The 144,179-nt window shown below is 44.8% G+C and overlaps 1 protein-coding gene across 1 annotated transcript; it reads left to right on the forward strand.

Moving 5' to 3' along the window:
- Positions 1–4,730: 4,730 nt before the first annotated feature.
- dyrk2 (dual-specificity tyrosine-(Y)-phosphorylation regulated kinase 2) lies at positions 4,731–118,523 on the forward strand (the record flags this gene model as incomplete). Its single annotated transcript, XM_083655802.1, has 9 exons — positions 4,731–4,770; positions 31,881–31,984; positions 76,786–77,182; positions 85,312–85,475; positions 97,237–97,412; positions 100,893–101,106; positions 105,876–105,966; positions 109,384–109,765; positions 118,247–118,523. 9 exons carry the CDS (start codon positions 4,731–4,733, stop codon positions 118,521–118,523), a joined length of 1,845 nt encoding a protein of 614 aa, XP_083511928.1.
- Between the last annotated feature and the right edge of the window lie 25,656 nt (positions 118,524–144,179).

The following is a 144,179-nucleotide window of genomic DNA, read 5'->3' on the forward strand; positions in this document are numbered from 1 at the left end:
AACAGTCATTAAGCTTGATCTGTGTCTCAAACTATGCTATGTTGGATCCCTGAACTTGAGGGAATTGGCAATTGGGCCAGGAACAGCACCCACTGTGCTGTACAACAAATTGCCTCCTTGGAGGACATTAAAGTTTTCTACTACTACTACTAGGAAAGTCCTTGAATTTGATGTTTCAAGAAGGTGTGGAACTGGGAACCCTGTGTTTGCTAACTGCACAGGTCTTCTCCACAATTGGCTTGGCATAACTTGTTTATGCATAACGCTACAGCTACGTTATGCAGAAGCTATGTAAGCTTATGCAGTAAGATATGTAGCTAGGTAGGCTACACTGATGTGGAGGTAAAACGATATATCCAGTTTCCCTTCGCTGCATTTATCTGCCGGCTGGACTATCAGAATAAGGTTTTACATGCAGGATTTTTTATTTTATTTGTTTTTTAACTTTCAGTAGGCTATTGCAAGCTATGCTTTTATTGGGTTTCCTTTAGTGAAGGCTGTACGTGATTTCAGTGTATTTTCTTGACAGCAATTATTCCATTTTGGGTAACGTTAGCAGCTAGTATTGGGCTAGTGCTACGGTACATTTAATTTCAAATCACATCTCAAAAGGATGTGGAACGTAAATTCAACTCCATTCGTGGAAACCAAATAAATTCCTCGTTTGAAATATTATTAGCCTATTACAGTATAATGAATCTAGAAAGACCCAACTGCTTCGTTGTGTTATGTTAGGGAGTTTAAGCTCTTAACGTTATAATACAACATAGCCTATTAGCGATACACTCTTAACGTTATAATACAACATAGCCTATTTTATGAGCTTATGTCATTAGCCATTTTTTCATGTAAAACCTTATTCTGAAAAGTAACTCCAGTCGGCAGATACATGTAGAGGAGGAAGAAGACACCGGTATCTGTTTACCTGCAGATCCGCTCACCTAAATCGTCAGCCTGGGCAGACTGGCTAATGCTTTCTAACGACCTGATTTTCCAAACTGCGCACGTAAACACCAAACTGCCTTGCTAGCGCAATCTAGTTGTAAATAAGATATCTGCTCAAAAAATATTTTTTTCATTCACAGATTTAGCTACTATCTCTGAATTTCACATGCTAAACTAGCTAGCTTTTAAGCTAGCTCTAAAAACTAGCAAACAGGAAGTGCCCAGGAAACTTGTCTGCAAGAAACGAGAACTCTTCAAGAGGTTCCTCCGAAGAACCCTTTTAATAATGGTTCCTCCAGGAACCCCTTTGAAGTTATTACAGGTTCCTCGAGTAACCTATCCTCTAAATTGAGCTGTTAAGGGTCCTCCAGGAACCCCCCAAGCAAACAAGGATCCTTGAGTATCTCCAAAGTTCCTTGAGGCTCTCCTAATTCTAAGAGTGCAGTCTCCCAGTCACAGCAACCAGTCAGACGACGGCTCCGACATCGAGTCCAAACAAAGACGCTGAGGGGCGGTTCTAGGCCGTTTTTGGGTGGGCTTTAGCCCACCCAAAAATAGTCTCAGCCCACCCAAAAAAATAGAGGCAAAAAAACTTTTTTTTTTTTTTTTTTTTTTTTTTTTTTTTAATCCCTCTCCAAATCCATGGTGGTCATTAGTAGCAGTTTCTGACTACACTCAATGCGCTGTGTGCATGTTTTTCCCCCCCTCTATGTTCTTAGGGTGGGCTGAGACAAAAAGTTAGGGGGGTTCAGCCCACCCGAAAAGTTTCTAGAACCGCGGCTGCGCAGGCGCTCCCTCCTCCATCTATCTGCCTAATCCCACATCACTTCACACAGGTCACACACACAGTACAGCAGCGAAGTGGTCCTCCACAGTCCACACAATCGTTCTCCCCACTCATGATCAATGAAACTGAGGTGAGCATTGAGCAGTCAGAGTCGTTAGTAGTTACTTAATTAGCGCATATTGATATGCAAATTAGCAAATTTAGCCTACTACGTTGTCGTAGGCTAAACAAAAGAACTTGTCGCTGTGCCTGCCAGACAAACAGGTGGACTGGAGGAAGGTAGGGCTTTACACAGCCTGTCTGATGTGATAATGACGATAGCTTAACATGCGTGCATGGCATCACTTATGTCTTGCTGTGATGTTAGTTCAGTATCTCAATAAAAGTTCTTACAGGCTTGTTATTTCCCTCTAAGGCAGGGATGTCAGAGATACGGCCCGCGGGCCGGATCCGGCCCACAGGCAGGTTTCATCCGGCCCGCGAGATGTTTTGGAATATTAAAAAATATATATATATATATTATTATTATTATTAAATTCGCACCCCATTATCATGAACTACGTGTGGCTAATAAGCAAGCTAAGAGTTCATTCATAAGTTAATTAACCTGCACTACAAGGAAGTATGTCAGTACGTCATCAGGTGTAAACAAAGCCGCCATGATGCCACGCTGGAATTGAATCGCGCATTCAGCTACCTACCAAAAAACAAAAGAATCAACAAGATCAGGCGCGGACTGCATAATCGGGCACGTCGGACAAATGCCCGGTGGCCTGGCCTGGCCTGGCCTGGCCTGCAAAAAAAAAAAAAAAAAATTGTGCCCGCAGTCAGGCCACTCACTGAACAGCAGGCCAGGCGCCGCCTACTGGTTTACTAGTGGTTTTATTACTTTATTCAGGATTAAAGTGGGTGCATCTCATTGTAAAATTGGACTTGGCCCAAATTGGGCTTCAAACGGCCCAAATTGGGCTTCAAACGGCCCAAATCTGGCTTTAAACGACCCAAATTGGGCTTCAAACGGCCCACATCTGGCTTCAAACGGCCCAAATTGAGCTTTAAACGGCCCAAATTTTTCTGACGCCGGCACGCGCGTCGGCCCGTATCGGCCTGGCCTGCTTGGTATCTAATGCCCGGCCTGAATTATGATCCCAGTCCACCCCTGAACAAGATGCTGTCGAAAAAGAGAAAGGTTGACACGGAATGCAGGCAGTTTCAAGAGAAATGGAAAGAGCAGTATTTCTTTTGTGAAGTAAATGGGTAAATGAGTCGAATTGATTTTAGTAAAAAAAAAATCCGGCCCCCATGAGGTCTCAGTTGAACAAATCCGGCCCTCTACCTAATATGAGTCTGACACCCCTGCTCTAAGGGAGTGCAAGGCAGATATTTAAACAGCCTTGTTTGTGTACAGTACCAGTGACATGGGAGTAATAAAAAGGGATTAAGGACCAGGACCCCTGGTGGTCAGTAAGATGGGCTGGTTGAGCCAATGTTAAAATGATCTTTATTTATTATTTATTTTTGCTTTAAAACTATTTTTTAATTTTCTGCTTAAAGTTCATGAAAAAAGTGGCATTCTTGTTTTTTCACACAATAATTTCATAATACCATTTGTAATGCCACCGTTGTAGTGCTGTTGTTCAAAATTAAAGTACATTTTCTCAGATTTATTGGTGTCTTTCTAGTCACACAATTTAATAGTCGGTGTTTCCCATACACTGATCTATTTGTGGTGGTACACCCTACATAGATTTTGACCCCCACAAATACTGCCACATATTAATTTCAACTAGTTGACTGCAAACTCCTGCTTTAGTGCTTACAGTATATTATTATCTTGTCGGAATATTATTCCAGCCAATAAGTTAGGAAGTTCCCTTTTGATTTAATTTTACTTTTGTTTTGCCTACAAAGCAAAATGTTACTTTACTTGAAACTCCCTGAAGTGATTTTGGTATTATTTATGCAAGCATAATTCTACCATATAGTAACCTGTATGCAGAATATATATAGTATAGGCTATATAGGGAAACAATTATTTTTTCATTGCTGTAAAACCACAGAACGGTAAAGAAGATATTGATGTGTGTAGTTCTTCATAGATCTAGTCTCTTCATTTTGATCTCAAAGTGCGCCAGTTTGATCCATTTTTACTTGAAACTGTACAAAATTTTCTTCCGGGGGGGCATGCCCCCGGACCCCCCTAGGGGTTCAGTGGTCCATGACCTTTGGGTGGGCTGAGCCCACCCAAAGCTCTGATGCTAAAACCGCCCCTGCGCTCCACTCCGTCTGTCTTCTCTTTCCTCGACCGCTCCTACTGGAAAAGGCAAGCCGCTTGCTCTCAATGAGCAGCTTTGTATTTGGGGACACAAGGGAATCGATTCGATCCGCATTTTAAGCATATAAGAATATAATGAATGAAAAAATGAGCGTCTGCACATAAGAAAAAACACATTTGATTGATATTTTATTTAAAAAAAAATATGAAAAATGAAAAAAAAATATATATATATAATATTTTTTTTATATAAAATCCCCAATCTAATAGAGGAGGACCATCCTCCTATGCCTCACTGGAAAAACCTCCTCTGATTCCCCCCAAACTTTAGCTTGAACATGCAGAGGAGTACTGGTACCACGAAAAGATTTATGGACAGCATAGAGCATGGACTTGTCTGTCTCTCTCCATCCATGCGCTCTGTGTAGAATTAATTATCATTTATGTCCTTCTCACTCCCCGGCGGCGCTGTTGCGAAGAACTAGGATGGCAACTATCTATGCGGTGCGGCGACTATTTGCGAGGCGACTGCTTCTGCTGGCTGGGTTCTCCGGTTCTGCAGCTAGGGGCTACTTGTTTGAGGCAGGTTTGAGGCGTCAACAAGCCGATTGAATTCTGGGATTGGGCTGGCTTCATTGGCGGTTGGGCTGGTTTTGTCGCACAGACCTGGCAACCCTGCTGTGTGTCCAGAGGAGAGGAGAGGAGAGGAGAGGAGCGGCCGCCATGTTAACCAAGAACCCCGGAGCCTCGGTCCTCCAGACGGGTGAGCTGAGCCTCTGATGCCGGGGAGGGTGCTCCTCAGCCCGGTCACACACAGCACCACACACCGCTCACCTCCAGACGGGTGAGCAGAACCTCTGAGGCCGGGGAGGGCGCTCCTAAGCCCCGCCAGACACAGCACCACACACCGCTCCGCCTCCAGACGGGTGAACAGAGCATCTGTGGCCGGGAAGGGAGCTCCTCAGCCCGGCCACACACAGCGCCACACACCGCTCACCCTAAAGGCCTTTATTAGCCTACATGTTATTACTATTATTACTGTAATTTAATAGACTGTGCATGTAACGTCTCTGCCTCTTTACGTCACATTACAGTCTAATAAATGTCTAAACGACAATGAAATGACACATATTGTCACTGAACGTCACAGTAATGACACATTGTATCATCTTGACATGGTGACAATGACACATTGTGTCTGGACCCTTTGCATTTCAGACAGGGATAGAAACAGCAATATAATCAGATAGAAAGTAGGCTAACAACAGATGCCTTTTTCATCTAATTACATTTGATTAGATTTAAACAGAAATGAAAGAGGCTGGTCAGGCGGGCGGGTCTGCCTACACAGAAACAAACGCACCTCTCCGTGTCTCTGTGCGTGTTAATAAATTAGCTGTCGTTTGACATTATAAGTCATATTTCAGTTGGAGACATAAGCAGCCTGCTCTCCCATGGGTTATTTTTACCCCAGCAGATGAGAGGTGAGGGGACAGTGGGCAAAACACTCCACACAGACTGTGCTCTGTTTTTTACATTGACTACAGTATGTTTTCACTCCACTTCTGAGCGTGTTTAGACTGTTGGGAGGCTGTTTGGGTGTGTGTTCTGTGTATCTGAGGCTTTTAGAGGCGTTTTCTGTGCATTGTTGAGTGTTGTTTTTCTGTATTTTCTGTATATTTCTGGGTGTTTTTGGGCTGCTGTTTCCCTTAATGTTAGAGGGCAATTAACTTAATTGATTTATTAACATTATGACATTCAGCAGCACTTAAAATACTCTCTAATCTCCAATCTAATCTGTCTAATCCATAAGAAGCCTGGTGCCTGCATGGAGTGTGTTTGGTGGCTGATGTGAAACTGGAGCTAGCAGAGCTAGCTAGCAAACAGAGAGAAGCTAATGTCACTTTTGAGCTTCATGCTATTATGCTATTATTACATTATAATCCACATAGCATCATATGAATGTCAAGTCAAGTTTATTTGTATAGCACATTTCATACACAAAGGCAATTCAAAGTGCTTCACATAAATGGATGACAGGAAAATAAAAGAATAAAAGAAGAGAATTAAATGGACATTTAAAAGCATCGCAACAAAACTTTAAAAGGGAGTATACAAAGTGCATTAAGCAACAGGCGCAGCAGTTGCAAAAAGAGCTAAAACGTATAGAGGACTCATTGGGTTTGCATAATAGAATAAATCAATTTATCTATATTGAGTCCCCCGACATCATAAACATGACTACACACACTCACTCAGGTCTGGGTACGGTGTCCTCTTTTCCTCTATACTGCATTTTGGACGCCAAGCATACCTGTGATAGTAAATTATAGGCATTTCAGCAATTTACCCCCGCTTGTACCTTGCGTCATCTGTTGCCCGTCGACAAACAGGCCGTTTTTTTTCTCTAAACCTTGCTTAAAACGAGTACGGCTCTAGTAAGCTCCCCTTACGCGTGCGTCCCTCCTGACGCATCACCTCACCCTCTTGTGAGTATATCCGTAATCTTTTCCTCTATACTGCAGTTTGGACGCCAAGCATGCCCCCGCTTATACCTAGCTAGCGTCATCTGTTGCCCGTCGACAAACGGTCCGTTTTTTTTCTCTAAACCTTGCTTAAAACGAGTACGGCTCAAGTAAGCTCCCCTTACGCGTGCATCCCTCCTGTGATGTGATGGCGTCCCTCCTGTGATGTGATGGCAGTCTGTTAGCCTGTCTGTTGGCCTGTGTTTTTAGCTAATATCTAATAGACTTCTGTTATTATAATGGATGATTCTAAAGTATGGATCTTATATCACAGTCATATCTGTTTAATGATCTGCATGTGAGTGCTTCCGGCCCTTATAGTATTGTAGCAGCTATTAAAGAAAGACCATTAAAAACAGCGGTACTGTATTAATACGATTATAACACAGGTTGTTGTGAAGCCTACACAGCATTACTGTGTATTTAACCTGACGGAAAACAGTTATTCCAGACCATAGGGACATATGAAATCCATTTTATTTTTTTCCAAATTCCATTTGATCGTTTTCCAACTTCTGTTTTTTCCATTTTAATTTTAATTTAGGGGTTAGGATCGATATATTCTACGACTTGGCTCTCTCAGACATGTTTCTCAAAGTGAAAACCAAGTTGTGAAGTGACGTAAGGGTCCCACGCAAGACTGATCCCCCTCTCAAAACACCAAAATCGAACACAGAATTATTTCTCTAGGCCTATTTTACAATTATGAAGTAATTTAGGTTACTACAATAATTAGGTCTACTTTTGATTTTTATAATAAGCCTACTTTTATCAGTTTCAGCAAAATTATGGAAAATTCTGTAATATTCCATGTTTTACAGTTGATTACATTTTTATTACCAAATTCCATGATTCCGTCCATTTTTTCCATTTTGCAGAAATCATATGCCCCCCCCACCTTTAGGTAATGGCAGCATTTATATCATTTAGACTAATGTCACTGTTAAAGACTAGTGTATTAGTTGCACTGGGAACTAGGAATCTCCCAGTTCAAAGGCACACCCCTGTGATCACGTCACCTGAAATGGGTCTTCCTACTTGGAACTATATTTATATATATATTGGGGCTGTCAGCGTTAACACGTTAATCGAGATGCGATTAAGGGCAGACCATAACGCGTTATTTCTTTTTAATCGGTTAATCGCATGCCGCTATTTTGTCCCTTTGACACACCCGTACTTGTAGTAAAGCCGGTCGCAACGGTTTCCTGCTGTTGCAGGCATGGAAAAGAACACGCTTCTAAATGGCTCGTTTTACTTTAAAAAACTCCCGGTGGTTGGGGACCACTGCTCTAGCCACTGGGAGGTCGGCTGGGAGGTTGGCTGGGAGGTTATCCAATACTACGGCGCCAATGTACTCCAAAATCTTCCGTAGTTTCCATTACCGAGCCATTATTCACATGGAAGTGCCAACGTTTTTAGCGCAGATACAGCCTTCTTCGGCTGTGTCATTTTGGGTTTTGACTGCTCCACAGCGCCGCCGCCGGAAGTATCGGTTCTGGAGCGTGTACTGCACTGTTTACAATTGTGCATTTATTTTCTGTTCAAGATATATTTTGTAGACATTGTTACCTCCTGTCTCCATTGCACTTCTATTGAATTGAAAATAAATCTAAAATTCAAGATCACAAAGTACATTTATTTGCATTCATTTGATTCCCAATCACGACACACTGGTAAGAATGATTAATATTAAATCAAAAATGCTTTGAAATGCAAAATAATGGCATTTTAAACATGCGATACAAAGATGTGATTAATCACAATTAACTATAGTTAATCGCAAGATTAATCACGATTAAGAAAATTAATCTTTTGACAGCCCTAATATATATACATGTATATTGGAGGCAACTTTTGCAACCACTGTCTAAAAACTGGAAGCATTTAAAAAAGTTTGGGGGGGGCACTTAAAAAAAAGTAATTTGTGCATAACATTGCTGAAGCGTAGTGTGAACAACACCGCTGTTTGTGTGTGTTCTTCTTCATCTTCTGGCAACCAGCTTGCTGGTGCTGAGCAGAGGTGTAGTGCTATCTGGAGAAGTGGGAGAGCGCACCTACATGAGCGTAGCTAGCATCAGAAGCTAACTAACCTGTTAGCCCCAGGCTTAAGGGGGGCATGTGATGCCGTGTGAATCATTCAGCCCACCTTAAATATAGGTAAGCCAGTTTTGCCCAGTTTCACTTGTTTTATTGGCTCCCCCCTTGCATGACATGACTGATCACACACACACACACACACACACACACACACACACACACACACACTACCGCAGCAGCTACAGCCCATACAGTCTGTGGTGGAGAAGTCCCACCGACCTGTCCAGCTGCATGCCTTGTGTGTGTGTGTGTGTGTGTGTGTGTGTGTGTGTGTGTGTGTGTGTGCTGAGGCATGTTCAGCTCAGTGTCATGTTGCAGCATAACACCTGACGCGCTGGCTGCTGTGATGTGTGTGTGTGTTATGTGTGTGTGTGATCTGATGCTGCCTGGGTGTCTCTCCATGTGCCTGCCTGCTGAGATATTCATGTTATTAAGCCTGATGAACCAGAGGCCTGTATCATGAACGGAGATAAACAGATCCAGGATCTGTCCCCTTCATCTGGTTTGATTTAACCAGATCATTGCCATCAAGCTAAACGGTACCAGCTTGGTCTGTCAATTTAGGATTTACTTATCCAGCTCTGAGTTTGTGTACATGAAAATGCTCGTGCACAGCAGCTTGTGCCCATGAAAGAGGCGTGGTTTGTAACAACTAGCGAATCACAATGTAATATGGACAGCTCCGGATTTTACAGCGTCAGACACGCCTATTTCCGCATTCATTGAATGCGCATATCAAAGTGTATTAATTAACGGAGCTTTACTGTGTGTCAGAATCAAAATCCGCGTTGGATATGAGTCTGGTACTGAAGGATTGTCTTCAGTTAGAACTGCAGGCCGGGCGATTAATTTGATGGTTCCTGCCTCCCCGAGCCTACAGCAGCTTATATTCAATAAAACCTGCATGTCTTTTTTGCGAGTGGAAGTAATCTGTAATCTCAGTCTAAATTTCCAAAATCCGTAGGTCTATTTAGCTAATAGATTTAGAAACGTAGGCTCAATTAATAATTAGGCCTATCTCTATCACTCATGACGTGTTTGGTCACACTGATGCAATAATTCTATAATAGCAATAAAAAATATATAATAAAAAAAAGCTGCTGAACTGAATCGACAGGTGCGGGCCATGTGTGAGCGTAGTCATTTCATTGATACAAAAAACAGCCTATAAATAGTAGGGATGGGCGCGAGTACTCAGGTACTCGAGCACTCGTTCATAACGTCAGTACTCGAGTAACGTTTGTGCTGTTCGGGTACTCGCCCCACTCCCCACCCCTTTAAAAATGATCTAGAAGATCTACACATGCATCGTCATGTGGATCTAGCAGCAACCAGCAGCAACTGCATGCCGGCCGTCAAGTCAGCCAGAATGTACAAGTACGTCATCCGCTTTGTTGCTTTCAAAATAAAATGCTTATTGTAACCTTATTTATTTTGAGCAATGCGTTACAGCCACAGTTTCACGCCATATAACATCACAACCTTGTATTTTGATGCAAGGATGCTGCTTCATTCGTTGAAATACCTTTTCTCCTCCAACGTGCATCAATAAGCTATTTACTTTTGTTTAAGTAACATTATTTTGAAAGTTTTAACCAGAAGTTTTCCAGCTCTTCCCGAAAATGGTCGCTGGAGATATTCTCCCGAATGAGAAGCAAGCAAAACTTTGCACTAGTTTACTGACTACACTGTCGTTTCCCATAACGTAGTCACAAGAAATGTGGAGAAAGAATCACTTTTTGGGAGACAATCGCATCATGGTGATCACTATTCAGCAACAATGGACATGTATTGGAAATGCCTTCGCTTGTTTCACAACTTGTCTGCTCCAAAGCGCTAATGCCATCGGACATACTGTCTGAGGTAGGCTTTAGATGTTAGCTTAGCGTCACCTAATATCACAGTCAGTCCCTCTCCTGACAAAAAATGCTCCAGGTAGCGCTTTTTCCATGCAAAAATGCAAACGTGTAGGGATGCACACAATTTTCTTTTTTTACAATTTTTTTTTCCTTTTTCATAAACATACAGTTATAAAACATTCAGTTATCACAGTTTTGATTCATTTGCATGTTCATTAATTTCACCCTTAATCCCCCTCCCATCCCAACCCCTATACAGAAACATACATACATCAAGTTAAAGTAAATTAAAGAATAATACACACACAAAATTATATTAGTTACATTTGTCTCAACTTCACGTTTTCCCTTTTTTTCTTTTTTCTTTTATTTCACCTCATCAGATATTCCTTAACTAAATAAACAAAACAAAACAACACAAAAATATATGTTACATAGTTTACGTATCAAGTAAAGATGTAGTCGGTCCCACACTTTCAATTAGCTAACACAGGTCCCACCGAGTCACTTTCCAAAAATTCCAAGAAACGTCCCCAAATTGCTTGAAAGACTTTAGGTTTTCCCTTGATAGCAAAAGTCAGTTTTTCCATAGCAAGACAATTAGATAGTTCCCTGAACCATTGATTGATCTCTGGTTTATCTGGATTTTTCCAAAATATTGCCACTGTGTGTTTAGCTTGGAGAAGACAACATATGATCATTTTCTTCATGTTCTTATCAATATTTAGCTCCTTCGGGATCAGACCTAGAATGCACAGTCGTGGACATATAGGTAGCTTCTCAGATACTATTTGTGACAATATATCAAGTACTTCATTCCAAAATTCCATGATTCTTGGGCATTCCCATATACAGTGAAATAGTGTACCTTTCTCCACATTACACTTTACACATTGGTCTGGAATATTGGCATCAAAATGATTAAGTAGAGCCGGAGTAATATATGTTCGCATAATCCACTTGTACTGTAATAATCTGAAACTTGTATTGACCGTCTGACCCTGCGCATTATAACAAACGTCTTTCCATTCATCATCTTCTATCTCTATATTCAGATCATTACTCCAAGCCAATCTTTTACTTTCCGAGGACTCCTGAGACATCTCAACAAATGTGCTATATATCAGAGATACCTGCCCACGACCTTTAGAGTAATCCATCATCATCTTTTCCAAATCAGAAAGAGGTGGCAGTTCGACTGAGTTGTTCTGTGTCTTTGATATAAAGCTTCTAATCTGCAAATATTTAAAGAAATGTCTTGGCGGTAAATCAAATTTTTTACAAAGATCAGCGAAGGTCAAAAGTGTCTTTTCATCATCATACAAATCCTTAATTTTACGTATACCTTTGTTTGCCCATGATTTGAACCCCAAATCATGTGTCCCCGGTGTAAAGCTTCTGTTTCCCCATATGGGTGAGAATTGTGAGAGTTTTGCATCCGAGTCAAAATATTTCTTTGCTTTAAACCATACCTCCACTGTGTTTCTTACAAAGGGATTTTGTGTTTTTTTCTTTAGATTCTTAAGAGTGTCAGAATACAGGTAGAGATTCAGAGGCAGAGGTGATGTTGTGCTCCCTTCTATTTGCACCCAGGGTATAGAAGTTTGATTTGAAAACCAGAACATTGCTGCTCTTATTTGGGCTGCCAAGAAATACCAGTATAAATTGGGTAGTTTAAACCCACCTCTTTCATATGGCAAGTAAAGTAAAGTCAGGCGTACTCTAGGTCTTCTGTTGTTCCAGAGAAAGTTGGTGATAATTTTTTTCATTTTAGCAAAAAACAGGGGAGGGGGATTTAGGGGTAGGGATTGAAATAAATACAGGAATTTAGGAAGAACGTTCATTTTAATAATGTTAATACGGCCAATTAGTGACAAGGGGAGTGATGTCCATCTGTTGATGGATTCCGTTACTGAAGCTATTATTGGATCATAATTTGATGGGATTAAGTCTTCTATTCTGGGAGTGATCTTTATTCCTAAATATGTAAATCCTTGTACTGAGTTATGGAAACCTGTATTAATCGGTGGTGTGAGTCTTTCAGATTCCTTTAAAAAGAGAATATTGGATTTAGAGTTATTCACCTTGTATCCCGAAAATTCACCAAAGCTTTTAATCAGTTCTAGGAGAGACGGCAGGGACTGAGCCAGATTTTTCAAAAACAGCACTATGTCATCAGCATAAAGAGCCAGGCGATGTTCTATACCACCTATTGTGATCCCCCTGATTACAGGGTGGGTTCTAATCGCAATGGCAAGAGTTTCAATTGCAAGCGTGAACAACAATGGCGAGAGAGGGCACCCCTGCCGAGTCGACCTAGATAACCTGAAGGGGGCAGATATCATTCCATTAGTCATAACCTCTGCTGTTGGGTTCTCATATAGGATCCGAATCCATCGACAAAACTTTTTCCCAAATCCAAAGCGAGATAGTATTTCAAAGAGATACGGCCATTCCACCCTGTCAAAAGCTTTCTCAGCATCCAGGGATAGAATGGCCGCATCTGAAACATCTTTCCCTTCGTGTAGAATGTTGATGACCCTTCTAATATTATGAAAGGCTTGTCTGCCTCTAACAAAGCCATGTTGGTCTATATTAATCAAAGGTGGGAGGTGTCCCTCCATCCTCAAAGCTAATGTCTTTGCTAATAATTTTGTGTCCGCATTAAGCAAAGATATCGGCCTGTTGGGGGGAGACCTTTTTCAAAAGCCTCATTCATCATCTCCAAGAATGGGGGTAGGAGTTTTGCCTTAAAGATTTTATAGATGTGAATTGGGATCCCATCTGGGGCCGCTGCTTTCCCCCCCTTCATCGCACACATGGCTTCAGACAGCTCTGAGAGTTGTATTGGCTGATCAAGTTCATCTCTGTCTTAGCGAGGGAAATTGAAGCTTATCCAAGAATCGTTTTTGCAGATTGGGGTCAGAGGAGGGTTCTGAGCTATATAAATTTTCATAATAGTTTTGGAATGTATCATTTATTTCTTTAGGATCAGATGTCAGGGTGCCTGCTGTATTTACAATTTCACTTATTGCCCTTTCATTTTGTAAAGCTTTGATACGCCATGCCAATAACTTTCCGGCTTTTTCGCCCTGATCATAAAATGTTTGTTTAAGTCTAGTCAGATTAGCCAGGGCTTTATTAGAAGATAATTCATTATAGTAGGCTCTTTTTATAGCCACTCTGTGCTGTAGGTCTGGGGTATCATTCAAGAATAGTTCCCTCTCAAGTTGTCCAATTTCTTCTTCCAATTATAACATCTGGCGTTTAAATTTATTTGATTTGAAACTAGTATAACTAATAATTTGTCCACGTATATAAGCCTTGAAGGCCTCCCACCTGATAGATGGAGAGGTCTGTGTAGTATTCAAACTAAAATACATATCAATATGTCCCTCCAAATAGCTTACAAAGGGGATGCACACAATTAATCGAAACTCGATTAATTGCTTGTTAAGGATTTACTCGAGCAAAGAAAAATTACTCGATCAAAACAAAACATAAAAAGCAACGCTTTAAAGGCCCAATCCGTCAATACTCACTATTACTGACGCCGGGGGCCGTTAGTGTAACTGCAGGCAGCGTGTGAACGAGCTGACGCGCGGGCACCATACTCGCACGCGCACAAGCAGTTGCCTGGCAACAGCAGACTGTGATGGTTGCTTTGTAACGTTAACTCATAAAAGTCACTTGAAAACGGCAACCTGGAAAATGTATCGGTCAGATCAGCCTCGAGATGCCCAGGAAGGATTCTGGATGAATTAGGGGATGTTATTGTGGCATGTTTGGCCGTGTTTTGGCTTGCGTTGACTGCGGGGAAGTCGATACTCATGTTAGCACAAGCCAGGAAATAGCCTGCTCCCTCTGTATGTACGGTACCGTGTAATGCCTGGAGTTGACCAAACTGAACAATCAAACAATGTTTCATAAGCATAACAGTAACGTTAGGCATATTTACGACTGTTAAATTCATTATCCACACAAGACGGTAATGTTATTAGTGGGGCTGGTGGTAATTTCTATAAATGTAAATTAATATTAGTTAGCCGTGATTAGCATCAAGCTAACGTTAACTAGAGCCTGCTGGCTGCGGGACAAGCCAGGAAATAGCCTGCTCCCCCTGTATGTACGGTACCGTGTAATGCCTGGAGTTGACCAAACTGAACTCAAACAATGTACCGTAAGCATAACAGACAGTAGGCTAACGTTAGGCATATTTCCGACTGTTAGATTCATTATCAACACAAGACAGTAACGTTATTAGTGGGGCTGGTGGTCATTTCTATAAATATAGCTAAATCTATTAGTTAGCCGCGTATAGCATCAAGCTAACGTTATGGTTCTAATAGCAGCTGCAGGTTCACCACCGCAGCTAAATGCAGTCAAACAATAATGTTCCATGACCATAAGCATAACGGTAGTAACGTTAGGGTTGCATTACTTCACACAAGACGGTAATGTTAGCAGAGTTTCTGACCAGGTGGTCAGATACTTGTACTACGGAGTGACAGTAAAAATCTTGAATCTTGAAATCCATTAGCAAGCAGCTAACGTTATCTGGTCAAAACCACATTACAGTAGCTACAAGCAGCAAGTTCCCTTCATGAACCGAAAACACAGTCCTGACTCTAGTTCCCAACCGATGTCGGTCACATTGTTGCTGTCTGGCCAGACGGGCTTCATTAGATAAATATTTATTTATTTATTTAGTGTGGACTTTTTCTGGAGTCTGTGCTGTTGTTTCCTGTAGCTAGCAGCTAGCGACGAACGTAACATTAAAAGCTACTTTAGCCATTTCCTGTTAGCAGTCTAGGACAAGAGGCGAAGCTCATGAACGCGCGCAGACGTCACATCCTCTAGCTGTGGCGGGAGATGCTATCCACTTCGAAACTGCGGTTTTTCCATGTATCTTCTGAACGGCTGGTCGGAGAGAAACGCCCCTGGTCGCCATTTTTAAGTTACGTCAAGGCGCATTCACTCACTGCCAATAATAAACACTTTGTGCACATTTATTTCTCGTCAGAACCAACGGAATGGGCCTTTAAATGGTGTTTTCAAATCATTTTTCAATGATCCTCCAGAGGGCGCAATGATATCACTGTAACAGACTGTGTTCAGCGTGTATGCGAGGCTCTGTGTTTGTCCCCTCGAGACTTGCCGTAGTGAGGAAGCGAGGGATTTTGTTGTTGACCAGAGCTGGTGTGTGTGCCAACCTATGGTGCTAACGCTAGGAGCTAACTGAGAATGAATGTGGAAACGTGTTATAACGTTACAGCCTGACTCTCGTTTATTGTTTTAACAAAGTGTAAGTAATAGGCAGACCCGAACACTCGGCTACATCACTATAGCCCTTTTCAGACAAGTCATAAGATGCTGTTCAAGTAGAACAGTGTTCATTCGGATAAATTGGCTCGCCTGGAGTAACCTCGTGTCACAATCTGCGTGGGTAAGTGAGCGTGACGGGGATTCTGGGCAAATGTTGACATGTTTAAAAAGTTATGCCTCCACGTTTTTATGTTTCATAGCGTAGGCTATGCTATGCAATGCTGTGAGAAATATACAATACGTTGCTGCTGCATAAATAAACGTTTTATTGAGGAAAAAACGCATTTGGTATGGTTTGGAAAATTTTGTATTTTTAATTACAATTAATCTATTGATTGATTGTTAACGTTAGCAATGATCGAGTTTGGAATTTGCGGAAAATGTGCATCCCTAGTTATGTGTGAACAGCCCCATACACAGCAGATTACCCCTGCTCAGTCATTACCATAGTAATCACACAGACCCCCCGCCCCCCGCGCGAGTACTCGAGCACTCGTTCATAATAGAAGGAGAGTACTCGAGTATTTAAATTGCTTAAAATGCCCATCCCTAACTGGGGAATCGCACTGGTTGCATTTGCGTTGCGTTGCGGCTGTGCTCCGGTTTTGCTACGTGCTCTGTGCTCCGCCAACACTAAGCGGCTGCGTGCAGAGCACATCACGGCTCTGCTCCGCTAGGGCTGGGCGATATCTCGAATATACTCAATGTATCGCGGCTTGTGCCACGTGAGATGTAGAAATGACTATATCGCGAACATTCGAGTATAATTGTCACCCATTGTTTATAACTTAAGCCGCCGGCATGACTCGCTTCGCGTTTCCTCTTGCCAGCTCTCCCTCTCAAGGGAGAGCTCTGTCACACTCAAGGGAGGGGGAATCACATGGATACGTCAAACGCGTCAAACCGCGTCACACACCCGTCCCCAGCAACCAAGGCGAAACATGGCCGCCTCCAGTGTGGCTGTTGACTGTTTCAAATTATAACAAAACAACCACTATTGCAATTTGCAATACATGTCCCGCAAGGTTTCTGAGATTAGGGGAAAGTCTGAGCTGGCGTTACGCTAAACCAAACATGGGGAGGAGGGAGCGGATTTGTTTGGCGTTAATGTTAGCTGTTGTGATGGGGGCTAACAGGGCTAACGTTAGCTAGCTGGTTGTGGCTACATAGTTGCAGGCAGCGCTCCACAAGCTTATTGTGACCAAAATCCCCGCATTTAAAGCACTTCATACTCCCAGAGCTGGCGTAAACCATAGAGAACCTCATGCATTACTCAAAATGAAACATCCAGGGTTTGTGTCTCCAAAAGCAACGCTAACGTTACATGCAAGGTAATGTGAAGCTAACGTAGTCTATAATCTAAACGTAATCTATAAGGAAAACGAATGCGCACATTTACATAAAAGTCAACATCATCACATAGTGTCTTTTCTTTAAACTAGAGGCATCATTTTTCAGTCAAAAGTGAGACGACACAGATATGATGGCGTATAGTGAGGCTTTCCATGCCTCACTATAGAACTGGCCCCAATGCAAAATTCAGACAGCTTATATGTTGCCGTCATGCCAATAAGAGTCTAAATTGCCTTTTATGTTTTATCTGCAGACTAAGCAGCTAGGCTTTCGGTTCTATAAAAGCCATTATTTTTTGTATTGACTATTGAGTGATACACTTTACTAAAACAATCATATTATTTCACAATAGTGATGTCAGATTTGCTTAGGTCAGAGCTATGGAATATTAAATCATCCATCTTTGCTCACTACATCTGCCCTTTCTTTCTTCTTCTTTTTTACCCCAGGTGTGCATAAAATACAGGTTAAGAACTTATGGAAAAGTCATGGAAATCCATTGGTCAAAATGTGTATGAACCCTGAAGGGTTAAATTGAGCATTTATGAGAGATTTCAAAAATATCGAGATATATATCGTGTATCGCGATATAGCCATACAGCCCTATGCTCCGCCAGACAGCTAGAGTGACGAGACCGACAAGTTCTCGCGGTGAAATCGCGCGAGACAATTTGTATGTGGGATAAATACAACGACAAACAGGCAGAAGATCATTGTTCCCAACTGGAGAAGCAGAGAGGAGGGGTGGACTTGCTTGGTGTTGTCCTTGTAAAAAGGATGTGTCGTGTCATATATTATTTTGTGGTTTTCCACTTCAATTATGAACTTTTCCTCATACATGTTTGTCCTCTGGCTTGATATTGAATGCTGTAAACACCTCTGCCCTGTTGATTCCATGCCTGGCTCCGCCCAACTTGCTGCAGCTTTGCTCCGACATCCGTGAAAAATAGAAGCCTTGCGTATCTTTTTCGGAGAGCTCCGGATCATCGGAGCTGGGACGGAGTAGACACGCAATGCAGCGGAGTAGGTGGGAGTTGACACAATGATTAGAGTGGAAACGTATCGGCTCCGAAGCCGTACGGCAGCGCAGACGGACCAAACACGGACTCAGTGGAATGTGGCCGTAATAAATAGCAGCTCCGTTGCGCACACGGCACCTTGGTGCACTTTGGAGAAGTAACATTTTTACACCAGTGAATAGTGATATTTCTCTACGGACCATTCAGCTGCAATCGGCGGGGTCAAACGCACTTGGGAGCAAATGGAAATTAATAAATATAAAAACATAGGGCTTATTCCAAAGTGGTAAGTAGGCTTAATTTAATGATGTACAAGTGCAACGCTTCAGTCCTCGATTAATTCAACAGGAGCCATTAATGTTTATTTTGTGATTATCATTTGAATGCAAAGTATTCTTCATAATATATATATATACAGAGAGTTCCCCAAACTTTTGAGTAGCCAGTCAGATTGAAAAAGTAGCAGGCTCATGTTCGCGGCGTTTGTTCCAGTGGTCCTTTTCCCAATTCATAAACAAACCTCAAATATGTATCCATGAGTGTGACAATTGAAATAATACAAATAAACATTCTTATAAAGGCCCAATGCTCAATTTAATTATAAAGAAAATACTAATAACTATGTTTCCCACAGGATTTGGAGAGATTGTGGTGGGTAGACCTTGCTTGGACCCTCTTGGGGGGTTCGGGGGGCCATGCCCCCTGTAAGAAAAATGTGTACATTTTAAACTAAAATGCATGAATCTGGTTCACTTTGAGAACCAATTTAAGAGGCTAGATCAGGGGTGGGCAATTATTTTTCATGGGGGGCCACATGAGAAACCCAGATAGTTTCTTGTGGGCCGAACAAATATTGTCATGCCGTAACCCAGGAACTTTGATGATAGAGAGGACCACACCACAACAAAATGTCCTCGCTACCAGAGGGCCAGATTTTGCTGAGGGTTGGGGGCCAAACGGCGCCGGCGTGGAAAAACTTGGGGAATTTGAAGTCAGGTTTAGAGGAATAACTAATTTTAAATTAATAGTTGTGATGTCATTATTCAGTCTTAACCACCAATATTTGATCCTTTTCTCACTCACTCCTATGTCACCACCTGCTCTCCATGCAGGGCTTGAAATTAACTTTTTTGACCACCTGCCAATATGGCTGCTAGAAGTTACCAGCCAATTAGAATTTCCACTAGCCAAAATGTTTTTCTAGAAATAAACCAGAATATGAGTGGGTTAATTTAAGCACAAGTATCAGTAAGTGGCCCGGGATTCTCAAAGCCTGTGTTGAGGGTCACACAAGAACAAAAATGCACTCTTGAAGCTAAATAAATCCAAAACCAACAAGTTCATTATTTACAGTTTTACTTAATTGTAGAACAGTCATTTCTTACACATGAGATTACTTTTAGCCTTTTAGTCATAAAAATTATTGAAAGATATTCCATATTCCAGACTGAAATGTTATAACAGAAGTGGAGTATTGGCCAGAATGACATGAACATTTGGACACTTATTCAGCGGGTACCTTGTATGTTGCGTTCAGGTGCACTGTAATTTTTTTTTTTTTTTACAGTGTATAAAGTAACCGGTAGGCCAGAGGCCAGTAGACGGAGAAATAGCCGGCTGCCGGGGCTTATATATGTATATATATATATATATATATATATATATATATATTAGGGCTGTCAACCGATTAATTTTATTAATCGCGATTCATCTTGCGATTAACTATAGTTAATCGCGATTAATCACATCTTTGTATCGCATGTTTAAAATGCCATTATTTTGCATTTCAAAGCATTTTTAATTAGATATTAATCATTCTTACCAGTCTGTCGTGATTGGGAATCAAATGAATGCAAATAAATATACTTTGTGATCTTGAATTTTAGATTTATTTTCAATTCAATAGAAGTGGAATGTAGACAGGAGTGGCTCTGGACAGGAGGTAACAATGTCTACAAAATATATCTAGAACCGATACTTCCGGCGGCGGCGCTGTGGAGCAGTCGAAACCCAAAATGACACAGCTGAAGAAGGCTGTGTCTGAGCTAAAAACTTTGGCACTTCCATGTCAATAATGGCTCGGTATTGGAAACTGTGTATTGATTGATAACGTGTATATCGCGTGAAGCCATTGGAGCCGACCTCCCAGTGGTTAGAGGACCCGCACATCCGAGACTCTGAAGGAAGAATGAGTGATGAGTCTCGCGCTAGCTAGCTGGCTGCTAGCTGGCCGCTAGCTACTTTTAGGTGATCGCTCGCCTCAAACTCGATGTACTTCGGTGATATTTTAATTCCTTTTTACACAAGGTGCAAACTACGGCTCTCGACTTGTCCACTGTGCCATTTGGGGAGTTTTTTAAAGTAAAACGAGCCATTTAGAAGCGTATTGCTGTTGTTCTTTTCCATGCCTGCCTGCATAAGCAGGACAAGTACGAAGGGACAAAATAGCGGCATGCGATAAAAAAATAACAACGGGTTATTGTGGGCCCTTAACGCATCGCGATTAACGCGTTAACGACGACAGCCCTAATATATATATATATGAATGGCGACTCGCTGTTTCCAGAGAGCTGATTGGTCTGATCTTAGCCCGCCGAACAAGTTACCTCGCTAAACCACTAGTCTGCCTTCGTGGTACAGGCCCCAGGAGCACCTAGTCTCTCTTCCACAATGCTTCAGAGAAGTCTGTACTTCAGCCCATTGGAAACCTGCCTTATTTTGACCGGACATTCTACCATATTTGTTGACCAACTTTGAGAACAGCCGAAGTACAGACGATAGTTGTCGGGAGGCGGGAGGAGCATTTGCAACGCGTCTGTCTTGAGAGAATAAAGGTAAATGTAGGTTAGTGTGGAGTGTCTGCTGTTCACGGCCTGACCGTTCTCTCCACAGAGGCACAGCATCCTAACTATATGTTCAATATTAATAAGTCTCTGTTCGATTTTGCCCCGCTTGGGTGAACAACGCAACGCAACGCAACGAGCGCTCTCTAAAAGCCACAGCTGAAGGTGGGCGGAGCGACCAGGGCACAAAAGACAGCAGCACACTCTCTGCGCTGTGTGTACAAGGAATGGCTGCTGCCGACGTTAAAACCAAACAGAAGAAGAAGAAGGAATGGCTGTAAGCAGGAATATCCACAGACAGAGTAGCCTTGCATCCTTTTGTCCAGTCCCCCCCCCCCCTCGCTCAACCCATCCGCTGCACCGCTGTCACTCTCTCTCTCTCTCTCTCTCTCTCTCTCTCTCTCTCTCTCTCTCTCTATCACACACACACATGTACATAGATAGATAGATAGATAGATAGATAGATAGATAGATAGATAGATAGATAGATAGATATAGTCTCGCTTGCCAGACATTTCCCCTTTCAGGTGAATTTCAATAAAAAGGTTGATGATTGACCATCTAATTATATGTTTTATTTATGTTAAAGGTAACTTTGAATGATTTTACGAATAATGATTTTAATAATAATAATTAGAAAAACAAAGATTTTAAATTTGGGGCAGCAACAATTATTTAGAGACGGCTTATATTGTATTTTGGTATTTTCGAAAATTAGGATATGGAGAACCTGCAGAAGCAAGTAAGTTAGGCCAGAGGTTCTCAAATGTTTTTCAGCCAAGGAGCCCTTACAAGATAGAAAATATACCGGGGACCCCCTCATTCTGATTTGTGATTTTGGGCTAAGCTTAATTGTTTCCACCATAATGTGCTTGACTTTTAAATTGATAGGTTTGTTAGATTAGAATGTAATCCATGAATTTTCGTTGAACTACGAAGCTTTTGCAAAAAAAAAAAGTTTTTATTTTTATTTTCCTGAAAACATTTCGCGGACCCCCTGGCAAAGTGCCACGGACCCGGGACCCCCATTTGAGAACCACTGAGTTAGGCTACTCCACATGTCACCTGAACATGAGGGTTGCTGTGAGGAGCTGGCAAAGTTATAACTAGCGTTAATTACTACAGCCCATGTAACAGCAGCCACCATCGCTATTCTGTAAAAGACTAGGCATCTCGCGCGCCCGATTCCTAGGCTCACCCGCTGCACGGCCTCGGCCGCCCTGCAGCTCGCCGAGCTGGCCCTGCAGCTCGCATACACAGCTCAGCCGCTGCGCGGCCTCACTCACAGCTCGGCTGCTGTGTGGCCTCGCCTGCCCTATTGGAATGCGTGCACAATTGCCCAACTTTGGATCACTGATCACATCACTCCCTGATGACATCACAATGATGTCAGAATGTCTATGACATCATCAGTGATGTCACAATTGCTACCTATGACATCACCAGTGCCTATGACATCATCAAACATGTCATAAGATGATTTTGGTCAATAATGATGTCACTGATGACAACTGCTGTCTGCCGATGTCATAGACATTGTGACATCATCAGTGGGACAAAATTTAAACAAACAGTGCCCACTTGAAACAAACAGTGCCCGCTACGCGCGCTTGATTCCTAAGTTCGGCCGCTTCGCGGCCTCGTCTGTCCTGCAGCTCGCTGAGCTGCCCCCGCAGCTCACCAAGCTGGCCCTGCAGCTCGCATTCGCAGCTCGGCTGCTGCGCGGCCTTGCCCGCAACTTGGCTGCTGTGTGGCCAATGAGACCAGCATCACTGATGATGTCAGATTTATGACAACACTGATGATGTCATCAGTGGCATTTATGACATCACTGATAATATCACAGTGGGATCAGGGATTTATGACATCACTGATGATGTCAAAGTGGGATTTATGACATCACTGATGATGTCACAGTGTGCTTTATGACATCACAGATGATGTCACAGTAGGATTTATGACATCACTGATGATGTCACAGTGGGATTTATGACATCACGGATGATGTCACAGTCAGACAATCACAGTGGGACAGATATGACATCACTGATGATGTCACAGTGGGATTTATGACATCATGGATGATGTCACAGTGGGATTTATGATATGCCGGATGATGTCACAGTGGGACAATCACAGTGGGACAGACACACAGAGCCCGAGCTCCCATTTATGGTGGGGATTTCTAGGCTCAGTCGCCAGGCCGGCAGTTCGACCGCTGTGCGGGCTCGTTGCTCTTTTGACATCACTGATGATGTCACAATGCCTATGAGGACAAAAATGAAATAGAGAGATTGCCCACCTGCTCTCTTTTATTTATGATGATGATGATGATGATGATAATAATAGAAACACTAATGCCTGATAGCTTCATAGTGTGAATTCTGTGCAATCCGACCAATAACATCACAGCTTTCACGTAGAGCCATATGAAATCAGTTTTATTTTTTCCCAAATTCCATTAAATTTTTCCCCAAATTCCGTTTAAATGTTTCTGAATTCTGTGTTTACATTCATTTTACCATCAGAAATATTGTCTAATAAGTGGGCCTATGCCTATGCATTTTTCTTCCGGTGTGATCCTCCCAGCCTTGTTGCTGACAGCTTGACACCCGTCTGGGCGAATGGAGCAAATCACTAATCACGTCCAGCTTTGCAAAAAACTCGTCGATATATATCCCTTTAAGAGCGCAGTGCATCATGTGTGTAATCGCCTACTGTGGCTAATGTTAGTGGCTAGCTAGCTATGTTACATGGAAGTAAAACGCCACTGAATGACCAAATTGATATAACTTTTAACCATTTCGAGTAACACTGTTTCCATACAGATCACCATCGTTAGAATCAGAATCAGAATCAGAATCACTTTTATTGCCACAGTATGCAGGGTACATACAAGGAATTTGTCTTAGTGTCTGTATGCAGCGTAGCGGTCACATCAATATAAAGAGATAAGAAGTAGGAAGATAACTAAAAACAATCACAAAGTTGCAATCAAATCGAGGAAATAATACAATATGTACATGAGTGGTGAAGTGTTCTGTGGATGATAAATATGAATTTATGTTGGATTTACATGAGATTAGTTAGTTAGTTAGTTAGTAGATGAGTTAAATAGAACGTTAACTCATTCCCCGCCAGTTTCAAAGCAAAAGTCGCCAGCCACCGTCAGGGTTTTTGAGCATTTTCAGTGATTTTCCATGACCCACAGGATATTTTCTTCTATGACTATATGTAAACACCGAATATCCCAAAAGACAGAACAAAGCCTCTACTTTCATGGGAAAAAAAAGTTTGTTTCTGCCTTCTTCCATTCTTTAGTTATTGACACGTGAATGTAGGTCGTTTTCACTGAAACAGTGAGTCTCTCACCAGAAAGCTGAGATACATGCCTGTTTGTGCAGCAAAGCAAGGGAGAAATTCACCCCGCACAGAGAGCGCACCGGGGCGGGTTACACTCTCATGTTGTCCGTGGGGCTGGTACTTCCTGGTCTGGGAGCATATTTGACGGCTGAAATTGACACTATGTGAAGGTTTACAAAGCGGATGACTGACAGGAGCAGTGATTGGTGTGCGTTTACGTTTATTGTGAAAGAAATCCTTCCATGTTGAGTGACTGTCAAGAGCCTGTGTGACAATGCGTCCAGCCCGGGGGAAACAACTCCTTGTGTACCGCATATTGAGGCACCAGGCTGGAGGTGTTTTGAGCTTCCTCCATGAAGGGAGATTGATGCTGAGAAAGCTGACTGGTTTTGTGGGGGGAAAGACTGGCTTGCGGAGGAATATACGTACCACTTATGGTACGTATGTGTATGGTACCACTTCATAAGGTGGCCAAGCATGCCATCTATCGTATGGCAGCGAAAAGACGGATTCATGCCCATTTGCGTCAATGGCGGGGGAACTGTTGTCTCCTACAGTAAATAACGCAAATGGACGTCTATGGCGGAGAATGAGTTAAATAGGCAGTGGATTTACATGAATTTACAGTCGGAGTTACTGTAAATAAGAGTTTACATTGAATGTACATGAAATTTACAGGCTAAGTTAAATAGGCATTACATGTGCAGGGAATTTACATGAATTTACAGTCCCAGTTAGACAGGCATTAAATTAGATATGAGTTCCAGTTTTATGGGGGGGGAGTTCAGTTGAGTTTAGGAGGAGGTAGTGAGTTTGTGTGTGTGTGTGTGGGGGGGGGGGGGTTGTTGGTGAGGTCCTTGGCGGAAGGGGTTTCCGGGCCTTGTTGGTGAGGCTGATGGCGGTTGGGAAGAAGCTGGTCTTGTGGCGGGTGGTTCTGGTCTTGGCAGACCTCAGTCTCTTGCCGTGGGGGAGTGTCTTAAAGAGTTTGTGGCCAGGGTGGGAGGGGTCAGCCATGATCTTGCGAGACCGCTTCAGTGTCGTGGCTGCATGCAGGTCCTGGAGGGATGGCAGGTTGCATCCGATTATCTTCTCAGCACAGCGGATGATGCGCTGAAGTCTGTTAATGTCTTTGAGAGTGGCAGCAGCATACCAGACGGTGATGGAGGAGGTGAGGATGGACTCAACGATGGAGGTGTAGTTTGTTGTTTATAACCATAACGTGGCTATATTTGTCACATTCTCTATCTAACTCTGATACTCTGAAAATACTGTGAGGCGGGCCATAGCGTCTCTGTTGATGATTTGATTTGACAGTTCTGCGCACTGGCGTTGGCGTTGGCCAATCCTGGCATGTTCCACCCCCAAATCGATTGTGTTCTGGCGCAAAGCGAGTGGCTTCCAGGACGAACAGGCTCTCTGAGTCGCGACTCGCGCGCCACTAACGTTATTTTAGAGCAGTGCAGTAAATACAATATTCCTGGAACGTGAGTTTAACTAAACAGTTACATGTCCTCAGCATTCTACATCAAATAAAGACATTACCTTTTGTTTTATTTGGTATGTTACATACTTATTGGCCAAGTTATGTTCAATTCAGCCAGGGTACAAAGGAGTATAGGCGGCCATCTTTTCAAATCAAGTAGAATACCGTTTTAGGAAATGGCAACAATAAGTCACGTTAAACCGGAACTTGTACCCACAATTATTTGTACAGCGGGGCATTCAAAAATAAGGTGGATAACAGTCAATTTACACAACAATGTGCTTCAAGTAGATGCTTAAAGTGCTTTTAAGCTTCTCATTGTTTGCTTCAAGTAAAGAAAAAACAACTGTGAACAAAACATTCACTTCAGGGTTTTTTGAACATCAGAAAATGCTTCAAATATTATTTTATTTTGAAAGTTATAACAGGAAGTGGTGGTGTTTATGTTTGCTAACTTGACATGGGTCAACATGGAGCTGCTAGAGAACGAAAAAACGTGTACAAATATCAAGTGAATAAGAATACACAGCCACAAAGGAAACTTTTCCAGCTTCATCATGAGCAAGTAAGTAAGTAAGTAAGTAAAACTTTATTTATATAGCACCCTTCTCAACACGGATGTACAGAGTGCTTAACAAAATTAAAACAACAGTTACAAAATATAAAACACAATATAAAAACAAGGGACATAAAAACAGAGGAATAAAACAGACGTTTGGTACATAAATCAACAGATCAAAATTACATAAAATCACGACATACCAAAAGCCTGTCTAAAAAGGAGAGTTTTTTGTTGTGCTTTAAAAATCTCCACTGAGGTGGAGGCTCTCAGGCCCTGGGGAAGAGCATTCCAGAGCCTAGGGGCCACAGCCGCAAAAGCACGGTCCCCCTTGGTAGTCAGCCTGGTTCGAGGCACTCCCAAGAGGCCTAGCTCAGAGGACCTCAGGGCCCGGTTTGACGTGTACGGGTGTAAAAGATCGACTATATATGCGGGGGCTTGGCCATGGACAGCTCTAAAAGTGAAAACCAGAATTTAAAAATGGATTCTAAGATGGACCGGGAGCCAATGTAGGCCAGGGCGGAAAGGATTGGAGTGATATGGGACGTTTTTTTGGACCGAGTGAGTAGTCTGGCTGCAGCATTTTGGACCTGTTGTAACCGGTTTATTGATGTTTTGTTGAGGCAGGAAAAAAGGGCGTTACAGTAATCAAGCCGAGAGGAAATAAAAGCATGGATAGCCATCTCCAGCTCGGCGGTGGACAGGATGCCCCGGAGCTTGGCTATGTTCCTGAGGTGAAAAAAACAGTTACGGGTCAGGTGTTTAAAGGATGGGTTTTCCGTGGGGAATATGAATATATATTAAATCTCACGCCCCTAAGGTTTTCGAATCCGTTGACATTTTTGAAATTGGTGGTTTACTCACAGAGATATCAACCGAAATCCACTCTGTGTGTGTGGGGGGGGGGGTGGTGGGGGCGAGGTGCGGGTGCGGGGACTCGAAATACTACATTTCCCACAATGCACTGGGCTCGCGTGGCCTTCGTTTTCATGCCCACCCCTCAGGCATTTGGCTGATATCAAACTCCAGTAGGTGGCGGTAATGCACATATATGTTTGCCAACCGCCATAAAACTCAAAGAAGAAGAAGAAGAAGGCTTCGACAATAAAAGATACAAAGAAGAAGAAATAAATCGAAAATAAAATTGCCTCCAAATTGCACCAAATGTAAACGGTAGTATATATGTCGGGAGATGTCTTCATAAAAAAAAATTCATGCATTTTAAGGCATTTTCGTAGGAGTTACGCGCATCTGATGTTGTAACTATTTTCTGTAAAAATGTGTAAAAACGGGTACATTGCTCAGCGTTGATTTCGTTACTTCAACCCACCTACTACTAGATGTAAAATTTGACGATCTTTCCAATGCCGCCAGTCCCGTGTCTATTAGTGCTTCCGTTCCCGAGATATGGTCTCTTTGCAAGGAACTATGGGAAGCTAATATTAGCTACAGCAGGCTAGGCGGTTGAAAAAGATGGCTGCCTTTTTGTTTTTGTCAAGGCCTCTGAAGGGGCGTGGAGGACCTCTAGAGGCGGGACCATGGCCAACAACAGTTGTAGTTCATAGGTGCAGGACTTCCGCAAGGCGGGGGGTGTCGCTCTGACGCGTTTTGCGTCAGAGCGACATGGAAATAATGTGATAGATGCTTGATAGGCATGGCAGTGAATATCCAATTTCAAAAATTTCAACGGATTCGAAAACCTTAGGGGCGTGAGATTTAATATATATTCATATTCCCCACGGAAAACCCATCCTTTAATGTGATTGTCGAGGTGCATAGACTGATCAAAAGTGACTCCCAAGGTTTTTGATGTTGGTCCGAACATTCGCACTAAAAGGTCCTAACTGGTTAGCTATCTTAGAGGCAATGTTTTCAGCTGCTAAGATCAAGATCTCTGTTTTAGAAGCATTACGTTGCAAGAAATTGTTTGCCATCCACTCTTCAATGGCGGATAGGCATGCAAGCAGGGTCTTTATGTTATCCATTTTATCAGGATTGAAAGAGAAATAAATCTGGATATCATCTGCATAGCAGTGATATGAGACACCCTTAAATGTATTCATTAAGATGCCTAGGGGGAGCATATAAAGAGCAAAGAGAGAGGGGGCCATAACAGAGCCTTGGGGCAGGCCACAGGATAGAGGGCTCCTGTCTGACACAAACGGGCCCACAGCCACGGAGAAACTTCTCCCACTGAGGTAGGAGGATATTTCGTCTTTCATTCCTTGGGCCATCTAGACAACGGTCGGAAGGCTTTGACTAGGAACGCTAAAGTAAGATGAACAACACTGATAATAAGGTAACTGCATCTACAAAGTATTTAAACTGTCAGTCAATTGAGGTAACGTGATCAAGACCGTCTGGAAGTAGTTAACATTATGCTAACGTTTTAAATAGGGATCGACCGATATGGGTTTTTCATTCGATATCGATATCGATTATCAGTAATGAAAGACACCGATAACCGATATTTTGGAACCGATATATGTTTGCAGTAAAAATTTTAATTTTGGTGTCAAAATTTTGAATAACACGACCCGTTGTTGAAATTTATTTTCTTCAGTTTATCCAACTACAATATTATTTGAAAAGTTTAACTCTATTAATATTAACATGAAGCAAAGTGTGTGTGTGTGTGTGTGTGTGTGTGTGTGTGTTCAATCTAGTGGAGACTTGGGCACATTATCAAGATAAAGCTGTGTACTTTAAACAAACTAACAGCTCACCACAGAAACAAAATAATAAAGAGGTTGTTGCCCCCCTGCCTGTTGCATTACTCCACGCAAGACGACGATAACGTTATTAGTCGAACTGGTGGTAATCTATATAGGCTATAGCGAGCGGACCCCTATGAGCGTTAGTTAGCGTTAGCCCATTTTAGCATCAAGCTAACATAATCGGCAGTCTCACTCCAGCTAACTGCAGTCAAACAATGTTCCATGACCATAAGCATAACGGTAGTAACATTAAGCATATTTGCGACTGTTGCATTACTTCACACAAGACGGTAATGTTATTAGCGGAGTTTCTGACCAGGTGGTAAATCCATTAACAAAGCAGCTAACGTTATCGGCCAAAACAACATTACAGCAGCTACAAGCAACAAGGTCCCTCCATGAACCAAAAACACAGCCCCAACTCTAGTTTCCCCTCGATGTTGGTCACATTGCTGCTGTCTGGCCAGACGGGCTTCACTAAATAAATATTTCTTTCTTTTTTGTGTTTGTGACTTTTTGCTGGAGTCTGTGTTGTTTGTTTTTTCCTGACAGCTAGCGACAAACATAACTGCCTGTTAGCCTTCTTCTTTTTCATTTCCGGCCGGAGCCAGGAGGACAACGGCCAGGCTCGTGAACGCGCAGAACGTCACATCGGCCAAATTTGCCAGGATAATTTGACCAGCGACCAGCAGAAGATCCTGCAATATCTGTGCAATGGGTGAACGCAGAGAGACTCGGCTGGGTAAATTTTTTAAGTTACGGAACGGCGCATTCACTCATTGGTAATAGAAAACACTTTACGGATAGTATCTTTAAGAAAGTAAACTGTCGGCATATTTCTAAATATAGGCCTATTCCAATATGTTCTGCATGTAAAAATAACATGAAAAAAAAATCCCAGTTTCCGTCATTAATTTCCCGGGAAACGGGAAATGGGTTTGGACGGCAATTCCCGGGAATGCCGTTTTCCGGGATTAAACCCTAGTAGGAACTAGGGATGTTCATTTTGAAAAATTTCCATAATCGAAAATCGGGGAAAATTAACGATCAATTATCGATTATCGATCATATTAATAATAATATATATATATATATATATATATATATATATATATATATTATAGATGGGATCGTTAACGCCGTTAACGGCTGCGTTAACGCGAGACTCTTAACGCGCGATAAGAAAATTATCGCCGTTAATCTATTCTCAAAGTTGTCTGGTAGCAGGGTCCACTTATATTGAGCAGGCCATGATGATTATCACTTTAGAATGGAACAGGTATGTAAGCGCGGACATTTATGTCTGCCTCCCCCATCCTGGCTGCTGTGGGGGGGCGTGAACAACCGAACCTGCTCTCTAGTCATCTTCCAGTGGCCTACACTACTGACCTGGCAGTCATCTGCTCTAAATAATGTGCATGCTTCAAAAACACGAGGCGGCGGCGTCTCTCTCTCTCTCCGTCTCCCTCTCTCTGTCTGTCTCTCTCTCTCTCTCTCTCTCTCTTTTGCTCTCTCCTCCGTCAGTCCATCGTTGTCGTGTGGCACCGTGTAGGCTATAGCACGAGTCGTGAGCCGATTTGCCCTCAAACGCTCCCGATGCTCCGTGCCGGCTGTGCATGAGAGATGCAGCTAGCCGGGCTCTGGCATCATGCTCTCTCTCTCCTCCTCCCAGCCTCTCTGACGTGCGGGAGCCACACTCATGAATATTCACGAGTGATCCCGGTGATCTCATTCCAGGTAGTTCAGGATAGAACTTTGTCCAGATGAAGACAAACCATGTGTGTAACCTGCTGGTTTCTTACCTTTAAATGCCTACTGGCTATTCAAGTTGAATTGAATAAACAGAAACCTGTTCACAAGGACTTACTTCTAGTGATTATTTATGTTGCACACACATATTTTGAATGGCTTCGACAGACTTCAAATGACCCATTTTAATCTAGATTAATCTAGATTAATGACCAGGATTAATCTAGATTAAAAAAATTAATCTATTCCCATCTATAATATATATATATATATATATATATATATATATATATATATATATATATATATATATATATATTTTTTACAAAATGAATGCCTAAGGCAGAAAATATGAAAGACAACGTGTTCTCCTCAATGAACTCTTTATTTCAATGTGTCTCCTCTCCAACACTCTGCTGTCCCCGGCGCATGCCGGTGTGAATTTCCCATGTTTAAAACAGTTTTGTTGGCACAAAGGCCCGTGCCCAGCCAGAAAACTAGAGACTATATGATCTATATGACTAACGTGAGCTCCAGCTCACGTTAGTCGGCTGTGCAATGGAGTGGGGCGAGGAGGAACGAATTCCACCCAAACCTAGTCCGCAAAAAAATAAAAATAATAACAAAATCGATAAAAATTCCACATGATCGATTCCATTCCTTAACGATCAATTATCGATTTTCGATAACTGATGAACATCCCTAGTAGGAATGTCTGACCAGTGGAAGTACCACTTCTGGGAATTGAGGAGTGTGCTTTTACATCTACACTACCTAGACGCCCCCCTGCCTGCCTGTCTGTCTGTCTGCCTGTCTGTCTCGACACTACCCAGACACCCCCATCAAGCGACTTTTCAAGCAGCCAATAGTTATTCCCTTGGAAACAGGTTGGTTACACTGTAGCAAAAGTAAATGAAGAACACTGTTCACTAACTCTCTCTCTCTCTCTCTCTCTCCCTCTCCCTTTCCCTCTCTCAGGCAAAGCGGGCGAGCCGGTCTACTCTCCTGGGCACAGCGGGTCTCAGACAACGTCGCCCGGCGCCCTGCCTCCCCTCCGCAACAACAACCACAACGCCCTGACGGTACACACACTCACACACGCACGTGCGTGCACACACACACACACACACACACACACACACTACCCTGATGTGAAATGTGTTAGCCGTGCAATAACTGTCTCAAAGTTTCGCTTATACAGATTTGGTAAATTTATAGGTTTGTTTACACTCCAGTGTTGTTTAGATACTGTAGACATATGTAACCGAGTTACTGTGAGTCCTGAGTGGGAGTGAGTTGTTGGAGAGGCGTGGCAGGAGGAACTTGGTGTTGATTTGTCTGAAATTATATGGGACATGTAACATACATGGTACATATGTGGTCCAACTCTGCTCAATTAACAGCAGACACCAGCTGATCCAATTTAAAGTCACTCACCGGCTTCATTATTCCAAGCATAGGTTGCACAAGATCTTCCCTTCTATTTTATAGCGTTCAGGCTAAGATTAGATTACAGTAGGTCAGGAGAGGGCAGACTAGGCTGTAGATTAGTTAGATTCCTTGTGTGCAAGTTAGTTCCGGTTAGTGGCTAGACTAATCAGATTGTCTGAGCTGTTGCTCGTTTGGCCTGGCCGCTCCACTGCCGGTTCTAGTGACCCATTTCTGGCCTACTTAGACGAGGTTAAAAGCGACAAGTAACCCAGCCGATTTCTCATGGACCCCTTGCGATCCCACGCAGAACATCTTTTACAAGCACATAAGCACCTTATGCGGCCGGTAGCACCATGTTGTAATATTGGAATGTTGATGATGTATGGGGGGGGGACGGACAGCTCCGCCAAGGGAGCTAGCTCTCTTGGGGTTACGTTTAGCGTGCGCGCTTTGGAAGCGCACATGCAGTGGATCGAATCCCACTCCACCCCTGGCCAAACCCAAGGACACATTTAGACCACAACGCTCTCTGCATAAAACGGCAAACTGTCATTGGCCTTTGATTCTGGTTTATACACAACGTTTGTGATAACGTTTTAGTGCTGCATGATTAATCCAATCGCGATGTCAGCACGTGTGATTACATAACTGCAAAAGGGTGCGATTATATATATATATATATATATGTACCGTAATTTCCGCACTATAAGCCGCACCGGAGTATAAGCCGCAGCAGCAAAATTGCCTGTTTGTTACATATATAAGCCGCACCGGACTATAAGCCGCAGGTGTTTTAATGTTTTTTTTTTTTTTTTTTTTTTTTTTTTTTTGTGTTTTAATGTTTAATTACCATATGTAAGGGTTCATGCACAGAGGGGATTGTCGGGAAAGAGATGGCTGTTTGAGGAAGCTCCCATTTATTAACATTTCAACAAAACAACATAACACAACACCACCTGTGTTTTTTTTTACAGTGCACACAGTGTCCGCGGTGTGGTGAAAAGAGGGCAAGAGAGGAAATTAAAACAGAAGTGGATTTATAGTTAGAAAGAGTGCTAAAGAAGAGAGAATTCAGTTTTTTTTTGTTTTGTTTTTTTCAAAAAAATCCATAGATAAGCCGCACCGTTATATAAGCCGCAGGGCCAAAAAACGGGGAAAAAGCCGCGGCTTATAGTCCGAAATTTACGGTATATAAATGTGTTTGTGTGTGTGTGTGTGTGTGTGTGTGTGTGTGTGTGTGTGTGTGTGTACACACGCACCTCGTCTAACTAACGTTACACGCGACGCAGCAAATAAACAAACGCACGTTTCTCTGCCATCACACTGGACATCAACACTAGCAGGAGACTTCTCCCCCTCCCACAAATATACAGTAATCTTATAACGTTAAACATAAACATCTTACCGAGGGAGAGACAGCACCCACCGCTAACAGCTAAGATAACTTAACTAGCCAATCAGAAAGAATGGAAACAGCCGTGTGATTAGTGAGAAAGTCGATAAAAGAAGGAGAGAGCTGCAGGTGATTATGCAGAACTAGTGCACGTTTAGGTGTACAGCAGGTAATGACCCGCTGCAATGAAGAATATAGTGACATTAACCGGGCTGTGAGAGCAGAGAAAACACTTGCAGCTGCAGAAGCACCCTTCAGGGTCTGCACGTAAAGTCTGCAAAGTCTGCACGTAACTCTCTCTCTCTCTCTCTCTCTTACAAAAAGAAGAGTCACGTGAGTGTGGCGTTTAAGGCCATCTGACTGTAATCTGTCGCTACAAAATAAATAAATTGGGTGTGTATTACTCATTGTATTTATTGGGCAGACATGTAACTAACATTGCAGTCTGAGCCATCTTACACAGCCTATGTGCTGTAACACAGTGCTGCAGTTTATATTTATATTTTTGAGACAGGCAAATGTCTCGAACATAGACTGATATCACAGGATGTTGTGAAGAGTACATGGCTATATAATTTGTAAAGATTATATAGATTATATATATATATATATATATAAAAAATATATCTGTATTCTCTTCATAAAATTTTATTTCAAATTTTTTTTTTTTTTTTTTTGTTTTTTTATATATTTTAAATTGTAATATATTTCATGTAGCTATTTTAGTCTGTGATACCGTGAAACCGTGGTATTTTTGTCCAAGGTTATCATACCGTCAAAAACTCATATTGGCACATGCCTAGATACCATTTGTTTATTATCGCAAATCGCAATATTGTCCACAGTAATCGCTAATCGCACCTTTTCCCCAAATCGTGTATCACTATAACGTTTCATGTGCAGACTGAAGCTGCAAATGTCAACAGACTCAGCACCAACTCTGAGTAGCGTCAAGTCAGCCAGTATAAAACGTAAACTTCCCGTTAGAACCTTCACAATAATGGCAATTCAGTGAAGTAATAGCTTTATTGATGCACATTACAAGGTTGTTTGTTTCTGCCTTCTTTTGTTCTTTAGTTATCGACACTTTAATGTACGTTTGAACGTTTTCACCTAAAACGCCCGTCGCTCACCAGAAAGTTGAAAAAAACGCCTTTTTGTGCAGCGAATCGAGGGAGAGATTCACCGGAGAGCGGACCGGGCGGGTCACACTCACACTCTCATCTTGCCGGTGGGGCTGGGTCTTCTGGAGGTCGAAGTGTGGAGGTCTGGGGGCATATTTGAAGTCTGAAAATTACACTTTGTGAGGGTTCACAAAGCAGCTTACTAATCTAACTGAGAGGAGAAGTGATTTGTGTGTATTTACCAGCTTCTGGTGAAAGCAATCCTTCAGCTTTAAGTGACTGTCATGATTCCTTGTGACAGTGAATGGAGCTTGGGGGAAAGCTGTTTGTTGCACCGCTTTGAGGCACCAGGCTGGAGGTGTTTTATGGAGCTTCCTACATGAAGGGAGATTGTTGCAGAGAACGCTTGCTGGTTTTGTGGGACAATAATTCTGGCTTCTGGGCGACTTTAGGAGTATAGTAGCACTTCATAAGTTGGCCAAGACTGCCATCTATCGCATGGCGATGAAAAGACGGGTTGACGTAAAAACACGTCAATGGCGGGGAATGAGTTAAAAGTACATTTTAACCCGTAGTGAGTCGTCTGTTCTGTTTTTTTTATTTACACAGTAATACATTATTGCTTTTATTTTGAAGGTAAAACACTTAGCATCCTGTATTCTGTCTATTTCTAGCAGGATTGATTTAGCTTTATAGGACTAAACTGATACATGAGAGTGTCACAGAACTCACTAATCTTGATAAACTGCTGCAGATTGGTTGCATAAAGACCTGTTTTAAGACCCACAGAATATTTTCGATGACCATGTAAACACTGAATCAGGGGGTTCCCCGAGTGCCTGTAGCCGGCTAAATCTCTGCTGGCCTCTGTCTGACCCGCTCCTATTTTAGATCGAATTTTTGGGGAGTTGGGGCAGGCTGTATAACCCTAACACTGAACAAGATGATGTTAAATCTGCGCGAATCTGCAGGAGCCAGTAACACACACACATGCACGTGCGTGTGCGCGCGCACACACACACACACACACACACACACACACACACACACACACACACAAAACTTTATGCAATCATCACGTGTGTTTGCTCTGTAAGCACCATCTTTTTTCTTCACCTGCTGTCATTCATGATCCATCGCTGTCATAACATGACATGAGCCTGTGAGGTAAGCTAAGTAATTAACATGCTCTGATTCAGCTTTTGAATGATGAATTATCTTACTAAATTAGCAATTATACTGGTAATAATATAATGCTGTTGTCATGTTCATTTAGACCAGCGGTTTTCAAAGTGTGAGGTGCACAACTTGAGGGGAGGCGTGGCGCGGCTTCATGTCAATGAAGCAATATTTAGTACCTACAGTGAGAGAGAGGAGATGTCTGGTGTGAGCAGGTAACGGAGGAAGTATACGACCCTGATTATTTCAAGTTCAGATTTTCTTCGATTGGTCCCGACGATGCTCCCCTGCCAGGCTATTTCAACCATTAGAGACTTGTAGGACATTTTAACAATCTTTATTGAATCAGAATAGACAGTTTGAGTATGGCGTATGACTCCATGATGTGATGCTCCTCTTGCTATGAGAGAGGGGGGCGTCAGTGCTGTATGAGATAGAAAATCCCCCCTAAGGGGATTTGTTTTCAACAGGAGTCATGACATTGGTGGTGATCTCTGGGGAGGTGGTGGGATGAAGCTTTTTGCTCTGGAGATGCTGGATGAATGCGGGTTGGTGGCACGAGGTGAGTGATGACTGCACAAGTGTGATTTAAGCTGTGGTGATGGGGGCTTTATATAGTACCAGGAGAAGGGCATTTATGATGTCATAACTGACGTCATTTGGGCAACTGACGTCACCCTGCAAAGGTGACGTCATAGAGAAGGTGACGTCGGAGATGGTGACGTCATTTAGTGACGTCATTTGGGCTGAGGGGTAAGATAGCATGGGGTGTCTACCTATGCCTTTTGGTCTTCCATGATTGAAATTCAGTCTAAGACTACATAAAAGTGCTCATCTCCTTCAGCTCAACATACCTGTGTGAGTGCGGGTTTTCTGCATTGACCATGATTAAAAGCACTGTACCAGTCAAGGCCGCAGGTAGAGGATGATCTGCATGTATTCCCTGCATCACCCATGACCCAGCTATATGTGCATCAAAGACATAATCATTGTTCCCATACTATAAGTAGGGGTGAGCAAATTAAAGAGGCAAAATTGATCTGATTATTGCGTGACTCTGCGAGCACACATGTAAAGGATTTATGCACAGTGTTGAGACGTGAAAAGCAACGCTATGGTGTGCATGACGTTGCCGAGAGCCTTGCGCACAATGTTGAGACAGTGATAGCCTATCGCAGCACTTGGTGCGCAGTGATGATTTCGTTGGGTAAGACTGTTTTCAGTTTAGTTATTGGACTGCAGGACTGAAAGTAATGTAACCTATTTTCCCACAATTTAAGCATGAATGTGGGAGAACTTGGGCTGAGTGTAATAAAGATGCAGGGCTTAAAATTCACTTTGCAAACTAGGGGGGAATTCCCCCCTTAAGCTTCTGGCATACTCTTTGCGCCCAGCCAAGCGCATAGGGCGCGCGGCGATTATGACGTCATCGCACGGGGCGTGTCGGGGGGCGAGGCCTGAGCGCAGCGCGGCGCATCCATGGAGATTTTTCTATCAGCGCGTCGGGTTTTGCTGCCTGTGCCTGTGAGATCTCCGTGGTAGGCTATCAGCGGATATCTGCTGTGATTGAGTCCTCACCATCGTAAAGTTGCCTTCAAAGCATGATGTTCGATTATAACGAACTAGTTGTGTGGCTTAGCCTTCCCAAATGTTGAGGGTCGTTTTTTAGAATTTAATATATAGAATTGGGAACGTTACAAACATTCAATTTCATTCAGACTGCCTGGCACTGATCGCCGCCATTTCTGGAGCACTCACTATGTTCTGTTTTGGCCCGCGCAGAGTGCGCGCGCCCTCCGTGGAGCCCTGCCTCCAGCGCGTGCGTGAAGAGTATGCCAGAAGCTTTATGTTCTTCAGATAGGGGGGATCTATAGACTTTGGGGGGAATTTTTTCAGGCGATACTATAACCAACAAATACCTGCTTCTCCTGTACAATAAACGATAATACTGTAATTTCACATTTTTGTATTTAAAAAAATAAGTAGTTTATGCACACCTGAGTCTAAATTACTATGGCTTTTGACGTGTTTTTTCTGCAGACTAAGCCATAGGCTTTTAGCTCTATGAAAGCCTTTACTTTTTTGTATTGAGTGATACACTCTACTAAAACACTAATATATTATATCAGAAGTGTTCTTTGTTTTGTGTTCACAATAGTGATGTCAGTTAGATTTGGTTAGGTCAGAGCTATGGAATATTAAATCATCCATCTTTGCTCACTACATCTGCCTTTCTTACTGTCATTACTGGCAACTAAACCTGTTTGAATTTTGCATTGGGGAGAGTGCTATTTAACCCATAGATACCTGATGCAGCATTTGTGTGTGTATCCCTTTAAGACCGCGAACCGCGGTCTTAAAGGGATACACACACAAATGAGGGATATTACACGCCCAATGCTGCATCAGGTATCAGTGGGTTAAGTGAATGGGCAGGCATGGAAAGTCCACTATAAACCATCTGTGTGTCGTTTCACTTTTTTTTTCCACTGCAATTATGCGAATTATAGAGCTGTCAATCACCTCATGCTTGAGGCTTTCTGCCTCTGCTCATCTGCTGCTAGAAGCGTTGTCTTGCAGGCAGGCAGCGACCAGCCTCTGTTAAACACATCTACGTTATTAATTTAATATTTCTTGATGATCTACAAAGGTAGACCATAGGATGCAATTTCTGGATTACAAGGTGCCACTCTTCAACTCGGCAAGCATAGCGTTATAATCCACGGAGCGATTCTAGAAGTGGGTCTCATTAAAGGGGGACTAACCCCCCAGATATGTATCAGAACAGTGATTTGAAAATACCTATGGAAAAAACCAAGAAATGACATATGCTCTTGTCTATACTAAACTCTTTGGCTGTGTTCAAGTCAAGATTTTTTTTCGGAAATCGACGCCATTACAGTTTGCCTACCGCCTCAAAAATAATTTATTTGAGAGGGGCAATATCTTTATAAATATCAACAACTAGCCAACACTGGTAGCCTGTATGGAAACAGCGTTGCTCAAAATGGTTGAAAGTTATATCAATTTGGCCATTCAAGATTCAAGATTCAAGATTCAAGATTTTTATTGTCACTCCATGGTACAAGTATCACGTGTGAAATTCTTGTGCTGTGGACTCCGTTTACGACATAGTACAAATAGGCAACAAGCAATGAGCAATAGGCAATAAGAAATAGGCATCAATAAGCAATACTAAGCAGCAATAGGCAATGCGCCCCCGGAGCTTGGGGGCTCGTGCATGAGGATAAGGCCTGACTGGCCTGGAGACAGTGCTTCCAACTCGGACTGATAATATAAACATCATCATTCGAGCTTATCCAGGTAAGATATTAATAAAGTAATGACACATTCAGCGGGAAACTAACTATAATTAAGACATGTGCCAACTTCGACGACGTTCGGTTCAGTATTTTAACACGTTGAGTGCCAAGGACGAGATATCTCGGCTTACATAATCCAACCGTTGAGTGCCAAGGACGAGATATCTCGGCTTACATAAACATTTTTTTTTTTTGACGGTGGGACATCGATCAACCCCTTTTACGTCTCCTATACCAATATTGGAGGAAGAGAATGTGTATAATCTATTTTACCGACCAGCTGGTGGCGACAGTGCTCTCCAGACAGAGAGAAAGCCGAGCAAAAAACAGCCGCGGGTCCGCGGGAGAAAGCCATTCTAATTTTCAAGGAAATAGCTGGGCGAAAACGCTTTCGATTTCACACACACACACACACACCCACACACCCACACACACACACACACACACACACACGCGCGCGCGCACACACACACACTCGAGTACCTTTGAGCATAAATAAGACCAGAATCGCAAAAGCTTCTTCAAAGCTCTCAGCCGACACCTCAAGAAACGAACGAGCCCGTTTTACAGTAATCCAGACTGCCCGAGAGCGGGCCGCGGAGCCAGCAGGAGCCAGCAGCAGCAGCACAGACGGAGGGAGGAGTTTGGAGACACACACACACACACACACACACACACACACACACACACACACACACACACACACACACACACACACACACACACAATACAGTATACAGACTTGCCCAAGGGCACCCATAATCACAGGCACGTGAGGTGGTTCTAAAAATCCATTTATCTCAAAACTCTCTGAAAATCTCTGAAACCATGCTGTACTCAATGGCTAATATCTACATAACTACTAACTCTACAAACTAACTCTTTTAGACAGAGAAAGCACACATTCTATTAGTTCTTTTTAGATGATTGGTGTTCACGAAGTCTTAACAGAAAATAATCCTCGGCTCTTGTAAAATGAGCCAGAATCCTCAAAAAAAAAACTGGCAGAACCTACCTACAGCATTGAAAAAAGGGCTGGCAGTCAATGTGTTAAGAGCAAACTTCCTGAAAAGTTGCTGTTTTGGAGATTTATAAAAGGTTGGGAATGATTTTACAGCAACACAATGTCATGTCCTTCCTTTTATGATTATAGTGGTGTTTATTGATAGTATTGCGTTACATATGAGTTGGTAGAAAAATAACAGGCGATTGTAATAAATTAACAGGTCAAGTGACATCATGGGAATAGGCTTGGGAATGGGAATAGGCACTACTCCCCCTGTACCCGAAAGGGTACAGGGGGAGTAGTGGAGTAACTATCTTGAAATCCCATAGTCTTTGGGGACACTGTGACGTCAGTTTGTACCTAATCTCCCATTCATTTGAGAAAAAGAAAAAAAGCAGTGTTACACCCTTATGGCTCAATTCCACCACATTTTACAGCCCTGCACAGCCCGTCACCACTCGGCTCTACTTGCTTCAACCCGATGGACGTTCTGCTTCGACCGCCCTTCATCTGCCCCCGCCCACACCTGGTCGTCACAGCGACCGCATATCTGCCCTCCACCCATGTTCTGAAATAGGCTATAACATAACTCACAAGCGCTGCACGAGGGACGGGCGCGAGGGACGGGGGTTGCGCTAGAGTGAAGCCTCTACCCCCGCGGCCTCTCACCAGGCAAAACCGCGGCTTCACCAGGCGCCTGCGGCCTAGCAGAGCCGACGCAGCACTAACTACACAAGCGCTTCAGAGCAGCGGACTTTTGGACAATTGAAACCACCGCGCCGATTTTATTTCACCAGAGGCGAAGGCAGCAAAACAAAAGACTGATAGAAAAGCATAATAGAAGAGAAAAGAAGGTAAACTGGTATGCAGCGCTGCATTGACAGTCAGTAGGATATAGAGAGTAAACACGATTCTGCCTGACCAATCAGTCGCCTACAATGTTTTCACGTCACGGTATGGACCCGGGTTGACAGAATAGAACCCCGACGAGGCAGGTACTAAAAGTAGCCCAGCTCAGCCCCAAATCTAACCGAGCTGGGCCGGTTTATACCGGTGGGATGAGACCAAAAGTCGAGTCGAGCGGAGCGGGACCGCGCTACTAGCTGCGGTGGGATTGGGCCATTAGAGGGCGCTTATGCCAGATATGCTGCTGAAAAATGATACAAATGGTAAAATGGTAGCAGTTTGGTGTCAAATGTGGAAATCTTGACTAGCATTCTTCACACATCACCCCCAAAGTCATATATATTGGTTAAAAGCTGAAAAAAAGTGTTTTGGGGGTTAGTTACACTTTAACATTAATCCGAACTAGTGTAGCCCGTGTAGACCATGTGGTTTTTGAATGGAGAGACAAAGGAAGATTCACTTAATCTGTTTACACTGCATCGTATTTACCTTTTATCGATACGGCCAACTTTTCCACCTCCCCAAGTGTGAAAACTGTTTTGTGTTTGTTTGTTTTTTTGCAGCGTTTCCACGCTTCCACTTTTTATGCGCAAATTGAAAAATTGCATGAAAGCCAGTGGCTGGAAACCAAACTTTTGTAAAGCCACATCACAGTAAAGAGGATATTAATGTGGTGTGTTTTCTTCATATATCTAGCCTCTTAATTTTGCTCTCAAAGTGCACTAGATTGATGCATTTTACGCAGATTGATGCATTTTACTTTAAAATGTACAACATTTTCTTCCGGCGGAGAATCCCCCTGGACCCCCTAGGGAATCCAAGGTCCACCCACCAAAATCTCCCTAATCTGTGGGAAACAAACACAGTGTTATCAGTAGGGCTGTGGCGATTCACTTATCTCCCGATTCGATACTATCACGATTCTTGGGTGCCGATTCGATTTATATTGCGATTCTTAAGTATTGCGATTCTACGATTATTGCGATTCGATATTACGATTTATTGCGATTTTTGTTTATTTTTTTCTTTTCTTTTTTCAGTTTGTTTGCTTTTTTACACTAGATTAGAACATGGGAAAAGTTGAATCATACACTAGAGACTGTATATTATATATCATGAGTAGGGCTGGGCGATATAGTTAAAAACAGGGGCGGACTGGGATCATAATTCAGGCCGGGCATTAGATACCAAGCAGGCCAGGCCGATATGGGCCAACGCGCGTGAAATTTGGGCCGTTTGAAGCCAGATTTGGGCCGTTTGAAGTCCAATTTTACAATGAGATGCACCCACTTTAACCCTGAAGTGTAATTATTACTTCAGACTAACTAATAAAGTAATAAAACCACTAGTAAACCAGTAGGCGGCGCCTGGCCTGCTGTTCAGTGAGTGGCCTGACTGCAAGCACCCAAAAAAAAAAAAAAAAAAAAAAATTTAATTTGCGATTATCGATTCTGGAATAAAAGATCGATCCAAAAAATCGTGACATTAAAAATCGCGATACTTATTTGAATCGATTTTTTCCCCCACCCCTAGTTATCAGTGCGTCGGCTTGGTACTGTCACAGGTTGATATGTGATTGATATGTGATTGTCAGAGACCCCCTTGTTTACTTTGTCGAGTGATTTATGATATTGCAATTTACGACTTTGCACAAGGTTATCAGACAGGAAGTGGGAGTGGCTTATGGTAGCTTATATGACGTGGCATTTCTGCTGCCATTCCCTCTCTGCCAGACTGTGATGTAGCAAGCCACGTAGCCTATTCTCGGTCACTCTTGTTTCTCTAGAGACTCTTTCATTTGTTTTCACGTATGGGTGTGAGTGTGTGTGTGATACTTATTTTCCAATAGCGTCTTATGAGCGGAGGCTGCCTGTAGCTAGCCTCCACACCACAGACCGGGCTATCCATTAAAGCCAAGGCCGTCTATCTGTCATCGCCCCAACCTGTCCCAGATAAACACTACCGTTTGTTTGACTTCTGGTATGATAATTCTTGTGTAAAGCCATTCTGTTGTTGTTGTAGCCGTAGCGGGTCTGGTTCAGTTAGACACGAGGTTGATCCTATTTTGAGAACCGGACCCCCTGACAGCACCCACTGCTTGAGTAGCAAGCTGGAGCTTTTCTGATGGGAGATTGTTCCTTTTCTCTGCTTCCTGGTTTTGGTGGACAATCACAGTAACTGTGTACCTCTGGACGTGCTGTAAGCTGGGGGCATGGTGGTGCAGTGGTAAGCGCTGTCGCCTCACAGCTAGAAGGTCCTGGGTTCGATTCCCACCTGGGACGCTGTGAGCGCTGAAGGAGTGCGTGCCCTATGTCCTCGAGTGCCCACCGCTCGGGTGGGGTCGTCAAAAGTGCCTTTCTGTGTGGAGTTTGCATGTTCTCCCCGTGCCTCCCGGGGGTTTCCCTCATATAGGAACCCCCTTCACCAAAACATGCAATATCCTGGTTGCTAATGTGGTTCCTCCTCTGGTCGTTAAGGGCGCCTGTTCGGAGGGAGGGGAACCGGTTGGAATAGCGTGAACCTCCCACATGCTATGTCCTACCGGTGAAGCTTCCCCTGTCAGGTGAAAAGAAGCGGCTGGCTAACTGCCCATGTCTCGGAGGAAGCATGGAGCCAGTTTCGGCTCTCCCCAGATTGGCAGAGGGTGGAGTAGCAACCAGGATAAATCAATTAAATTAGCACTAATGGGGGATAAAATGGGATAAAAAATAAAAAATAAAATGAGTGCGTGCCCGTCCGCATGTCCTCGAGTGCCCGCCGCCCGGGTGGGGTCGTCAAAAGGGTCTTTCTGTGTGGAGTTTGCATGTTCTCCCCGTGCCCCCTGGGGGTTCCCTTCATATAGGAACCCCTTCACCAAAACATGCAATATCCTGGTCGCTGATGTGGTGCCTTCTCTGGTCGTTAGGGGCGCTTGTTCGGAGGGAGGGGAACTCGTTGGAATAGCGTGAACCTTCCATGTGCTATGTCCTACCGGTGAAGCTTCCCCTGTCAGGTGAAAAAGAAGCGGCTGCCAATGTGTCGGAGGAAACATGGAGCCAGTTTCGGCTCTCCCCAGATTGGCAGAGGGTGGAGCAGCAACCAGGATAAATAAATTAAAATTAGCACTAACGGGGGGATCAAAATGGGATAAAAAATTGGGGGGGGGGGACCATCTATCACATGACGGTGAAAACACAGGTAAAGGTAAGGTAAAGTCCCACTTATTGTCACACACCTGAGTGTGCGAAATTTGTTCTCCGCATTTGACCCATCCCCTGGGGGAGCGGTGAGCAGCAGCAGCAGCTCAGCTCAGGAATCATATGGTGATCTAAGCCCCCAATTCCATCCCTTTGATGCTGAGTGCCAAGCAGGGAGGCAACGGGTCCCATTTTTATAGTCTTTGGTATGACTCGGCCGGGGATCGAACTCACAACCTCTCAGTCTCAGGGCGGAAACTCAAACCACAAGGCCACTGAGCTGGTATTTTTAGCAACATTAGACTCTTTTTAGCAACTGGTTATTAGACTCTGATGTCATTAAACTTTGTTGACTGCTATATCGATTGATCTAGTTTTCACAAGAATTGCGTTTTGCCACTTCACACGGTGACAGTAAGGGTGGCGTTATCAGAGATTTCCACTCTGGAACTTGGTTTAACTTTTTTGCATTTTCAGGCCCCAATAATGTCGTCATGGAAATTGAAGGCCTAAACACAACAAAAGTTTGTGGTTTTATACAGGGAGCGTTGCCGTGTAAACTAGGCCCAAGTTAGCAAACGCAATGCCTTATACATTTTAGTATTTACTGCCTGTCTGCCTGTCCCTCTGTCTGTCTGTCTGTCTGCCTGCCTGCCTGCCTGTCTGTCTGTCTGTCTGTCTGTCTCTCTCTCTCTGTCTATCTGTCTGTGTGTTTGTCTGTCTGCCTGCCTGCCTGTCTCTCTGTCTACTAGGGATGGGCATTTCTAGCAAATTCGCTGGCCAAATTCGAATTTAATTCGAAATTCGAAAATAAAAATAAAAATGTAAAAAAAATTAAAAATGTATTTTTTTTTTTTTTTTTTTTTTTTTTTTGTGTGAGTGAAATGTTGCATTGTCTCCCCTGATTCTAAGTCTACGGCTTTATTAACACGTTCAGTGCCAGCGACGCCATATGGCGTCATTAGAAATTTACCGTACAGTGCCAGCGACGCCAAATGGCGTCATAACTCCAAATTGTTTTTTTGACGGGGGGGTGTCGATCTAAGCTTCTTACGTCGCCTCTAACAATATTGTAGCTATTGGAGGTCGATAACCTATTTTACAAACCCATTAGGTGGCGACAGCACTCTCCTGATCAGAGAAAAAGGAGCCAAACACACAGAAATAGTCACTGTGGAAAATGAGGAAATCGCATCGCATCCGTCCGTATGCATCGACGTGCCTCCATAAACGAGCACAACGCCAGCTGTGCCCCCAGCAGCAGCATCCGCTGTCACAACTGAGCACTTCCATGTACGCTGCAACAGCACATTCACATAATCAGCATTATTATTCCGAACTGGAAGCATGCCAGCCCGTGACAAACACACGCGGAACCAAAAAGCTGAATGTCGCGCACCATTCACTGTGTGTGCGCAGCAAACTCAGCAGAGACTGAGAGCCACCAGACACATAAGACACACCCAGGAGGCGTGTGCAGTTGAGGGGGGGGGGGGGGGAGCACGGAGAGCAGCAGAGCAGCATACACTTCACCCAGACAGACCCAGACATCAGAAAATTAGCTTCAGAGTCAGAGATGTGCTTGAAATGTTTAATTTCACAAAAGGCTCATTATCTCAGCTCGTAGAAAAAAAGGTATGTTTTTCGTTCAATCAAGCTATCTTCTCCGGCTCATAACTAAAGAACGGAAAATGGGATCAATAAACTTTTTTTTGCAGGTGATAGAAGAGAGTCTCATCGTTATTTGTGCGTGTTCAGTGTTTACATAGTAATTATTAAAAAAATTATATGACTGTTTTAAAATGCATTGCGGCCTATGTGGCACAGCAAGCAACCTTTTGCCCAAGGGCCGTGGCACTGAAAGTGTTAATTAATATAAAAAGCTTCTGCTTCTGGATTTTTAGCTCAAACAAGCATTGCACCACTGAAGTAAAGAACATGTTACATGACATTGACATTTTCGAAAATAAAAAACAGTTTTGACAATCATGAGTGGTTCATTAAATATTTAGTAGGCTCAGGTCTGAGTGCCAAAGGGGTGCCAAAGTCACCCCCTCTCCCTCTTCATGGGATTTCATCCGCCATTCATTTTTCCATAAACCTTGCTTAAAATGCTTATAAAAATTGTTTTACTTGCTCAAACCAAGCGATTTGACTATACTTAGAATCAGGGGAGACAATGCAACATTTCACTCAAAAAAAAAAAAAAAAAAAAAAAATCGAATTTCGAATTTCAATAATAAAAGTCGACCTTGATAATAACAACGATTATTCGAAAATTCGAAATTCGATGCCCATCCCTACTGTCTACCTGTCTGTCTCTCTGTCTGTCTGTCTGCCTGCCTGCCTGCCTGCCTGTCTGTCTCTCTCTCTCTGCCTATCTGTCTGTGTGTTTGTCTGTCTGTCTGCCTGCCTGTCTCTCTGTCTACCTGTCTGTCTCTCTGCCTGTCTGTCTGTCTGCCTGCCTGTCTCTCTGTCTACCTGTCTGTCTCTCTGCCTGTCTGTCTGTCTGCCTGCTTGCCTGTCTGTCCGTCCGCTCTGTGGAAAAGTCAGATGTAGCCTCGGGGGTAATAATAGCCTTGGCCCCGGGACGTGCTAAACAGCTGATTGGTTTATAGGCTGGTGTTAAGGGCAGCGCCGTGGAGACACACACACACACACACACACGGGCACGCGCACGCGCACACACACACACACACACACGGGCACGCGCGCACACACACACACACACACACACGGGCACACACACACACACACACACACGGGCACGCGCACACACACACACACACACACACAGGCACGCGCGCACGCACAGGACTTCTGCTGGAAACAGTAACACTGGGATTATCAACATTATAGGTTTAACCCTTTCAGACCAGGCTTACTCCCAGGTTTTGTGTTTGAAAGGTTAGTGTTGCCCGACTACGCCTGCAACAAATGATTATTTTCATTATCGATTAATCTGACGATTATTGTCTTGAGTAATTGATTAGTTGTTTGGTCTATAAAATGTCACAAAACGCTGACAGATGTTGATCAGTTTTTCCCCTAAGCCCAAGATGACATCCTCAAATGTCTTGTTTTGTCCTGACCAACCCAAAGATATCACCTTACTGTCATATTTGTCTAAACGATTAATCGATCATAAAAATAGTTGCCGATTCATTTTCTGTCGATCGACTAATTGATGAATGGACTAATTGTTGCAGCTGTATTGGCCACCCACCTGGAGACCTGGGTCGGACATGGTTGATTAAGGCGGCGTTCACACCCAAAGCGCTTTTTTCAGTAAGAACGCGATGGAAATCATGTTGAGAGCGCTTCCATTGTGCACAAAACAGCGCACGGAGCATTTTTTTGTGTGCTTCATTTTGTTTTCCCCTGCAGTTGCGTGCAGTACAGATCAGAACACAACGACCACACGGACGGTAGCCAACTGGTTTTGTCTGTTTGATGTTGTTCACTGTCAACATGCAAGCCATATTATTGCCAATTCTTGGAGCAGCGGAGGTTGAGGATCCCTCTGGGAGGAGAAAAGTTAGGATGAGTAAAAAGACGAGCAGCGCGCTTTTCCTCCAAATGTTCAACTTTTTCAGCTTTAAAACACCCAGAGCGCTCCGCCAAAAAAATGAGACGCCCCAAGCGTTTAAACGCCAGGTGCGTTCCTTGAAAGAGGAGCATGTTTAGCGCGTCCTTACATAGAGAATGAATTGCAGAAAGACGCTGGCAGCTCAAATGAGCGCGTTGTGTGTGAACGCCGCCTTAGGCCATATTTAGACGACAACGGTCTCTGCATAAAACGGCAAACTGCGTTCTTGCCTTTGATTTCACATTTATACGGCAGACTGGAACCGCAAATGTCATCACCAACCAATTCCAAGCAGTGTCAAATCTCTTTTTTCAAGTCAAGTAAGTATAAAACGGAAACTTCCGGTTACAACCTTCACAATAATGGCAATTAAATAAAGTATTAACCTTAAAGGGATAGTTCGGTTTGTTTGAAGTGGGGTCCTATCTGCTAGTTCGATACACTAACTTAATTAGGTACAGTGTTCAGGAGGCTGCGCGCATTGTGGAACGAGACCGCGGACTCAGCGCAGCAGCTAAACCAGCCTTTTCTCTGTAAGTATGGGGGTCAACAACTAAAACGTAATTTAGCCACCTAAAACAACGCCCACCTAAACAAATCGATATCCGTGTACATGCACGCTCTATTTTGACAATTTTCAGCGCTTTACTTTTCCGCAAAACAGCAGTTTCATTCGGCACTGCTTTTTCTCCCAACCGTACAACTACCGTATTCCTCCGCTAAAAGCCTGCACACAGCCGCAGCACTGGATTACTCCGCAGTTATTTGGGGGTATTTTATTTCTCCCGGTTTGTTAGTGAAGACACAACAAATAGAATACACAAACGGAAATATGAGTGATTTTGATAGCGAGGATGATATGCCATTCACCTTGGTGACAAGAGGATACAATTATGAACCAGAGAGAATACAGAAGAGGAACTTTTGCAGAGAGTGAACAGGCAGAGAGATGCGCCTGCTGCCTAAATGCCGGGGTGCCCTGCAGACCTTTTTCACCATTTCCAGGATAAATTGTGGAAAACGTCTCAGACCAGAGAGGCCAGGTGACTTGTTGTCTCTAAAGTAAGTCAGTGTTTTATCTCTCTTCTAAGCCTTCCTGTTTTGTAAACCGCGGCTCTGTGCTCTGTGCTGGCTTTTAGCGGAGGAATACGGTAGTTGTACGGTTGGGAGAAAAAGCAGTGCCGAATGAAACTGCTGTTTTGCGGAAAAGTAAAGCGCTGAAAATTGTCAAAATAGAGCGTGCATGTACACGTATATCGATTTGTTTAGGTGGGTGTTGTTTTAGGTGGCTAAATTACGTTTTAGTGTTGACCCCCATACTTACAGAGAAAAGGCTGGTTTAGCTGCTGCGCTGAGTGCGCGGTCTCGTTCCACAATGCGCACAGCCTTCAGTTTCAATTTTCTTTAATAATACTCGTTCTTTTCTCTTTCAAGTAAAATAATGGCTGCATTGAAAAAGTAAAATACAAAGAGCTTAATTTTAGAAAAATGAAATAAAAAGTGTACCGTAAGTTCTCTTTTTCTTCTTTTAGTAAACTGCACTTGACATTTTAACAGTCTCAACCAAAACTATTTGAGCATATTTCAACAATTCCCCCACTTTCTCTTGTTCAATGAGAGAAGTGTAGCCCAGCTGGCCCAGCCTGGTAGAACCATCCTGATAATGTTATCTCACTATCAGTGGGCGGGAGTACTTGCCTTGACAGACAACTCCTTCAGCCAATCAGCTAGGGCTGTCCCAGCGAGTCGACGCAATCGATGACGTCGACTACGTAATTAAGTCGACGCACGCTACATGCTTCGACGCGTCACGTGTGTCTAATTTTAGCGGCTAACTGTTACTTTTGGTTACTTTACATGGCAGTAAAATGCCACTGAATGACCAAATTGATTTAACTTTTAACCATTTCGATTTCCACTTTCAATACGGACCCCCGGCATTGGTTAGTTGTTAACGTCGTGACTATATTTATAACGTTAATAACGTACTCCGGTTTGCGGGCTGAATCTGTGTGTTGCGCAATAGCTACAACTGCACTCTGGCTGTAGACCCGAGTTATAAACTGGAAATCGGAGTACGTTATGAACGTTATAAATATAGTCATGTTATAAACAACTAACCAATACTGGGGTCCGTATGGAAAGTGTTTTATGTTGGACTGCTGCTAAACTCAGTTGACATTGCACAAGGTTTTTTGTATTCCTCCTGAAAGTGACTTGAATTTAATTATTGTGCTTGCAGATAGGCAAGCACAATCTTAGAATCTCTCATACTTAATTTTTCTTCTATCCAAAAGTTTGCTTCACCATTTCTCCTACAGTTTTCACACTACACAGACATGGGAGACATCAAAACGTGCGGCTCATTGAGGAATCGTGTGCATTTGGATTGCTAAGGGTTTCGTTCGCCGGTTTTCGCGATATTGGCGTTAACGTACGATTTTTTTCCCCATTCACTTGAATGGGGTTTCGAAATCGTTGGCATTAAATTAGCTCTAGCTCAGACACCGTATGACCTGCTATTACCAAACTTTGTAGGTAGGTTTACAGAGTCACCTTTTACTCTGTGCGGGAAAATTCCACTATTTGACCAGATGGTGGCGCTATAACAGCCGTCCTTACGTTTTGGTCCATAACTTTTGAACCGTAAGGGCTACATTCAAAATTCTTTTTTCCCTGGATTCCTTGGGCCATTCCGCATCTGCTGATATAGGCCGCGCCCATTTCCGTCTAACTAGATTTTCCGCCATTTTGAATTTTGTCGAAAAGCGTTTTTTCGCTATTTCTCCTTCAAATTTTGCCCGATCTTCACCAAACCACATCACAGAGCGTGTGTGGACTGTCCCGCACAAAACTTATTTTGCGTTTTTTTTTAATTCCGCACCGTTGCGATATAATCGACCTCCAAAGTTCTGTGGGTGGGGCCTATTTCACAAAGATCGTCCGATGCTAACCAAACTTGGTACAGGTGTGGACGGATGTACTCTGAGCCTATAGGACAAATATTTTGTCATTTCGCCTCTAGGGGGCGCTATAGCAGCATTCAGTACCTGTACCTTCTAAATTGGTTTATTTTGAAGGGCGGCAGGAAGTGCTGATTCATTGGAATTATGGCCAGCCTTCCTTCTTGTATGACACTTGACACTTCTGAGCTGATTTCAGAAAAGAAAGTGTAATTTGGCGTGTAGGGGGCGCTATTGTTTGCCTATGGGGGGCGCTACAGCAACGTATCTCCGCAACCGTAAGTCGTAGAGACTCACGGATGGCGGCGTTGGACTCGGGGTGGAAAATTAGCTGAACGAGGCCCGGAATCAGGATCGCACCTTCCGTTTCCGAGATAAAAGCAATTATTATTGTGCTTGCAGATAGGCAAGCACAATCTTAGAATCTCTCATACTTAATTTTTCTTCTATCCAAAAGTTTGCTTCACCATTTCTCCTACAGTTTTCACACTACACAGACATGGGAGACATCAAAACGTGCGGCTCATTGAGGAATCGTGTGCATTTGGATTGCTAAGGGTTTCGTTCGCCGGTTTTCGCGATATTGGCGTTAACGTACGATTTTTTCCCCCATTCACTTGAATGGGGTTTCGAAATCGTTGGCATTAAATTAGCTCTAGCTCAGACACCGTATGACCTGCTATTACCAAACTTTGTAGGTAGGTTTACAGAGTCACCTTTTACTCTGTGCGGGAAAATTCCACTATTTGACCAGATGGTGGCGCTATAACAGCCGTCCTTACGTTTTGGTCCATAACTTTTGAACCGTAAGGGCTACATTCAAAATTCTTTTTTCCCTGGATTCCTTGGGCCATTCCGCATCTGCTGATATAGGCCGCGCCCATTTCCGTCTAGGCTCATTGAGGAATCGTGTGCATTTGGATTGCTAAGGGTTTCGTTCGCCGGTTTTCGCGATATTGGCGTTAACGTACGATTTTTTTCCCCATTCACTTGAATGGGGTTTCGAAATCGTTGGCATTAAATTAGCTCTAGCTCAGACACCGTATGACCTGCTATTACCAAACTTTGTAGGTAGGTTTACAGAGTCACCTTTTACTCTGTGCGGGAAAATTCCACTATTTGACCAGATGGTGGCGCTATAACAGCCGTCCTTACGTTTTGGTCCATAACTTTTGAACCGTAAGGGCTACATTCAAAATTCTTTTTTCCCTGGATTCCTTGGGCCATTCCGCATCTGCTGATATAGGCCGCGCCCATTTCCGTCTAACTAGATTTTCCGCCATTTTGAATTTTGTCGAAAAGCGTTTTTTCGCTATTTCTCCTTCAAATTTTGCCCGATCTTCACCAAACCACATCACAGAGCGTGTGTGGACTGTCCCGCACAAAACTTATTTTGCGTTTTTTTTAAATTCCGCACCGTTGCGATATAATCGACCTCCAAAGTTCTGTGGGTGGGGCCTATTTCACAAAGATCGTCCGATGCTAACCAAACTTGGTACAGGTGTGGACGGATGTACTCTGAGCCTATAGGACAAATATTTTGTCATTTCGCCTCTAGGGGGCGCTATAGCAGCATTCAGTACCTGTACCTTCTAAATTGGTTTATTTTGAAGGGCGGCAGGAAGTGCTGATTCATTGGAATTATGGCCAGCCTTCCTTCTTGTATGACACTTGACACTTCTGAGCTGATTTCAGAAAAGAAAGTGTAATTTGGCGTGTAGGGGGCGCTATTGTTTGCCTATGGGGGGCGCTACAGCAACGTATCTCCGCAACCGTAAGTCGTAGAGACTCACGGATGGCGGCGTTGGACTCGGGGTGGAAAATTAGCTGAACGAGGCCCGGAATCAGGATCGCACCTTCCGTTTCCGAGATAAAAGCAATTATTATTGTGCTTGCAGATAGGCAAGCACAATCTTAGAATCTCTCATACTTAATTTTTCTTCTATCCAAAAGTTTGCTTCACCATTTCTCCTACAGTTTTCACACTACACAGACATGGGAGACATCAAAACGTGCGGCTCATTGAGGAATCGTGTGCATTTGGATTGCTAAGGGTTTCGTTCGCCGGTTTTCGCGATATTGGCGTTAACGTACGATTTTTTTCCCCATTCACTTGAATGGGGTTTCGAAATCGTTGGCATTAAATTAGCTCTAGCTCAGACACCGTATGACCTGCTATTACCAAACTTTGTAGGTAGGTTTACAGAGTCACCTTTTACTCTGTGCGGGAAAATTCCACTATTTGACCAGATGGTGGCGCTATAACAGCCGTCCTTACGTTTTGGTCCATAACTTTTGAACCGTAAGGGCTACATTCAAAATTCTTTTTTCCCTGGATTCCTTGGGCCATTCCGCATCTGCTGATATAGGCCGCGCCCATTTCCGTCTAACTAGATTTTCCGCCATTTTGAATTTTGTCGAAAAGCGTTTTTTCGCTATTTCTCCTTCAAATTTTGCCCGATCTTCACCAAACCACATCACAGAGCGTGTGTGGACTGTCCCGCACAAAACTTATTTTGCGTTTTTTTTAAATTCCGCACCGTTGCGATATAATCGACCTCCAAAGTTCTGTGGGTGGGGCCTATTTCACAAAGATCGTCCGATGCTAACCAAACTTGGTACAGGTGTGGACGGATGTACTCTGAGCCTATAGGACAAATATTTTGTCATTTCACCTCTAGGGGGCGCTATAGCAGCATTCAGTACCTGTACCTTCTAAATTGGTTTATTTTGAAGGGCGGCAGGAAGTGCTGATTCATTGGAATTATGGCCAGCCTTCCTTCTTGTATGACACTTGACACTTCTGAGCTGATTTCAGAAAAGAAAGTGTAATTTGGCGTGTAGGGGGCGCTATTGTTTGCCTATGGGGGGCGCTACAGCAACGTATCTCCGCAACCGTAAGTCGTAGAGACTCACGGATGGCGGCGTTGGACTCGGGGTGGAAAATTAGCTGAACGAGGCCCGGAATCAGGATCGCACCTTCCGTTTCCGAGATAAAAGCAATTATTATTGTGCTTGCAGATAGGCAAGCACAATCTTAGAATCTCTCATACTTAATTTTTCTTCTATCCAAAAGTTTGCTTCACCATTTCTCCTACAGTTTTCACACTACACAGACATGGGAGACATCAAAACGTGCGGCTCATTGAGGAATCGTGTGCATTTGGATTGCTAAGGGTTTCGTTCGCCGGTTTTCGCGATATTGGCGTTAACGTACGATTTTTTTCCCCATTCACTTGAATGGGGTTTCGAAATCGTTGGCATTAAATTAGCTCTAGCTCAGACACCGTATGACCTGCTATTACCAAACTTTGTAGGTAGGTTTACAGAGTCACCTTTTACTCTGTGCGGGAAAATTCCACTATTTGACCAGATGGTGGCGCTATAACAGCCGTCCTTACGTTTTGGTCCATAACTTTTGAACCGTAAGGGCTACATTCAAAATTCTTTTTTCCCTGGATTCCTTGGGCCATTCCGCATCTGCTGATATAGGCCGCGCCCATTTCCGTCTAACTAGATTTTCCGCCATTTTGAATTTTGTCGAAAAGCGTTTTTTCGCTATTTCTCCTTCAAATTTTGCCCGATCTTCACCAAACCACATCACAGAGCGTGTGTGGACTGTCCCGCACAAAACTTATTTTGCGTTTTTTTTAAATTCCGCACCGTTGCGATATAATCGACCTCCAAAGTTCTGTGGGTGGGGCCTATTTCACAAAGATCGTCCGATGCTAACCAAACTTGGTACAGGTGTGGACGGATGTACTCTGAGCCTATAGGACAAATATTTTGTCATTTCACCTCTAGGGGGCGCTATAGCAGCATTCAGTACCTGTACCTTCTAAATTGGTTTATTTTGAAGGGCGGCAGGAAGTGCTGATTCATTGGAATTATGGCCAGCCTTCCTTCTTGTATGACACTTGACACTTCTGAGCTGATTTCAGAAAAGAAAGTGTAATTTGGCGTGTAGGGGGCGCTATTGTTTGCCTATGGGGGGCGCTACAGCAACGTATCTCCGCAACCGTAAGTCGTAGAGACTCACGGATGGCGGCGTTGGACTCGGGGTGGAAAATTAGCTGAACGAGGCCCGGAATCAGGATCGCACCTTCCGTTTCCGAGATAAAAGCAATTATTATTGTGCTTGCAGATAGGCAAGCACAATCTTAGAATCTCTCATACTTAATTTTTCTTCTATCCAAAAGTTTGCTTCACCATTTCTCCTACAGTTTTCACACTACACAGACATGGGAGACATCAAAACGTGCGGCTCATTGAGGAATCGTGTGCATTTGGATTGCTAAGGGTTTCGTTCGCCGGTTTTCGCGATATTGGCGTTAACGTACGATTTTTTTCCCCATTCACTTGAATGGGGTTTCGAAATCGTTGGCATTAAATTAGCTCTAGCTCAGACACCGTATGACCTGCTATTACCAAACTTTGTAGGTAGGTTTACAGAGTCACCTTTTACTCTGTGCGGGAAAATTCCACTATTTGACCAGATGGTGGCGCTATAACAGCCGTCCTTACGTTTTGGTCCATAACTTTTGAACCGTAAGGGCTACATTCAAAATTCTATTTTCCCTGGATTCCTTGGGCCATTCCGCATCTGCTGATATAGGCCGCGCCCATTTCCGTCTAACTAGATTTTCCGCCATTTTGAATTTTGTCGAAAAGCGTTTTTTCGCTATTTCTCCTTAAAATTTTGCCCGATCTTCACCAAACCACATCACAGAGCGTGTGTGGACTGTCCCGCACAAAACTTATTTTGCGTTTTTTTTAAATTCCGCACCGTTGCGATATAATCGACCTCCAAAGTTCTGTGGGTGGGGCCTATTTCACAAAGATCGTCCGATGCTAACCAAACTTGGTACAGGTGTGGACGGATGTACTCTGAGCCTATAGGACAAATATTTTGTCATTTCGCCTCTAGGGGGCGCTATAGCAGCATTCAGTACCTGTACCTTCTAAATTGGTTTATTTTGAAGGGCGGCAGGAAGTGCTGATTCATTGGAATTATGGCCAGCCTTCCTTCTTGTATGACACTTGACACTTCTGAGCTGATTTCAGAAAAGAAAGTGTAATTTGGCGTGTAGGGGGCGCTATTGTTTGCCTATGGGGGGCGCTACAGCAACGTATCTCCGCAACCGTAAGTCGTAGAGACTCACGGATGGCGGCGTTGGACTCGGGGTGGAAAATTAGCTGAACGAGGCCCGGAATCAGGATCGCACCTTCCGTTTCCGAGATAAAAGCAATTATTATTGTGCTTGCAGATAGGCAAGCACAATCTTAGAATCTCTCATACTTAATTTTTCTTCTATCCAAAAGTTTGCTTCACCATTTCTCCTACAGTTTTCACACTACACAGACATGGGAGACATCAAAACGTGCGGCTCATTGAGGAATCGTGTGCATTTGGATTGCTAAGGGTTTCGTTCGCCGGTTTTCGCGATATTGGCGTTAACGTACGATTTTTTTCCCCATTCACTTGAATGGGGTTTCGAAATCGTTGGCATTAAATTAGCTCTAGCTCAGACACCGTATGACCTGCTATTACCAAACTTTGTAGGTAGGTTTACAGAGTCACCTTTTACTCTGTGCGGGAAAATTCCACTATTTGACCAGATGGTGGCGCTATAACAGCCGTCCTTACGTTTTGGTCCATAACTTTTGAACCGTAAGGGCTACATTCAAAATTCTTTTTTCCCTGGATTCCTTGGGCCATTCCGCATCTGCTGATATAGGCCGCGCCCATTTCCGTCTAACTAGATTTTCCGCCATTTTGAATTTTGTCGAAAAGCGTTTTTTCGCTATTTCTCCTTCAAATTTTGCCCGATCTTCACCAAACCACATCACAGAGCGTGTGTGGACTGTCCCGCACAAAACTTATTTTGCGTTTTTTTTTAAATTCCGCACCGTTGCGATATAATCGACCTCCAAAGTTCTGTGGGTGGGGCCTATTTCACAAAGATCGTCCGATGCTAACCAAACTTGGTACAGGTGTGGACGGATGTACTCTGAGCCTATAGGACAAATATTTTGTCATTTCGCCTCTAGGGGGCGCTATAGCAGCATTCAGTACCTGTACCTTCTAAATTGGTTTATTTTGAAGGGCGGCAGGAAGTGCTGATTCATTGGAATTATGGCCAGCCTTCCTTCTTGTATGACACTTGACACTTCTGAGCTGATTTCAGAAAAGAAAGTGTAATTTGGCGTGTAGGGGGCGCTATTGTTTGCCTATGGGGGGCGCTACAGCAACGTATCTCCGCAACCGTAAGTCGTAGAGACTCACGGATGGCGGCGTTGGACTCGGGGTGGAAAATTAGCTGAACGAGGCCCGGAATCAGGATCGCACCTTCCGTTTCCGAGATAAAAGCAATTATTATTGTGCTTGCAGATAGGCAAGCACAATCTTAGAATCTCTCATACTTAATTTTTCTTCTATCCAAAAGTTTGCTTCACCATTTCTCCTACAGTTTTCACACTACACAGACATGGGAGACATCAAAACGTGCGGCTCATTGAGGAATCGTGTGCATTTGGATTGCTAAGGGTTTCGTTCGCCGGTTTTCGCGATATTGGCGTTAACGTACGATTTTTTTCCCCATTCACTTGAATGGGGTTTCGAAATCGTTGGCATTAAATTAGCTCTAGCTCAGACACCGTATGACCTGCTATTACCAAACTTTGTAGGTAGGTTTACAGAGTCACCTTTTACTCTGTGCGGGAAAATTCCACTATTTGACCAGATGGTGGCGCTATAACAGCCGTCCTTACGTTTTGGTCCATAACTTTTGAACCGTAAGGGCTACATTCAAAATTCTTTTTTCCCTGGATTCCTTGGGCCATTCCGCATCTGCTGATATAGGCCGCGCCCATTTCCGTCTAGGCTCATTGAGGAATCGTGTGCATTTGGATTGCTAAGGGTTTCGTTCGCCGGTTTTCGCGATATTGGCGTTAACGTACGATTTTTTTCCCCATTCACTTGAATGGGGTTTCGAAATCGTTGGCATTAAATTAGCTCTAGCTCAGACACCGTATGACCTGCTATTACCAAACTTTGTAGGTAGGTTTACAGAGTCACCTTTTACTCTGTGCGGGAAAATTCCACTATTTGACCAGAAGGTGGCGCTATAACAACCGTCCTTACGTTTTGGTCCATAACTTTTGAACCGTAAGGGCTACATTCAAAATTCTTTTTTCCCTGGATTCCTTGGGTCATTCCGCATCTGCTGATATAGGCCCCGCCCATTTCCGTCTAACTAGATTTTCCGCCATTTTGAATTTTGTCGAAAAGCGTTTTTTCGCTATTTCTCCTTCAAATTTTGCCCGATCTTCACCAAACCACATCACAGAGCGTGTGTGGACTGTCCCCCACAAAACTTATTTTGCGTATTTTTGAAACTCCGCACCGTTGCGATATAATCGACTTCCAAAGTTCTGTGGGTGGGGCCTATTTCACAAAGATCGTCCAATGCGAACCAAACTTGGTCCAGGTGTGGAAGGATGTACTCTGAGCCTATAGGAGAAATATTTTGTCATTTCGCCTCTAGGGGGCGCTATAGCAGCATTCAGAACCTGTCCCTTCTAAATTGTTTTATTTTGAAGGGCGGCAGGAAGTGCTGATTCATTGGAATTATGGCCAGCCTTCCTTCTTGTATGACACTTGACACTTCTGAGCTGATTTCAGAAAAGAAAGTGTAATTTGGCGTGTAGGGGGCGCTATTGTTTGCCTATGGGGGGCGCTACAGCAACGTATCTCCGCAACCGTAACTCGTAGAGACTCACGGATGGCGGCGTTGGACTCGGGGTGGAAAATTAGCTGAACGAGGCCCGGAATCAGGATCGCACCTTCCGTTTCCGAGATAAAAGCAATTATTATTGTGCTTGCAGATAGGCAAGCACAATCTTAGAATCTCTCATACTTAATATCCAAAAGTTTGGTTCGCCATTTCTCCTACAGTTTTCACACTACACAGACATGGGAGACATCAAAACGTGCGGCTCATTGAGGAATCGTGTGCATTTGGATTGCTAAGGGTTTCGTTCGCCGGTTTTCGCGATATTGGCGTTAACGTACGATTTTTTTCCCCATTCACTTGAATGGGGTTTCGAAATCGTTGGCATTAAATTAGCTCTAGCTCAGACACCGTATGACCTGCTATTACCAAACTTTGTAGGTAGGTTTACAGAGTCACCTTTTACTCTGTGCGGGAAAATTCCACTATTTGACCAGAAGGTGGCGCTATAACAACCGTCCTTACGTTTTGGTCCATAACTTTTGAACCGTAAGGGCTACATTCAAAATTCTTTTTTCCCTGGATTCCTTGGGTCATTCCGCATCTGCTGATATAGGCCCCGCCCATTTCCGTCTAACTAGATTTTCCGCCATTTTGAATTTTGTCGAAAAGCGTTTTTTCGCTATTTCTCCTTCAAATTTTGCCCGATCTTCACCAAACCACATCACAGAGCGTGTGTGGACTGTCCCGCACAAAACTTATTTTGCGTTTTTTTTAAATTCCGCACCGTTGCGATATAATCGACCTCCAAAGTTCTGTGGGTGGGGCCTATTTCACAAAGATCGTCCGATGCTAACCAAACTTGGTACAGGTGTGGACGGATGTACTCTGAGCCTATAGGACAAATATTGTGTCATTTCGCCTCTAGGGGGCGCTATAGCAGCATTCCTTACGTTTTGGTCCATAACTTTTGAACCGAAAGGGCTACATTCAAAATTCTTTTTTCCCTGGATTCCTTGGGTTATTTCGCATCTGCTGATATAGGCCCCGCCCATTTCCGTCTAACTAGATTTTCCGCCATTTTGAATTTTGTCGAAAAGCGTTTTGCCGCTATTTCTCCTTCAAATTTTGCCCGATCTTCACCAAACCACATCACAGAGCGTGTGTGGACTGTCCCGCACAAAACTTATTTTGCGTTTTTTTTTTATTCGGCACCGTTGCGATATAATCGACTTCCAAATTTCTGTGGGTGGGGCCTATTTCACAAAGATCGTCCGATGCTAACCAAACTTGGTACAGGTGTGGACGGATGTACTCTGAGCCTATAGGACAAATATTGTGTCATTTAGCCTCTAGGGGGCGCTATAGCAGCATAATAATGAGCCGAAAACACTATAGCATCCAGTTAATACACCCTTGCAACGGCCTAAACACGTCCTAGCTACACATTGCCGATTGGGGCTGTATTGATACTGGATGGGAGGGCGGGGTCTAAGGCAGGGGCGGTGCAAGGGGGGCGGAGCTTCACGCGGGAGCAAGCACAATCAAATTTGCTTCAGCAAATTTAGCCCGTTCTAGTTTATTCTACTATTTTATTTTGAATTGCACTATATTCATTTTATTTGAGGACAAGCTCTTGCTTTAATTTTATTTGAGAGATTTTATGTTGGACTGTTAAAGAGAATGAGATGGTTAAATAAAATACAGAAATTGAGTTTTTGGTTATTTATTTGTTTTGGGTAAATTTATTGTTATATAATAAAAAAACTAAATAAAAAATAATTGTTAGATTAATCGACTAATCGGAAAAATAATCGTTAGTCGAATCGATAAGAAAATAATCGTTTGGGACAGCCCTACAATCAGCGTCTCCACATGCAGTCCAAAATAATCCATCCATCTCAGAAGAACGACGAAAACATATTTTCCAGCGATGCTTGTGCATAGTGTTCGTGTTTAATTGTTGTTATTGAGTATATTTCTGCAAGAACTGCACTTATGGCTGTGTTTTCCTCATTGATTTTTCTGGAAATGGGAGACGCCATTACAGACCTTGCAGCAGCTGAGCGGCAGCCCTGATTGGCTGAGTAGCACCACATGGGTTGCCAGTGGCGAGCCTGATTGGCTGAGTACCATCACATGCGATTATCAATGCATGCAATTGGTCTGTGATGTGAACTAGTATATATATATATATATATATATATATATATATATATATATAGCTATATAGATATATATATATATATATGACTTGAATGTCAGGCATAGTCGCTCTGATTATTGCTTTGATTATTTAGTAGTAACCCATCAGCTTTGCAATCTATTGGCCGGTTGTTGAGCTGCGTGCAGCTTGCAGCTAAAGTTAACGTTAACCTAACCCTAACCCTAACCCTGGTGGCAGGTGTAGGTACCGCATGTAGCAGACAAAGAGTATTGAAGGCAAGAGACGAAGCTTGTGCTTTTTAGACTAGTGGTTCTAAAAAAAATTCACATGAAGGACCCCTAAACTGACCAAAATTAGACCACGGACCCCCATTTGATAGGACTTTGTCCCATGGTCCCCCATAGGATAATAAGATTGATGCTTTGAGATGCATCCCCGGACCCCCATTTGAGAACCACTGTTTTAGACAACAACGCTCCTGCCTTGTTTTGGCAGTGGAAAAACCGAGTGAAGTTCTTTGGCGCAGGATCGTCAAAGTTCTCCTGCTTTGCCACTGTGACTGGTCAAGGAGATCGATGATGGACAACAGACAGCAACCAATCAATTGGTGCTGAAAAAATGCATCACCGAATCAGTGGAGGATAGTCTTGCATCCAGACCCTAATGAAGGAGTAATTGGGGCTGGTTGTGTTTTTGTGATTGAAGTGGGTTTTGGAGGTGAGATGAACGGTTTGGCCAAGATGCATGTTGGTAATGAAGACTATATGAAGCATTTTGAAAACGTGGCTTCAGTGTTGACCCATGCATGTGAGCAATCGAGGGAAAAAAACGTAAACTGGTTTAACTGGTTTAACAGGCATTACCAGACAAAACACATTTCAATATTGCTTAGAGGTTTGTGTGTGTGTGTGTGTGTGTGTGTGTGTGTGTGTGTGTGTGTGTGTGTGTGTGTGTGTGTGTGTGTGTGTGTGTGTGTGTGCGCGCGCGCGCGCGCGCTTGTATGTGTGTGTGTGTTTGTGTGTTGTGACTGTTGTCAGTAATTAGCGATATTTGAGAGCTATCATGTATGCGTGTGTGTGTGTGTGTGTGTGTGTGTGTGTGTGTGTGTGTGTGTGGGTGCGTGTGTGTGTGTTATTGGTTACCTTGAATACCTTCACTACCTCGTTTATGTTAAGGAACCTATAAAGAAGGAAGAGACATAACATCATACTGTAACAAAGTGGGTATTTGTCCAAGGAACTGGAGACTTGAAGTTGGTACAGGCTTTTTATTCTTGTCTTCACAATATAGCTCCTAGCAGCTAGCTTCGCTGCTAGCTCTGCAACCACCCGGTCAGCTCCCTCGCATAGCCTGACTCCTTCGCCCCGGCCGCTGGTCACATATATCCCCTTCCCCCTAGGAACACACCCACACATATCAGTTCCTAACCAAGCACGGAAACACCCCAATACACGTAATTACCCGATACGCTACATTTCCCCCACACAAATTTAATGTCGCTTCCACGCGACATGCACAACCCACACACATCCCCCTGTACCAAAACACACCCAACACAATATTTTTCCCATCACCACATCAAATTATAATTCCCCAACAACCAGTCTTTTCTTTTCAGCACCCCCGTCATAATGTCCAGTTTTTCATTAGGTACTCCGTAATGTCTAGTTTTCCATTAGGTACCGCCATAATGTCTAGTTTCCCATTAGGCTCCATAATGTCTAGTTTTCATTATTTCCTTCTTTTTCACACATTTCAATTCAAACACAAGCCCCCACATTTTCCTTAGCTTTTCTTTTAAACCCCATTTCCATCCCCCCTTTTCCCAGCTTCTGTCCCGCCTGAAGCACTCTTTTCGGTCCCCCCTTTTTGTTTGTTCCAGTAGCCAAATGCACGAACGAGCACCGGATCGACATCCTCGTCCTCCGGTCTCCACTCGCGCCCGTCGACTCTCCAGATGACCCTGGCGTCGTCCTCCCGGCCTCGCACTCGCTCGTTTTTCCGTCCCCCTCCTCCAGGGTTGAGGACAGCAGAGCGAACACCACCGGCGTCGATCTTCCCCTCGGCTCTCCGCTCGTTTTTCCGTCCCCCTCCTCCAGGGTTGAGGACAGCAGAGCAAACACCACCGGCGTCGATCTTCCCCTCGGCTCTCCGCAGTGCAACGTTAGGGGGTGTATAGCGGTTAGGCTGGGCCGGTTCCCCCGGCGGTAACCCCTCTCGCTCACTCGGAGACACGAGCGTCGCTCTCCCGACTGTAACAACGCTGCAGACGATGTCCCTCTCTTCCCTCTGGCTGTTCCCCTGCAGCACCGTTCTCCTATCCGTCACCACGTTCTCTTCTCCCCGGCTGCTCACGCTCTTCCCAGCCTGCGTCTCACCTCCGGCCTCCACACTCTCAGTGCAGTCCCTGGCCAAGTGCTCCGGTGACTGGCAAGTCCAGCAGAGTCTCACCTGTCCGCCGCCTGCACGTCTCTCTTCTCCCGCTGCCCCCCGATCTCCGACAGCCTCTGGACACTCTCTGGCTAGATGTCCGATCGCGCTACATGCCCAGCAGGCTCCCTGCTGTCCATGTCGTTGTCCCGCATACCCGGTCCGTCTCCCGGGACCGCCTCGGCACCACCTCGCCACGTGGCCCGGCTCTCTGCAGGTCCAACACAGTCTCTTCCGTGGCTCTTCCAGCCGCTCTCCCCGCTGCATTACCTCCGCGCTCATCAAGTCCACCCGCTGCATGACTTCTCGCAGCGCCCGCATCACCTCTACTGCCCAGGCAGGAGTCTCTTCCACCAGCCGTCCGACCTCTCTCAACACACGGGCCTCCATGCCCGCCAGCATCGAGCTGATCCCCGCCGTCAGCTCTCCTTTCCTCCCGTTCACCGATGGCCATTCTCCGCGCACCATCGCACGTGGTCTTAGCAGCTAGCAGTTAGCAGTTAGCACCCCTGGTAGCTAACTTACTAGCGCTAGATCTAGAGCCAAAAAGCCGCACCACCCGTCTCTTTTGCCGTTCCTTCTCACCCTCTCCCCTCTCGGCCGAATCAGAGGCGTTACCGCTTTACTGTCTGACACCAATGTAACAAAGTGGGTATTTGTCCAAGGAACTGGAGACTTGAAGTTGGTACAGGCTTTTTATTCTTGTCTTCACAATATAGCTCCTAGCAGCTAGCTTCGCTGCTAGCTCTGCAACCACCCGGTCAGCTCCCTCGCATAGCCTGACTCCTTCGCCCCGGCCGCTGGTCACATATATCCCCTTCCCCCTAGGAACACACCCACACATATCAGTTCCTAACCAAGCACGGAAACACCCCAATACACGTAATTACCCGATACGCTACAATACCAACCCCTCGCCAAAATGACCCTAACCCTAATTTTGGAGCGTTATTTACCACCCTTCCCGACAAGCTAGCATGACATGGTTGGTACCAATGTATGGCTTAGGCCTCCTAGTTTTGTACGAGACCAGACACGCCACTCTGGGTTTAAAACTAAGCCTGCTACAGACATTTGATTTGTATCCGTATGAAATCAGGAGATCCAGAGAAATTACCAATCAGGAGCACAGCGCAAGAAATAATCGGGATTGTTAAAAAGAAAGAAAGAAAGAAAGAAAGTTGCCCATCCCTGTAACACATTGTTTACAGGGCTCATAAACAAAGTGACACATTAGTAAAAGCACTCAGACTGTTGTCTGACATTTCTTCATCAAAGGTCAGAGGTCACACATGTTCTCCAGGCATCTCCCAGAATGCTGCTGTGATGTAATGTCTCCTCCTTTATAGCTTAGTTTATGTCCTGGGATCACCCCATTGGCTGGAACACACAAGCGCACCCACGCACGCACGCATGCATGCACACACACACACACACACACACACACACACACACACACACACACACGCGGATGAGCTTTTATGCCATCCTAATCCGCGTGTGTGCATGAACCGTCCGCCTGCCATAAATCCACACAAATTATTTCATACTATTTATAGATCCGCGCCCGCCATGCACCCGACGCTATAAACGCTATAAAACGCTATAAAAGGAGCGAACTTACGGTTTCTGCTGCCGTTGGTGCGATCGCTGCAGTCCAAGACTCCAAATAAACTTCCATGCTGTATTATGTCCAGTCCACCACTTGCCCTCATGTAGTTTACTCGGCTAACGCTATAGCTTTAAGTTTAGTTGACTTGATTGCCTCATTGTATGGGAAAATACGAACGCGTCTTCTCTTCAAACACGTCTTCAGCGGAGACTCCTTTTTGAGGGTGACATCATTGACCATATATGGACGAAAAGTGGAGCCTAGCGACCTAGCATATGGCTATTGTTTGGTTTACGGCCGTGGGGTCCTTTGGGGGATCTACAATAGGCGACTAAGAATGTGCCTGATGAAAAATGTAGCTTAAAATATGTTCATAGACTAGAGAACGTAATTCATATTATTTTTCCTCATTAATGATACATCGTTTCAACCGCCCGCAACCCATCCGCTATTAATCAGAATGTTTATTTTTTATGATCCGGCCCGTCCGCGGGGCGGGATATCCGCGGTCAGCGCGCTTATAACTGCGGCCCGCGCGTCACTAACTCACACACACACACACACACACACACACACACACACACACACACACACACACACACACACACACACACACACACACACACACACTCTCTCTCTCTCTCTCTCTCTCTCTCTCTCACACACACACCCACACACACACATACATACAGTAGAGGGGGGATAACTGTTGCTGATGCACTCTGTGACCCTCTGTGTGTGTGTGTGTGTGTGTGTGTGTGTGTGTGTGTGTGTGTGTGTGTGTGTGTGTTGAGCTCCATTTGTGTCCTTCTATTTCTGTCAATCATCACAACCTACCCCTGACCCTACACCTGTTACACACACGCACACACGCACACTAGTGTTGGAGTATTCGAGACTGATCTTGGTCTAGACCACATTTTGATGGCCTCGATCTCGTCTCAGAGTTGCCCTCCCTCGATCTTGGTCTTGACTCGGTCTTGGACAAGCCGGACTCGGGATTTTATTTGAGACCACAAGGCCCAATCTGAGATGGGGAAAATCCTCTTTACATTGTGTGAAATTATTTTCTACTGCAGACCAACAGGTTTACATTTCAAATAAATGTTTGGGTAAACATAACCACTATAGACTACTCATATATACTGTGTCATCATACAGGTTATTACATACAGATCATATACTGTATCATCATACAGGTTATTACATACATATAATATATACTGTGTCATCATACAGGTTATTACATACAGATCATATATACTGTGTCATCATACAGGTTATTACATACAGATCATATATACTGTGTCATCATACAGGTTATTACATACAGATCATATATACTGTATACTGTGTCATCATACAGGTTATTACATACAGATCATATACTGTATACTGTGTCATCATACAGGTTATTAAATACAGATCATATATACTGTGTCATCATACAGGTTATTACATACAGATCATATACTGTATACTGTGTCATCATACAGGTTATTAAATACAGATCATATATACTGTGTCATCATACAGGTTATTATATACACATCATATATACTGTGTCATCATACAGGTTATTATATACACATCATATATACTGTGTCATCATACAGGTTATTATATACACATCATATATACTGTGTCATCATACAGGTTATTACATACAGATCATATATACTGTGTCATCATACAGGTTATTACATACAGATCATATATACTGTGTCATCATACAGGTTATTATATACACATATCATCATACAGGTTATTACATACAGATCATATACTGTATCATCATACAGGTTATTACATACAGATCATATATACTGTGTCATCATACAGGTTATTATATACACATGATATATACTGTGTCATCATACAGGTTATTACATACAGATCATATATACTGTATCATCATACAGGTTATTACATACACATCATATACTGTGTCATGTTATTACATACACATCATATACTGTGTCATCATACAGGTTATTACATACACATCATCAGGGCTCGACGTTAACTTTGAAAAGTGCTTGCTAGGGTGTCGACGTCGCTCGTCAGTCGCCCTAAATCAGATGCGTTCTTTACTGAAACTACGCCAGACGAGGTAAGGATGTAAAGGGTTCCTCATTTCTCAGCATATAATACACGTAGTTCAAACGTTTTTTAAGGATCTCCTAGTTGGCAGCATTCTGTACATGTTTTGCAGTTAGCCGCGATGCACAACAATGCGCTCGCCTCCCGCTGTAATCAGGAAATTCCGCACAGTCTGCGGTCTTACTTCTTTCTACATGCACCAATCTCAAATAAAAAGTACACACCTGTTCTCTCGGAGCATGCTGTTTGTTCGTTCTGAAATAGTCCATAGTTTACGAGTAGGTATGTCTGTCTCCCCTGACACGGTTGAACTATTTTTCTCAAATGCCATCTTTTTTTCGTGCAGGCGGTTCATCTGGTTATTTGTCAATCGAATCATCTTTGTTGCTCGTTCATTTGTGATGTTGACACCAGGGTAACGTTAGTCAGGGCTTTCACCCAGGCAGACAACTTCATGCTTGCAGCTGAGCCGGTGTGCGCGCAGCCCTCAGTTCTGAGTAAACACACTGCACGTGCAGTGTCTACTGGGTTCCGTCTGGTAATTAGCAACATCGTTCCGATTGTAACAGCAATTAAATGTCACATGCATGCATGTCACTCACAAGTATTAAAAAAATATATTTGGTGCATATTTTGCAGTTTGCTGCTGTGCATATTTTTTACATGTTAAAACATGGTTGCCACTGGGGCAACCAAAGGCCAATAAATGGTTGACTTTTTTTTTTTTTGGTTGGGCAACCGGGCATCCGTTAACTCATTCATGGCCAGTTTAGGACTGCCAATATTTAGCACAGGCCAAAGATTTTCATAATTGTTGGTCATCTTTCAAGACCCACAGTAAATTATCTATTAGCACCAAAGTGATTTGCAATACCTCAAAATGAAGATGTACGTCTCTGGGTTCACCAGGGGAAAAAAAGTGAGCTTTTAGCATGTTCTGTACTCTACTTATAGCCATTTATATACACCCTGTTTTCACCAAAAAGGTCTCTCTGAGAAGACAAACAGGAGAAAAGGCCATTTTTGTAAACGACACAATCTCAGGCAGAACTCGCTCTCGATTCTTTTATTTTGAACTGTATTGACATCAGACATGTAAATATGATTCATTATGACACAAATGACAAAAAAAATAAATATATATATATATATATATACATGAAGTGCTTTTTTTACATTCAACAATACAGTTTACTCAGTGTGAGTGAGTGTGCAGACAGACACACAGACAGACAGACAGACAGACACACACACACACACACACACACACACACGATCCCCCTTTTATCTTCGTTACGTTGTTTCCAGGTCTGAGTACTGCTGGCGTCTGCTGCTGTGACTGCCGCTTCTGCCCGCCTTAGTTATTGTTAGCTGTTCGTGTGTTTATTTTGTTTCGTTCTGGTCCACCCGTCCTCGTCCATGTATCCCTGTCCTATCCTCCCTGCCGTTTGATCGTTCCCGTTTTCCCCTCGGCTATTCAACACGTCCTCACCACCCTCTGGATTACCCGTCAAACTGATCGATCATTTCCTCATTCCTCACATCTCTGGATTACTTTCTCGCTCTGCCCTACAGCAAGGCGACCAGTGCAGCGCGCCGAGGGGCGTTTCAATGGCGTTTCTCCTCTCTACAAGGAAGCGCGTTTCTCTGTTTTCTGTTTTTCCTCCTGCTCATTTCAAAACAACAGCTGCGGTATGTGTTTGATCGCGTGTTGTCGGCTTGACTTTGAGGCTAGGGACCTGATAACATGTCACAGGCTGGGGAAGTCTTTGAACTACGCGCTGTACTAATAAAAACAAAAACACGTCAAACACGTCATTGGCCCTCTGGGCTATTCCTGATAACACGTCAAAGACGTCTTTGGCCATGAATGAGTTAATGTCGAGCCCTGATCATATACTGTATCATCATACAGGTTATTACATACAGATCATATACTGTGTCATACAGGTTATTACATACAGATCATATAGTGTGTCATACAGGTTATTACATACAGATCATATACTGTGTCATACAGGTTATTACATACAGATCATATAGTGTGTCATACAGGTTATTACATACAGATCATATACTGTGTCATACAGGTTATTACATACAGATCATATACTGTGTCATACAGGTTATTACATACAGATCATATAGTGTGTCATACAGGTTATTACATACAGATCATATAGTGTGTCATACAGGTTATTACATACAGATCATAATGTATCATCATACAGGTTATTACATACAGATCATATAGTGTGTCATACAGGTTATTACATACAGATCATATAGTGTGTCATACAGGTTATTACATACAGATCATATACTGTGTCATACAGGTTATTACATACAGATCATATACTGTGTCATACAGGTTATTACATACAGATCATAATGTATCATCATACAGGTTATTACATACAGATCATATACTCTATCATCGTACAGATTAAAAATAAACTCAACAGTGGCTTCAGAAAGGCGCTGGTGCAGGCGCTCGTTTTCAGGCAACTAATAATGGATAAACTATCTGTTAGGATGACGTCATCATTCCTACTTTGACGTCGTCATTCCTACTATGATGTCATCAATCACTGATGATGTCATGATTCATAGCGTCTTTCATGCCGTTCACTGGTGATGTCATAACACAGGTGATGTCATATTCACATCTATAAGGGCCTGTTCCTGCAGGTCCTCGCCAGTGATTCATAAATCCACGTCAAGGATCATGCCAAGCTCTGCAACTTCTGCAACCAGCAACCTCTGCAATCCCTGCAACCGTTCCCAAAACCTCGAACAGTGCAGCCCCAGCCATCAAGTTCCACAACACCCCAGCTTCATCAACTACCCGCGAATAGATCCACATGTCTAACATCGGTCCTGACAGTATGAATCACTCAGAACTGGATCTAGCGGATACACCTCCGCCAATCAGGGAGGCCTTTCGAATGATAATTGAGCTCGCACTCGAGTCAAGACGCCTGATTGCCCACCAGGAAAAAGCAATCCAGGCTCTGGTTTTCGAAGCCACTGATCGGCACGCCCAGCAGGAAAAAGCAATCCAGGCTCTGGCTTCGGAAGCCGCTGATCGGCACGCCCTCTTGATTGGCCGGCTAGATCGTCTCGACGGGCTAGGCCCCCAGGGTGCCATTCCGCAGCCTTCTGCCCCTCTTGCCCCAGCTTTCGAGCGCACCGCCGTTCCGGAGGTTTCCAGACCTGCGACTCCCCCGTCCACAGCGGCCGTTGCTTCTAGCTCTGCCTCTCGGCCGCCCCCTGCTGCTAAGGGCATATTCTGGGGGGGAGTTCGCGTCATTCCAGAGCAGGGGCACCCACATTTGAGTCCCAGCAGCCATCTGTACCGTGATCTGACCGGCAGGGTTCGCATCACACCAGAGGAGAGGCAGCGCCGTTTGGACACCCGGAGCTGCCTGTACTATGGTCGAGCCGGGCATTACCTCTCCTCCTGCTCCCGGCGTCCAGTAAGTGGTCCCACCGCTCGCCGGCCCGTGGTACTCTCAGTGGATCAAGACACTACGTGTCCAGCCGAAGAATCTGTACGGTTGGGTAGCGTTCCCTGCAGGACCCAGGAGTGGCAGTGTGTCTCCAAGAGGGTTAACGAGTTGGAGAGGACCGTCGATCGTCTCATTGGGAGGTTCAATCGCTGCCTGCAGATCGGCTCCGTCCCCCCGCAGGGGGCCTCCGAGTCTGCTGGCCCTGAGGCACAACCTGAGGCACAATCTGTGGACCTGCCCCTCGCCGAGTCTGAACCCGTACCTGAGGCACAACCTGTGGACCTTCCCCTGGTCGAGTCTGAACCCGTACCCCAGCAGCAGCCAATTCCTGTCCTTGACCAACACGTAGGCTCCAGCTTCATGCTGGGAGGTTCCCGTAGTGTCGTCAGCCCTCGGTCAAGAGCAAGAAGAAATAAGAGGCGTTTAAAGGACGAGACGGCGGGTGACCCCCCCAAACTACAGGTCGGGAGGGCAGGCCTCGCTGAGTCAGATCCCCCTGTGGCTCTGCCTTCGGAGACGGCGGCATTTGACCCTTTTGATGGTCCCCAGCCTCCCATGTTTGGATCGTGCCCCGGGGATGGCCGGCCCCAGAGGACCCACCGGACCCGGTGGAAGTCCTATTTACGTATCGGTCCATCTATGGCTTCGATATCCTGTATTAGGGAGGAGCACCTCCACTGTCCTACACCCCCTTTGGGGTCTGACCACCTGCATCTAACCACCTGCTGAAGAGCACCTCACTCTCTTACACCCCCTTTGGGGCCTAACCACCTGCGTCTAACCACCTGCGGGAGAGCACCTCCACCAGAACCTGCAGATTTTTTGTCTCCCAGATGCCATCCTTGATGGCCTCATTGGACGCCAGGTGACGTCCGTTGAGGGGAGGGTACTGTTAGGATGACGTCATCATTCCTACTTTGACGTCGTCATTCCTACTATGATGTCATCAATCACTGATGATGTCATGATTCATAGCGTCTTTCATGCCGTTCGCTGGTGATGTCATAACACAGGTGATGTCATATTCACATCTATAAGGGCCTGTTCCTGCAGGTCCTCGCCAGTGATTCATAAATCCACGTCAAGGATCATACCAAGCTCTGCAACTTCTGCAACCAGCAACCTCTGCAATCCCTGCAACCGTTCCCAAAACCTCGAACAGTGCAGCCCCAGCCATCAAGTTCCACAACACCCCAGCTTCATCAACTACCCGCGAATAGATCCACATGTCTAACATCGGTCCTGACACTATCACAACAGAGACAGGCTCAATTGTGGCAGCAGATTAGCTAGACACTTAACGCTAATATTTCTGGGGAGTGTTGTGCTTTCTATCACAGTAGGCTACGTGTTATCTGTTAGCTATCAAGCTAGCTACCGCTGCCAACGTTATTTTCAGTCTGCGTCCTGGCGGTGAGAAGGTCAGTCCCATCTCATCCTCGTCGCCAATGTTATGTCTGAAGAACTGGCGGACCACGACGTGCTGTTTAACGTTTTATTATGCCTCCGCCGGCGATAGCCAGGCCGGAGGCATTATGGATCCGGGTTGTCCGTCCGTACATACGTATGTCCGTCCGTACGATGTTCGTTAACGCGATATCTGAAGAACGCCTTGACTGGAATTCAATCAAATTTGCCTTAAACATCCACTTAGACTCAAGAATGATCTGATTAGATTTTGGTGGTCAAAGCTCAAAGGTCAAGGTCACTGTGACCTCTCAAACACCATTTCCAAGCATGTTAACGCGATATCTCAGGAATGCCTTGACGGAATTTCATCAAATTTGCCTCAAACATCGACTTGGCCTCAAGGATGAACTAATTCGATTTTGGTGGTCAAAGGTCAAGGTCACTGTGACCTCTCGAACGCCATTTTCAAGCTTGTTAAGCGATATCTCAGGAATGCCTTGACGGAATTTCATCCGAGTATAGGCTATCGTTCCTCAGTCTAAGCGTTGTCAGTTGTCATGTCTCCTATAGTAAACCATGTCGAGTGTGCTCTGAAACACCTTCAGTCCTCACACGAAAACGCTGTCATCCTTTGCATTACTGTTTCACTCCTCACGCGTCAGTCATCGCACAATACGGCGTCACTCGTCATTCATCAGTCCTCACTCGTCAGTCCTCACTCGTCAGTCCTCACTCCTCACGTCTCACACAAAAACGTTGGCATTCCTCCTGCCTCACTTATCACTCAAACTAGCTGTCAGGCATCACTCCTCACGTCTCACACAAAAACGTTGTCGATCCTCCTGCAGACTAGCTGTCAGGCATCACTCAAACTAGCTGTCAGTCATCACATGAAAACGCTGTCATTCGTTGTTTTTGGTTGTTCTTCCGTGTGTGATGGGGAAACCGCAAGAATGCCTCTGTGAAATGAGCAACAATTTCTTACAACTTCACTTTCGGTTGAGTGATTTTGCCTTCAAAATAAAAGCGTGTTTTTTTTAAATTTACAATAGATTAAAGTAGTAATCCATGAGACCCAACAGAATTAACATCGTAACACTAAGAGGAACATCAAGTTTAATAATCAAAGATTAAACTAGATGTTCCTCTTGTTAATTCTCCTCCCACACAGAATTAACATAGTAACACTAAGAGGAACATCTAGTTTAATGTTGATTATTCTAGATGTTCCTCTGCTAGTCTGCAGGAGGATCGACAACGTTTTTGTGTGAGACGTGAGGAGTGATGCCTGACAGCTACCTCCACTCCGTCCGCCTAGTCTACCCAGGCATTTGCGCTGTGTTAAGTCCGCGTTTGATCCATATTTGCGCGTGTCCTCGTAACGTTAAACCTGGCAAAACATCTCTCGTCCTCTCGTCATCCCAAGGAAATCCATTGAGGAGCCGACAACCAAACGTCTAGCTTGGGTGAGAGTTGAGTTGGATAACCGGGAAATCCCGGAGTGAAGTATTTTTGTTGAGTGAACTGAACCGGTAACATGGAAATCCCGAAGTGGAGCATTTTTGTTCCTTTATAAACAAACAGAGAATTGGACTGAACTATAAATAACTTATTCTACCCGTTTTGCTCTAATGTAATCTTTAAAAATTGAGCTGTTGGTATGGTTCAGTTTATGTTTCATTCTACTACCTTGCAACTAATTATACATTTGTTTGTGTTGTATAGAATAGCCATGCATATCTGTATTCTGAATGCATGTATCCAGTTTGTGGAGTTTGACATTGTCAAAATTTTAACTGGTTTACCCGCTACATAAATAAATGGCCATATGGTCATTTTATATAAACTATCAATTTACAGAAAATATGCTATATCGTGATGTATATCGTTATCGGGATATGAAATGACCTATATCGGGATGTGAGATTTTGCTCATATCACCCAGCCCTACTACACATTCATAAACTGCGCTGTTTTGGACATAGTGAGAGACAGAAACACAGCAGCCTGGGCTGCTAAAGGTGGTATACAGCAACTCTTTGAACCGTGTGTGTGTGTGTGTGTGTGTGTGTGTGTGTGTGTGTGTGTGTGTGTGTGTGTGTGTGCGTGCGTGCGTGCGTGCGCGTGCGTGCGCACCTGTGCTGTCCAAACCAAAGGCGGCCAGGTGTCCTGTCGCCATGGCAACAGAGAGAAACAGAGAGAGAGAGAGAGAGAGAGAGAATGACATTGTTATGTTGACTATATTATTGTATTATTCATTACATTGTTAAACTATTGTTTTAATTATTTATGTAAGCTTGGCATCATATGAATTACTTCTCATGACCGTAATGCAATAGAGAGAGAGAGAGAGAGAGAGAGAGAGAGAGAGAGAGAGACTCAGCTGATTTGAGACAGTTGATTTATTTTCTTTCTCTCTTTAACATTATGGGCTCTATCTTCCGACAGGCGCTATCCCCTAATAGCGATTGCGCACCTGTTTGCACCTGCCTTGCGCCGTCCGCCAGGTGTTGTGCCGAGTTTTGCTCCCCCGCCCAGCATTAAAAAAAAGCATCCCCATCTCACGGGAGCATACTTGTAATGATTTATACAGAAATGTAACTGATTCAAAGTGATATAATTGTCTGGTAGACATGACCTCCCTGATTTCTAAGTTAAAACAGCCCCGAAATATGTTGGGGATGCAATTCTCGGCCGGGATGCGGAAACGTTCACGGCACGTGCCGCAAGCGCAAATTAGAGGCGTGCCAAAATCATCTGCGCCCCAAAATGCCGGGATTTGGCCGGTCTTAACTACCAGAATTATTCACAGGCATGGCCAGGCAAGGCTGGGCATTACGTCAATCAAAACCAATCAGATTCCCGTCTTGCAATGGCTGTTTGCGTGAGGCAATATGCTGTAATTCTCTCCATGCGTAATAGAGTGTACTCACTCGTGCGAGGACAGAGAGAGCCAACCCGATCTCCAAAAAAAACGTAAAATAGGCACGTTTGTGGACAAACGTTGCTATTTTACGATGTCGGCTAAGAAATTGTAAAATGGGAACGTACGCGTCTACAGCGGTGGGCGGGGTTTGGGCGTGTTTTATCGAGATTTTCTGTTTCTAACCCCTCCCCCTACTCTAATCCTCACCCTAACCACTCGGAACGTTAATATTTTACGTTTTTCGAGCCGAAATTGTAAAATAGCAACGTTGGTCCACATCGTTGGTATTATACGTTTTTCTAAGAGACTGTGTTTGAGAGAGCTTATTGACAGATCGTCTGTGGTGCCAACGACCCTCCGGGTGGTTATGAAGGTAAATAGCCTATGTCATTGTCCAACAAGTTTTCTCAATTCATTTCCCTCTTTGCAATGTGATAAAAGTTTCTCAGTGAGTTATAGTTGCCTCACTGAATTATCTGCTAATACCCAATTTTAGCAGCATAATTTGATGTCCTGGCATGACAAGGCTGTGCTTAATGACATATCCAAAAGGGATTTTACTTGCACTGCGCTGCGCTGCATGGAGATTATGGTGCGCAACCCAGCGCAGAGAGGTATTTGCGCGTAAGAGGTCCTTTTCAAAGCTCTTAGCGCAAAGTAATTGAGCCCTGCTGACAATAGGGTAATGCCATCTATCCCCACATTTTAGCGCTGAAACGCCTGCTTTGGCTTGTGGCAGCCAATGCCCAGTACAATTATCACAGGCATGCGCTTGTGTGCACCCCCAATTTGCATTGCACACGGCGCAAACGCTAAATTGGCGCTTTTGGGAAGATATAGCCCTATCTTTTGTCCTTTTTTAGATAGGTCAGACTTTAGAGAGAAAGATAGGGATACAGAGAGGAGAGACAGACAAGGAGACAGAGAAGAGAGACAGTTAAGGAGACAGAGAGGAGAGACAGACAAGGAGAGACAGTTATCGCCCATTATGTATTTTGAGCACCTCGTTATCAGACTCTGATGTCATCAGGGCCGATTTTACACTTCATGGGCGCTGGGGCTATTCATCTCTGCAGGGCCCCCCCCTCAAGCGGAAGGGCGGCGCCGAAAAAAATGTGAGTGTTTTTTTTTAACCTTTTTTAGCTGTATTTAAAGGAATATCTCATTTTAAATCAACATTAGGATTATACTGTTGTGATGTCATTATTCAGTATCTTCTCCTTTTCTCACTAACTTTCATGTCACCACCTGCTCTCCTGTCAGCATTCTAACTTATAAACACAAACTGTAGGTTTAGCCATCATGTTCTTTCATAAACAGCCTGATTGGAAAGAAAACATTGCCACTGAGATGTCACAACAAGCACTTTTATTATTATTATTTAGTATTTATTATTGCTGTTATTATTACAGTGCACACACACATGGTTATTCAATTATTGCACAAATCAATCAAGCAGTATTCAAGTCTGTTCGTACCTGAAATGGCCCAAAAAAAAAAAAAAAATAAATAAAGATTTGGGCCCCTTGATGTCCCGGGCCCCGGGGCTTCAGCCCCGGTAAGCCCGTTGGTAAAATCGGCCCTGGATGTCATGATAGTTTGTTGAATGTCAATGCAATTCACTTTGTGCCATTAAGGCTATATTGATAGGCTAGTGAATGCTCAATGTCTTCCATGCATGAAGAGCCGTGTCGTCACAGTTTTGGCAAGAATTGTGTTTTGCAAGTTTACACGGTGACGGTAAAGGGAGCGTTATCAAAGAATTCCACTCTGGGACCTGATTTCACTTTTTTGCGTTTTCAGGAGCTACTTCCATTTCATGCTGTCGGTGGAGCCTGGAATGAGCTATCTCTAAGTGTATCAAGTATCTCTGGTAACTTCTTCCTTGTTGTCCCCTCAGGGAGGATCCAGAGGCGTCATGTCGGAGGCGGTCCAGGTCACGAGCCAGTCCCAGGTCCACGTCACCCAGCTGTACGAGGACAACACCAACAAGCGTCCGCTTCTGACCGCGCAGCCCAACGGGCTAGCTCCGCTCGCTAACGGGCTAGCTTCGCTCGCCAACGGGCTAGCTCCGCTCGCCAACGGGCTAGCTCCACTCGCCGCGCGCTCGGCTCTGCTTCAGCCTGACCGCCAGCTGCCCTCTGACTCCGCCCCCGGACGGCAGGGCAGTGCTGCATCTGTCAAGTCTGTGGACGGCAAGCCAAAGCCCGCCCCCCTCACCCCCGACCAGGCCATGAAGCAGTTCATGTCCAAACTGTCCTCCTTCGAACATCATGAGATCTTCAGCTACCCCGAAGGTGAGTTTAAAGGGACAGTTCACCCTCAAACATATATTACATATTTTTCCTCTTACCTGTAGTGCTATTTATCAATCTAGATCAGTGGGTCTCAAACTCTTTTGGCTTCAGTACACCCTTTCCCTGATTTCTGAATCCAAGTATCCCCTTTACCCGACTACAACATGTTGCTTAGAAAACTGAAAGAGAAAACTATAGCATATGATGCAATGAATGAACCCACCTTTTGAAGAATATAACATTACAGCAGAAGAAACAATTACTGCCTCCTGAGCAGATTTATTTTTACGTTTAATTTATTTTCATGATTTATTCTTAAATTTTTTTAATTTTCCCCTTTCTCTCAAGTACCCCCTGTAGTACCTCCACGTACCCCAGTTTTGGAAACCACTGATCTAGATGGTTTTGTGTGAGTTGCTGAGTTTTGGAGATATTGGCCATAGAGATGTCTGTCTTTGCTCAATACAATGGAACTGGATGGCACTCGATTTGTGGTGCTCAAAATGCAACAACAAAAAAAAAACTCAGCAGCAATGTCTCTTTCCAGATAATGCACAGACATTGTAGTTTCATGTAGGAACTATTTTCTTTCGACCAAACTACCGTAAATTCCGCACTATAAGGCGCACCGGAGTATAAGCCGCAGCAGCAAAATTGCCTGTTTGTTACATATATAAGCTGCACCGGACTATAAGCCGCGGGTGTTTTAATGTTTTTTTTTATTTTTTTTTATTTTTTTTATTGTGTTTTAATGTTTAATTACCATATGTAAGGGTTCGTGCACAGAGGGGATTGTCGGGAAAGAGATGGCTGTTTGGGGAAGCTCCCATTTATTAACATTTCAACAAAATAAATATAAAAAATAAAACAATAATAATAATAATAAAACAATCCTCAAAAGGATAAGGTGCAGTCACGGCTGTAAACAAAATAACTGTAAAACAATAATAAAACAATCCTCAAAAGGATAAGGTGCAGTCACGGCTGTAAACAAAATAACTGTAAAACAATAATAAAACAATCAGTGAACAGTACTGAGCCTACCAGAAAAGTCATTAATCCTTGTCTTCATCTTTTAGGTGAAGGTGCAGCAAACGGCTGTAACCAGAGTCAAAGTCAAGTCACTAATCCTCGTCTTCCTCTTCTTCCTGCGTACTGAAACCACCAAAGTCCTCAACTTCAGTGTCGGAAACGAACAGGTTCAGGGTGGCTTCGTCAACCACTCTCCTCTCTCCTTCGTTGTCACTCTCAAAACCAACGAACTCCTCTTCGTCACTGTCGGTGTCGGAATCGAACAGCCTCTGAAGGGCCTCAGCTGTGGCGGCGTCATCCTCTTCATCACGCAGCAGTCCAGCCTTTCGGAACCCGTTGGTGATCGTGGATGTTTTCACACTCCTCCACGCTGTCAGGATCCACTGGCAAACTTGAGCGAAAGTTGCTTTTCGCATGCGACCAGTTTTGGTGAATGATTTATCGCCGCTCGTCATCCACGCCTCCCACTGAACGCGTAGTGCCACTTTGAACGCACGATTGACACTGATGTCAAGTGGCTGCAGATGCTTCGTTGTGCCCCCAGGAATCACAGCTGGAATTGAGTTTGTGCTCTTGATGGCTGCTTTCACGGAATCTGTTATATGAGCCCTCATGCTGTCGAGAACGAGCAGAGCTTTTTTTTGGCGAAAGAATCCTCCAGGGCGCTTGACGTAGCACTCAGCCAGCCACTCCTTCATCACACTCCATCATCCATCCTTTCTTGTTGACTTTGAGGCATATCCCGCTGGGAATTTTTTCTTTCGGCATTGTGATCCGCTTAAAAATCACCATTGGCGGCAGCTTTACTCCAGATGCAGAGCAGCCGAGAACACAAGTGAAATTCGTTCTCTCGTGCCCAGTGGTTCTCAACGTGATCGACGATTCACCTTTCTTGTTAACAGTCCGAGTGAGTGGCAGGTCGAACGTCAAAGGCACTTCATCCATATTTATGATCTGCTCCGGTTCGATGGAATATTCCTTGATCTTCCTTTGTGTGAATTCGCCGAAGTTTGTGATTTTCTCCTGGTAGTCGGGAGGGAGTTGTTGGCACACAGTAGTCCTCGCCCTGACGGACAGTCCCTTTCGTCTCATGAATCGGAAGCACCAAGATGGGCCACCTCTGAAATGTTCAATTTTCATTTCGGTGGCGACTGTTTTGGCCATCAGTCGGATCTGCACGGTGGAAACACCTCGGCCGTCTGCTCTCTGTGTCAACACCCAATCTTCAAGGGAATCTTCAAGTTCGGGCCATCTGCTTTTATTACCTCTGAAGGACTTTTTGGTCTTTTTGCATTGAGACAGTTCTTCCTGCTGCCCCTTCCAACGTCTCACCATTGACTCGTTGATGCCAAGGTTACGTGCTGCTGCTCGATTTCCGTCTTTTAATGCGAGATTGACTGCCTTCAACTTGAAAGCTGCATCGTGTGCATTTCTGCGTTTCTTCCCCATGGTGAGTGAGAGAGAGTTAGTGCACGACCCTTTGCTGCTGCTGCTCCTGTTGTTGTGATTCCGGTCTGCTACTGTAATGAACTTTGAACCGGTAGGAGTAACCGGTTGATTTCCGCCAAATGATGTCAAGTCAAGTCAAGTCAAATTTTATTTATATAGCACCTTTCATACACAAAGGCAATTCAAGGTGCTTTACAAAAAAATAATCGAAAAAACAAGCAGCAAAGCAATGCACATAAAATGTGCAGATGAAGCTGTGTAACCTGTAAAATCCATCGATTTTGGAGGTCACCGAGTGGCCGTTTGCTTACCGTAATTACCATATGTAAGGGTTCATGCACAGAGGGGATTGTCGGGAAAGAGATGGCTGTTTGAGGAAGCTCCCATTTACCGTATTAACATTTAAACAAAACAACATAACACAACACCACCTTTGTTTTTTTTTACAGTGCACACAGTGTCCGCGGTGTGGTGAAAAGAGGGCAAGAGAGGAAATTAAAACAGAAGTGGATTTATAGTTAGAAAGAGTGCTAAAGAAGAGAGATTTTTATTTTATTATTTTTTTTTTTTTCTGAAAAAATCCATAGATAAGCCGCACCGTGATATAAGCCGCAGGGCCAAAAAACGGGGAAAAAGCCGCGGCTTATAGTCCGGAATTTACGGTAGGTTCAAGGTTCAGGTTCAAGGTTCAAAAACTTGAATGTCCCAGAGGGGCAATTTGCTTTGCAGACAGTGACATGACACATAGGCAACAAATTAATACATCATACATACAGTACATCATATATACAGTAACACAGCACAGGATAGATCTGATAGATCACCTGCACTGTCATCATAAACCATGGACTTGCCCTAATGGCAGAGGGAACGAAGGACAGCCTGAATCTGTTGGTCTTAGTCTTTGGGTGACTAAACCTCCGACCAGATGGAAGCATCTGGAACTCAGCATGTAAGGGGTGCTGCTAGCAGGTGTAGTTTGGTAGCAGCTAGCTAGCAGCTAGCAGATGGCACCTGGAACACCACAAGCAGAGTGCCATTGAGTTCCATTGTACGGGGGGTGGGCACGGTGGTGCAGTGGTAAGCGCTGTCGCCTCACAGCTAGAAGGTCCTGGGTTCGATTCCCACCTGAGACGCTGTGAGCACTGAAGGAGTGCGTGCCCGTCCGCATGTCCTCGAGTGCCCACCGCCCGGGTGGGGTCGTCAAAAGGGCCTTTCTGTGTGGAGTTTGCATGTTCTCCCTGTGCCCCCTGGGGGTTTCCTTCATATAGGAACCCCACACCAAAACATGCAATATCCTGGTTGCTAATGTGGTGCCTCCTCTGGTCATTAGGAGCGCATTTTCGAAGGGAGGGGAACTCGTTGGAATAGCGTGATCCTCCCACGTGCTATGTCCTACCGGTGAAGCTTCCCCTGTCAGGTGAAAAGAAGCTAACCTGATGCTGCCAGATGGACGGTTTAGCTTCACATTACGTTTCACTATACCAGTCCATCTGGGAATGCAGTAATCCAACCCGCTGACGGAGGCGGGCACTTTTTCCAAACTACTTGGCAGGTGATTGGATCACCCATCTGTCTATCACCGCTGGTGCGTGTTAACTTCAACAAATCAGATCGCCATGCCTCTGACGTAACCTTTGCGACCGGAGGACTAATAAACACATATGGGGTCTGGTTCGGGGGTATGAGCCTGTTGAAATGTTTGTTGCTAATTAGCGGCTAACAGCAGCCAGGAGTGTTTGGCTACGCGCAACGAATTGACGAGTGGCCGTCCCTTGCGCTATTAATAGTTCACTGATGAAAACGGAGCGCAGTGCCACGTGTGTTTATTTACTATGCTGCCTCGCTATCTCCGTATAAGAATGTAAAGCGCTTTTGCGCAGCTTTGTGTGTGTGTTTTGTGGAAGCTAATGTAGGCTAACATGTGCTCCGGCTAGAGTAATGTGGGCTGGGGCCAGAGTTTTGATTATTGCACGGGAATTTCCACAAACTAACGCATGAGCGATTAATAATTGGATTGGATTAATAAACGTTTTGATATTTTGGAAATGCTGTCCAGTTGAGAAATAACTGAAATTATTGCTGCATCTATGATAGCCTCGCTAGCTTTCGCTTCCACGGCGGCAGCCATGTTGACGAGTGAAAAGAACTACAAAGACCATGTACCCACTACCCACTACTTGCCCAGACGCTTCTCAGTAGCGTCACACAGAAAGCCCGCCTAAGACTGCCGCTGATTCGACGAGCCAGCCATGGTTCGGGTTTCTAAGCCAATCATCTTAACTGCCTGTGCATATCAAGATGGATTACGTCGAGATAATCTCTTTTGATCTCGCGAGGTTATCCATCTTGCAAGCAAGGTTAAAAAGAAGCGGCTAGCTACTGCCCATGTCTCGGAGGAAGCATGGAGCCAGTTTCGGCTCTCCCCAGATCGTCAGAGGGTAGAGCAGAAACCAGGATAAAATAAATTAAAATTAGCACTAATGGGGGATAAAACTGGGATAAAAAATCTGGGAAAAAATATTAAAAAGAGTTCCATTGTACGGGAGAGAAGGCAGGCATCTCTGGATGAATAAATAGCACTACAGGTAAAGGCCCAATTATACTCTATTTTCATACAAAAATAAATGCGTCCATTTCAAACGGTGTAATCGTCACTACCCACATACTTCCATGCATCTTTCATGTTGGTAACATGTTAAGCAATACATCCACCAGTGGGCAGTAGAGAGTCAAATGTGTGAGTGTGTGTGTGGTTCTGCTCTGTTTCGTGCGTATCCGTAAGCTTTCAGAGGACGGACAGAAATAGGCATGAAATGAACGCAGAGTACTGACAGAAGGCTCTGTCCCTCTCCGTCTTTAATGTAGAGTATAATTGGACCTTAACTCATTGAGTGCCAGCAACTTTTGGAGAACGGACGCTCCCAGTGCCAGAGTTTCAGAGCGTTTTCAGTGATTTCTCGAGGCCCACAGAATATTGTATGATATTACTATGTAAACACCAAACACGCACAAAGAACGATGAGACTCTATTGTATCAGCAGCAAAAAAAAGTTTATTGATATCATTTTCCGTTCTTTAGTTATCAGCCGGAGAAGATAGGTCAAAAACAGCAAAAACAGGCGTTTCCATCTAGAAGCTGAGATATTGAGCCTTTTGTGAAATGAAGCATTTCAAGCAAATCACTGACTCTGAAGCTAATATTTTCTGACCTGAAACATCTGAACAGTAATTTCCTTCAATATAACAGCACCCCCACCCCCCTCTACTGCAAACTCCTCCTCCGTGGATGTGTCTCTGGTGGCTCTGCTCGCTCTGCTGCTTGTCAGGCGAGTCTCTGCTGCTTGCGGATCCACGTTCAGATGGCGGCCGCTCGTCGGGGGAGTCTGGATCGGGCTCGCTCGTTTCTGGGGTTTCGGTTGTGAGCTGGGATGAAGCTGCGTCCGATTCTGGGCTTTCTGGGCTTTCTGCTGCGCGTTTCAAAGTGTGCTGCAGCCAGAGTCTATTTTCGGAGCCCCCCACCGTTGTGCGCCGGCTCCCAGCGCGACAGCGAAAAGCCAAACCATTCTCATGAGAATGGTTTCATCACGGCTTTTTCTGCTGTTTTTACTCAACTTTCTCTAATCTGGAGAGCACTGTCGCCACCTAATGGGTCGGTAAAATAGGTTATACACATTCAACATGCCCCAAAATTTTACAGGAGATGTATTCTGCCCTGCAAAGCTAAAAGGGGGTAACTCAATTTTTGTCAAAAATTAGTTTTTGTCATTTTTGGAACATTGAAGATCTGCTTTATCATGTGGAAAAATATCTTGAGTCAATTGTGTTGTTTTTTGGAGAAAATAGGCGGTCATATTTACAGTAACTTCCAAAAGCCCTAGAAAAGCCAAGCAAGACTAAGGTAACATCAGTTACGGTTGTTTGGTTTGGTTTGAGTGCACTCTGAATGCTCTGCCCTGCAACGCAAAAAGGGGGTAACTCACCAGAATGCACAGGTTGAGTTGAGGTATGAGTTACATTACTGGGCAGGCCTAATGTCATGATTGTGACATCGGACCAATTACCACCCCCACCCACACAGACACCCACATTAACTCCCAAGGTTGCCAGCTCATATGGCATTAACCCCCTAACCCTTATACATTAACCCGCGAGGCACCTCATATGACATTAACCCCCGAGGCACCAGATCATACCACATTTACCCCCGAGGCTCCAGCTCGTACAACATTAACCCCAGAGACGCCAACTCATATGACATTAACCCCCAAGGCGCCAGCTCATACGACATTAACCCCCGAGGTGCCAGCTCATACCACATTAACCCTGATGCGCCAGCTCATACAAATTTAACCCCTGTGGTGCCAGCTCGTACAACATTAACCCCCGAGGTGCCAGCTCATACCACATTAACCCCAGAGGCACTGCTCATATGAAATTAACCCCGGAGGTGCCAGCTCATACAACATTAACCCCCGAGGCGTCGCTCATATGAAATTAACCCCAGAGGTACCAGCTGATACAACATTAACCACCGAGGCGCCAGCTCATATGACATTAACCCCTGAGGTACCAGCTCATACAACATTAACCCCCGAGGTGCCGCTCATATAAAATTAACCCCAGAGGTGCTAGCTCATACGGCATTATCCCCAGAGGTGCCAGCTCATACAACATTAACCCTCCAGGTACCAGCTCATACAACATTAACCCCCGAGGCGCCGCACATATGAAATTAACCCCAGAGGTGCCAGCTCATATGACATTAACCCCCGAGGCACCAGCTCATATGACATTAACCACTGAGCTACCAGGTCATACAACATTAACCCCCGAGGCGCCAGCTCATATGACATTAACCCCTGAGGTACCAGCTCATACAACATTAACCCCCGAGGTGCCGCTCATATGAAATTAACCCCAGATGTGCCAGCTCATACGACATCAACCCCCGAGGAGCCAGCTCATATGACATTAACCCCCGAGGCGCCAACACACAGAAACACAACGGGCCAACAAGAGTCCCACCAAACTAGGCTTGAAGGATGTGTAGCGGCCTGATAATCTAGTTATATTATATTTATACGTATATTATATTAAGCGTAATTGTGCCATGAAAATGAGACTTCATGTCTATGTTATCATTATTATCATATATACTGGTTTTATATAGTGATAAGCAACCAAGTGAAGGATAAAATTGAAGTTACTGTCTTTTTGCTTGGCATCACCCCTTATTATTTTGCAGACAATGCAAAGCCAGAGTAAGGTAACTTCCAAATAAGGGTCAAAGGTCAAGTTTGAGCTAAAAAAAATTATGTAGATAAATAACTACATTAAATAAACAAATAATTAACACATTTCCAGTTTTCTTCCTACAATACATTTGGCTGGACAACAACAAAACTTTAAAGTCATTTTTCTCAGTTCTACACTCTGGCGAGTTACCCCCTTTTAGCTTTGCAGGGCAGTATTAGGCATTGATCCACGTCCCACCGTCAAAAAACGCAATTGACGACAATCGTCGTCATTGGCACTCTACGTTAGTATTCGAATTGACGACGATTGTCGTCATTGGCACTCAATGAGTTAAGGGGGAAAATATGTCAACTGTGAACTGTCCTTTAAGCCCCTTTCTCTCTCTCCAGTGTATTTCATTGGGCCAAATGCCAAGAAGCGTTCAGGAGTGATGGGCGGATCCAACAACAGCGGCTACGATGACGACCAGGGCTCCTACATCCACGTCCCTCACGACCACATCACCTACCGCTACGAGGTCCTCAAGGTCATCGGCAAGGGCAGCTTCGGACAGGTACCATACTGATACTGCTAATACTTTACTGCTAACACTGCTGCTACTGCTAGCTCTGCAACCTGAAGAACATATGGACGAGGGAAGCTTCGGACAGGTACCAATACTAATACTTTACCGCTGCTAATGCTAGCTCTGCAAAGTAAGCAACATTTTTGACGAGGGAAGCTTTGGCAGGTGCTGTTCCGGCCGAGTTCACACTTTCCCAGAAGCACTTTCTGGCTGTTTTTCATACTAGGGATCTCGCACGCTACGTGCGCTCGATTCCTAGGCTCGCCCGCTACGCGGCCTTGCCCGCCCTGCAGCTTGCCCAGCTGGCCCTGTAGCTCGGCCGCTGCGCGACCTCGCCCTGGCTGCTCCTTGATGGCATACTTCAGGGATGCTGGATCACCTGTCCTGGAGCTGGCAACATTCAGCTGTCCATGGCTGAAGACGGGGGTCTGAAGCCAGACTCCCACTTGTTTTTTGTGACATCACTGATCACGGATTTATGACATCACTGATGTTGTCACACATCACTGGGATTTATGACATCACTGATGATGTCACAGTGGGATTTATGACATCACTGATGATGTCACAGTGGGATGTATGACATCACAGTGGGACATGGGACAGACAGACAGACAGACAGAGAAACAAACAAACAAACAAACAGAGCCCTAGCTCCCATTTATATACTGATGATGATGATGATGATGATAGGTCATATACAGTAGACTGTATATAGACTGTAAAGTCTTCTGAGACATGCTTGTGAATTAGGGCTTGTTAATGATCGGCGCCCAGCTAATGTCAATATTCACCTTCGGGCTCGTATTCTCTCGTGTCTAGGGATTAGCTGGCATATGATAACATGGAGAATACCAAAGCAGGCTGTCATGAGAGAGAGAGTGAGAGGTTGTTAGCCTACCTTGCTCGCAGGTGTGCTCGGGTCCAGGTGACGTGCCGGCGGCTCTCGGCCGACCCAGGCCGGTTGGAATCGATAGTGTCCAGTGCCATGTAGTGTCATGTAGGCGCGAGACAGTACATAAAACAATATACGGACAACAGAAAGCAGAACGACGGTGCAGGGAAAGTGCACCCCGTCTACTCTTCCTCTAGGTCACCTGACAGGAGCGTGAACTCCCGACTACTGCTTCCGGTGCAAAATATATACCCTTCGATATGACATCATTCCCCCGCTAACAGACAACTCATCGCCCTCCACGACAGCCAGTAATTTATTAATTACATATTACAATTACAATTGGGGGGTTTCTGTTGGGTCGAATCCCATCCAGCAGCCCTACAGCCCAAGCAATTTCCCCCCCATAATTGTAGTGATTTATTATACTTAATATGTACAACAGTGAAGTTCCCTTTAGATTTGGTTGTTTTCCTTTAGTTATGGATATGTAATGTTACGCAAATATGCTAGATATAAAATTAGGCACATACTGTACTGTATTGTTTCAAGTTTCAATACTTTATTGCCATTCAACATTGTTGATAGGAATTTGGTTTAGTGAACTCACACAAAACAACATGACATGTTGACATACAATCCCCCTCACATGCAATGCACACATTCAACCATAAAATTGAAAAGTAAAAAATAAGTACATAAAATGCATAAAGTGCACAAAATACATACCGGTAATTTAGAGCACCAATACATTACCTAAATTATACAACACTCCCACAGGGAGGCTACAGAACCACAACCAGCTGTGGTAAATACCATCAAATTAAAATTAAATGCTGTCAGTGTGTCACAGAATAAATCAGACATGAATATCCCTGCAGCAGATGAAGAGTTGAGAGCACGGACAGCCTCGGGGTAGGTGCTGTTACAGAACCTGTCTGTTCTGCTTTTGATGCTTCTCAACCTCATAAAAGAAGAAAGAAAGTTAAAAAGATAGTTGGCAGGGTGAGAGCAGTCCCGGAGGATATTTTCACAATTTTGCTTGAGTCGATTGGTGTAGATCTCGGTAAGGGATGGGAGTCCCTGACCTATGATTTTAGATGCCGTACGTATGGTTTTACTTCATTTCGAACTCGACCTCTCACTCTAGTGCCTTATCCGCTGCGTACGCAGCCCACTGGAAGACTGTTATTTTTGCTCCAAAAAATGACCTTTAATTTAAACCGACCACCCACCAGTAGGTGGCGTGGTACCCCCTGGGGCTGAGGCGGCCACCCGCGTGACTACGTCACGTCCGCTCAATCCAGGGATAGCCTCTTACCGTTTCTTCCAGCCGCGACTGAGACGTGTTATTCAGAAGCTCCGTGTTAGCTAAAATTGGCGCTTTCAGAAGCTAAAGAAAAAAGGGCTCGTTCTGTCTCACTTTGCCCACCTCGAGAGGTTTTGCGTGGATGAGATTCTTCAGGCTTCGGGGACCCGATCCTGTTTAGCCTGTGTCTAGCCTGTGCTTCAGGCTAGTTTGCTAGCTTGCTTAAAACGGTACTCCCGCTAACAGGGTGCGGCCTGCGGGAGCTTGCTATTTTAGTGATTATTAGTGCTGCTGAGCAGGAAAAGTCAGCGAGGGGATGGGCCTTGTGTAAAACTACATTGAACCGGCACGATAGGTGCGTGTTCTGCCATGGGCATGAGCACGCTGCACAGGCGCTTTGAACCCTCGGTCTTGCAGCTGCTGGGCTATCTTCAAGATGGCCGTCCTGCGTCTTAGAGCTTCGCTCTCCTTGAGGAGGACATTCCTCCCAGCGGTACGCCTCTCGAGAGAAACGTGTCCGTTGAATCTCTCTGACCTGTCTTGGGTGAAGCCTGCTGCTCAGGGCGAGTTAGAGCGGGGCAAATTCCCCGGGTACGACCCCCTAGTCGAGACCGCCCAGGAGCAGGTTCCCGATAGGGAGGAGGCTTGGGACGGTGCTAGCGCCGTCACTGCGGAGGCGGAGGCTCGCAGGGATACGAGCGAGCCCTTCAAGGGAGCAGTTTGTGGGGCGATGCCCAGGGCCGCAGCTAAGCTGGGCACTGCCTGGGCTGAGCCACCCCAGCCCCTGCATCAGTGCTACAGGGGTGCTCTTCGGGCGTGGCAGGCATCTCGCCCGCCGCGTCGCATGCCACTAACATGGCTCCTTGGTCTACAATAGACGTACCGCCCCTTGCTGGCGCTACGCGTCCAGCAGGGGTTACAGCTCGCCAATGTCTGGGCTCAGTGCCAGCCTTTGGCTTGTAGCTCTAAGGACAAGCCCACCGCCCTTGGTGCCCAGGGCCCGGGGTGGTTGGGAGCTCTCCGTGGCTCGCATTCCCTTTGTTGGGGCGCCCCCTGCAAGCGCAAGGAGCCTGACAGGGGACCCAGCGCACCTTGGTCCATGGCCACGGCCTGGCCTCGGTTGGCAGCGCTCAGGTCAAGCTCACCGGTTGGCTCACCAAGGCTGGGCTCAGTGCCAGCCTGCGGCTTGTAGCTTTAGGGACAAGCCCACCGTCCTCGGTGCCCAAGGCCCGAGTTCGGTCGGGAGCTCTCCCAGGGGCACATACCCGTCATCAAGGCTCGCCTTGGTCCATGGCTACGGCCTGGCCTCGGCTAGAGGCTCCCAGGACAAGCCCACCATCAATGGCGCCGTGGGCCCATTGCTGGTCGGGAGCTCTCCTGGGGACCGCACAGCCGGACAAGTTCGCGTCCGGCCGGACTCGAAAGAGAAGGTTACCTCCGCAGTCCCCCCAGCCTGCGAAAGTCGCACAGCGGGGGGGTTACTTCGATACAACGCACCCACGGGGCGCGTCAGTAGGCGGAGCTTGCGTAATAAATTCTCCCCCAGCATGCACAGCTTCTACGGAACTGACCATGTGGCAGGGGGGCGTAGCCTCTCACGTCCTGCCCCCCCATCAGGGTACCGGATCAGGTCCCGGTGCCCAACAATATACTCATGACCAGAGGGGCGGCTTCCGCTGCTTTTGGCCACAAGAGACCATCTTTGTCCAACAGGCTCGATGCCTGGGAGCGTCTATGTTCCCCGTCCCCATGGTTACAGAAGGGATACGCTCTACAGTTTGCCAGGCCCCCACCCACGTTCGACGGAATCCCCGATCCGGCCATGGAGGGGGAGTCCATGGACATACTCCACAAGGAGGTTATTTCGCTCCTCGCCAAAGGGGCGATTCACTCGGTTCCCAAGGCAGAGGTGCGCTTGGGTTTCTACCACAGGTACTTTGTCGTGCCCAAGAAGGATGGCTCCATGCGTCCAAAATTGGACCTTCGGCGTCTCAACAGGACGCTGAGGAAGTTCCCGTTCCGAATGCTCTCTTTTCCCCGCCTGTGCAACGCCTGAGACAGGGGGATTTCTTTACTTCCGTGGATCTGAAAGATGTGTTCTTCCATTTCCACGTGGTCAAGAGACACAGGAAATACCTGAGGTTCTCCTTCCTGGGGAAGGCTTACGAGTTCTGTGTCTTGCCATTCGGCATGTCTTTGAGCCCACGAACCTTCACGGTGTGCGTGGAGACAGACAGGAGAGAGAGAGAGAGAGAGAGAGAGAAATTTCCCTGCTGCAGACGGGACACGCCCACACAGTCCGCGGGACAAAATACACTCTAAAAACGAATTGATTCTCATGACTTTTGCCATGACTGTCAAACCTAAATTTATATACTTTGCGACGTTCATCATCGTTTAAATTAGGGCTGGGACGGATCAGAAAACCCACGGATCGGATCGCGTGACGGATTTTGAGCCACGGATCACGGATTTTTCAGCAAAAAAAAAAAATATAGGCTATATCAGATTTTTTCTCTCAAAATTAGATTTTCGATTTGAATTTTTAATACTATTATACTTCTCTAACCATTTGTTGCCCTGCACAGCTCAAAAAATATTTTTTTCTCATGACACAATTTATGCTTTTAATCTGAAGGCAGAACAACAACTTCCTGTTTTAGGTGGCACTGCGCCTAACTTCCTGGCTGTTGCTAGCTAACGTAGTCACTTGACACGGGTAGGCTACAGACCAGACCGGGTGAGTCTGGAAACATAACGTTGATGCTACGTTATGCTACTCGGTGGCCCCACGTGTTGTTTTGTTGTTATGTGTCCAAGGCAACATTTCACCGTCCGGTGATAATGTGTTTGTGAAACGTGTGCGCGCGCGTGCGTGTGTGTGTGTGTGTGTGTGTGCGCGTGTTGTGGCTCTCGCTATCTTGTGCAGCCCGCAACATGCTGCTCGCATTCCTGTGCTTTTTCAGAGGTGTTGAAATAAGTTTGTTGTCTTTAGTAGCCACTAGCCACAGCCTTCAGAAAGACTTTACAGCGATGACAAGGGATGAGGAAGCTCACTTGTGCATGCCATGATGCCTGTCTGTGTCTGGCTGCGCTGCAGGCGTTATCATACACATACATAACGTTAAACGTTAAATGAAACGAAAGGTGTGGGGGGGGGGGTGGGGGGGGTTGGGTTCCGCGGACCACGACGTTCCGAACCGTGTGCCGAACCGTGGGGGCTGATCCGTACGGGTCACGGATTATCCGTGATCCGTGCCAGCCCTAGTTTAAATTTGGCTGGTGGCTTATTAACATAGGGTCCTGTGATGTGATGAACTCAAAATGCTAAATAATAAAGAAATATTTCTGGTTTCCAGGACTTTAAGGTGTACGTAGCCGCGATTTCTGCTTGCCACATGGGAATTGAAGGGAGCCCCGTGGGGGCGTGCCCTTTGGTCTCGCGCTTCATGAAAGGAGCGCGTAGGCTGCGCCTGCCGTCGCGGTGCGTCTTTCCCAAATGGGACCTGGTTACGGTGCTGGACGGGCTAACGGGTCATCCATTTGAGCCCTTGGACTCCGCCGATTTGAAATTTCTCTCTTTGAAGACCGCGCTGCTGCTGGCCTTGTCGTCAGGAAAGACAGTTGGTGACCTGATTGCCCTCTCGGTGCAGCAGGCCTGTATGGTTTTTGGGGATGATGGGCACAGGGTTACGTTGCGACCTAACCCGGCTTATCAACCTAAGAATATTAATGTCAGCTTTAGGTCTATGGTCATAGACTTGTCAGCATTCTGTCCCCCGCCGTTCAGTTCGGGCGAGGAGAGGCGCTTGCACATGCTGTGCCCCGTAAGGGCGCTCTCGGCCTGTGGCCAGGACGCGTTCGTTACACACTACAAACCAGTTGTTGGTCTGCTTTGGGCAGAAGGCCCAGGGTGGGCCCCTTTCCAAGGATCGCTTATCACACTGGATAGTGGAGGCGATTGCTTTGGCATACTCTGCCATGGGTAAGATACCCCCAGAGGGTATCAAGGCGCATTCTATGCGAGGCGTTGCGACATCCTCCGCGTTGTTGCGTGGTGTTTCGGTGGAGGACATGTGCGCTGCGGCCTCATGGTCCTCTCATCACACGTTTGTTAGGTACTACAGCCTCGACATGTCCGGTTCGCGTTTCGCGCATGCGGTACTGTCAGTGGCAAGAAAGTAGTATTGTTGCCGCTCTAAAATGTCATACAGTCGGGCATGAACGTTTGCCATGCGGCCGTGGTTCACCGATGCCAATCGGGTCGCTCTGAGGGGTGCTCCCGGCAGCAAGGGCGGTTGAATGTGGCACTAGAGTGAGAGCCCGAGTTCGAAATGAAGTAAAACGTTAGGGTTGTACTACAACCCGGGTTTTACGAGTGAGAAGGAGAGCTCTCACTACCCAGCCTTGCTGCGTCGATGCGTCGTTGGTTGCGTCGATTCTCAGCGGGCTGGAAGAATGAGTGGCTATCCTTGGACTGAGCGGACGTGACGTAGTCACGCGGGTGGCCGCCTCAGCCCCAGGGGGTACCACGCCACCTACTGGTGGGTGATCGGTTTAAATTAAAGGTCATTTTTTGGAGCAAAAATAAGTCTTCCAGTGGGCTGCGTACGCAGCGGATAAGGCACTAGAGTGAGAGCTCTCCTTCTCACTCGTAAAACCCGGGTTGTAGTACAACCCTAACGTTTTGTTGAGACATTTCCGGTCCTCTGCCGAGGTATTTCCGTACCATACGGTTATTCCAAAGGTGAGGATGCTCTCAATTAGGGATGCACGATAATTATCGGACCGATAAATTATCGGCCAATATGGCCATTTGCGTTATTATTTATTATTCCGATAATGGCCTTTTTCCGATAAATTATCCGATAATAATCCTGCTTTATTTTTTGCCTCGGAAGCGGAGCTTTTGTTGTCGCACATTCGTGACATCACAGCTGCGACGCAAACATGGCTGCTGCCAGTATGCTGCAGTTTCAGAATTATCAAGCTACTGTAATTTGCAATCCATGTCCCACACAGGTTCCGAGAGGAGGGGAAACCAATAAGCTGGCATTACGTTAAACCAAAGCTGGCGATGATGCAGCGGATATGTTTGTTGTTATTGTTAGCGAGTTTTGTTAGCATTAGCTCGTCGTGCGGCCTACCCTGCAGACTCGTCCGCTTGGCAGACAAAATGCTTGTGACATTTACAGTCTGTGGCTTGTGATCAAACAGCCCCGCAAAAGCACTTAATACACAGAGCTGGCGTAAACTTATAGAAACTAATGGAAACCCCTTTACCCGAAATGAAACATCCAGGGATTGTGTATTTAACTCGCAACCACTCGCTAACGTTAAGCTAACCGCGCTAGTTAGCGTTAGCTGCTGGACCATAGTGCTGGACAGAGCCATCTAACAGCCAATAATGAAAACAAAGGCGCAGTCGCGCGCACATTAGGCTACATAAAAAGCATCAGTCAGTCAACATAGGGTTCTTTTCTTTAATCTGGTGGCAGCATTTTTCAGTAAAAAGTGAAACGACACAGATGGTTTATATAGTGCCTGCCCCATTCATTGGGCCCAGGCTACAACTCACTGAGAACTGGAACCCATGCAAAATTTTAACAGATCAGTATGACAAGTCTAAATTACTATGCCTTTTGTCATTGTGTTTTATCTGCAGACTAAGCAGCTTGGCTTTCCGTTATATAAAAGCCTTTATTTTTGTATTGACTATAATTGAGTGATACACTTTATTAAAACAATCATATTATATCAGAAGTTTTCTTCGTTTTGCGTTCACAGTGATGTCAGTTAGATTTGGTTAGGTCAGAACTATGCTCACTACATCCATACATCTACCCTAACCCTTTTTTAACCCCAGGTGTGCATAAAATACAGGTTAAAAACTAAAAATATATATATATATATTTTTTTTTATATAATAATTATCGGTTATATCGTATCGGTTATCGGCCAAGAAGAATATATTTATCGGTTATCGTATCGGCTCTAAAAATCCATATCGTGCATCCCTACTCTCAATACCAGCTCGGTCAAATTTTATTATTCCCTCACGAGAGATAGAAAACTTTTTCAACTGTCTCTGTTGTGCCTTCTTCAGCACTGCTATGGTGTTGACTTCCCACTTTAAGGAAGAGGAGATGGTGATGCCCAGGAATTTATAGTGCTCCACCTGTTGAATTTCCTGGTCATTTATGACCAAAGGTGTGGCCATCATGGCTCTTACGGAAGTCCACCACTACTTCCTTTGTTTTGGAGGCATTCAACTCTAAGTTGTTGGCTGCACACCAGTCCACCAAACTTAAACATTTTAACTCATTGAGTGCCATGGACGAGTATGTTTGTCATTTCGTTTAGTAACGTAGAGCGCCACGGACGAGTATGTTCGTCAATTGCGTTTTTTGACGGTGGGACGTGGATCAAAGCATCAGGCATCTCCTGTACAAATATGGGAGCTATTGAAGGTGTATAACCTATTTTACGGACTCATTAGGTGGCGACAGTGCTCTGAAGATTACAGAAAGGTCCGGAAAACTGCAGCAAAAAGCCGTGATCAAAGAGAAGCCGATGCATGCTGCAGCCAGAGCCATATAGATTGCTCTGTCTGCAGCTGACGTCGGGCTGCGAACATCAGTCAATCCGCGCACACAACTGAGCTCCTCTGCCTCTGTCTGTCTGTCTGCCCGCGCACACAACTGAGCTCCTCTGCCTCTGTCTGTCTGTCTGCATATAGTTTCTCCACACGATTACCCGCCAGAAAGGCAGCACCCGACGCCGAAGGGCCAAACCTATCCCTGCAGTCCCGTTTGGCATTTCCTTGTCGCGCTGGGAGCCGCCCGCCGCAAAAACGGAGGCTCCGAAAATAGACTGGGTGCGTGTGGGGAGGAGTTTGCAGCTGAGGCGGGGAGAGGGGGGTGGGGCACGCAGGCTCCACAGAACTACACCACGTCACTACATCAGAAAATATTAGCTAGCGTCAGTGAATGTGCTTGAAATGCTGCATTTCACAAAAGGCTGAATATCTCAGCTTATAATTTGAAACCTGTCTTTTTGCTCAAAACAGCCTATCTTCTCCGGCTCATAACTAAAGAACGGAAAATGGGATCAATAAACTTTTTTTTGCAGATGATAGAAGAGAGTCTCCTCGTTCTTTGTGCGTGTTCGGTGTTTACATAGTAATATCACACAATATTCTGTGGGCCTTGAGAAATCACTGAAAACGCTCTGAAACTCTGGCACTGGGAGCGTCCGTTCTCCAAAAGTGGCTGGCACTCAATGAGTTAACAGACGAGGAGTGGGAAACACAGTCATTTGTATAGAGATGCAAATTGGGGCGTGAACAAGAGCATGCCTGTTATAATTGTGCTAGACATAGGCGTGCCACATGCCAAACCAGGCGTTTCAGCGCAAAAATGTGGAGATAGATGGCATTATCCTATCGTCAGCAGCGCGCAATTACTTTGTGCGAAGAGCTTTTAAAAGCACCTCTTACGCGCTAAATACCCCGCTGCGCTTGAGCGCACCATAATCTCCGTGCTGCGCAGCGCAGTGCAGAGTTTGGATATGTCATTAAGCACAGCCTTGCCACACCAGGACATCAAATTCTGCTGCTAAATTGGGGTATTAGCAGATAATTCAGTGAGGCAATCAACTATAACTCACTGAGAAACTTTTATCACATCGCAAAGAGGGAAATTAATTGAGAAAACTTGTTGGACAATGGACATAGGTTATTCACCTTCGCCTATCCCATAACCCGGAGGGTCGTTGGCACCACAGACAATCTGTCAACAAGCTCTCTCCATCTCTCTCTGTCCTCCGCACGAGTGAGTCCACCCTATTACGCATGGAGAGAATTACAGCATATTGCATGCCTTGTGCAAACAGCGATTGGGAGACGGGAATCCGTTTTATTGATGTAACGCCCAGGCATTGCCTGGCCACACCTGTGAATAATTCTGGTACTTAAGACCGCCCAAATCCCGTTTGCGCTCGCATTTTGGGGGCGCAGATGATTTGGCACGGCTCTAATTTGCACCTGCGGCACGTGCCTTGAACATTTCCGCATCCCCGCCGAGAATTGCATCCCCACCATATTGTTTTAACTTAGAAAACAGGGAGGTCACGTCTACCCAGACAATTATACCACTTTTAATCAGTTACATTTCTGTATAAATCATTACAATATGCTCCCGTGAGGTGGGGATGCGTTTAGCTGCTGCCGGGCGGGGATGAAAAACTCGGCATAACACCTGGACACTAGCGCAAGGCGGACTGCTATCTTCCCTGCCTTAAGGCATGCGCAGACAGGTAGATTTATATATATATATAGATAGATATTTATATATACAGTATATATATAGTATAGTATATAGTAGTATATATACATCAGTATATACAGTACTGTATACTGTATATACTATGTATATGCTATACAATATATACTGATGTTATAATCCCAATATATCACAGATGTGGCATGTCGACAAAGTAAGTTTACATTCAGAACTACTACTGTAAATCTGTCTTTAGCCCCAAACACACTCAAAGCTTTAATTCATTGACACACACTGTATATAACATCAGTGATATATTGGGATTATACGTCCACTGCGTTCTTCTGAGCAACTTTTCTTTTCATGAGCGGGTGAATGGCTGTTTAACGTTAGTACCGTTCACACGCTAGTTTTGACGTGCGTGACGAGCGCATGTTTTCAATAATTGTCAGTCCCTCCAAAACATACCACATCGCTGTTGTCTGGCTGTTTTCCACCCATGATTGTTGGTTGCTCCCACAAAAGTAGAAAGCCCTGCTTTCTTTTCATAGCAGTGGGCACGCCCACAATGCCACCCCCACATGTATCTCAGCGAATCACGATGCATTTCATGCATCAACGTTGTAGACTCGTCACTGCCAATGCTGGCCTTCGTTTCAAAATAAAAGCTTGCGTATGCAGAATGAGTCGTGTTGTTATTGTAATTTTCATGACATACTCTTTCTTACTCAAGTTTCAGAGGCGTTGGGGCATGCAGGAGCATGGTTTGGTGTTTCCCAATGAGTCATTTCTTTTCATTTCTGTTGATTTATAATTTGGTGTATTCTGATGTTCTGGTCCTGAGGCTGTGGAGGGTTAGTGTGTGTGTTAGTGATCTGAGCGTCAGGACCAGCTGAGTGAGGGGACTGCTTTTGCTCAAGTCCTGGTATTGCAGGGCTTTGCAATGGTATGAGTGGGGGTCACTGTTTTTCTTTCAAATGTTGCCAGAATTGGATTGCCCTTTTTTGTATTTTGATCAGTAGTGGCCTAATTCTGCCCTCCAGGCATTGTTTGTTGTTTTCTCTGGACATGTAAGATGTTCTTACAGAACTCTGCATGCAGGGTCTCAATTGGACGTTTGTCCCAGTTGCTTAAGTCTTGATTTGTGACAAGACCCCACACTTCACTGCCATAAAGGGCAATTGGTTATCTCTCTGGAGGTGGTGAAGCTCTCTCGCTCTCACTCTCTCTACAGGTAGTGAAGCTCTCTCTCTCTCTCTGCAGGTAGTGAAGGCATTGGACCATAAGTCCCAAAGCCAGGTGGCTCTGAAGATGGTGCGTAATGAGAAGCGCTTCCACCGGCAGGCGGCCGAGGAGATCCGCATCCTGGAGCACCTGAGGAAGCAGGACAAAGACCTGGGCATGAATGTCATCCACATGCTGGAGCACTTCACCTTCAGGTAGGGGCTGGTCCACTTCACCTTTAGGTAGGAGCTGGTCCACCTTCAGTTAGGGCTGGGACCATATGAAAACTCCATGTCACCATTATCCTGTCCAAAATAATCGTGATTAACGATATTATCCTGTTAATCATCAAAATATGCTTAAAACTCTTTACAATGTCACTAAAACTGAGGAATGCAACTGCCTAAATTGAGATGTTTTAGTCTTTTTCTTGTGTGTTTGATGTTTGTATTACCTGTCTGATGTGTTTTGTTTTTATGCCTCCGCCGGCGATAGCCAGGCCGGAGGCATTATGGATCCGGGTTGTCCGTCCGCACGTACGTACGTCCGTCCGTTACGGTCCGTACGAGGTTCGTTAACGCGATATCTGAGGAACGCCTTGACGGAATTTCATCAAATTTGCCTTAAACATCCACTTAGACTCAATGATGATCTGATTAGATTTTGGTGGTCAAAGGTCAAAGGTCAAGGTCACTGTGACCTCTCGAACGCCATTTTCAAGCTTGTTAACGCGATATCTCAGGAATGCCTTGGCAGAATTTCATCAAATTTGCCTCAAACATCGACTTGGACTCAAGGATTAACTGATTGTTGGGTTGTTAGTGTCCAATTTTGACTCCAGCTGCTTTCCATAATCTCTCCGTGCATTTTTTATTGCGGTTCGGAGGGCATATTGTACCTGCTTGTATTGTTCTGGTGTACCAGAACTGAAGGCAGTGGTCCGGGCATGAAGGGCATCACTGTTGACCCAAGGCTTCTGATTTGGCATTATTTTGATTCTCTTTGTTGGGACTATATCCTGCACTTCCTTATGAAGCATGACACCGTCTCTGCATATTCGCCCAGGTCTCCTGGAGCATTGAACTCCTCCCATACTACTTGGTCAAAGCAATCCCTCAGGATGTCGTCTGATTGGTCTGACCAGCAGTGGGCGGTTCGGAATGCTGGGGGCTGTTTTTTGAGTTTTTGTTGGTACCTGGGTATGAGTAGGATGGAGGCGTGGTCTGATTTCCTGAAGGGGGCGGGGTATGGCCTTGTAACCATGGCGGATGTTTGTGTAACATCGATCCAGTGTGTTTTTGCCTCGGGTGTGGAAGTGGATGTGCTGGTGAAGCGTGGGCATTCTCCCTCTCAGGTTTGCCCTGTTAAAGTCCCCACCCACTACCAGCGCCATTTCTGGTTGTTTTGTCTCTTGTGCGCTAATCGCACGTTGCAACTCCTTCAGTGCGATAGTGACATTCGCCTGTGGAGGTATGTACACACCAATGACGGTGACTCGTGTAAAGTCCCTCGGGCTGTAGTGCGGCACGCACTGCAACATTACATACTCCAGGTCTGCTGAGCAGTATTTCCCAATGTTAGTGATGTTTACACACCAGTTTTCGTTTATCATTAGACAAACGCCTCTGCCTTTTTTCTTAACGGATCGTTCTGCATCTCTGTCTCCTCTGTGGACGCTGAAACCTGGTATAGTGATGGCATGGTCCGTTGTCTCAGGTGTGAGCCAGGTTTCAGTCAGACACAGAACGTTACAGCGCGCTATGTCTTTTTGGAATTGTGCTCGCGCTCTCAGCTCGCACATTTTATTCTCTAGAGATTGTACATTGGCTAGCAGGACGCTTGCTAATGGTGGCTTGTTAGCGCGTCTCTCTCTCGTAACGGACAAGCCCGTCTTTTATTGTCACACGAACACCACAATACATGCATGCGGCCACAACACACTCATGCTGACGGTGGCCGGTGAAAAGTGTCCTCTGCATTTAACCCATCCAGGCATGTCCTTTCCTCCGGGGGGCAGGCCAGGAGCAGTGGTCGCTTTCTCGTACAGCGCCCGGGGACCAACTTCAGGTGTTGTCGTCACTGGTCAGATGACGATGACGATCTGATCTTCTGCATGTTTTTAGTGGGGGGGTTATATACGGAGGAACCCGGGGAGAGCACGGGGAGAACATGCAAACTCCACACAGAGAGAAAGGCCCTTACGACGAGATACCCCACCTGGGCAGTAGGCACTGAAGATATGGGGGGGAACACAACCACAGCGCCCACAGTGTCCCAGGCGAGAATCGAACTCAGGACCTTCTGACTGTGAGGCGACAGCGCTACCGACTGCACCACCGTACCCCGCGTCCCCGCCTCTCCTTAGGCGGGCGAGTATTCCTCCTCTTCTTCCTCTTTTCCATTGATGTTTTATAAGTTCAGGAAATTCAAACATCGACTTGGACCCAAGGATGAACTGATTACATTTTGGTGGTGAAACTTCAAGGTCACTATGACCTCATGAATGCCATTCCCAAGTTCGTTAACGCAATATCTCAAGAACGGCTTGATAGAATTTCTTCTGATTTGGCTCAAACGTCGACTTGGACGCAAGGATGAACTGATTCCATTTTGGTTATCAAAGGTCAAAGGTCAAGGTCTCGGTGACCTCTCGAATGCCATTTTCAAGCTTCTATTCACCAACCTGCTCATATCCCACTACAACTCCGTCAACATCTATAAATATGCAGACGATACAACCATCATATAGGCCTCATCACAAACAACAATGAAACTGAATACTGTGCACAGATCAACCAAACAGTTACCTGGTACACAGACAGTAAACTCCTACTCAACTCATCAAAAAACCAAGAACTCAATCATCATAGACTTCAGATGCCAGCCACACCCCAAAACCCCATACTCATCTCCGGCAAACCCATATCCACCACGGACTCATTCAAATTTATTGGCACCCATATAAGCAATAACCTCAAATGGAAAACCAACACAGATCACATCTACAAAAAATCCAATCAAAGACTCTTCTTCCTCCGTCAGCTCAAAAAATCAGAGTCAGAAAACATCTCCTGCTCCGGTTCTACCTGGCCATCATACAAAGCATCCCCACCTCCTCCATAACCATCTGGTACAGCAGTTTGAACATTCACTCCAAAAATAAACTACAGAGAATCATCAATAAATCCTCCAAAATAACCCGCGCCCCCCTCCTGTCACTTCAATCACTGCACCGCCAAAGAACAGTTAAAAGGGAAAGAAAAATAATTTCTGACCCCACTCACCCAGCACACCATGTCTTTCAGTTGTTGCCCTCCGGGAGGCGTTACAGGTCTCTGCCCACCAAAAAAACACGCTTTAAAAGCTGTTTCTTCCCCACTGCCATACGAACACTTAACTCTATTGTGTTTTTGTAATTACAGTATTGTATTTATTGCATGTGATGTTCCATGTTGGAACCTGGCTTATGTAACGTACTGTACTGAAAACAAATTCCATCAGCCTGGCTGTGTGGTCCTTAAAGTATCTAATCTAATGTAATCTAGAGAGCTTTTTCAACTCACTCCTGGCGATATTCACGCTTGTGACAATATTCACAATTATCCGATTAATGGAAATTCATCACCATAACATTATCTTGAGTGTTTTTTATCACGATAGATAATACCTTATATTGTCCCACTCTCTGCCTTCAGGAACCACATCTGCATGACGTTCGAGCTGCTCAGCATGAACCTGTACGAGCTGATCAAGAAGAACAAGTTCCAGGGCTTCTCTCTGCCCCTGGTCCGCAAGTTTGCCCACTCCATCCTGCAGTGCCTGGACTCACTGCACCGTAACCGCATCATCCACTGTGACCTCAAGCCCGAGAACATACTGCTCAAACAGCAGGGGAGGAGCGGTATCAAGGTACAGCCTGAGGGAGAGGGGCGAAGTCAGATCACATCCTGGTCTTCCACGCCATTATTCAGATGAGGTTTACTCGTTAGCCGATTTCTGGCTATTCCCCGAACCAATCACTAGTGACCGACATATCTGAACCCAAGGCTAGAAAACTTTGAATTTAAAATCTTTGTTTTTCTACATTATTATTAGGTAAAATCATTGAAAGTGACCTTTAACATAAATAAAACATCATACAAATTATTAGATTAGATTCAATCCTCAACCTTTTTATTGAAATTAACCTGAAAAGGGACATTTTTATGTTTCTATCATCTATCTATCTATCTATCTATCTATCTATCTACAGTATCTAATCTAGCATATCTATCTATCTAATGTATCTTATCTAGCCTATCTATCTAATCTATCTCTAATCTAGCCTATCTATCTTTATGTATGTCTGTTTGTCTGTCTATCTATCTATCTATCTATCAATCTATGTCAGGGGTGGGCAATTATTTTTCATGGGGGGCCACATGAGAAACCCAAATTGTTGCCGGGGGCCGAACAGATATTGTCATGCCGTAAACCAGGGATGGGCAACTTTGATGATAGAGAGGACCACAAAAAAATGTCCTCGCTACCAGAGAGCCAGATTTTGCTGAGGGCTGGAGGCCGAACGGCGCCGGCGCAAAAGATTTGGGGCATTTGAAGCCAGGTGTAGAGGAATAACTAATTTTAACAGTTGTGATGTCATCATTATTCAGTCTTAACCACCAATATTTGATCCTTTTCTCACTCACTCCTATGTCACCAGTGTTGCCAGATGGCAAATGTTGAATTATCGTACCAGAGGGTCACAATTATCGTTTTTGGAGTGAAATTATCGTACGCCCCCTCCCCAGCGCGGTGCGCCTTCGGCGCGCCAAAGTCGGGGGGACTGCAGCTGATCACAGGCTACTTTTTGGACTTGGCATGATCTTTCAACACTGTGATCTCAGCCTGCGTTGCAACAACAACAAAACACCCTGCACGTATTGGCTGCAAATATGTTGTTTGAAGAGATGATTGTATAAACAGATAGAGTGATAGACGTAGGATTCGTCTAAGTGTCACAAAATGATGAAATTATCGTACATTTGGGGGATTTTGGGATTATTGATCGTACATCGTACAGAGGTCGAAATTATCGTACAAATACGATAATTATCGTACGTCTGGCAACGCTGTATGTCACCACCTGCTCTCCCTGCAGGGCTTGAAATTAACAAAGCCTGTGTTGAGGGTCACACGAACAAAAATGCACTCTTGAAGCTAAATAAATCCAAAACCAACAAGTTAATTATTTAAATTTCTACTTCAATGTAGAACAGTTACACATGATATTACTTTTAGCCTTTTAGTCATAAAGATTATTGAAAGCTAGCCTATTCCATATTCCAGACTGAAATGTTATAACAGAAGTGGAGTATTGGCCAGAATGACATGAACATTTGGACACTTATTCAGCGGGTACCTTGCATGTTGCGTTCAGGGTTCTGGTTAGGGTTAGCGCGGGCCGCCAGTTGCCCTGGTCTGAGCTATAGGCTACTGTATTGTATTTTTAATTGTATATTTTTTACTTTAGAGCAAGAGAAAATGTCTGCTCTTGTTGAAGCTTGGGCTAAAAGCCCCTGAATTTTACATTAATCTTTTAAAATAAAGGTGTGTTAAAAAAGCTATTGCGTGTTAACACATTCACTGCCAACAGTTTTTCCAATACAGTAGGTAGCTTCTGCCAAGGGTTTTTTTGAGGATTCTGGCTCATCTTTCAAGAGCCGAGGATTATTTTCTGCTAGGACTTTGTGAACACAAAATATCTCAAAAGAACTAATAGAATGTGTGCTTTCTCTGTCTAAAAGAGTTAGTTTTTATCATGTTCTGTTATGTAGGCATTAGCAGTTGAATACAGCATGGTTTCAGCGTCTGAGAAGGAAAGCTGAGAAAAATGCATTTTTGTGAAATTCGATATAACAGTCACTTTAACCATTTATTTTTGGCATCAGTGAGACATCAGACATCTAAACAATAGTTCTGAACAGTAATTTCCTCAATATAACAGCACCCCCACCCCCTTCTCCTTCAAACTCCTCCCTCCGTGGGTGTGTCTCTGGTGGCTGCAGCGTGTGTCACAGGCGAGTCTCTGCTGCCTGTCTGTGCTGCCTGGCGGCCGCTCGTCGGGCAAGTCTGGATCGGGCTCGTTCGTTTGTTGTGAGCTGGGATGAAGCTGCGTGCGATTCTGGGCTTTCTGCTGTGTGTTTCAAAGTGTGTTGCACCCAGAGTCTATTTTTGGAATCCCCCACCGTTGTGCGCCAGCTCCCAGCGCGAAAGCGTTTTCGCCAAACCATTTTCATGAGAATGGTTTCCTCACGCTTTTTCCTGCTGTTTTCGCTCGGCTTTCTCTAGTCTGGAGAGCACTGTCGCCACTTAGTGGCTCGGGAAAATAGGTTATACACATTCAATAGCTCCCATATTTTTATAGGAGATGTAAAAGGGTTTGATCCACGTCCCACCGTCAAAAAAAATAAAAAAATAAATTTGACGAGTTAACTCGTTGACAGCAGTCAACCGTTGTTGTTTTTTGGACGAGTTAACTCGTCGACGGCAGTGAACGTGTTATAGGCTATTGTGCGTTACGTTTTCAGTGCTGTGCCTTTTCTCTGGGTAAACAAGAAGTGAGCTTGAAATTAACTGATCTGCTCATTTTTTGGGACTGTGAGCCACGGGCGCCTGAAGCAGGTGGACATGGGGACATTTTGTCCCCCTAAAAATTTGGTCCTCCTGATTTTTTTTGATTTTTTTGAATACAAATTTTTTCCCCCTCAAAAATCCAATGGGCATGCCGCTTAGAGCCCACTTTACACTGTTTACACAGCCTGTGATGCTTGTTAAAGCCGTGATCATTGTGGGATTATTACACCTGAGAGACAGACGGACCCGGGGATCAAGTTATAGAGAGCCCACTTTACACTGTTTACACAGCCTGTGACACTTGTTAAAGCCGTGATCAGTGTGGGATTATTACACCTGAGAGACAGACAGACCCGGACTCTGTACTGCACTCACTAATGCACTTTAGGATGGCTTGAATGTGTTGTCATTGGCTGCTGCTATAATGGTATAGTATACGGTTAGTTTTATTTTATTTTTGTGTTGAGATGACAAGTTTTGCACTGTGTTTCAAAGTGATAATAATAATAATAATAATAAGTTCAGTGTTTCTGCCTGTGTTGCTGTCTGTTGTAGTGTAATTGTAAAATTACCTAAAGGGAGAGCAGGTCACCAAGTGAGTGAGAAAAGGAGAAAATACTGAATAATGACATCACTATAGTATAATCCTAATGTTAATTTAAAATGAGATATTCCTCTAAATATGGTTACAAATCATCCAAACGTCCAAAAAAACATCAATTCTTTTTTTGTCCCCCTAATTGCAAACTCGTTCCGGCGCCACTGCTGTGAGCTATAGCTCAAAGTTCAAAATATGAGCTATGAGCGTGAACTAGTTCATTTTAATCTGCGTGAGTTGAATTTTGAGCTAGCTCTTGTGAAGTGTGAGCTTGCACAACACTGGAGACACCCCAACTTCCAGTCACTTCCTGTATCTGTGCCACCTAGGTTTCCACCCACTGCCACGCCCACTTAGGAGACTACATGTAGCAGCAGGTCCTGAGTCAATGGGAGAAGTTAACATGATCTCAGATTATGACAGATTATTTCGCCCCATAGTCATCAACGTAAACATTGGGCCCATTTTCTGAATATCTTCTGAACATTCTGACACTAAAATGGCAATTTTCAGACAGACACATCAGGAGAAAATTAACTTTGTTCAAGACCTGTCTCTGTCTCAGCAACACATGTGAGGTTCGTGGATGTAGTAGCTAAATCTGTGGTTGGAAAAAATATTTTTTTAACCAAATATCTTAGTTACAACTAGATTGAGCTAACAAGGAGCAGCTTTGTGTTTATATGTGTGGTGTGTGTAGAGTTTGGGAACTCACAAGCTCAAATTAGGATTACTAGATCTGCACTAACCCCGCATCACCAGGCTCTCTCTTACCACAACACTTCAAGGGGAGAGGTGACCATGCACATTAAGGAGACCATTTCCTATTATTGATGGAGCCTGGAGTGGGGTGTGTCTTTATATTAAAGGTCTCTGGCACAGCCTCTCCTCTCCTCTGGCACCGTGCACACGCAGGCAGCTTGACCATGGATGGACCATCCCGTGTGTAATTCTGAATATATTTCTGTCATTCAAATTTATCTGTAAAAGTCAGATTGTTAATTTGTTGTGAGCTTTTATCACCAGTCAATCAAAGGTTTCTATTTGAAATGTCCTAAACTGAAATGTAAGTGTGGGCTTTTCGCTGCCTATCACACCACACCCACTTTGTGAGTCCTTTGTGAGAGGAAGTAGTATTATGCTATGGGGCTGGACCCGGGCTGGGCTCGCGTATGGTCGGACTTGTTTTTGGGGGCCCGAATCGATCTAAGATGTGATCTGAATTCTGAACCTTAGTAGTGACCAATGTATCTGAACTGATCACTAGTGACCGACGGAACCTTGTAAAATGGAGAATGGTTATTGTATAAAACCTAAAGATTAATACATCTCTCTGTCTCCCCGTCTCTCTCTCACACAAACACTTTCTCCCTCTCTGTTTCTCTCCCCCTCTCTGTCACACCCTCTCTCTGCCTGCCTCTCCCTCTCTCTGTGTGTCTCTCTCTCCCTCCCTCCCTCCCTCCAGGTAATAGACTTTGGTTCTAGTTGTTATGAACATCAGAGAGTCTACACCTACATCCAGTCCAGGTTTTACCGAGCGCCGGAGGTCATTCTGGGTAAGAGATATCACCAGGCGAGAGAGACGCCAGAGAGCCAAACTTCCAGGAGTGGGCAATTATTTTTCCTGGGGCCGCATGAGAAACCCAGATTGTTGCTGGTGGGGGGAATGGGGGGGACGACAAATATATTGTCATGGCGCAACCTCTAATTTTATAACTACCCGGTACTACGGTAGATTAAATTATAGAAAACATACTGTGCACTTATTCTTCAGCATTTATTATATTGAAAATCAGTCCAAACAGCCAATTGAGGTCATCTCATTCGATTTCTTTTTTAGCTTGAGTAAAACGATGTGGTTCGTCTTAGAGCTCCTGGGCCAGGCAGAACCATCATGGGGCCGCATAATGCCCAGGTCTGTATTAGTGTGTGCCCTTAAAAGAAAGTTGTGGATTTCCTCATTTAAAACTAAACAATGTGACGCATCAGATAAACAAACTAATGTTTCCCAGTGTCTCCTTCATCATTCATTCATCAACAGTAGCGGGAGATTTCTTCCACTCCCACAAATACACAGTATGTGTGTAAGATTAAAGGAGAATTCCTGTTTTTTACACCCCAGACCTTATTTCCAGCTTAAAATATGATGTTTTACTCACCCAAATAACTTTGGTGTCATTCTGATCCCCCTAGAAGATATTCAGATCCGAGTAGAGTCCTGGAACTGGCCAAAACGGGCGTGAACGGGGCATACGTAATACGTAATAAATAACTTATTTTCTGTCACATCGCGGTTCATTATGGTTGTTATATAAGTATGAGAACATGAATTAGCTATGTAACAAACTGTTTGCTGTCTGAGTGTCCATCACATAGATAACACGTCCCGCTTTATCTCTCGTTGCTGTTTGTAATCGATATATGGCCTTATTCCATACGAGCAGCAATTGAGTGATTTCAGTTTTGTTCTCTTGGGTGACATCTATGGCGATGAGTGGTAATTGCAGGTGAGATCCAAACTGTCAATGGGCTCTATCAGATAGATAGTGACTTTATTTTATTTTTTTAGATGAAAATGTTTGAGATTATAACTTTAAATCAGGATTCTGAGAATAATTGCAGAATTCTGAAAATAAAGTCAGAATTTTGAAATTAAAGTCAAAATTCTCAGATTAACTCATTGAGTGCCAATGACGACTATAGTCGTCAATTCGAATAGTAACGTTGAGTGCCAATGACGACTAAAGTCGTCAATTGCGTTTTTTGACGGTGGGATGTGGATCAAAGCCAGATCCATCTCCTGTGAAAGTATGGTGGATGTTGAATGTGTAAAAGCTATTTTATGGACCCATTAGGTGGCGACAGTGCTCTCCAGAAAGGCGAGGAAAAAAGAGAGAAGAAGTCATGGGGAAACGGAAATCGCATCGGTATGCATCGATATGCATGAAGCATAACGTTAGCTGTGCCTGCAGCAGCCAATCTGCTGCCACAATTGAGCCCCTCCGTGTCCGCTGCGATAGCCCCATCCACATGATTAGTTGTGGAGTTGTTATTATTCTCAACTGGAAGCGCTGGAAGCCGGTGACAAATACACGCGGAACGCTGTAAAAAAGCTGGGTTTTCAGTGCAGAGCAAACTCAGCAGAGAGCCACCAGAGACACCAGAGACACACCCACGGAGGAGGGGTTTGCAGTAGAGGGGGGTGGGGCACGCAGGGCAGCATACAACACCGACCCAGACAGACCCAGACAGCAGGCTCGATGGACAGATTGGCAAGCTAGAATATCTGATGCCCACCAGCAGTAAATCAAGACCAGCAAGAAAGTGTAGGGTCTGCGCACGCAGGGGCCAGCGCTGCTGGTTGCAGCTAAAAAATATTATTTTACCAAACAAAATTCCTTTGTTTTCGCTGTTTTATTGAAGGAAATTATTTTTGAGGTGTCACTATATCAGAAAATATTAGCTTCAGAGTCAGTGATGTGCTTGAAATGCTTCATTTCACAAAAGGCTGAATATCTCAGCTTCTAATTTGAAACGGCTGTTTTTGCTGAAAACAACCTATCTTCTCCGGCTGATAACTAAAGAACGGAAAATGATATCAATAAACTTTTTTTTGCAGATGATAGAATAGAGTCTCATCGTTCTTTGTGCGTGTTCTGTGTTTACATAGTAATATCACACAATATTCTGTGGGCCTCGAGAAATCACTGAAAACGCTCTGAAACTCTGGCACTGGGAGCGTCCGTTCTCCAAAAGTGGCTGGCACTCAATGAGTTAAAGTCAGAATTCTGAGGGGAAAAAGAAGCATACATGTGACATCACTGACGATGTCACTGATGATATTGTCGATGGTGTACCGGAATTTGAATGTCTCGGGTCCCTAGAATTTTGTGACGTCAAAATCGGGTGATGAGCCAAAAATGGTTGGGAACCCCTCGTCTAACCTCTCTCTCTCTCTCTCTCTCTCTCCTGTCTGTCTCTCTCTCTCCACAGGCTCCAGGTACAGCATGACCATAGACATGTGGTCTAACCTCTCTCGCTCTCTCTCAATTCAATTCAATTCAAAGGGCTTTATTGGCATGATAAGGTGCATCTTACATTGCCAAAGTATACATTAGCAACACTTAGTAATTACAAAGAATCAAAAACAGAAAACAAGACATTTTGTTACCCAGTAACATAAATCACAAAATCTGAAGATATTCAAAGAGGAAGAGAAAAGAAAATTAAATGGAATGTGATAAGATAGAATATAATAGAAGACCATTGTTGACCGGAATCTATTCAGAATAATAACAGAACAGTAATAAACGGGCAGTTAAATGGTGATAGTGCAAATAGTGAGCAATTACAGTATATTAACAAAAAAATCACAGAATCTGTAAATAACCGTTGTTATTTTGAAATCTTCAGAAGAGAGAGAAAAACAAAACAAAGCAAAAAAGAATAAAATATCTCTCTCTCTCTCTCTCTCTCCTGTCTGTCTCTCTCCACAGGCTCCAGGTACAGCATGACCATGACCATAGACATGTGGTCTAACCTGTCTCTCTCTCTCTCTCTCTCTCTCTCTCTCTCTCTCTCTCTCTCTCTCTCTCTCTCTCTCTCTCTCTCTCCTGTCTGTCTCTCTCTCTCCACAGGCTCCAGCTACAGCATGACCATGACCATAGACATGTGGTCTAACCTGTGTGTCTCTCTCTCTCTCTCTGTCTCTCCTGTCTGTCTCTCTCTCTCTCCACAGGCTCCAGGTATGGCATGCCCATAGGTCTAACCTGTCTCTCTCCTGTCTGTCTCTCTCTCCTGTCTCTCTCTCCTGTATGTCTGTCTCACTCTCTCCTCTCTCTCTCCACGGGCTCCAGGTACGGCATGCCCATAGACATGTGGTCTAACCTCTCTCTCTCTCCTGTCTGTCTCTCTCTCCTGTCTGTCTCTCTCTCCTGTATGTCTGTCTCACTCTCTCCTCTCTCTCTCCACAGGCTCCAGGTACGGCATGCCCATAGACATGTGGTCTCTGGGCTGCATCCTGGCGGAGCTGCTGACGGGCTACCCTCTGCTGCCGGGCGAGGATGAGGCCGACCAGCTGGCCTGCATCATGGAGCTGCTGGGCATGCCCGGGCAGAAGCTGCTGGATGCCTCCAAGAGAGCTAAGAACTTTGTGTCCTCTAGAGGCTTCCCACGGTACTGCACGGTGAGCACGCTGCCTGACGGCACGGCCGTACTGAACGGCGGCCGCTCGCGGCGCGGGAAGCCACGCGGACCACCCGCTAGCAAGGACTGGAGCGTGGCGCTGAAGGGCACCGATGACCCGCTGTTCCTGGACTTCCTGAAGCAGTGTCTGGAGTGGGACCCCGCAATCAGGTAGGGATAAAATGATGAGCGGTTTAACATAAGATAAGATAAGATCAATTAAATTAAGTCCCACACGGGGAAAATTCACTCCCCACAACAGCTCACATAGAAGAGTGACACAACATTAAAGAACTCTAAAAATAAACAAGATGTATTCTCCAGTGTTTCCCAAAGACTGGGTCGGGACTCGGGACCTACAGCGTCGCAGGAGATTTTATTTGGGTCACCAAATAAATTTGCAGAATTTCTTCCACAGTCTTTTATTTAAAATGTGTAAGCTATATTGTTTTACTGAGAGGAAACAAAAACAACGAGATAGCCTGTTAACTCTGCCTAAATGCATTTATCAGTATTAAGTATTCAGGGTGTATATGTTTTTAATAATGTGCAAAAAACAAAGTTATGATTTACCAAATGTATATCTCTTTGAAATGGCTGGTTTACCTATTCAAGATAATATAAGGTGATGTGGAAATGACAGAAAAAATGGTCAGGAACATTAATTTATTCACATATTTGCTCTTCTCACGATTTATAGATAAGACCTATTGTGAATTGGGTCGCGATGGTTTGTAATTTAAAAATAGTGGATCCTCAGGAAAAAAAAGTTTGGGAACCACTGCTCTATACACACAGTAAAATACTGAAAATGTTTTATGATGATAAAGTTGTACTATATAAAATAAAAAAATTGCACAGTATAGTATTTTGCACAGTATAAATTACAGTATAGGAGGTGTAACGACCAGCTCGTTTGAATGACGTCACCACCCACTGATCAGGAGTTCATTCATGCCTCTCAATGTTACCACCCACAGAGTCCCATAATCCAATCACAGCCCTCTCAAAAAAAACCTGCGTAGTGTGAACCAACCTCCCGGAAAACTACTAGTAGAGTGTGTGTCAGACCAGCGAGCTGGCAGCTGTCAGTGTGTGTGCAGACGAAAACTCATCTTTAACAAGCGATCGGCGTCCGTGCGTGATAAGTCTGCGTTGTGTAGCCAAATCGTGTGAAGATATTCGTCTTTGTAGTCCGCTCTGGAGAATGATTGGAATTTCCTGGAACAGTGTACATATTTCCCCTCGGAGTTCCAAGAGTCAGTCAGCCATGGCGGATCTAGGCAGCCGAGGCTGCTGACGCAATCTCTCCTTGACCACTGACTGACTGACGGGTACCGCGAGTAGTTGTCGCTGAGACAAATTGATACAAACATTACGTACTGTGCTGTGTATCAAATTCCTCTTTTTGCTGTGTTGACTTGGGTGGATCCGGGGTAAAACCCGGACTGGATTTACTTTACGTTGCATTACCCTGTGTTTTGGAACTGGATTGAACTTTGTAACGAACTTTGTACTGGATTAACTCTGAACTGGATTGAACTCTAGTCTTGACTGTGGGGCTATTCACATACGCACTCACACACGCATGCACGCACTCACTCACTCACGCACACACACACACATGATCTGTGTGTGTAATGTTCCTTAATTTCACGTATGCAATACAGATTGAAAACTGAAGTCAGTTGTTGGCTGTTTGTTTTTTGCAGTGCTGGTTTCTTGTGTCATATTGCTATGCTATTTGCTGTTTGCTACATTGTTTGTATGGTTTGACTGAATTATTTGATTTCAAATGTATTATTATTATTATTTGTCAGACGAGACTCTGACTGGCACCCCACTTTCCCTTAAACTAAAAGGGTCAAACCCGCTACAGAGTATAGTAGTATACGATAGTATCCAGTATACGATAATAAATACAAATAATAATAATAATAATAATAATAATACTTATATAGCGCTTTTCTAGTTGGTGAAGGGCTTTGTAAGTGATGACGAGGAGTTTGTAGTTGATCCGGTAGGAGACGGGAAGCCACTGAAATTCTTTTAAGACTGAGGTGGTGATGTGCCAAGATTTGGTATGGGTAAGAAATGGGGGGTTGAGTTCTCGACCAGTTGGAGTCTGCTGATGAAGCTGGTGTTGATGTCGTGGAGGAGTGAGTTATAGGAGTCGAGATGGGAGGAGATGAATGCATGGATGAGTGTTTCGGCAGAGGGCTGTGTGAGAGAGGACCAGATCTTTGCAATATTACAGAGGTGGAAGAAGGAAGATTTGACAGTTTGGCGGATGTGGCGTTGAGAGAAAGGGTGGAGTCAAGGATATCGCCATGGTTGCGTGCCTGGAAGGATGGGGAAACAGTGGTGCCATCAGTGATGAGTGTGGGGTTGCTGATTTTGATGAGGGTGGAGTGATTTGGAGCGGATGAGAAAGAGTTCTGTTGAGTTTGAGATAATTGTGATGCATCCAGACTTTAATTGCAGACAGGCAGGAGTTGATGTGAGAGAGCGGTGGGTTGTAATAATAATAATAATAATTCATTTATTTTATATAGCGCTTTTCAAGACCCAAAGACGCTTAACAGAGAAACAAAAGACAAGCAACAGGGAACAGAAACAGGCAACAGATACAGGTAACAGGCAACAGTTAGAGAACAGTTACAAATAACAGTGGCGGTTCAGGGCAAGGTTGTATGGAGAAGCAGAGGGGAGGAAGATAACAGGAGGGAGGGGCGGGAGGGGGGGATGGGGGGGGCGGAGGGTGGTGGTTTGGAGGAGGTGGTCAGGGGTAGGGGAGGTTGTAAGCTTGGGAGAACAGTTAGGTTTTAAGTGGGGTTTTGAAAGTGGGGAGTGAGGGAGAGTCTCGGACGGTCTGGGGGAGGGAGTTCCAAAGTCGGGGTGCGGCGCGGGAGAAAGCACGGTCACCAAAGGTTTTGAGTCTGGATGGGGGGATGATGAGGGTGGCAGTAGAAGAGGATCGGAGTGTACGGGAGGGGCGATGGGGGATGAGGAGGTCAGTCAGGTAGGGGGGGGCTAGGCTGTGGAGGGCTTTGAAGGTGAGGAGGGGTAATTTGAAGTCGATGCGTTGCTTGACGGGGAGCCAGTGGAGAGAGTGGAGGACAGGGGTGATGTGATCGCGGGACCGGGTGTGAGTGAGCAGGCGGGCAGCTGAGTTTTGGACCATCTGGAGTCTATGGAGGGAACGGGAGGTGATGCCGGTGAGGAGGGAGTTGCAATAGTCGAGGCGGGAGGAGATGAAGGCATGGATGAGGGATTGAGCAGCAGGGGGGGAGAGGCAGTGTCTGACTTTGGCGATGTTGCGGAGATGAAAATATGAAGTTTTGACAACGGAGCTGACGTGGGGATCGAAGGAGAGGGTGGGGTCCAGGATGAAACCAAGGTTGCGTGCCAGGGGGGAGGGGGTGATGGTGGAGTCGTCAATGGTGAGGGTGATGGGTCCGGTTTTATTGAGGGTGGATTTGGTGCCAATGAGGAGGAGTTCAGTTTTGTCACTGTTGAGTTGGAGGAAGTTGTGGGTTAGCCAGGTTTTTATTGCGGATATGCAGTTTTCGATGTGGGTGAGGGGTGGGTTCTGGAGGGATTTGGTGCTGATGTAGAGCTGAGTGTGGTCGGCGTAGCAGTGGAAGTCCAGGTTGAATTGACAGATGATGTGACCAAGGGGGAGTATATAACAGAGGAAGAGCAGGGGGCCGAGGACTGAGCCCTGGGGGACCCCCTGCAAAACAGAGGAGAGGGTGGAGGAGTGACCGGAGAGGGAGATGAATTGTTGTCTGTCGGTGAGGTATGAGGTGAGCCAGTCCAGTGCGGTGCCCTCAACACCCAGTTGGCCCAGCCTTTGGAGGAGGATGGAGTGGTTCACAGTGTCAAAGGCTGCGCTCAGATCGAGTAGAACTAGGATGTTGAGGGCACCAGAGTCAGCGGAGGTGAGGAGGTCGTTGATGACTTTGGAGAGGGCGGTTTCGGTGCTGTGGTAAGGACGGAAGGCAGACTGTAGGGGTTCGTAGAGGTTGTGGGAGTGAAGGTGGGAGTGAAGTTGGGTGGCGACGATGCGCTCAAGGGTTTTGGAGAGGAATGGGAGGTTGGAGATGGGGCGGTAGTTGGAGAGGTTGGCAGGGTCGAGGGTGGGTTTTTTGAGGATGGGGCTGACAGCGGCGAGTTTGTAGACAGAGGGGACGTGACCTTGGGAGAGTGACTGATTGAAAAAGGCAGTGAGGTGGGGGATGAGGGCGGGGAGGCAGGCCTTGGTCAGGGGGGTGGGGAGGGGGTCGAGGGAGCAGGTGGAAGACTTGGAGGCGGTGATAATGTCGGTGATGAGGGAGGAGTCAACAGGGGAGAAGGCAGCGAGGGAGGGGGGAGGGAAGGTGATAGTGGGGGGGGGGGGGGGCGGAGGGGTTGGCGATGGAGGCAGTCAGGGAGGAGTGGATTCTGGAGATTTTGCTGTTGAAGGCGTGGAGAAATGAGTTGCAGAGTTCAGGGGAGGAGAGTGTGTTATTGTCCGGGGGTTGGAGGAACTTTTTGACAGTGGAGAAGAGAGTGCGGGGGTTCCTGTTGGTGCTGTTGATGAGGGTGGAGAAGTGGGCAGATTTGGCGGCTAGGAGTGCATCACGGTAGGAGGAGAGGTGCTGTTTGAAGAGTTCGGCGTGGACAGTGAGGTGGGTTTTCTTGTGAAGTCGTTCCAGTTGCCGGCCGGTCTGTTTCATCGTGCGGAGGTGGGGGGTGAACCAGGGGGAGGAGGAGGTGAATGAGACTGTGGAGGTTTTCAGGGGGGCCAGGGAGTCAAGGGAGTCGGTGAGTGCAGAATTGAGGAGGGTGGCATAGTCATCAGGGGAGGAGGGGGCGGAGTCAGGGGGGGGGGGGGGGGGGCAGAGGATATAGTCTGGGAGAGAGTGGGTAGGTCAATGGATTTGATGTTACGGAAGGAGATGGTGCGTTTGTTGGGGCGGCGGGGTAAGGGCAGGGGAGCAGAGAAGAGGATGCAGTGGTGGTCAGAGAGAGGGAAAAAGAGAGGGTGAGGGTTGGAGATGGGTAGAGAGGAAGAGCAGACTAGATCAAGAATGTGGCCTTTGGTGTGGGTGGGGAAGTTGATGTGCTGGGTGAGGTGAAAACAGTCAAGGAGAGAGAGGAAGTCAGATGTCAGAGGGGAGTCGGGTTGGTCAACGTGGATGTTCAGGTCACCGGTGAGAAGGAGGCGGGAGGAAAGAGAAGAAGCGATGGTGAGGAGTTCAGAGAGTTCAGACAGAAAAGAGGGGTGGGGCTTGGGGGGATGGTAAAGAAGAAGGGCAGTGATGGAGTTGGGAAGTGAGAAGGCAAGGTGTTCAAAGGAGGACATGGATGGGAGGTTGAGGTTGAGATCATTGATGAGTAGAGATTGTTTATGGAGAACGGCGAGACCCCCCCCCCCACGCCCAGAGAGGCGGGGCTTGGCGATGTAACTGTAGTTGGGGGGGGTGGCCTGATTGAGTGAAAAGAAGTCCAGGGGCTGTTGCCATGTTTCGGTGAGGAGGAGAAGATCAATGTTATCTCATTCCTGGCCATATACGTCTTTAACGTCTTATCAGGAATGTGCCTCCCAGCCAAAGACGTGTTTGACGTGTTTTTGTTTTTATTAGTGCTTACAGTAGTTCAAAGACTTCCCCAGCCTGTGACATGGTATCAGGTCCCTGGCCTCAAAGACAAAGCCGACAACACGTGAACAAACAACTACGCAGCTGTTGTTTTGAAATGGAGGAGGAGGAAAAACAGAAAACGGAGAAACGCTGCCTGTTGCAGAGAGGAGAAACGCCATTGAAACCCCCCTCGGCGCGCTGCACGAGCTGGTCGCCTTGCTGCAGGGCAGCGAACCTGGATGAGTTGTTCGCGGTAGTCGGACCAACATGATCGATCCGGTTCCAGCGCCTGGTCCCAAACCCAAGCCGGACCCCGTTCCTGTGTCCCAGGCGGAACGAGAGGAGCCATTTTTCACAGCGCATTTGCGCCGTGCATCAAAGACCCGCCGGGATTACATTGAAAGTGACTATAGGCTCTTTCAAACACAGATCACGCAAAATTGTAGTTCGGGAAGCTCGTAAAGCTTGGCAGCCTCGCCACACATTTTGTTGTTGATATATATGCATTGCCAACGATGCAGAGGCAGAGGAGGCTAGACGCTGATCTCAGACCAGTTTGGTGTTCTCCTCCTATGCTAATTTGCGGGGAGATCAATAGTGTTCCCTGGGAAGGAGGTGCGATCCAGCAGCAGCTGTGGACAGAACTCTCTCTCTGTGTGTGTGTGTGTGTGTGTGTGTGTGTGTGTGTGTGTGTGTGTGTGTGTGTTGATGTTACTCTACTGCTGCAAGGCTGCTTTGGATAAAAGTGTCTGCTAAATGACGTAATGTAATGTAAAGAGGCACACATGGGCCCCACACACACACACATTCACACTCACTCACACTGAGTAAACTGTATTGTTGAATGTAAAAAAAGCACTTCATGTATATATATATATATATATATTTTGTCATTTGTGTCATAACGAATAATATTTACATGTCTGATGTCAATATAGTTCAAAATAAAAGAATTGAGAGCGAGTTCTGCCTGAGATTGTGTCCTTTACAAAAATGCCATTTTCTCCAATTTCTCTTCTCAGAGAGACCTTTTTGGTGAAAACAGGGTGTATATAAATGGCTATAAGTAGAGTACAGAACATGCTAAAAGCTCACTTTTTTTTTCTGGTGAACCCAGAGACGTACATCTTCATTTTGAGGTATTGCAAATCACTTTGGTGCTAATAGATAATTTACTGTGGGTCTTGAAAGATGACCAACAATTATGAAAATCTTTGGCCTGAGCTAAATATTGGCAGTCCTAAACTGGCCATGAATGAGTTATTGTCCAGGATGAGTTCGGATATGATAGGTGATTTGTTGGAGAGAGAGCGAGTGTTCAGCAGGGCAAGGGAGATGGATTTGGGAGCAGGGGGGAGAGAGCGGAGGTTGTTGGGTTAGCAGAGCGGCAGGTGGTATTGACAGGAGGGCGGGAGTTAGTCCAGAGTGAGGGAATGTTAGTGTCAGCAGAGTAGTGTAGGGTCCGGTTGCGGTTATGGCGGGGTCCACGGTGGATGTAGCGGCAGCAGCGGAGGATGTTAGCCTTGCTGACGGCGGTGAAAGCAGGAGCAGAGAGACGGTGGTTATTCTTGAGTGAGTGAAGGTTGGCAGCAGAGTAGGAGAGGCGGGGGAGATATCGTGGAAGTTGGGGGGTAGGTGGAAAAAATAATGGTCCAGGTGGAAAAAATAAAAATAAAAATGGTCCAGGGGGAAAGGATAGGAGGAGCAGTAGTGAGAGTCCAAGATGGAGGTATGATATGAGGAGAGGTGACAGTAATCCAGGGAGAGTGGTGTTGACGGTTAATAGTGGCAGGTAGGGTGAGTTGTTATTGTTGCAGTTGTTATTGTTGTTGGTGTGAGGATTGTTGGTGCTGGCCCAAGACCGAGCCCGTGCGGCGGGGCAGCCCAGCCGTGCCATGGTGACAGACCAACTCCAGCAGCAGTGAGGGAAAGTGGGGTAGCGATCACTCACCTGCAGAGATGCGGGTCGGTCAGGAAGGGGCGAAGCAGATGGAGTCCAAGCAGTGAGAGTGAAGTGATAAATCCAGCGGGAGGAGTAATCCAGAGACCAGTTGATCAGCGGAGGGGAGACAGGAATGAGGAAGTGATCGATCGGTTTAATCCAGAGGGTAGTGGGGACGTGTTGATCAGCCGGGGGGAAAACGGGAATGATCAAAACGGTTTAGCAGGGAGGATGTGACAGAGAGACACGAACGAGGACGGGTGGACCAAAACAAAACAAAATAAACACACGAACAGCTAACAATAACGAAAGACGCGGGCAGAAGCGGCAGTCACAACAACAGACGCCAGCAGTGCTCTGACCCAGAAACGGGAACGTGGGGGGGATTGGTGCAGAGGTATATCTGAGTGTCATCGGTGTAGTACGGAACCTTGGGGTGTATATATATATATATATATATATATATATAGTATGCCTTGTGTGACAGTGGATGTGACAGAGGAGTGCTTGTGGAGGGAAATTAACTGTGATCAGTTGGAGAGGTTTGGAGCGAATCCACCGAGGTCTTCAAGTCTGGTGAGCAGGATGTTGAGGCTCACGGTATCGAAGGCAGCACTCAGGTCGAGGAGGATGAGGAGGTTGAGGGAACTGTAGTCAGCAGAGGTGAGGAGATCGTTGAGAACCTGACGAGTGCAGTTTCTGTACTGTGGAGTGGGCAGAAACCAGACTGGAGGGGTTCAAATAGGTTATTGCAGTGTAGGTGGGTTTGGAGTTGAGTGGCAATGAGGCATTCCAGGGTTTTTGAGAGGAAGGGGAGATTGGAGATTGGCCGGTAGTGGTTGAGGCAGGATGGATCGAGACCAGGTTTTTTGAGGATTGGAGTGACAGCGGCAGTTTTGAAAGCAGAGGGGACAGTGTCGTGGTACAGTGAGAAGTTGAAGAGGGAAATACATATGTTCTAACCTGAGATACGTAGCTACCAGCAAGTGGTTGTGATTGTAACAGTAATAACAATAGTAAAAGTAATAATAATATATATAATGGTGATATGTAATTTTCATACCGTTTCATCTCTCTGCTCAGGATGACACCCGGCCAGGCGCTCAGGCACCCGTGGCTCAGGAGGCGACTGCCCAAACCGCCCCCCACCACCTCCGGCGAGAAGACCTCCTTGTCGTCGAAACGCGGCACCATCCCCGAGACAGCCGTCACCTCCATCTCCAAGCTGGACCCCACATCCTCCAAGACCATCTCCAAGCTGGAGCCCTCCACCTCTAAGACCAGGACTAACTTGGCAGCAATCACCGATGCCAACGGGAACATCCAGCCCCGCACCGTGCTGCCCAAGCTGGTGAGCTGAGAGTGAATGCTGCATTCCAGACAACTCGGAACTGGGGATTTTCTGACCTCCTACTAGAAAAAGTACACTGGAACACCACTCAAAGTCGGAGTTCGGACTTGTAACTCGGGGGGTGGGTGGGGTGGGGGGGTGGGTGAGAATCGACCCAGACTTCAAAGATAATCAGTTGTTTGAAGTCCCGCAACACACAACAGTTTTGTGCAGCTGGAACGCTTTGAGGTTGGAGGTGGGAATTTTCAACCGGGAAATTCCCACCTCCGAGTCGTCTGGAATGCAGCAGAAGCGGCCCAGGCTCTCGGCTCAACGGCTTGGGTGAATGCCCCTGACTGAACACAAGCATCATGCAGTCTGTCCCGTCAGGGGAGCGTTCGCGCGGAAACACGCAAGCGAGTGCCGAGGTGCGTTCAGTCACACAGGGGTGCGTTCAGTCACACAGGACTGACGGCAGTCCGTTGGGTTGAAGGAGACCAGTTTGGAGTTGGGGGGTGACTGACCAGCGGCCTGGGGGTCAAACTAGTCTCTACACTCAGATTGACGAGCCAAGTCCCTCTGAGACACAAACAACGGGTTTCTTACTGTATGTGAGTGAACGGGGAGACCGAGGGCGGACATGTTGGAACTGGACCAGGACTACTTACAGTAACTGGGCTGTTCAGACAATCCACACACACACACACACACACACACCACTCTGTAGCTCCTGAAACACACACACACACCACTCTGTAGCTCCTGAAACACACACACACACCACGCTGGGTATCATTTGAAAAATTACAATACCAGTACCCTTTAAGTGAGACCAAGAGAGTACTTCATTCAATACAACAACAACAAATAAATTGCCGTCAACTCGTCACACACACCGCGCTCGACATCTCCACCACAGACTGTATGGGTTGTAGCTACTGCGGTATAGGGCCAGTCACACGTCACATTCAATGGCACGCAACCTTGCCCTGCTCAGGAGCCACATTGACCAAAATAAATCTTTGAAAGAGCCACAATCCAAAAAAGTCCATTTTCTCCCTTTAGTTTATTTGTTATTTTTATTTATTTATTTATTTTAAGTACGACTTAAAAGAGCCACAACTACCCATAAAGGAGCCTCATGTGGCTCTAGAGCCTCGGGTTGAGTATCACTGATCCGAAGAACGCTTGCGGTGATTGGCTGTGAGCAAAACCATACAAATAGTCATTTTGTGTGTGTACAAAAAGGATTGAATGCAGGTTCCGTTTGACTGGAGAAGTTTCTACTTGGTACTGGGTTACTTCAGTCGATATCTTTAAAGTCGAGCTGAAATGAAAAATTATTTTTTAAAGTGATATTAAACAGCCCCAAAATCAGTTTTTTTCTCTGACGTTCGTAATTTAATTTTTTTCAATCAGAACAGACGTTAGGGTCCATACTCCACCATTTTTTGATAGGATGAAATCAGAATGAATGGGATTACTAAAAAAAAATCAGATAACGCATGCGCAATATCATTCAGAGCCGAGCCCCACCGAGAGTACGTCTCCCCGCTCTCCACAAACAGCACAGAGGCAGCTAGCTAGCTAGCAACACAGCCTAACTCTGATTTGGCTACTAAATTTGGTAGTTGTAAAACAATTATGTCATCAACGAGCAACAGATTGTGAAAACGAATTTTGCCATTGAAAAACGTGACTTGGACATAACAAGCAAGCTATTAATCTATCTATCTATCCCCCTAGCTATCGACAGCCCCCGCTAGGCTGGCAGCTGTGTTGGGACATTTCCTTGTGGCAACTGGCCGGGCAGGGCTTCACTTAGACCAGCTGCCGTAACACAACTCCCCACCCGAAGTGGGTGTGACTTTGGCTGTCTAACATTGTATGAGAAATCGCTTCACACTAATCAATATTGTCTCTCTAGTAAGCCACACATCTACAGTGTGCTTACGTCAGCTAGAACTATCAAATTTCAACCCAATATCAACCAATAATATCATGACATGACAGCTGTCAATCAATCTTCATGGCTAGGAAGCAGGCAACATGGCTGCCTACATGGGCAGACTTTGCTAGCTCTTAAATGTTAATATACTTATAATAGCCAATAAGTATATAACATACAAAATAAAATGAACGGTAATGTAATGTAGAATGCAATGTAATTGGCATGACATGTAATTGGCTCGTTAACTCGCATTCCAGCAATTTATGCTATTTACCGCACGCTTTACAAGCGGGCGGCCAGCTCTCTGCCTCGGGGAGAAAGAGGCTGTGTGCCCGGAGTGAACCAGCCAGTGAGCACGCAGTGCACAGCGCTGTATTTACATTATACTGTGTTTGTACATAGACTGTTATTGAAACGGTAGGTTTCAGATTTGGCCGGTAAAATGCATTATTTTGCAGACTGCTGTCTCACTCTGCTCAGAGGCACAGAGCACTTGCCTGAGTCGCCTCACATTCAGTCAGTCCACCCCACCCGTCATCCCAGACACACCGACTTTCCAATGGTCAAATCAAACTCCTCCACACGCTATGTCCCGCCTCGCTACCCTGTTTCAGTTGGAATATGTCACGATAAGGAAGTCGCATGCATGCAGATGGCGTTTCAGCTCGACTTTAAGGTATGGAGTACTGATACCCAGCCCTACACACACGCATGCACGCACGCACGCACACACACACACACACACACACACACACACACACACACACACACACACACACACACAGAGTTTCCCCTCAGATAAACATGGTGCTGATGAAGGGAACAAGGCTTTTATGTGTTGAGCACAGAATCATCAACCTGTTAGCCAGATATCTTATAAAATAGCTGCTAGCTAGCTACTCTACAGTCTGTAGCTGGCCTGTTAGCATGTTAGCTTTGTGCCTGTTAGCTGGCTAACTGTTATCTTGCCAGTTGTTACTAAATCTAACCGTGTCACCATACTACCCAGAGTGCCTTGCGCCACCGAAAAAAGACGAGCAGGGGAGGGGGGGTGCTCTGCAGGCCGAGTTGTAAAGATAACTTTTCATAAGTTGTAAAGATTTCTTCGTTGTGTTTTTGAGGGCCAGATGTTATAGTATTTAATATTTTTACCCCTAAAATAAGATTTTACATCAGTAATGTACAACACTGATCAGATCAGATCAGATTGGATATAATATCTACATATCTATATATTATATATTTAAGCAGTAGATCACGACAGGCCGTGGTATATGCTTGTTATACCACACCTAAGGGTTGTGTTTCGAAAACACCTTTAGGTGTGGTATAATAAGCATATATCACAGTTTGATCACTTAAATCACTGTTTGGACGTGAGCCCCTCTTGCTCAGGTCCAAACAGCTCACCTTCGTATCAACTCTCCCATAATCGCCCCCAATAAAGTCCACACAGTGTTCAGGGCAGTAAAGTCCACACAGTGTTCAGGGCAGTAAAGTCCACACAGTGTTCAGGGCAGTAAAGTCCACACAGTGTTCAGGGCAGTAAAGTCCACACAGTGTTCAGGGCAGTAAAGTCCACACAGTGTTCAGGGCAGTAAAGTCCACACAGTGTTCAGGGCCGTAAAGTCCACACAGTGTTCAGGGCAGTAAAGTCCACACAGAGTTCAGGGCCGTAAAGTCCACACAGTGTTCAGGGCCGTAAAGTCCACACAGTGTTCAGGGCAGTGACCATTAACAGATTAATAAAGTCCACACAGTGTTCAGGGCCATAAAGTCCACACAGTGTTCACGGCAGTAAAGTCCACACAGTGTTCAGGGCAGTAAAGTCCACACAGTGTTCAGGGTAGTGACCATTAACAGATTAATAAAGTCCACACAGTGTTCAGGGCCGTAAAGTCCACACAGTGTTCAGGGCCGTAAAGTCCACACAGTGTTCAGGGCCGTAAAGTCCACACAGTGTTCAGGGCAGTAAAGTCCACACAGTGTTCAGGGCCGTAAAGTCCACACAGTGTTCAGGGCAGTAAAGTCCACACAGAGTTCAGGGCCGTAAAGTCCACACAGTGTTCAGGGCCGTAAAGTCCACACAGTGTTCAGGGCAGTGACCATTAACAGATTAATAAAGTCCACACAGTGTTCAGGGCCATAAAGTCCACACAGTGTTCACGGCAGTAAAGTCCACACAGTGTTCAGGGCAGTAAAGTCCACACAGTGTTCAGGGTAGTGACCATTAACAGATTAATAAAGTCCACACAGTGTTCAGGGCCGTAAAGTCCACACAGTGTTCAGGGCCGTAAAGTCCACACAGTGTTCAGGGCCGTAAAGTCCACACAGAGTTCAGGGCCGTAAAGTCCACACAGTGTTCAGGGCCGTAAAGTCCACACAGTGTTCAGGGCAGTGACCATTAACAGATTAACACGTTCACTGCCAATGACGTATTAATACGTCAAAAATAATCCAACGGTTGACTGCCAATGACGTATTAATACGTCAAAAAAAAAAAAATTTTGACCGTGGGATGTGCATCTAACCCTTTTACATCTCTTATATAATTATTGGAGCCACCGAACGTTTACAACCCATTCCACCGACCCACTAAGTGGCGACAGTGCTCTCCTGACTAGAGGAAGGCAAGCAAAAAGCAGCCATTCTCATGAAAATGGATGGGGGAAAACGCTTTCGTTTTCGCGCTGATTGCTGGCGATGCGGGATTGCAAATTTGCATAATAGATTACAGGTGGAACACACTTTGAAACACGCAGCATAAATATGACCAGAATCGCAAAAGCTTCTCTCAACCAAAACTCCAAGAAGCGAGCGAGTCCATCCAGACTTCCTCAAACAGTGGCCGCGCAGACAGGCAGCAGCAGCAGCAAAGCAGTGAGACTGGTGACAAGCTTGTGACGGCCGCTGCAGCCAAGAAGAACGCCCACGGAGGGAGGAGTTGGAAGCAGAGGGGGGTTTCCTGCTGTTATGGAGGAAATTACTGTTCAAAACTATTGTTTAGATGTATGACGTCTTACTGATGCCAAAAATGAATGGTTAAAGTGACTGTTCTATCGAATTTCACAAAAAGCCGTTTATCTCTGAATAATTTTTCTGACGCTGAAACCATGCTGTATTCAACTGCTAATGCTTACATAACTACTAACTCTACAAACTAACTCTTTTAGACAGAGAAAGCACACATTCTATTAGTTCTTTTGAGATATTGTGTGTTCACAAAATCTTAGCAGAAAAGAATCCTCGGGTCTTGAAAGATGAGCCAGAATCCTCAAAAAACCCCTCTGGCAGAAGCTAACTACAGTAAAAAAAAAACGTCTGGCAGTGAATGTGTTAATAAAGTCCACACAGTGTTCAGGGCAGTAAAGTCCACACAGTGTTCAGGGTAGTGACCATTAACAGATTAATAAAGTCAACACAGTGTTCAGGGCCGTAAAGTCCACACAGTGTTCAGGGCAGTAAAGTCCACACAGTGTCCAGGGCCGTAAAGTCCACACAGTGTTCAGGACAGTAAAGTCCACACAGTGTTCAGGGCCGTAAAGTCCACACAGTGTTCAGGGCAGTAAAGTCCACACAGTGTTCAGGGCAGTGACCATTAACAGATTTACAAGTTTTAAAGCCACTCCTAATAGAGAGGCAAAATGACCGCCTACTTTTATCCGCCATTTATTTTCCCATAAACATTTCGTAAAATGCTTATAAAAATAGTTTTACTTCATCAAACCAAACGGTTCAGCTATATTTAGAATTGGGAGAGACAATAGAACATTTCACTCAGACCAAAACTTAAAAAAACTACACTGAAAACATATTTTCTTTAAATCCGCAATTTGTTTACGTCTCTATAGAGAGCCAAAGTCACGCCCCTTTCAATAGGGCCCTATGCAGACCAGGATCGCAGTGAGTGGCTCTAACTGTGGTATATTTACTGTGGTATATGCTAAATATACAGATTGCTTACATCAGATTGCTTGATTTGAGAGAGCCGTTTTATAATATATCATATAGATATATATATATATATATATATATATATATATTGTATACAATTTGATCTGAAAGCATTAGATCTGTGGTTATGTATATGTTTGAGGTTATGTAGATGTTTTAGGTGATTGATCTAATTGTCTTTTTCTTTTTTTATCTAATTATCTATTAGAAAACATTCACTTTAGTCAACGTAAACACACCTAACATTATCTTTACAACTCGGCCTGCAGAGCCGTAGCGAGCCCACCACCCTCCGACTCCCGACTGCTCGGCTTTCTTCGGGGGCGCAAGGCACTCTAAGTAGTATGGTGACATGATTAGATTCAGTAGCTCCCTTAGCGGTTGCTAACTGCTAAAACCGTTTAACTGGCTAACAGTTAGCCTGCTAGCATAGCACATGTTCTATTAGTCAGCTATTAACTGTCAGATGGCTAGCCATTAGCCTTTTAGCCTATTAGCCCTACACTGCCCAGCCTTAATAGCACAGAATGAATGAAACCATGTTCATAATTTCTCAGTTTATTTCTGGTTTTAGAAGTACAGTTAATGTTGTGAAGCAGGGAAGCATGTTCAGGTTGAGTTTACTCACCGTCTGTTCCCAAATCTGTCAGTAAGGGCACAAGATGGCCACTGAAGCTCGCCATCTGTTCCCAAATCTGTCAGTAAGGACATAATATGGCCAATGAAGCTTGCCGTCTGTTCCCAAATCTGTCACTAAGGACACAAGATGGCCGCTGAAGCTCGCCATCTGTTCCTAAATCTGTCAGGAAGGAGTGGACACAAGATGGAGCTGCAATTAGAGAGGAAGGAGAGGGAGAATAGAGGAGGCAGGTGGACAGCGAGGGATCAACCCCCGAACAAGTTCTCATTACCAGAGTGTCAAAAGACACCAATTTGTCTCGCCCCCCTTACGTCATTATAGCTGACATGAAAGGGTACCTTAGGTTTAGGCAACCTGAGGTTTACGCAACAAAAGCAATTTGGTCGGGGTTTGGGTCAGGATTCAAACCAGGTCTTTTGTGACAAGAAAGGTAGGAACGCTACGGGTTGGGCAATCCCACCCCATCACCCTAGCGCAACTTTGACAGACTTAAATTCAGACTTATTACATTGGCACAAGGCAACCTCCAAGTGATCCGACGGTCCTTCTTCTGCATAATGGCACAAAAGTAGTCTCTCAAGCCAGTCTGTTTATCGGAACCCGGGGGGGAAATAGCTCTGATTTGTTAAAAAAAAAAAAGACTCGGAATTACAGGTCAGAAATTTGGAGCTACTTTGTCCCAAAAGTGAAGCCAAAATATTTTGATCACCCCCTGGTGGCTGGCTGCAGTATAGGTCACAAATCCCACCCCCTCCATGTTAGTGGACAGGACATGAGTCAACATAAAAAAATTAGGTAATTGTTATCACGCTGATGTACAGTATGTTCAAGTAATAGTAATATAATAATAATAATAATAATACATTTTATTTATATAGCACCTTTCACAACGTAAAATGTAAAAGGACAAATATTTAAGAATAGGCGGCATTAAAACAATAAACAATTATAAAATCATAGAAAAATAAAAGAGGTGAAATCATAGGGTGATAAAAGGGATAATACTGCCTTAAAACAAATGGGATAATAGTAAGAGCCTCCATTTTTAAAAGTGCTAATTTTTCGCATAGGATTGTTTTTTTATTAATTATTTGATGATATAAAAAGGCATAGTCGGACTGGCCATAGGGAGCACCGGGAGAAATCCCGGTGGGCTGGTGGGCCGCTTGACCAGGATTTTTAATTTATTTTATGATTTTTTTAGACAGTGACCTCCAGCGGCCCACTTTGGGAATGCAATTATTTTTTTAGACAGTGACCCCCAGCAGCCCACTTTGGGAATGCACCATCCCCACAGGATTACTCCTGTGGAAATAGTGTAGAAGTGAGTGAATAAGCTAATAAACATAACAGCACAAATAATTTATACAGTATTTACCCTAATGAGAAAAGGAGCAAATATCCATGTATCCGTGCCGTGGGCTGGTTGAGGTGGGCTGGTCTGGGTAGAAAAGTCCAGGGCTGTTTTTTAGTCCCAGTCCGACCCTGAAAAAAGGGCTGATTGACAGCTGTGACAGCCACTCTCAAACTTCGGTCAGACAGACTGAACAGACTCTGCCTCCAAATGACGTCAAACAAACAAGATGGCCGCCTGCTGAAATTAGATATTTTGGTGGGAGCTACTAAATCTAACCATGCTACCATACTCCCAGAATGCCTTGCGCTGCTGAAGAAAGCTGAACAGTCGGAGGGAGGGGGTGCAGGGGCTCGCTACGGCTCTGCAGGCTGTCAGTGGTGTGTTTACGTTTACGATGGAAAGTGAAGGGAAATGTTTTCTAATAGATGATTAGACGAAGCACCAAAACGCTCTAAAACTTTATTATTTATATTATATTATTATTATTTATTCATAAAACATTTCATTGCAGGATGATGTTTTTTTTGTTGTGTTTGATTTTAAGATGAAAATTGAAGGACACATTTTATAGTACAGTACAGTCAATCTTTTATTTTTTTTAACCTCTAAAACAAGATCTGACATCAGTAGCCTAATGTACAACTTTTTTTAACCCCTAGAACAAGATCTTACAGTAGCCTAATGTACAACAATGATCTTGAAAATGTTTTTAAAACACCATGATTAAAATGCACTGCACAGCACAACATGCAACATTGAACATGCCACACATAAAATAAATAGTAAATAATATTAACCGTGGCTCTAAGCTTGCAGCCTACAGAGCCATAGCGAGCCCCCACGCCCCCATATTTTGGCTTCATTTTTGAATAGCGGTAGGAAGTGGGGACACGTCGGCCATCTTTATACTGTATGTCGATGGGTCAGACAGACAAGCAACCCCCAGGAGAAGTGTGTGGTATCTGGCTGCAGTGTTAATTTCGTCGACGAAAACTATGACGAAAAATGTTCCTCGACTACCTATTTTCACTGATAAAAACTAAAACTATGAAGGATACAAATGACTAAAATGTGACTAAAACTAATAAGCATTTTAGTCTAAAGACTAAGGTCACTTTCACATATAAGCTGGTGGACTCAGTGCGATTCGGGGGGGTGAAGTTGCAACATTGTTGCAATTTTCATTTGGTCTGGTTCACTTTCACACAGCAATTTGTCAAGCGCACCAAACTTTCTGAACAATGTCACGTGGTCGAAACAGTCACTTGTCTATTGGACAGAATAGAGAAGGAAAATATCTCCTCTTCAGCAGGCTTCTAGCCTGGCTGAGGGCTGACTGAACACTGATTAAACAACACAAGTGAATCCGCAAAACACAAACCATGGAGCAACACCTTTCTGGTTTTACTTAGGTGTTACTCTTAAATAAATATTTGACAAGAATGTGCCCAATATGAGCAGCAGATGAGGCAGCAAGCTGTTAAACATTTCATTCTGCAGATGAGACGAGCGAGGCAGTACGTACCGAAGGAGAAGACAAGCCAGCTGTTGAAAGACAACGATGTGTCTGGGGGCATGGTGGCTCAGTGGTAGAGCTGTCGCCTCACAGCTTGAAGGTCCTGGGTTCGATTCTCACCTGGGACGCTGTGAGCGCTGAAGGAGTGCGTGCCCGTCCGCATGTCCTCGAGTGCCCCCCGCCCCGGGTGGGGTCGTCAAAAGGGCCTTTCTGTGTGGAGTTTGCATGTTCTCCCCATGCCCCTTGGGGGTTTCCTTCATATAGGAACCCCTCACCAAAAACATGCAATATCCTGGTTGCTAATGTGGTGCCTCCTCTGGTCGTTAGGGGCGCCTGTTCGGAGGGAGGGGAACTGGTTGGAATAGCGTGAACCTCCCACGTGCTATGTCCTACCGGTGAAGCTTCCCCTGTCAGGTGAAAAGAACTGGCTAACTGCCCATGTCTCGGAGGAAGCATGGAGCCAGTTTTGGCTCTCCCCAGATCGGCAGAGGGTGGAGCAGCAACCAGGATAAATAAATTAAATTAGCACTAATGGGGGATAAAAAAAAATCGGGGGGGTGGCAAAGAAAGACGATCTGTTGTTGTTATGACGACGTACGTCACGCGGCGCGCCGCAATGTTTGTTTTGCTTCCTTCTACCATCTTCTACTCATGATGCACTGCATGAGTGCATCAGATGCACTGGCGCTTCCTATTTGCGCTTTTGTTTAATCGGGTTTGCTTTCACACAACAAACAAACTGCACCAGGGTTCACTTGGAAGCGAACCGAGACCCACGTTTTCAAGCGGACCAGAGTTTGTTTGTTTGTTCCGCCCCAGAGTTCGTTTGCACTTTCACACCACCCCAAACGAAGCGGACTATCCGAGGAAACAAACTCTTGTGCGTTTAAAGCGGCCTAAACAGCTTATATATGAAAGTGACTAAAACGTGTGTAAAGACTAAAACTAAATTGAAAATAGCTGCCAAAATTAGCACTGATGGGAGAGTCTAGGCTAGAGCTACCAAACTGGAATCCGGATATTACACAAGTAAAAGTATTAAGAGTTAAATGTTGCTTTACGAATTTCAACACTTGATACAACCTGTCAACCTTGATTCCAATTTCCAATGCCTTATTGGCCTAACTGAATTAGTTTAAAGACAGAAAACATTTTGACTATAAGTAATGACTAAAACTGTACTAAAATGTAATGACTTTTCGTCGACTAAAACTGGACTAAAACATTTTACGTTGTCGTCGACTAAAACTATCAAGGATAGAAATGACTAAAATGTGACTAAAACTAATAAGTGTTTTCGTCCAAAGACTAAATCTAAAATAGCTGCCAAAATTAACACTGTCTGGCTCCTGTCCACTGCAGGTTGGTTGGGTCATATTGAACCAGGTTAGGTATACAAACCAAGGGATTTCATCTGCCATTCACTTTTCCAGAGATTTCATAAAATGCTCATAAAAATCATTTTACTTTACACCATAGAACATTTTCACTCGGACCAAAACTAAAAAAATATAGATAATTGTTTTGTTTTTTCCCCCTGGTCCGAGTGAAATCTTTTATGGTCTATCCTGATTCTGAATTGCTTGATTTGAACAAGTAAAACTATTTTCATAAGCATTTTACAACATATCTATGGAAAAATGAGTGGCGGATTAAATACCTTGGTTTGTATGCCTAACCCATAAGAGGGCGTGACTTTGGCACTCGATTCTGTCACGTGAGGTGTAGTGAGGACCCAGGTTCTATTTAGCTGGCATCTTGTTAGCATGTTCTGAACATAGATATTTATAGATCCAAGGATTTAGTCACTACACCTTAATCATGTAACTATCATGTGATATACTTGAAGATCAGCTGTGTGTGTGTGTGTGTGTGTGTGTGTGTGTGTGTGTGTGTGTGTGTGTGTGTGTGTGTGTGTGTGTGTGTGTGTGTGTGTGTGTGTGTGTGTGTGTGTGTGTCCGTGAACACGCGCATGCGTGTGTGTGTCTATGTCCGCGCGCGCGCGTGTGTGTGTGTTTGTGTGTGTGTGTGTTTGGAACATCTGCGTTCTACAACGGAGGCTCTCTGGGTACTTAAAAGCCTGTTCTCGACCCTCACACACACACATACACACACACACACAGAGCAGGTGTTGGAGCCTATCCTGTCTCAGTGTGGCTCCGCCCACAGGAAGCTGAATCAGACTGGAGGAGGAAGAGGAAGAACTGTGATGTAGCAGGATGACAATGATGTTATGATGATGTCATGCACAGGAACAGATGATGTAATACTCAGACATTACCTGCTCCGTCCATCTCAGGGGAATCTCCGCCGCCTGGACAGGAACCAGGAAGTACTGAAGCGATGGGGGGGTCGTCTGTAATGTTTGTGTCTGTTTGTTTTCTAAGGATCTGATTGGTTGGTCGTGTTTTTTATCAGTTTTTTAGTGAGCGGAGACAGTGCCTTCGGTGTCTCACCGCCATGTTGCCCCCCCCCCCCCCCCCCCACACACACACACACACACACACACACGTGTGATGTCCAATCATTGATCAGCAAACAGCCCCCAGTGTGAAGAGAAAGCATGCTCTGCTGTATGGCTCCGGTCTGCTCCAATACCAAAGCAGCACAGGGTCACATGACACACCCGTGACCTCTGACCCCTGAGTGGAGCCAACAGTCAGCTGGGGCTACAACACTAAAGACTGCAGACTAACGCCAAAAAACTCATTCCCGGTCACTAGCTGACCGGCTAGCTTAGCATGCTAATGCACTAGCTGTGGGGATATGGCACTAAACTGTGGACAGACATATTACAAATGTGGAAAGGCTGGGCTACCGGCAGCAGAGTGGAATGCAGAGCTGACTTTTGGAGTGCAAATGTGATTTTTTTTAATTTGCGATTTTCACAAAACACTTCAAAAGTCATAAAAGTGGTCCTCAAATCCCCATACAAATATCCCATTGACTTTTAGACGAGGGAACCGGAAGTGCTAACATCCAGGTCTTCCGGACTCATTCCTGCGGTACTCTATTGATCTGCTATCAGCAGGGGGAGGAGCATCACCCCCACCCCCCATTTTACTTACAGCCCCGCCTCCACTCATCTGGAGCTCACTTAGCCCCGCCCCTTCTCCCACACAGTGTTTACAAAACAAGCAAAGTGTGGTGACGCATTGTAGCTTTAAAACTGATGACTACTGAGACTCCCAGGGTGTGTGTCTGTGTACTCAGACACATATCAGCCAACTTGTTGCTACACGTTGCCTAGAGACGGGTGATCCCTCCCACTGACAGGGCTAAGCTAACACTAGCCGATCAACGCTGGCGTCCAGCACTGATGTTTATCTACGGTGAAGCTAACACTAGCCGCTAACTTGCTGCTAGCACACAGCTAGCCACTAGCTACAGTGAGCTTCTCTCTGTAGCGGTGCTAATACTAGCATTAGCATGGTTTGACGCTCCTGAAGAGAGCAGTGTTTTTTATGTTGGTACCTCAAACTGCTCTGTTATGATTATCATGATGATGATGACGATGATGATGATTAATTATTATTACTTTTGTCATTGTTGTGACTAACACAAACCCAGGGCATTTGGTTGACTCTACCAAAGTGCATTCCTTTACAAGGCTGGCTGAGAGCTAGCTGCTAGGTGCAGAGAGATAGTCTGACAGACAGACAGATGGACTGAAAGTAAGAAAGCAAAAAGCAAGTGTGCAAAAACAAAATCCACAGGGAGACAAAGGAAGATAGAGACAGGAAGTGGACGTTGCCCTCACAGATGGAGACAGGAAGTGAGCGTCACCCTCACAGAGAGAAGAAGTGGGTGTCATCCTCACAGACAAGAGAGGAAGTGGGTGCCACCCTCACAGACAGATACAGGAAGTGGCTATCGCTCTCACAGACGGAGACAGGAAGTGGGTGTCGCCCTTACAGACAGAAACAGGAAGTAGGTGTCACCCTCACAGACAGAGAAGGAAGTGGGGATCACCCTCACAGACAGAATGTTTTGTTTTGTTTTAAAATGTGATGAAGCTCATTAACGAGTGGTGGCGTGGATCCCAAAGTGTAGTCATGACGACCTGGAAGTTAAGTAGAGGGCGGTGATGTCATGTCTTTCACTATGATATCAACAACTGATATCAACTGGCTGCACTCACAGGAACAGGAAGTCTGAGCGTTGCCAGACGTACGATAATTATCGTATTTGTACGATAATTTCGACCTCTATACGATGTACGATCAATAATCCCAAAATCCCCCAAATGTACGATAATTTCATAATTTTGTGACAATTAGACGAATCCTACGTCTATCACTCTATCTGTTTATACAATCATCTCAAACAACATATTTGCAGCCAATACGTGCAGGGTGTTTTGTTGTTGTTGCAACGCAGGCTGAGATCACAGTGTTGAAAAATCATGCCAAGTCCAAAAAGTAGCCTGTGATCAGCCGCAGCCTGTGATCAGCAGTGCCCCCTCCCCGCACTGGGGAGGGGGCGTACGATAATTTCACTCCAAAAACGATAATTTTGACCCTCTGGTACGATAATTCAACATTTGCCATCTGGCAACACTGCCCTCGCCCCAAACCTGCTGAAGTGCCCCTGAGCAAGACATGAATCTCTGACCTCTGAGTGTTCCTGCCACAGTAGAAAGTAGTTATGTTAACAAAAACACTTAAAACAGGTTTTCCTGTGCATGTGTGAATGCAGATGGCGCTAACTAGCCTGCTAGCCGGTTAACCTGCACTATGTCTCCTGTATGTTAGCTGGATAACCTGCTAGTGAGTTAGCCTGTTAGCTAGTTAACCTGCTAGCAGGTTAACAGGTTAACCTGTTAGCTTTGTGTTGGAGCAGAGCAACCTGTCTCTGATGTTAGCTAGCTGCTTTTATTCTGTTTTTATTTGTACTGTTGAAACTGTTTGAATGAAGCGCTGCTGAGCCACTGTGGCCAGTCGACTATGTACTGTATCTACTGTACAGAACTACACACTTTTCTAGTGAGCCTTTGTTAAATTTTATTGTTGTGGAAGAATTATTATTATTAATAAAACTGTTTTATTGTTCATGTTTACGTGGTCTGGGTCTTTCTGCTGTTTCCTGATATCATGTTCAAGATAACTTGGAACTCGTGGGGGGGGGGGTAATTGACCCCCAATTGTAAAAAATGAAAGACGGTTGCCGAGGTTGGAGTTACAGGTTGGAAATTTGGGTAGGAGGTAGGACATTCCGAGTTGAAACTTCCGAGTTGTCTTGAACGTGGCATGAGATCAGATGAAACTCCTCCCCTATGTTGGTGATGTCATAGTGTAGATGTTGCCGTGTGCAGAACGCACGTATGTCTCTGGGGGGCACGTCCTTATATTGCCGTGTTGGTATCGTTCCCGGACCATCGTTTCTTCCTAGTGTGGGCCGAGATGACCACGCCCCAAACTCATTTGATTGGTTGCCGCAACTGCTTCTTCCTGAAAACGTGCGGTAAGTAAAAAAGATGTGGTTAAGATTAGGGTTAGGGTTTTCTTATTTGCACGACCATAACCTAACTCTAACCAAATTGTTGTACTTGCCTAACCCTAATGTTTTAGAAAATGTGTGTGAAGTAGGCTACCTTACCCATTAAGCCACGAGCCCGAGCACATCCTGAGCTGCACTTTTTTCACTCCCTAACCCTCTTGTGAACTCTGTGTCAGTGTCTCCTCGCGTTATGTCCCCTCGCGTTACAGCCAGCGTTTTTATCACGTCAATTTGGTTGATTTGGTTGTCGCTGCAATCCCTTTGAAGTATTTTCAAGATTCAAGATTCAATCAATTTATTGCCATGTCAACAAAGTTGATAGGAATTTGTCTTGGTTCGCTCTCAGACAAAAAGACAAGACAGTGCAGCAGCACACCATATACAAACAATAACGCAAGAACAAAATAACATTCAGGAACAGTATCCAGCAGCATCGTATTCAGCAGAAGTGCATACAGTTTAAAGTGCAATAGGTCAAACATAATCACTGGATCAGTGCAAGTTCAGATGTCTAATGGCTTGGAGGTAGGTGCTATCTCTGAAGCGAGATGTTTTGCTCTTAATGCTTCTGTATCTCCTGCCTGATGGGAGGAGATTAAAGAGGTAGTGTGCCGGATGAGAGTTCTCTGCTATGATTTTTTTCGCCTTCCTGATAATTCTTATGGAAAAGAGTGATGTAAGTGAGGGGAGACTACAGCCGATGATTTTAGATGCTCGGCGTACTACTCTTTCCAGCCGAGTCTTGTCCTGAGTGGTTGTGTGACCAAACCAGACAAGCATAGAGAAAGTAAGAATACTCTCAATAGCAGACCTGTAGAAGTGGGTCATTGCAGCTTGACTGACCCTGAATTTTTTGAGCTGCCGCCCGCGAGAGGGAGGGATTGAGAGAGAAAGAAAGAGATCACATCACACGTCAATTCATTTGGTTGTCGCTAAAGACTATTAATTCAGTGTCAGTCATATGGAACGGAAAGGACACTTTCCACTTTCGAGGACGCGCTGCACTGTATTCACTTCCCAGTCAGCAGCACCGAGGCATGCCTCGATCTCATCCCCTCCTCGCGCCCCTGTGCCAAATGCGCACAGATGCAGCTATTCACCTTATCATTTGCCCATCAGGACGCTTCTGCATTATGTCATTTTGTAATCGTTCTTCCGTTTTAGACCCGGAAGTAGATTACTCCCGTATTTATCATTTTTAGACTTGCTAAAAAGCTGTTTTCAAGCACACAAAAAAACATAAAGTTTTAATATTTTTTTGGATGAGACCAGTTTATCAGAATAACGCCTATTTGGAAATTTTCAACGAGCAGCGAGGAGTGCTGGCTGTGTGACCGGTCGGACTAGCGTTAGTATCTGTCAAGCCCGTAGGCTACTGCCTGGCAGTGAGAAAACACTGTCGACGTGTTTTTGTAACTAACGTTAACACGTTCACTGCCAATGACGAGTTGACTCGTCAAACACAATCCAACCGTTCACTGCCAATGACGAGTTGAAAAAAAATTTTTGACGGTGCTACGTGGATCAATGTCCCCCACGTCTCCTATAAAAATATTGGAAGTATTGAATGTGTATAATCTATTTTACCGACCAACTAAGTGGCGACAGTGCTCTCCCGACAGAGAGAAAGCCAACCAAAAACAGCCGCGGGAGCAAGCCATTCTCAAGGAAATGGCTTGGCGATTTTACAGTCATCAGTCACCAGACTCGCCCGAGAGCGGCCGCGCCAGCAGCAGCACACAGAGAGCGGAGAGCGGTGCTGGCGTGGGGGATTGCAAATTTGCATAATAGATTATGGGTGAAACACACTTTGAAACACCCGCAGAAAGGCCAGAATCGCACGCATTCCGAAAACCCAGAAACGAACGAGCCTCATTCTCATACTGTAGGCGAAAACGCTTTCACGCTGCTGCACACCGGCGCACAACGGTGGGGGATTCCAAAAATAGACTGGGTGGGCAGCATAAAGCCTAGAATCGCACAAAGCTTCATCAAAGCTCTCAACCGAAAATCCAAGAAACGATTGAGTCCCATCCACAGTCCACACTCGCCACACTCGCCGACGAGGGGCCGCCAGAGAGGGAGGCTGCTCACTGCTCAGACAGGCAGGAGAAACTGGCTTGTGACAAACGCCACCAGACACGCCCACGGAGGGAGGAGTTTAAAGGAGAGGGTGTTCAGAACTATATTGTTCAGATGTCTGATCTCTCACTGATGCCAAAAATAAATGGTTAAAGTGACTGTTCTGCCTGTTTGATTGAATTTCACAAAACTGCGATTATCTCAGCTTCCTGTCTCACACGCTGAAACCATGCTGTACTCAACGGCTAATATCTACATAACTACTAACTCTACAAACTAACTCTTTTAGACAGAGAAAGCACACATTCTATTAGTACTTTTGTGAACTTCGTGTTCACAAAGTCCAAGCAGAAAATTATCCTCGGCTCTTGTAAAATGAGCCAGAATCCTCAAAAAACGGCTTGGCAGAAGCTACCTACAGTAAAAAAAAAAATGGCTGGCAGTGAATGTGTTAAATGCCGACTGCGTACAGCCATCGGCTCCTTGCAGCAGTAACGCTGTGAGCATGTCCAGTGGTGTAGTGGTCCCTGGAGAAGTGGGTAGACTGTAACTGTAACTATCTTCTCTACCTCAGACCACAGTAACAAGTCCGGACGACGTAGTGCTAACTATATGTGTCACCCGCTGGTAATTTGAATACAATCTCGCCGAGGTCATTTTTCTGTTTTTTGCAGATTATGAAACTACAGACTGTAAGCTTTCAAATGCTGTGTCACACATCGAAATCTGAAAATTATTTAAGAAGATATACTCATTTGAATGTTGGTACACCTCAAACCAAGTTTCAGAGAAACACAGCCTCAAAGATTGACCACTTTTCACCTCTGGGCAAGGCCAGGTAATGAGGGGAGTGAACAATAGCTGCTCATTTAATTGACCACTCCCCATTCACTCCAGCTGTCATCACTGTCACAGGTCACAGTCAACAGCAAAAAGGGGGATACTTATTTCCACTATAATTCCATCCACAAGTAACAGAATGTAGGGCTATTTTGGTCATGGGTTTCATACACTTTCTGTAATAAAACATATAAAAGCAAAACTCTTATCAAATGGGGGTCCGTGGTCTAATTTCTGTCAGTTTAGGGGTCCCTGATGTGAAAAAGTTAACTACTGTCTGAAGTGACCTTGACCTTTTCTTTAAAGTTGCAAGTAAGCAGATTCCAGGCATATTGGGGTAAATGAATGCAAAACTCTAGTGTCATTGTACTTGGAACAATAGAATGAATATAATAATAATAATATACCCAGCAAAAATACTTTTACTTTAGAATTGATACTGAATATTCTTGCAATTATATTATTACTATAAAAATAAACAATCTGTCGTTTATTTTATCATTGCCTGTCTACCATTTAATAAGACTACTATAAAAAAAATGGGAGAAAAAAAGATAGATTTTTTTTCTGCTTTGATTTTTGTTTTTGCTGAAGGCGAAATGTTTTATGGTCAGTCACGATTCTCTGGAAGACTGGTTGGCTTGGTTCAAGCCTTAAAACTCGTTATATAAGGATTTTTCGAAATGTCTATGGAGAAAATGAATGAGGAATTCACTTCTAGCGTTCTAGGGCAATGTCAGACAGCCACCAGCACTCATAAATGCTCAATTTAACCCTTCAGGGTTCATACACATTTTGACCAATGGATTTCCATGACTTTTCCATAAGTTCTTAACCTGTATTGTATGCACACCTGGGGTAAAAAAGAAGAAAGAAAGGGCAGATGTTGTGAGCAAAGATGGATGATTTAATATTCCATAGCTCTGACCTAAGCAAATCTGACATCACTATTGTGATATAATATGATTGTTTTAGTAAAGTGTATCACTCAATAGTCAATACAAAAAATAATGGCTTTTATAGAACCGAAAGCCTAGCTGCTTAGTCTGCCGATAAAACATAAAAGGCAATTTAGACTCGTATTGGCATGACGACAACAAAGCTGTGAATTTTGCATTAGGGCCAGTTCTATAGTGAGGCATGGAAAGCCTCACTATATGCCATCATATCTGTGTCGTCTCACTTTTGACTGAAAAATTATGCCTCTAGATTAAAGAAAAGACAATGAGTGAGTTGAGTGAGCCAATGTGATGTTGACTTTTATGAAACGCCCAGGGTTTGTGTCTCCAAAAGCAACTAACGCTAACGTTACACGCTAACGTAGCTAGCTGCTAGCTACGTTAGCTACGTTAGCTTCACATTACCTTGCATGTAACGTTAGCGGTTGCTTTTGGAGACACAAACCCTGGACGTGTCATTTTGAGTAATGCATGAGGTTCTCTATGGTTTACGCAAGCTCTGGGAGTATGAAGTGCTTTAAATGTGGGGATTTTGGTCACAACAAGCTTGTGGACCGCTGCCTGCTGAACTACTAGGTAGGCCACAACCAGCTAGCCACCACGTTAGCCACCACACAACAGCTAACATTAACGCCAAACAAATCCGCAACTCCTCCCCACGTTTGGTTTAGCATAACGCCAGCTCAGACTTTCCCCTAATCTCAGAAACCTTGCGGGACATGTATTGCAAATTGCAATAGTGGTTGTTTTGTTATAATTTGAAACAGTCAGCCACACTGTCTGGAGGCGGCCATGTTCGCCACTCTGCTTGGGTTGTTGTCACTTGTAAACAGAGCTTTGCACCCCGCCCCCATGTAACACGCTGAATTCTATTGATGTGGCTCATTGGCCGAAACTCGGAACAATAGCAGACATTATAGCCAGTGAAACGCCGCATGCAAATGATTGAAAAACCCCCCTCAGCTAGGCGACTCAAGCCTGAAATCTTGATTTTTTTAAATCGCTAAATATACCTATTTACTGATTCTAAAACGACTCCATTTTATGTGGAATGGATAGTCCATCCTCTTCTTTGTCTACTAATAGAAAAAAACGAAAAACAACTTTTTTCACAAAACGACCCTTCACCTCAAATTGCACGATTTCAACCTGGCGAGATTGTACTGAAAATACCAGCGCCTGTCACATATATGCTGGGATGACTAGCTGTTCATTCAAGTCAACCCTCATTTCCCAGGCTCCACCTACACTTAGCTGCCCTAACTTGTGCCTGACCTTAATTGAACTCACACCTAGCTGACTGGATTTGGTGCCAGATCATGCTGGTGTGCTCTAAGAACCCGGAGAAGCCGGGAATTCCAGCCTTTTGCACCGAAGTATCTATTAGCCTATTATTTTCTATGTAACTAGACAGCCTCTGTGCCACTAAAGAAAACCTTCCCTTCAACATTAAGTAGACTGATAGGTCTAAACTGACTTATCTCTAACAAGTCCCTTTCTTTAGGAATGAAGAGTCCCCCTGCTCTGTGCCACGCCTTAGGAATAACCTGCTTCTTCCAGACTATTCATCAGCTTCCATAGAAACTGCAACACATCTGGAGCACTCTTATACAGCCGGTAGGGGACTCCATTAGGACCCGGGGCTGAAGAGGCCCTTGCACGTCTCACTACTTCTTGAACTTCTTTCCACCTTGGTGGGCTATCATCACACTGGCTCTCTATTTCACCAATAGGTGGAATATCAGCGGGGACTGTCATCTCTCTAAACCTATCCCTATCTTTGTGAACCTCCTCCAAATACTCCTCAAGCTTCTGCTTAGGTACCATAAGGCTACCATTCTTCTCGTTACTAAACAATTCACAAATCTAAATGGATCCTTATAGAATGCTATTCTAGCTCGCTCTTTCTTTTTCCTATTTTTCCTAATGCTCTCTGCTCTTCTTAACACTGTTATTGATATTTAACCGCTCCTTCACATCTGACTGCAAGCAATCAATGCCTTCCTTCTCAACCTCTGTAGCTTTCCTCCACTGTCTCTTAAGCTGTCTTCTCTCCTGGATAAGTCTATCTATCTCTTGTTGGCGCCTAGATTTAACTACCTCACCCTCTAGTTTCTTCGTTTTCTCAAAGACACCAAACCTTTCCTTACCATAATCATAAATAAGATCTCCCATTTTATCCAGCTTACTCTCAGCAGTTCCTTTAAGCTTCTCTAACACCCTAACCAAATCACTATTGATATATTCCCACTTCCTACTTTCCGCTGCACCTGGCCACTTAACTCTAGGCTTCTCACCACTAATCTTCTCCCTCTTTGGCTGGCTGGCCTCTCTGCCTTCCTCGGTGCTAGGACCTGCCTCAACATCAGGGGTGCTGATGTCCTGCGAGCTGTGGGTTACTTCCTGTCGCTGGACTTCACCCGACTGACTTGATAAACTTCTTAAGAAATAATTATCGATGCGGGGTCCCTGTGTTCCCTGCGGGGGCCCTTTAAAGTTGTTACCTTCTGCCAGCCACACAAGCAAACCTGACGCTTCTTCCCATCTACATCTGAACTAGTGGCTTCCACTGACATGTTTTCCCTACTCATAGTCAAGTCCGTTCCAGAGTCAAAAACCGTGTCAACCATAGGTGAGTCATCTTCCACCCCCGCTATCGCAGACTCTAGGGGTGTTTTTACATTATTCCGTTTCATAGCAAGTGTGTAATCAATGGCCTATTGGCCTTGGCTACTGCCACAATGAGCAGCTAACCCATTGCAGCCCCGGTGGGGTCTAATCCCTCCTGTCAGCTGTCTTTCCATGCTGTCACTAGGTCTTTCCCTAGTTGTCAGCTGCACTATTCACAACAGTCACTAGCCTAAGCTAGCTTTAGTATTAATTAATACACAGGACAAGATGTTACTATCCCTTGTGGCAAAATCTGAGGAAAAACACACACACACATATATATATATATATATATATATATATATATATATATATATATATATATATATATATATATATATATATACACATACACACACTCAGTAGTCAGTGTCTCCCCTACCATTCTACAGGCCTGGTGGGCCTGTAGAAGCAGCTTCCCCCAGAATGTCAATAAACCTTTATGGCATATTATTACAATACAACAATACTGTTGTTGACAGTGTTGACAGTAATAGAAGATGCCAAATCATTCAAAACAATAAGCATTTTGCTTTTAGGAGCATTGTGCCAGCGTGCAGCACTGTTCCAAAACATGTCAACGTGTGTCACTGCCTGGGAAACAACACATCCCATAATACAACTGTTCGCATCGCATCCCATAATAGTATGATGATACTTGGGATGCCATTGCGAACATAGATGCGAACAGGTTAGCTAAAAGTTTAGCGTCGCCAGTGAGGGCCCCCACCGTTGCGGTCGTGTTACATTTCGAAATCCCTCCAGGCCTGAAATTTTTTCTAGGGGAAACACTGCGTTTAAACTACTTTTGCCCGGCAGTCATTAGTATTGGTGTATACAAAAACAACATTTTGATTGAATTATAGGCTAAAAATGTAACAATGAGAACAATTAGGCTACCATAACCTGAACATTAGCTACTGAATTTGGTTAACACGTTCACTGCCAATGACGTGTTGATACATCAAAAAAAATCCAACGGTTGACTGCCAATGACGTGTTAACACGTTCACTGCCAATGACGTGTTGATACGTCAAAAAAAATCCAACGGTTGACTGCCAATGACGTGTTAATACGTCAAAAAAAAAAAAAAAAAATTGACGGTGGGACGTTGATCTAACCCATTTACATCTCTTATATAAATATTGAAGCCACCGAACGTGTACAACCCATTCCACCGACCCACTAAGTGGCGACAGTGCTCTCCATTCTAGAAAAAGCCGAGCCAAAACTGCAGGGGAACGCGCGATGAAACCATTCTTACTGTAAAATGGATTGGCGAAAACGCTTTCGCTTTCGCGCTGATTGCTGGCGGTGGGGAATTGCACATTTGCATAATAGATTATGGGTGCAACACACTTTGAAACACGCAGCATAAATAAGACCAGAATCGCAAAAGAAACCCCGTTTCTTGGGGTTTCTCAACCGAAACCCCAAGAAACGAGCGAGCCCATCCAGACTTGCCCAGCGGCCGCCAGCAGACAGGAGCAGCAGCAGGAGCAGCAGCAACTCGCTTGTGACACGCCCTCTGCAGCCAAGAAGAACACACACGGAGGGAGGAGTTTGAAGGAGAGGGGTGTTTCCTGCTGTTATGGAGGAAATTACTGTTCAAAACTATTGTTTAGATGTCTGACGTCTTACTGATGCCAAAAATGAATGGTTAAAGTGACTGTTCTATCGAATTTCACAAAAAGCTATTTATCTCAGCTTAAATTTTCAGACGCTGAAACCATGCTGTATTCAAGTGCTAATGCCTACATAACTACTAACTCTACAAACTAACTCTTTTAGACAGAGAAAGCACACATTCTATTAGTTCTTTTGAGATATTTTGTGTTCACAAAATCTTAGCAGAAAAGAATCCTCGGGTCTTGAAAGATGAGCCAGAATCCTCAAAAAAAAACTCTGGCAGAAGCTACCTACAGTAAAAAAAAAAAAATGGCTGGCAGTGAATGTGTTAATTGATACACAAATTTCAAACCAACTCACTAAGTTCATTTTAACCCAAGTAGCTGCCAAAATAATGGAAGCATTCAAGTAATTGAGGGATGCATTATTATATAAAGCAGGCTAAATTGCGCCCTTGAATGGAAGCGCGTCAGAGGAGATATGTAGAAGCAAAGCTGTCTGAAATATAAGTAGGTAGACGGTGTCTACCTGCGTCTACCCTCCACTACACCACTGAGCATGTCTGAAGTTGGCCGCCGTGTAGCTGCTGAATGTTTCCAAACAAACTTCATTCATAGTTTACAGTTTATCGATGTTTACCGGCCGGCTAACGCTGAACCGGAAGAACAAATACAATTGCGCCTTACACGGAAGAGAAAAAGTGGGCGTGGCAACTTAAGGTGAATAGGGATCAGCCGAGCACTGGGTGGCAACGGCAATAGAACCCTATGGAGACCAAGTGGTGCGAGGCTTAGTGTCTGACTCTAGCCAGCTAACTCTGTTTACATTTTAAAAACTGCGACAGTTCACACAACTTTAACACAACATGCATATATTATACATCAAACTCTTGAGCTACTTCTGCTCTCACTCAGAATGTCAAAATATAAGCGATGTGATGTATAGTTTTTGAGATATTAACGTTTGTTGGGCACAACTCATACTATTAACTGCCGCGGGGTTCCGCATTTCTGGGTGGCAAGTGACGTCACACTGATTCGTCCTATTGGCCTAAAGGATTCTTTACTTACTTCTTAACCGATTTCTGTCATTAAAAATGCTCTGGAATCTCTGTCATCTGCTCGCTAATTATGTGTGTCAATTAGGTTCTTCTCACCATTCAATCTAAGAGTACAACTTGAAGTGTGAATGTCGCATTTTGGCACAATTGCATCATCGCGTCCGACACCTGACATCACCGACATGTTCTTTGATAGCCTATTGGAGATGTATTTCTTCTTTTTATTAGATTGACATTATCATGCAGTTTTGAGGATAAAGCAACATCTCCCTACAAGCAGTGGCATCGTTAGGCCTGGGCTTTCGGGGCTACAGCCCTGCATCTTTTATGAAAAGCCCCCGATCTCAAATATGACTTCTTTTTCTTATTTTTTATTTTTTTTACAAAAATTATAATAAAGAAAATGTTTTTTTGACCGCAGTAAATTATAACTTTAAAAAAAAATTAAAGAAAAGTTCTGCTGATCTAAGGGATCTGGAGGGGGTGTGGCGGTGCAGAAGCTCGGAGACGGAGAGGTATGGGGCCGTGCCATTAAGTGCTTTAAAAACAGTGAGGGCTAATTTAAAATCAGTGCGGGAGCGCACAGCCAGTGCAATAGCCTACTAGGCTACAGGTGGCTCAAATAATACAGCCATTTGCAGCCATTGTTTGTCTGGTAGAATAAACACGTATGCTGGGCGCTGACACGTAATAGATGAGGAGTAGGTGAGATGCTGCTACTGAGCGAATCCACTTTATTCACTCAACTAGTCCTAGTAGCCTAAATAAGGGAACGAGTCTGCTCCCGCTGTCTGCAAGGCGCGTTTCACAGTGTCCTTATGGAAAGAGTATTTTTCAAATCAGTTCTCATGGCCTGTGCAATAAACTTCAGACTTATTTTCACCGCATCAGGCTGAAGCAGTGGTCGAATGGATGAGCGAGCAGCCTGCTCCTCCGTGAGATTCCCCCACGGAGGAGAAACATCGGACCAGGGAACATAGCGGGGAACATATTTGGGAAAAGCGGGGAACATAGGACCCTTTTTCATAGAAAGGGTTCTATGTTCCCCGGTCCCACAAAAACGGGGAACATAGGACCCGGGGAATATAGGACCCGGGGAACATAGGTACGCTCCCCAAGAAGTAACACAAATTACATGGAATAACAATTGCCACGATTTCACGTCACTCCATCCGGGGCTGTACCCCATCTAGCCACAAGCCAGGGATGCCTACCCCCGCCGTTGCCTCCCACATGCTGCACGTGGTCCAGGGCCGAATTTGCCCTTGTTATAGAATATACACAAATAGAATAATCATCAAAGTAGGCCAAGAACGGGTCCCAGATATTTGAGAAACTTCTAAGCTAGTTGGTTCTCAGGGACCTGAGTCTCTCCATCTGTATAACAGAGATCATGTCCATCAGCCACACGTGAATAGAAGGTGAAGAGGAGGACTTCCATTCTTTCAGAATGAGTTTTTTGGCAAAAGTTGTCCAGAGTGTCAGAGATTGGTGCAAAGCTGTAGGGAAGTTCAGAGAGGACTCCGAG

The sequence above is a fragment of the Poromitra crassiceps genome (assembly GCF_964638095.1).
Source record: "Poromitra crassiceps genome assembly, chromosome: 2".
In the NCBI taxonomy this organism is placed as follows: domain Eukaryota; kingdom Metazoa; phylum Chordata; class Actinopteri; order Beryciformes; family Melamphaidae; genus Poromitra; species Poromitra crassiceps.